The 144,179-nt window shown below is 41.8% G+C and overlaps 1 protein-coding gene across 17 annotated transcripts; it reads right to left on the reverse strand.

The window, feature by feature from the left end:
* Nucleotides 1–36,633: 36,633 nt before the first annotated feature.
* On the reverse strand, nucleotides 36,634–114,030 carry svila (supervillin a). Of its 17 annotated transcripts, none has more exons than XM_069151293.1 (44): nucleotides 113,903–114,030; nucleotides 91,684–91,747; nucleotides 89,434–89,525; nucleotides 88,234–88,297; nucleotides 87,989–88,131; nucleotides 87,191–87,908; nucleotides 83,941–84,024; nucleotides 81,698–82,567; nucleotides 81,075–81,242; nucleotides 80,334–80,368; nucleotides 77,908–77,972; nucleotides 77,252–77,388; nucleotides 74,448–74,543; nucleotides 73,673–73,994; nucleotides 72,594–72,659; nucleotides 71,247–71,769; nucleotides 69,648–69,813; nucleotides 66,783–66,915; nucleotides 64,406–64,459; nucleotides 60,906–60,986; nucleotides 60,401–60,457; nucleotides 59,515–59,680; nucleotides 58,441–58,521; nucleotides 58,064–58,090; nucleotides 57,567–57,653; nucleotides 57,287–57,464; nucleotides 57,032–57,204; nucleotides 55,923–56,078; nucleotides 54,060–54,196; nucleotides 53,189–53,336; nucleotides 52,966–53,111; nucleotides 52,112–52,287; nucleotides 51,610–51,763; nucleotides 51,194–51,473; nucleotides 50,377–50,531; nucleotides 50,063–50,168; nucleotides 49,525–49,732; nucleotides 49,312–49,445; nucleotides 41,815–41,970; nucleotides 40,019–40,162; nucleotides 39,721–39,842; nucleotides 39,408–39,563; nucleotides 37,879–37,899; nucleotides 36,634–37,505 (listed from the first exon to the last, which is right to left on the reverse strand). In XM_069151293.1, exons 1-44 carry the CDS (start codon nucleotides 113,907–113,909, stop codon nucleotides 37,419–37,421), a joined length of 7,143 nt encoding a protein of 2,380 aa, XP_069007394.1. In that variant the 5' UTR covers nucleotides 113,910–114,030; the 3' UTR covers nucleotides 36,634–37,418. The 17 variants fall into 17 exon arrangements, with proteins under 17 accessions (XP_069007394.1, XP_069007380.1, XP_069007379.1 ...); XM_069151279.1 differs by lacking the exon at nucleotides 113,903–114,030 and adding an exon at nucleotides 97,039–97,738 and having other exon boundaries at nucleotides 88,004–88,131; XM_069151278.1 differs by lacking the exon at nucleotides 113,903–114,030 and adding an exon at nucleotides 97,039–97,738.
* Between the last annotated feature and the right edge of the window lie 30,149 nt (nucleotides 114,031–144,179).

The raw sequence follows: 144,179 nt of genomic DNA on the forward strand, positions 1-144,179 counted from the left end.
AAACCAACCATGGCTTGCTTTCTTAGGCATGATAAATACATGAGAAATGGGTGATAAATATATGAGAAACAGTAAAGTATCCAAGATGGTACGAACTAAGATGAACACAACAACGAAGTGAGTGTTGGAGCAACGAACGAAGTGTTGGAGATGAGCCAGTGCTGCTCGGCGTGGGTTGCGGCAGAAAGGGGAATCAGTCGGATGTGGCGCGCTGTACAAAATATGAACTTGCGAACGCAATACGGCATTTTACGAACATTTATGGACATCCGTCAGCGGTTGTTCGTATCTACGAATGTTCGTAACTCGAATGTTCGTAAGTTGAGAACCCTCTGTATAAACATAATCCAGAAACGCTGCTGCCTTTTCTGGGCCCGAGTTCATTTGAGATGGACAGAGCTGAAGTAGAAAACTGTCCTGTGGTCTGACAAGTCAAAATATGAAATTCTATGTGGAAACATGGACACCATGTCCTACTGGCTTAAGAGAAGAGGGACCATCCAGCTTGTTTTCAGTGCACAGTTTAAAATCCAGCATCTGTGTTGCTATGGGGGTGCATCAGTGCATATGGCATTATTTTGCTTGCACATCTATGAAGGAACTATTAATGCTGAATGAAATGTAACAGTTTTGGAGCAACATATGTTGCCACCCAGACAATATCTCTTTCAGGGAAGGCCTTGTTTATTTCAGCAAAACAATGCCAAACCACATTCTGCATGTTTTACAACAACATGGCTCCATAGTAGAAGAGTCCGGGTGTTAAAATGGCCTGCCTGCCATCCAGACCTGTCACCCATTGAAAACATTTGGCACGTGATGAAACAGAAAATATGACAAAGGAGAGTCTGAACTGTTGAGCAGCTGAAATCCTATATTAGGCAAGAATGGGACAACATCTCACTTTGAAAACTCCAGCAACTGGCCTCCTCAGTTCCCAGACGCTTACAGGGTGTTGTTAAAAGAAGAGATGATGCAACACAATAAACAAGCCCCTGCCCCAACTTTCTTGGGAGGTGTTGCTGGCATAAAATTCTAAATGAGCTAATGTTTTTCATAAGACAATACAATTTTGTGTTTGTACTATCTTTAATTAAAAATGGCCTCATGTGATTTGCAATCCATTGCATTCTGTTTTTATTTATATTTTAAACATTGTCCCAACTTCTTTGGAAATGGGGTTGTAAATTATAGGGCCTCAAAAATCAAAGTTTGAACAAAAATAGTTTTAAATCAATTTGAGTGCAAACCATCTGGACACGTTTCAGAAATGTTGGTATTTACTGCTGCTTAGTTTTAGTAACAAGGTGACATAGTTGCATTTGTCAATTAGTGCTTTGAGTCCAAAATGATACACATTAGACGTCATAATTTTCTATCACGCAAAGACAAGAGAAATTACCTTGCTTCCTGATAGGGCAGCAGGGCAAGCTATGGGTCCGACACACAATTCATTCTAATAAAGAACCAGCATTTCACAAATTAGAATTGAGCATGAAATACACAGAATCTAATCTTTTCCTAGTGTTCACACAATCCTTTCGCCCTTTTAAATCTTGAAACAAAACAGTATCATAATTCTTGCCAGAATGGATGCAAAAAGGCCACATGGCTGCACACAGGACCAAGTGAAAGCAGGAACAGGCCTATAAACTTGTAAGCAGACATAAACAACAAAGCCTTGCCTGTCGTAGACCCTCTCTGCCTCAGTGTTAACTCGACTGTAATTACTGCGCCGTGCACCAGGCTATCTGAGATTACAGGAGTGAGTTACACCTGATGCCAAGGGAAAGTACTCCATACTTTAAATATTTAATCAGCCCCTTCACCATGAAGCAAATGAGGCAAGGTAAAAGTTACTGAGGGGCTGGGGGGGAGGCGGGGAAAGGAGGGGGCTGCCCCGACTGCATTTTGTGCACGTGAAAATGAGTGAGCGCACTCACGTGCACACACACACCAGGGAGTTAAGTATATCATTACCTTGTGATTTTCCCGTTGATGGATCTTTTACCGGTCTCTCATTTCAGAGCAACTTGAGCACCTCTATGAGTACGTACGAGTGTGTAGTAGGTGTGTGAATGTGGAGGGGACTGGAAGGCGGCCTGCACACCTGTCCAGGGTCAGGGCCGAGATTCCGTGAGGCTGAGCCACATCGAGCTGCCGGCCGTGAGGAGACAAAGGAGAAATTCTTTTCCACGCTAAGCCTGTTAGAGCTCAACTTGCTTCAGTTGAGCAACATGGGAAGTGACACAATCAGGCGCTAAATCCCGCATGCCTTGTATGTTCAAGTGACCATGAAATGAACCATCCGTAGAGGTATATTTAAGGCGACACATGATATGGTCTGAGGTGCAACTCACAGAGAGAGTTCATCTGAGGTGCAGCCTGGTTTTGAGCGAGAGTGTTCTGTTCAGCTACTCATCTTTTTCCACACAGAAGCCATATTTGATTTATTTCACCATTCTTGGAAGATGCTGCTTCTTGTAGTTGATACCAGGATTATCCCCAAAACAACAACTGCAGTGTGTGATTTGGGTAAAAGTGTACAACTTGTTTAATAATATATTTAAAATTTTTTTTTTTTTTATTGTAACTTAAAAATGCTCAAATCTCTTGTTTACAGTGGCAAGGACATGATCCCTCACTGGCTTCCCACACAGATAATTGTGTTACCAGGAATTTAAAACTACAGGTGTCTGCAGCAGAGGGTAAGAACTTTACACCTAAAAGCCCCCCACCCCGTTACGGTTTCTTATGCCGTGTTTCCACTGCAGGTACTTTCCCTCAGTGATAGTACTTTCTGAAGGTCCAGGCGAGTTCAAGGAGGAGCTTGCAACACTCAGTTCCACCGATTGGTCAAGCATTTTACAACACGTTTACAAGTATATTTTGTTCATTCTGCTTTGAAAAACAACTACATAGAGCAATAGAAGAAATCCTACTATAGATGGCCCGACAATGGCCTTGTTAAATGCAGAGGAAGATATCTAGAGAGAATTTGAGAGTGTAATCTGCAATGAAAAGGTGGAACTTTGATGCAGTTGGCTTCGTTTTGTGTTCTGTAAGAACGTAGTAAAAATCTGCATCCTTTTTGTGGCGAGGGCACAACAGAGGAAAAGAGAGTTGCACCAACACCACCTGGGGAATGCACCCCAGAAAGTATTCTTTTCGCAAATCTTGACTATGGTATCGGTGAATTACCATAATTGGTGCACAGCCTCGTTACCGAGAGAAGACAGACGTGTTTCCAAATTAAACCAAAATATTTTATTGAAGTGACAAGTTAATAAAGTGGCAGGGACTGCAGTTGCTGGGAAGGGAACAATGTTAAAGGGATGGGGAGAAAATAAATCAATAAAAGAAAAAATAAATCACAAAACCAATAAGGGAATTACAAATTACTTTATTACATGTTAATCTAAGATAAGGCCTTAACACAAAACTAAAATCTAAAAGGTTAGTCTAAAATTCCTAAAACTAATAACAGAAACAAAATAGTCACGCAAAGCCAAAACTAAACTGAACAAAGGGAAAATAAAAATAATACAAACAACAAAACAAAGCCACAACAGACAGAGCAAAAAAACAAAAAAAAACAGCAGATACGCAAAACAAAACGGCAACATTTTGGATGAAAAGTGAGCCCACTACATACCTACAACACTAACCAGCCACAGCAGGCTCAGGACATGAGGCAAGAGAGAGCAACTGATAGCAGGTGCTTTTTATACCCTGTGACGAGCTGAGGGATGAGTAAGGTCTCCAGCTGCGTTCAGAGTCACTGCACCTGACTGCTCACTTAAATGAGAAACATTCAACCCCAATACATTTTGAAACAGTAACTAACGACTTGGTCCAATGTTTGTGGTGACTGTGGTGGAAACACATAAAAAAATTTTTTTAAAAAGTGTTAAAGGAACCTTTAGTTCCTTTAAAAGTTCCTGACATTTGACCCTGGAGCTAAAACTTTGCAGCGTTACAATAAAGTTAATGACAGCAGATGTTAACAGCCTGGATAGTTTTCCACTCGGTCACACAGATTTTTGGTCGGCCACGTGACACACAAGAGGGAAATCTGACGGCTAGTAAAAAATTTTAAAAATCATAATAAACAAATATACTCAATTCTTTACTTCAGAGTAGTGTGTTGGTGTGTCACATGTTTTGGGCCCAGCCCGACTAAATGTTAGAATGATTGCATTTAACCTGCATTCTTTCAGGTTTTTCTGGCCAATAGGGGGGAAGCGCAACAAGCTGTCAACACAACACAGACTACTAACACATCCAGCAGAAATTAAGATGTAACAGTCGATGAATTTAAGCAAGATCTGTGTTTACAGGGCAGGCAGCAAGGCCAGCCCTATAAATAACTGATTGATTGAGCGAGTGACAGACTGAGTGACAAAATTACATTATTGGTCGGCTGAATGCCGCGACTTCCTGTATCTGTTTCAAATCAAAAGCTTTTGTTTCAAATTAAAAGCCCTTTGGCAATTCATACAGCGTCCAGCCATATACATGGTTTTGACCTAGTCTTGTTTTAGCTGTTTGATAGTTCAAATAAATATCATCTACCTCTAACCAGTCTGTCTAGCTGAAATTAACTAAACCATGAGGTTGATAAAAGTGTTGACACAGAAACAAAACAGTTAAGTTGCAGATCTGTGTAAAACCAAAACAGTAAGCTCAAAGATGCTAAAACATTAACGTAGTTTAATCGGGTCATGTTGCTCGATGGGTTCCATCCATTAATTCATCCAAACTGCAGTCCAAAGGGTTCCTGTTGTAGTTTTGCACTATACTGAACATTCATTTCCATCAAGACTGTGATTCTGTTCTGAGAAAGACTGAAAACATTATGGTCTTGAAAGTAAAAACAATTGTCACCAGCATGGTTAAATGTAAATAGGAACATTTTAATAATCCATAATGTCCTTTGCTCTGCACCGTGTTTCATTTCAAATATGTGAGAAAGGCAAACTGATGTTGGGAACTCACTGTGTGTAATGGATAGAAATACACAAGCAAGATATTTACATCATGTATTTCCAAGCTACACCCCATTTTCTGTAATGGTTGGGGGGATAGGTGCCACAGTGCTCAGTCATGCCGGGGCCATGCTGACATCACATGCTAGATGAAGTGCCCGCATCACAATTTCATCATACGCTGACATCACCTCGCACCTCTGTCAGCCGAGAGTGATGCGTTCGAGGTCTGACGCCATCCCTGCTGTGTTTACTGGACTGTTCTGTCTGTCAAGATGACATCAGCGCAGCTTCACTTCCCTGAAAGCAGTGAGTCAGCCGCTCCTGTCCGTCTGACACAGGGAGAGGAGAGGAAAGGGAGAAGACGAAGGACAGAAATGACTAGGATGCAAATGGTGAGGCCACCAGAAAGGCTTTAAAACTGTTGAGGTAGAGTACTCAGGGATCATGGATCATTTCACCACACACTCTGCATTTTCTGTCCTCACTTTGAAATCTAACAATAGTCATGTTTCCATCTAAATTTAGAGAAATTATATCTGAATTTGTTGAAAATCTGAAAAGTGCAATGAAATGTGGACGTTTGATCACAGGCAGGCTGCATGCCACTCATGATATTTTTTGCTAAACTGGTTTCCTTTTCTTTCTTTTTTTTTAAATTCCTGCCATTTCGATTCAGGCGTTTTTGTGAGCAATTAAAAAAAAAAGCTCACGATCACACCTCTCCCTTTTTCCTCCTCCTTTTCTTGAATAATGAGAAGCTAATACACTGTACACTGCAGCTGTTCTAGCCGAATGCCGGTGGGTAAGAGATCAGACAGACTGAACCTGGACCTGTGGGGCTCTGCAGGAGAACACGTCGCTAAATGGTAAATGGCCTGCACTTATATCACACTTTATCACCTTAGCGGTCTCAAAGCGCTTTACAGTTTGCCTCCCATTCACCCACTCTCACACATTCACACACCAATGGCGGCTGAGCTGCTCTGCGAGGTGCTCGCCTGCCATCGGGAGCAACTTTAGGTGTTTAGTGTCTTGCTCAAGGACACTTCGGCATGTGGGTAGGTAGAGGCCGCTCTACCATCTGAGCCACAGCAATTATTGAGTATTTTTACTTTCTGGTTACTGAACTAAAGGATCTGAATAAATCTTCACTGTCACAGCGATCCTTTAGTTCAGTAACCAGAAAGTAAAAAGGACTCAATAATTGTAAGTAAAAGTCTGGCATGAAAAATCCTCCGAAGTAAAAGTACTAGTATGGTCCCTACATCTGATATATTATAGTATTTTATATGACATCATTAGATTATTAATACTGAAGCATCAGTGTGTCAGCAGTTGTTACTGTTGTAGCTGCTGCAGGTGGAGCTAGTTTGAACTACTAGTATCCAGGAACAGCAGATAAATTGAGTCGTCTGTTTCTGAAGTCTAAGTTCTGAATCACAAATATGTTTCAGTTTTTGGAGTTTTTCTCGAATCTTTGATATTTGATATTTATTGGATCATTTGAACATTTACTGAAATTAAAATAGTGATAAGTTTAGAGGGAAAAATCTTAATTTGATGGAGCTCTTAACAACTCATAGTCACCTGAAATGTGACCATAACTACACTCTGCATTTGTAAGATGTCAGAAGACCAAAGGTTTTGAAATCACTGGTTTGATCTTTTTACAATGTGTTGTCACTGTGTCAAATTTTCATCTGTCAAATAAATGTAGTGGAGTAGAAATAACAATATTTCCCACCGTAATGTAGTGAAGCAGTGATGGCATTCAATTGAAATACTCAAGTAAAGTATAAGAATCTCAAAATTGTACTTCAGTGCAGCACTTGAGTTAATATACTTATTTCCCTCCAATGCTGTGAGAGTTCAGGGTCAGACTTATGTCAAGTCTTATGACTTACAGTAGAATCGTAACCAAAGCCTTTTAAGAGTAACACAGGAAAATAAAGCATTTGGATAATTTGTCAGACAGTATGAGGCTGGAGTTGTCTTAGACGTTGTCGTTTGGCAGTTTGTAATCTGCGCTGTGCACTACGTCTCCTGGACCCATCCTGGATAAGAGTAAGCAGAGATGGCTGGAGGAGACTGATGCTCTTTACACGGTGGATCAGTTATCGCTGAGCCGAGGAGGCCGAACCTGTGATGGATGCTGCTCCCCGGGAAAGCTGCGGGGACGATCTTCAAGGAGAGGAGGGAGAGAAAGACTGAGAACTGAAGAACAGGTTTCTGATATTTTCCTCAGCGGGTTTCAGAAGTGGCTCCGGGTGACGGTGCACTCTTTATTAATGCGAGGCAATTTAGTGATGGGAGTGAAGTAGCAGGCAATATGATGTCAAGTATAGAGTGATCAAACAAAGAAGTCAATGCGGTTGAACTCAGAGAGGCAGCCTTTTCTCTCATGTCTCTGCGTCTTTCTCTTTGTTTTCCTTAACATTCTTATTTGTGCCAGTGTGTATGTCAAAAGGAAGAAAGGCGAAGGGTTTGTTTCCGTACAGAAACTCTGTATGATTCATGTTTCCTCTGCTTTGATCTGTGAGCTGTGCACAGCCCCAGGATAAACCATTTCAGGTTGTCTAAACAATTTCCAATCACTGTTTCCATATTTAGGTTCTTATAAGGAGGAGAGAGGAGAGGGCCTCGCATGCTAACATGCTCCTCTGTGAGCAGCAGTGAGTCTATCCATTAAAAGTGAAGCCAGACATTAATTTGTGCAGACGGAACACGCATGCACAAACAAACATGCATTTGGACGCACACGAACACACACACACACACACACACACACACACACACACACACACACACACACACACACACACATCTGCGCAACCATATGCCCTGTGAGGTCAGCTTACCGGCAAACTGAGAGCCTTCTGAAAAAACACCCACCTCAGTCTCTCATCTCGCTCTCCAAACACACATCTGCTCCCCAGCGTCCCCCCCACCCTCCCCTCTGTGAAATCAACCCAGGCTCTTATTAGTAAACTCCACCCACCTTTCCTCTGCTCACCTTCCCAATTACCCAACATCCCCCTCTGCAGAGAGAACCAGAACAGCACTTCAACTCCGAATCTACATTTTGATTGTAAGGACAAAAAAAAAAAAACGTGTGTGCGCGCTGTATGACATCATTCAGCTGTTCCTCTGGGCAGGACTCCATCCAACTAAATAATCCAGGCCAGCTCCATAAAGCAGGGAGTGCCGCCACATTCCCCCAGCCATGAAATATCAAGTGGTATTAAGTCACCGTAACTGTCAGCCTCCTTCCTTCCGCATGCTTCCCCCTGCACTCACACACGCTAGAACACATAACTCCTTCATTTCAACTCAGCTGCCATTCACTATATGCAAAATGTAAAAAAAAAAAAATCGAAGACACTTCTTCTTTTTCTGTTTGTGGGACAGTGTCAGATGTGCAGCAGGTGGCTCCACATTAACCTTCGCCCCACCGTCGGAGCAGCACAGCACAGCACAGTGCAGGGATCTGGTTTCGGTCCTCACTCTTCCCTCATCCCTCCATTCCTGCATCCCTACGGACTCCCATTATACATGACATCAGAGCCTCTTGACAGCCATGCACAGCTGTGGCCAGAGCAGACCGCAACAACACCCAGGATCCACCCCGTCCTTTTGCCATCCCCGAACAACAACTGGGATCTACTGTGAAGTCCTTCTTATTCGTACTGTTCCCATAATCAAATCTGTTCTTCATGCTGTTTCAAAAGCAAATGCAGTACCTTTAAAGTGAGGACTTTTGAGTTTTCAGAGAAAGCTTGAGCAGTTTAAATGATTACTGACGGATTGTGATTGGCTGGAGACGCTGCCTTGTTTGGACTTTTCTCTGAGAATGGAGCAAACTGTCATCGCTGGAAGGATTATAATAATTTATTGCGGCAAGCCAATCAAGACTGGGTCTGGTTGAAATTAACAGCATTAACACGCATAAGAGTTTAAAAATACAGTAACTTTAAACTACTTTCAATCACAAACAAGGTTTTAACTGTTAATTCGTAAAGAAAACTTCTTAGGTTCTTAATGACTTTCTTCCTGTTTCCTGTGTGAAACATTTGTATTTCATCACTGTCTTTTTTTTCTCTCCTGCATCACTGTGTCTTTCACAACCACTGAGGAATGTTAACAGGTGCAGGCTCCACATTCAATCTGCAAGAAGCGTAATGGGACAAAAGAACAACTGCCGAGAACACCTGTTTTCTACGAGGCTGGGAAACTGGATCCTGTTCCAGAATCACACTCGAGAATCAAAAACAAAGCACCTATATCCCCCGGCCTTTTCTTTTGTCACAGTTTTTATCCAGTTTAACCTCTTGTGAGCTGCCTGATGGAGGTTACAGTTCTCTCAGGCACTTCACACCTTTCCGGGCTGCACCACAGAGACACCGTGTGGTGGCAAATCACAAACCAGATCAGGTGCTAGAAGAATTAGTGCAGACGCAAACAAGATCATCAGTTTGTGCATTCATAATATATTTACATAGCATATGCAGTTCTTCATAATTCACATTGTAAATGATGTTTGATATTTTGGAAATTAATACACAATCAGGACAGAATATTCCCCAAATGTCTTCTTATGAAAGAGGATTGTTGGTTTGATTGAAGTCTGAGAGAAGAGAGTGTCATACGTGTCTGCCAACAGCAAGAAAAGCTGTTACATTGAAGAACCCTCATGTTTTGACAAAGACGGTGGTGAGTTTCATGGTTGGATATTTTTATAAAGAAATAGGGACAGCCAGAAAATTATTTAGATACATTTTTGAATTTGGTCAGAAGTGGTTGAGAAATAAAAAATTTCACTCCAGTAATTATAAACTTGTGTTAGTGTGTGTGAATATTAACCCACTTTTTTTTTTTTATTGCAGGAACTCATCTTACTGCAACATCAATGCATACCAACACAAACACATACCTGTGCGCATGCATATGCATCTGTGTATCTGTGCATTGTTTGTGCAGAACCACAGGTTCTGTCAGAGTGGTTCTCACCTGCCTTGGAAACGAACAGCTGGGAAAGCTGAGTTCAAGGTACTTTCTGGGGCCGTTAGCAGGGCTGCTATTTGTGATTCCACAATCAACCAATTACTTTAATAAAGAAAGAAACACTAGAAAATGTTTACAAGAAGTTCAGGTTTTCAGACCTTTCAAGGGGACTCTGAGTCACTGGTTTCTCAACATATGGCAGAAACAGGAAAACAAGTAAGAGCAAAAAAATGAAAAGAAAACACATGGCTTAGAAAAGTAAAAGATGCAATGCAGGAAGTGTTGTAATCCAGAAAACTGACTGTTGGTTCCAGATGCCATTTTGGGCTAACAATGTAATGGGTGTAATCATACACAAAATTCATGGTTTGGTATGAACCTCGGTTTTGAAGTCATGGTTTGGTCCAGTTCCAGCACTGCAGAAAAAAACACAAAACTGGAAAACATTATATTTTCAATAGTCAATAAGGAAAGTCTCTGAGCTGCTTACTCTCAAATATAAAATAAATCATATAAATGCGTATTAAGACAAGTAAGATATTCATAATTAACGTAATCATTAAAGCCAACACTGCAATTTAAATTGTGCAATTTTTTTTTTTTTTTTTTTTTAAACTGAAGGCTGGCAATTGCAGTCACATCTCAGAGAGGACTGATAACAAAATTAAATTGAGTTGAGATCACCTGAAAGGCATAAAGTCAGACATTCCTCAGAGCACACTGCAGGAGACAGCTGTTACAGCTAGTCTGTCCACACACACACACACACACACACACACACACACACACACACACACACACACACACACACACACACACACACACACACACACACAGGAGGTCATGATGGCTGGCTGGACCGCCTCCAGGCCATATAGGTGATGTGTGCAGCCATATGGTTTTTCTGGATCACCACCTCCACTTAGGGTTCAGAGGTGCCTCATTTCTCATTGAAATTAGTTTAGACACATTAGATTTAAGCAGACACAGCCTGCCCTGCTGCCATCCCACCGTCGATTGATTTGATTTGACTATTCAACATAACGGTTACATTCTGAATTTTCAGCCAAAAAGAGTTCATGTCCAATCTTTCCAAAGGCTCAGAAAGCTTTCTTTCCCACAATCCAGGAAATTTAACTTACTACAAAGGGAAAAGGTAAAGTCTCCCTGAAGATTGATGCAAATAACACATAGAAGCCAAAGCGTGTGTGTGTGTGTGTGTGTGTGTGTGTGTGTGTGTGTGTGTGTGTGTGTGTGTGTGTGTGTTGCTTTCTTCGCTTACATGTGAGCATGCTGCTTGCATGCGGTGAGAGCTGGCAGAACATGTCCCTCTGAGGTTAGACATGCTAGACGGAAAATACCCCTCAAACACCTCCAAAATAATTCAACAATCTTTCCCTCTTCTGCTTCTTTTCCACACTATCTTTGATCTCTCCAACCTAAGGCTTCTCCTGTTCCTCATTCATCTGCCTGTACCTGCCTCTTTACAGCACCACCCTCGTGCTGACTCGGTCTCTTTTCACTGATATTGGATTCAGAGGCTTCTTTATTCAGAGAGATGTACTTCAACGCCTGGGCGGGAGGAGGGAAGGAGAGAGAGAAGAGAGCCTCTTCAGGATGCTTCATCAGCGTGACCTGGTGTTGTTGCTGCAGCCTGGGGCAGCTCTGTTTAAAATATCAAAAACAAGGTTTATGAATAAAATTCTTTGTCCCAAAAAGGTGCATTTCGCCCCAGCTTCTCTCTACTTTTCTGGGGGTAAAAAAAAAAGGAAAATGACCTATCAGACAAAAGCTGAGGTGCTGCATGTTTCTCTGAGGCCTCTCGGGAGTTTTCCTGATTGGAGATGATTGAGTGGCACCCTTGGGCTAGGCTTTGCATCTCCTGAAGTGGCCCCCATCTCTCCGCTCCTCACCTGAGTAAATGGCCTCTTGTCTGCCACCAGCTCTTGATTACTACCCTTCATCCGAGATGGTGAAGAGAATGGATCGAGGGCAAAGAAGAGGGAACTGTGTGAGTGTTTGGCATAATTAAAACCAGGAGGTACAAAGAAGCATCCGCTGGAAGCGTCCTCATGACTGGCCTCCAAGCCAGATGAAAAATATCGGGTTTGTTTTTTTTCTGTTATAGGCAGACTAATTTGTCAATAAATATACGAAACGAAAATTAATTACTTACTAATTAATTACTGATATTCAGTATCTTCTACCACCCAAACTTCTATTCTTCAAAAGTAGATTTAGCTCAGCTCTTTACTATGTAGGTCTCAACTAGCAATGTTGGCTAACAATTCTGACTGTTGGGGGAAAAAAAGTAAAAAAAACTGTGGACTAAATTCACCAACAATACCAGTGAGAAAAGTTGATTAGGCAAACAACATGAATAGGCTTATGCTTAGGCATGTTTTTTTTGGCTGACAGTATGGCTGCTAGTACGGATTATTGGAGGCTGCGATGTGGAGGTAATGTCAACATTGTTTTTTAGTGTGTGTGTTCTGGATCTATCAACATCTTTCACCTGATGTTTGCTAAGAAATGCTGTATCACTGTATTATTTTTTCATTGTCTGAAGCTCAAATATGTTCCACCAGAGGAAAACAAAAACAAAAATCTCTACATTTGTGGGAAAAGTATGTAGTGTTTCTCATTTTATAGATTTTAAAGAAGGTTTCCTGAGTCTGTATTCCACATTATTCCCAATACGAATGCTTTAAATATTAATTTGACTGAAATATAGCCATGCAGGACAGTGTTAGGTAGTATACATGCTCCTGGACTAGGACTGACTAACTCCAGACACTTGACAGAATTTAAGGGAACAAGTGACTAAACACTGTCCTGTAAGACGTCAGAGCTCTGCACTACAGTTGGCTTCTCAAAACAGTCAGTTTGGGTAAACACAACTGTCCTGTATTACAAAGAATTACAGAGAAAATACTACTTCACTAACTGTCAAAGTATAGTATAAACTGAAATAGTAGAATGTGCCTGTTCAGCTAAAACCTGTAACCATGGTACTTAGATTTATGATTAGGCTCCAGCCTTAGATTAAATATAAACTAAATTAAATGCATCAATTAACCCAAAGTTTTACTAAGTAGACGGAAGTGTATTAAAAACATTTTAATGATTAAAGGACTAAGATGAGATCAAATTAAACATTTTCATCAAAAGAGTGCACAAAGACTCCAAGTTGGGTGCCAGTTAACACTGGTACACGTGTGCAACCCCGTCGGGGGAAACGACATGTTTTGTATATTTTGGAATTGAAAAGAAATAAAAAGAACTCCTGCTGCAAACACACAAAAGAGAGCCTTTATTTCAAATGCGTTACATTCATTTCATGAACTTAAAAAGAATAGGAAAAAGCAGTTGCTTGTGCAAATATCTGGGAACCCCTACTGAGTCAGTACCCAGAATCCCAGGCTTTTCCAACAGCTCCAGCTTGTCTGAGAGACAATAATGGTGGAGTTTAAGGTCTTCTTCAAAGCGCTGTCCTGTTGAAGAAGCTAACCTCTTTTCAGTTATACTATCTTTACGGAATTTATTTGCTGACATTTCCAGGCTTTGTTGATATTTAGTTAAATAGATTAGTTAAGGAGAACCGTAGAGTTCAAGACAAGAGCTGGAAGAACAAAAAAGCACTTCCAGATTTCAGCAGATCTGCAGAGGGTACAGCTAACACAGGAGTGGTGCTTCCACTGGGTTGATCTACAAACAGGATCAACATTGAAGAGTCCTCAGAAGGAAACCTTACCTGCCACCGCATCACGAAAGTCAACATCTGGAGGAGCAAGATTGGTTTTGGAGACCGACAGATGAAGGTAAAGGTGCATTGAAAACACTCAATGGATAAAGGCGAAAGTGAAAAGTGAAACTGAAGATGTTGACTTCTTAAAGATGCCAATGATCCAAAGCAGACCTTAAAATCCACAACATCAACTTCTCCCGGAAACACAGTCGACTGACTCAAACATCATTAAATATCTGTGGGGTGTGGTATGTGCTGGACAGCCTAAAAAAGAGATCAGCAAAGTTTAGGAAGTCTTTTAGCTGTGATATCTGCCAGAGGTGGGTTAGTTATAGAACTTGTAGCCAGTCAGGAAATGTCCCTCCTGAGCTACTATAGGTTCAGGCAGGCCTTGGCACCTCCTACTTCCTGGTTCACCCATTAGGCAGAGTATAAAAGCTGCACAGAATAAGCTGCTGTCAGCCTGCTTGTCCCTTTTGGTGTCAGTGCTGTATTGAGGATCCACTGAGGTAGGTGTCTTTAGGTTATAGTTTTTAAGTAAAGTTATGCTGCTATTGTTTATCTCTTGTTTGTTTGTACCCTAGATCCAGCTCCTCAGCGAGGCCCAAACCAGGTGTGAGCCTGCCCAGATGGAGGAGGCACAACATTCAGGCTAGAACTGAAAGCCACTGCTGTTTTGTTTTGTTTTTAGTTTAGTTTAGTTTTGTTCCTGTTTTGTGTTTCTTTATTACTGTAGTATGGTTTAGTTAGATGCATTTTGTTGGTTTTAGTTTCCTGTCTTTTAACTAAACGGTGTTTGGTATTTCCCCCAGGAATTTTACTTTCTGTAAAATTGTATTTGCATCAAGTTTGATTATCCTGTTTTCTTTTGGGAGTGCTTGGGGCTGGCAGCAGCGTGGCTGCCCAGACGTGGTGGGTCTGGTGACTGGGTCTCTCACCTGCTCCTCACATTCTCAGTTGTGTGGTTGATGGCATTTTCTTTTTGTCTTGCACATCCTTTCAGTATTTGCATGCTTTTGATTATAATTTTGTATAGTTTGATGTGAGTGTGTGTGGAGCACAGGAGCTGGTGAGGTCCCTGTCCCAGAGTCTGTTTCCCCCCTTTTTACTGCTTACAGCGGCGGCCTAGTCACCAGTAGCACTCCGCTTATGTTTTAAAGCACATTGGATTGTGTTTTTATACTTGGTTTCTTCGAGTCGATTTAATAAATTGCTTTTTATTTTACCGTTATATTCTTAAAATTGTTTAAATAACCATTTGTAATCTTGGGGGAATCCTTTGCCTCAGTCCATTGTTTTCGGTCACTTGTGGATCTGTGGTTGTTTTAAGAGGAAATAACCCACACTGTGGTACCAGTGGTCACAAACTGATTCAAATTATGCCACAATTACTAAAAAGACAGAAGTATTAACATTTGGGAAAAAAAAGGCATTTAAAAAAAAAAATTTATATTGTGCGTTTTCTGCAGCAGGTGTTGTATTTACTTATTTTCAATTCAACAGAAAGTGATGTGGAATTTGAACTGTTTTTTTCTTTCAGTTTTGCGCCTGGGCTCTCAAATACCCATGTTTTGGCCGTCTGACAGACGCTAAAATAACCCTCAAGCTTTCATTTATCTCCTCCAGCGCTCACCTAGCTCCCAACTTCCTTCCTCAGTTGTCTAATCACTCGCCACACTTTGTTCCAAACTCCTGCAGAGATAAGTTATGCAGCAGCTGCTACATTTTAACTCCACAGTCTGTATTCAAGACAAGAAAAAAAAAAAAAATCTGTGAAAGACAGCACACACCTGGGCAGTCATCTCTTTTTGAGTATGCTTGAATAAGATCTGTGCTCTGTATAATGGATTCTCGGGCTACCTGCGTGTGCTGATAAACACCAGCACACACAGGAAAGCAGCGGCGGCAGACCGTCAACTCCAACCTGTCTCACAACGCCGACCGGCCTCCATCTGTTGCCACTTTTGAAAAGAGCGGCTGAAAACACGTTTGTGTAATTTGGCATGTTCTTTCAAATGGAAATAATCCGCCTGTTTTTCTTTCCGAGGGGAGGCTCCCCTCTGTCGTGGCTTTCAAGGTAAGATTAAGAGGATGTTTTTATCGCACAGGATTTAGCTCTCTCTTCCTATGGTGATTTCACCGCCTTCAGTCTGGCTGTTTGAAATACACAGAAGGCCTCTGTGAGCTGCACTCTTTGCCCACTATCGGCAGGTGAGAGGGGAATGGAGAATGTAAAAAATGTTTTATCCACAAAGTAATAAATGAATAAAATTAGATTGCAAAGATGAAGCTTAAAAATCAAAAGAAAATAGAAAGAACTCCAGTTTTTCTGCATCTGGTTTTCTCTTGACGTGAATAAAAGAATGTAGCTGCTATGTGTTGGTAGTTAGTGGTATGGTTGATGTGAATAACATTCAATAGTTTACCATTACTAGGTGAATTAAGAAGTCTTTGTTTAATCTTCGTATGCTTTCAAAATCGTTTTACATCAGATTTTACTGGCACAAAGGAATATGCTGAATAAAAGAAATCTAGAAACATTTCCTCTTTTATAGAAAGCAATTTATTTTTGGTCCGTCTTCTCTGAAGTCATTATTTCAACGTCAGGTTTATCAACTGAAAACATATCTTTTAAATAATAGTTGTTATACCCTCATAATGCTCCTAAATGTCATTGTAAGAAACACAAAATGCTACAAGTTGAACCTTTCCATTAAAAAAAATGTTGACCTGCAGACATATTTTCCACCTCTTGGCTTGAGAATGAGCTGAACAGATTGGAGTTCTGTCACTGCGTCCAAATGACCAGCAGCGCAAACTAGTGTGAGTCAGGTAGAACCATATGAGAAACAGTCTGATCTCACTGATGAGGTCAAAGTGTGTGTGTGTGTGTGCGTGCGTGCGTGCGCGTGCGCGCGATGCGATGCAATGCTTGAAAAACTGTGTAAGGAAATATTTTCCCCAGACGCACAAAGCGTCATGTCTGCACTAAGTGAACATGGCTCTTTTGCATGCCATTAGAGGCTCACAGTGCTGATGTCACTTCAGCAGAGTCTACTAGCAGCTTAACACAACAACAACCTGCTTTAGTGAGAAGAACAAGAGTTCAAATAACAGCACAATACTGATTGGACGTGTTCTGTTGACTTCTTCCAGCACACTTCATTTCAGTTGTAATGCCACAGCAGATGTTTTAATGGGATGTTTACGAGACCAGACCATCATTTGCACCATCCACTCTGGTCCACCCTCTCCTACTCTCTCCTGTATTAACACACATCAAGTATAAAGGTCACCCAACTCTGCCTCTTCCTCCTCACAGTTACTTTTAGCAGCAGTAGTGTTTGCTGAGCAATGGAAAAGAAAAAGATAGAGCCTTCAGCAGCATTGCTCCCCCTGCTACAAGGGCCCCCTCCAACAGTGCTGTGTTTTAGCGTAGTGGCCACACTGAGTTACTTCAACTTCCACAATCATCCCATGATGCACACTGGACCTTAAAGGATTGTTCCTCCTCAAAATCATTGGACAAGGAAGCAGTTGTAAAACAATAGGAACATTTCTCTGATAAAGATCTGATTTGAGAATAGTTTTTTGATTTGCCTGCAGTCTGAACACAGCCATAATGATTTGTGGGAGGGGGGAAAAGACTTTGTATTTCGAGAGAAGTTGACACTTTGAATGGGAGGCTATTGGAGCCAGAGGCTTTATCGAGCCAGCCCCTAGTAGCCCTCAATGGTATTGCACTTTAAGGCACTTAGTCGTTGGCTTCACTTTTCAGAACTGGAGACTACATCCATATTTGTGTACAGTCTGTGGTCAGAAAAGCCAAATATTTCAACAGGATGTACAGAGATGTTTACATTGACTGTAACTGTGTACATTTGCTACACAGCTGTCAATACCTGCTCGTGCTTTATTCATGTCGCCATGTCAGAAGCATATTTCTAGAGTTCTTTTCTATTTTTAACTGCTTATCCTTTGCTGCCCAGTACAGGGCCAGTACATAGACAAAGTGTCTTTAAGTGTCTATCCCTCTGCTTTCAAATTCATGTTCCAAACTTACATTTACAAATTTGCCTTCTCTTTTACTGTATCTCCTCTGAGTTCTTTTCTCTGACTTGATGAAGCTCCTCCTGAGTCACAAAAGACATTATACTTGCTGCCACCAGCTGAGTTTTCTCCCATTGGAACTGAATTGAATTTGGCATGTGAAATCAGTTTCTCTCTTTCTTCTTGCAGCTACAAGCCACATTTCTGCTACAGTAGTGTCATTTCCGTTGGCCAGTATAAAATCACTGGCCAACTGTCCCTCTGCCAGTCACATGGTTTGGAATGCAGGAGGCGCTCGCTGCCGTCCGCAGTCTGCCAGCTGCTGACATTTAGCAGCAAACATCACAGCTTACAGTGTTCACACAAATGTAAACACACACAAGGAAGCACTCACACGTAGACAAACAGGAGTTCTGTGCGTGGGGAGAACGCATACGTGTTCCACCTCAGCATTAAAACCACATTACATGGTGCCGCTGAGATAAAAGTACAGCGAGGCTGCGGCGGGACGACACACGCTAACGCTCTGCTTTTGAGGGGCTTGGAAGAGAACCCGAGCTCCAGTTTAACCCGGTCAGCCGGTTCTGAAGAATGAGAAACAGGAACACTCTGCTGCTTGGGCTCCAAGGTGAGACCTGAAGGGTGATGAGAAGTATGTCTGTTAAAGCTCCAGTATGCAACTTTTCCATTTGACCAAACTAATGGCAGGATGTTCGTGTTTCCTGTATAAACTCTTGACTCAACGTTGACGTATTTTACTTTTGGTTTGTAATAAACGAAGAGTGAACAAGAAGTTAATAAAGACAATGGCTTTGACAGTGTTCACTTTATTAACAACATGCAGCGACTAATGCTGCACTTTACTGAACCTTATGTGTTTATTTGTGTTCACTTGTGTTACAAAGAGCTCGTACAGGAAAAGCTGACTTTAAACATGATTAATTGAGACAGCAGCTGGACCTCATATGTCAAATAATGATAAAAAGGAGAAAATATTTCTGGGGATGTTTATCATTCAGTGTGACATCAAACTTTAAATGAGTTTATTCAGGAACTGCTAAAGTACATGGAGTTGTAGAATACACCTCTTTTTGAACTGCTTTTAACTTTTGGATTGATCAAAGTAAAATCCTTTCAACCAAGTGTTGATTTTTACATCGACTGTTCACTAACAGATTGCAGTCTCAGACCCAACTGTTAAAGTACTTGGCTTGTTTCATCTCCATCTTTCACATCAGCTCAAATTAAACTAATCAAGTGTGTAAACATCAACTCTTTTCCACGCCCATCTAATCACCCTTTTTTATGACTTTGTGCTTAAGGACGCTATTTGTTCTGGTTTCCCCCAAAAGATATCTGCTAAATAAATATGTATTTTGCAGCAGACTTGTGTGATCTGCTCTCGCAGTTTACCACGACGCCCTCTTCTTAGCCACGCTTGTGACAATGGACGGCAATGTTGATATGTCTGTCTGTTCAATCTTTAAAGATTAGCTTCACCACAAAAGGCCATTAGTATTGTTAGAGATCCTTTCTTACCCAGCAGCTCATCTTTCTTTGAGTAGATTCAGACAACTTCATCGTTAGTCTGACTGGTTTAAAGGAAGAACATGACATTATTCTACACTTGAAGAGTCAACCTTTGGCACATTAAGATTTGATTGGTGTTTTGCTATTCTTAATGTAAAAGGTTACATGTTTTCAATATCAAACAAGAGTCAGTAACACAGCAAGAAAAATACTAATCCTACAACTAAAACCTGTGCATAACCACAAAGAACATGAGCGTTTCTTTTATCTAAATTCATTTTTTTGTTGCAGGCTGCCTGTCTTTTCCATCTGTATCGGAGGCTTGGTGAATGCCAGTTGACTAGCTTCATGTTGAATGACAGCTCGTCAAGCTGAGTGACGGGTGATGCTTTAACATGTGGACACATGCACAGAATATGTAAACAAGCTGCACACACACACACATTCTCTCACACACACAAACACACAAGCCAGCATGCTCCTCACCTCTATTACTCCTCACCTTCTGGTCCCTGCAGGACAGTTGGATGCGAGCCTTCATCTCCATCTAGTAAACATACACTCTCCCCATCAGGATAGCACGCTCTCCAAAATCCATGCTGAGCCTGAACAAATGTACACGGACTCAGAAACACCCCATAGACAGGCGTACAAGTGCACACACATGCGACCCCCACAGAGGAAGTGAGATTAGCTTTTTGCTGCTACTGTAATTCAGTTATCCGTCGCTGCCAGAGGCCAAACGGCGGGCAGGGAGTAGGATTCTGCTGTGTCCGTACTTTGTGTGGCTGGCAGCTTGCTTATCCCTCCTGTACACAGGTGAATGTCCTTTTCCCTGCCTGTCTACTCCACACCTCCACCCCCCACTGTCACAACGCTGCTAAGCTGCCATCCTAAATCCACTATTGCGACAGGTAACATCTGACATGGTTTCCCCTCAGGAATGTGACTAAAATATCATTGTGAAAAAGCATTTAAATGCTTATGAAAGCATGAATCAGAATTCAGTGGGAAGATACAGGACATCTTAATCAAAGTCCACTGAGAGTGAAGAAGAGTTTCAGGAGGATCCAGGCAAGAGTGAAAGGAAAGGTTTACAAAATGATAGTGAGAGCAGCTCACTAATAGCACTGACAAAAAGACACCAAGCAGAGCTGAAGATGCAAAGATTTTATTTGGTAGTGACAAGGTTGGACAAGATTAGGAATGAGAATATCAGAGGGAAGGCTCTCTTCTGACGGTTTGGTGAGAAGAAGAGTGAGAGACGTGATTGAGACGAGACAAAGAAGAGATGCTTTATCTGAAGATGGAGCTGCCAGGTGAGAGGAGAAGTGGATGTGTATGGATGTGGTGAGGGAGGACACAGGCAGCTAGCACGGCAGATGAAGATGTAGAGAACAGGAAGAGAATAATTGATCATCTTTGTGGCTGCTGTAAGTTTCCCACAAAGTACCTCCACAACTCATAACCTATATTCACACTCTGCTTGAGGCTCTGTCAGATCTTTTGATAATAGAGTTTTAATATTTTCAGGCAGTGAATGACAGGATGAGCAGACAGAAGAGAGGATACAACACTGGAGACAGAATCAAAGAGACGGTAGATGATCATTAAAGATTTACCGAAGAAGATGACTGAAGAAAAGAGACAGAAGCAGCACAGAAGTCAGCTGATAGAGAGACATGAAGGTTAAGCCGTTCAAGCCTGACCTATTGATTTTGAATGCGTCCATGCCCATGATAGCCAGAGCCGGAGATATTCAGGTCTCCGGGTTACCCATCCCTCCCATTCTCACAAACATGATATCTCAAAAAGGCCTCAAGGAAATTCCTTCATATTTGGCACAAACGTTCACTTTGACTTAATGAGCTGTTTAAATTTTAGGGGTCAAAGGTCACAGTGACCTTACAAAACATGTTTGTGGCCATATTTCAAGAAATCAAGAGGATAAAATGGTAAAAGGATGACATTATGTATACAAAAGGTCAAAAGTTAACTTCACTCTGACATCAAATTGTTGTGAAAAAACTGTTTCTGTCCATTATTCAACACCATAATTCAGAAACAGAAGGGGAGAATGTGACCATGTAACTGTGACATGCATCCCACTATCACCAGTGAGTTATTTCCAGCTCGAACAACAACAGTCAGCCGATGTAAGGTTTCCAAGGTGTTTATTCCACCCAGTACAAACAAACCATGAATACTACACAATTTCTGTGTCTTTTCTTTCAAGCAGCCATCCTGCTACTCCGTCCTCCGTCTCTTGTCTGGTGACCTGCTTGGGTTTTATCTGGGTTAGGGAGGGACAATCAGGGATGTGATTCAGCTGGGGCTAATGAAGCCCCTTCCAGGCACCGGTCCCTGAACCACTCCCTCAATCAGTCCCTCCTGCAGCTGAGCAAACCACGCCCTGCCACCACAGTAACACATATGTTTGGACGATGAATTGATGACATTAATCTTTGGTGTTCACCTTGAATCTGTGCTGATTGTAAAGATCTACTGTGCAGTGGGGTTAAAAATATGAGAATCTACATTTTAAATGTTTTAGCTTCTTTGCAGCAACATCCACATTTGCCGTATTGCCGACTGTCAAGCAGCTTCATTAGCCAAACATGAACACATACGGATTCCTTCAGTCTTCACGACATATATTATGTGATTTAGAATTAAATTTGACTGGTTGATGGAGGCATACAGTAAAAATGTTAGGTGGTAACTCCAGTTTAAGAAATATTAGACATAAAACCAAGTTCAAAACACAGGATCTTATAGTACAGGGATCTACACCATATGGCAGCAATATTAATCTGTTGTGTTTATACTGTTTAAGAAGTTATTACCTTCAAAAGGTTTGTAGATGCAACAATAAAATGTTGTTTTTTTTTTCACTGATCAAACAAAGTAATTTCACATCCACTGATCTTTAATAAGTATAACATAGACTGTGTTGACTGGGGATTTGTTTTTGAGATGTATACATGTTGGTTCATGTTCCCATCATCATGTAGTACCTGATGTGAGGCGATGTTTGCCTAGCCTTCAATCCACCACTTTAGCACTGATCGCCAGCGTGAAAACCTAAGACTCCACTGGCAGAAAGGAGGGATTTTCAAACTAGGAATTTGGTGGCGATCTTTGCTGACGAAGCCCATCAATGGATCACAGATCAGCAATGGAGCCAGTAGGTGTTTGACGTGCCAGAGGCAACGTCACTGAGCTGCAAACCTGCACGCAAATCACACACTCCATGCATGTAGTGAGTCACGAGTGCAGACATGCCTGCATTCGCAAAGTGGGAGGCAGCGTTCTGGCGCAGGTTCGCCACGATCCGGGCTTTTCCTCCCTCCAACGCGGACCCCTTGCCAGGCCAGGCTTGGAAAGAGGTCACATTCTCCAAGGTGTGTCTAAACAGAGATGACATGTGGATGTGCTGGCACGGGACACCGCTCTCGGCTCACTACCACCGCATCTCACGCCCCTGCCAGAAAAGCAGCCGCGGTTGTTTTCTTTCCCCTCTTTTTTCTTCTCTTTTTCTTCTCTTTCCCTGCGAAACGCAGCTCCCTGCCAGAGAAAACACAAGCATTGTTTGTTTTAATGGTTGTTCCATTCCTCAGGTTTATCCTGACTTAAAAATACCAAAAAAGCAGGGAGCGGGCTTGACAACTGGAGTGATGCTCATGTTAATTTGGGTACGCTATTGCTTCAATCGCCTGAGGAGTTCTCTGTCATTTTTCATTAAACAGCTTTTCTACTGACTGGCATGTTGGTGGAAATGGATCCCCGTGACTTATTCCCTTCATAACATGACAGGAGAGTATTTACAGTATACGATGTATCATCAGCTCCTTCTCAGGACAAACATCTAATTACACACTGATGGACAGCTCTAATAACAAATGCATGAATTAGTAAAATGTGTTAAAACACACAAAGACATTTCGGAGATGATTTATGGCGAAGGATTCTGATTCTGGCCACATTCCTCATTCCTGTGAGCAGTTTGATTTGCGAGTGACACCTTCCTGTGAAACAGGATGTCTCCTTTTAGACTGAGCAGCACTCGTTAAAGATCCCCTCCAGACGTGTTTGGAAACCTATAAAAATGCTTGCTTTAAATAATAATCTGTCTGATATGGTGTGTGTATGTGCCAGAAGTTTATTTAAGTTGTGTACTGGATCACAATTGGCTCCCAGGTGTGATGTCATGAAATCTAACCTGCATGTGCACAGCTCAGATTTAAAATAAGCACATTAAAATATTTTGCTTTGGTGATGTAGATGAATCCTCAAACATTTCAGTGAATAAAGTGACAATAAGAAAAACGCATTTAGAGTGGAGGGAAATTTAAAGCCTAGATCTTTGCAGGGTCCAGATTACTCCACATTTGTATCTTATCTTAAAGCTGTATTGAGTGATTTTTTTTTTTTGCCGCTAGAGGTCATTACAAACATAACACTGACAAAGAGCTGCTATCAAAAAGTTTCAAAACTGTTCCTCTTACAGACTAACAGGAAGCAGCACAGGGAAGTGTGCAGAGCAGCAGGAAGCTATAAGCTCCCTGAGTAAGTATTCCAAGTTAAACTGCTTAATCAACATCAGCATGTGTGTTCTCACTTGTGTGACCACAGATCCGTGTGCATTTGAAATGGACAAATAAAAAATTGTATGTCAAACTCAGGAGATCGGCAACCGAAACCCTTCAAATGCTGTAGAAAGCTGAGGGCAGTGAAGCAATGACCAGAGGGTCATGTCAAGAGGGTGAGGACTTCAGAGTGGCATTTGTATTTGAAGAGGGGCAGAACGTGGCACATTTTGTTTCCCATTTGCATGAGTTCTACTGTGACGTTCTGAAGTGTCTGAGGTAAAACATTTGGTGCAAATGAATTGAACTGTGGCACGATGTCACTGTGGTTCTCCAACATGACAACGTGTCCACTCACATGTAGATGTACGAGTTTGACGCCTGCAACAACACTGTTTCTGTTCGGCCAAAAATTGTACACAAAATCTTTTGTGTGCTTTCTACATAAATGGTGAATTCGCAAATGCACACATACCAGTGCTCACAGAACTTGTGTAATCACCTTATAAAGGCAAAATGTCTAATGTGTTGGGAAACAGGTGTGTCTTAGCATATCTAAAAAAAATTCCCCTCGGGGATAAATAAAGTATATACCTACCTACCTACCTACCTACCTAGCAGACATTATCGGATTCAGTAGATTCACATATGTGGCCACCAGGTGAGTGCACAATATTTCCTCCTTTTAGTTCTGATATAGTTTAAAAAACAACAACCATATCTTTACCTACAATGTTTTCCCTTTTCACTCATCTAGGGTGAGTCACACAGTGTGCCTGAACCAAAACAGTACAGTTACGGTCCAGACAACCAAAACGAAGAACTGAAAGAAGCTAAAATGCTCCAGAGGGAACTGCACAGCATGTGATTATACTCTGTGGATTTGTCACAGAGAGAGACAACTTTCACATTATTGATATGCACAGCTTTAAAAGTAAAATGCAGTTAATCTCTCTATGGTCCAAAATAATTAGATTGATTTGATTTTCAAAGGTAAAGAATGACAGGTATGTCAACTCGTCCTCAAATTTGGAAGCTAAAAAGAAGCAGTCGTCAATTTCAAAAGGGAAATCATCTGCTCCAGAAGCTTTAGTACTATTAAAATAAGTAACATCTTAATTTTTTGGTGTCTCAGGCCCAACACTGCTCCTGTGCCTTCCCAGCTGATAAGCTTTTTAAAGCTGACAGCGCAGGATCACAGCTATCTGGTAAATGGAAATGCGATGAAAGCTACCCACACTCAGCGGATTGCTTTGGCTTGCATCATTTTGCATCCCTGGCTGAATTAGTGCTTACTAGGTGGTAATAAAACAACTGTGAGCTCTTGCACCAAGTTCAGGTTGAAAACAGCACAGTACAGTCCCCCTGGAGAAACTATAGTTGTAAGCTCAGAGGTATGTCCACAGGTCCCGGCCAAGACCTGAGTGGGTATCAGGTTCACCGCAGAGCTCATCAGATTCAGACCTGTCCTGGTTTTGATTTACTGCCTCGCTGGAAGGGAGCACGGAACATCACCTGCATCTGCTTTACACTGACAAATCAAAGCCAGGTGTAGTGGGAGGGCACCGAGTTAAACAAAATAGGAACTTTAATCATTGTTATGGGTGGTTGGAGTTTACAGGTTTTAAATATATATTTATGTGTTCTGGCCCTCATGACTGTGGATAAATCACAGCAGTGATCAGGCTGTGAGAAGGACACAGATACAGTGAGCATAACAGACCAGGTAGCATGCAGAGAGCTGCACGGAGATGAGGTCACTAAGGACAGCATGGGAGTGGACAGGATCAGGTTCATGGTGGACTTACTGTATATGTTTCAGAGAAATGCATTGGGTGCATAAACTGAAAGATGAGATGTCATTTGATCTTAACAGTCAATAAAGTTGATGTCATTTTTATAGACCGTCATTATGGTAACATTAAATATTGCATGATTGTTACTCTAATCAGAACATGATGTAATAAACACTGTTGTGGAAGCGAGGGCTTCATTTGGTAGCTGCACAATCAATGAATTTAAATTGAAATGTTTTCGTAGTCACACTGGTTGTGTGCTTGGGAACAGCTGGATTATGTACCTGCAGACTATCGCCTCCACCTATTAGCTGTATTTATGAGCCTGACGAAGAGCAGCTTCAGTCCAAATGTTTATGGAAGTGGGATTGTAGCCATATGCTTGTATAACGTAGTGCACTGTAGTTTAACACTACTCCAGTACTGTTAAAATGTCAAAAATGATTAAAAATACTCTTGGTTAAGTGCAGCTGAATCTCCAAAGCGTGTGATACATGCTTTAGATCACTAGAGGATACCGTGTCTGGGTCACGTTTTGGCGTGAAAAGTACACGCACGTGTGACCAGAGTCAAAGAAAGAAGTCATGTAATGAAGTACAAATGTAGTCAGGAGGTAGCAAAAGTTAACGTGGATTTCTTTAAAGCGTTAGGAAGTTACATAACCTATTTTGCTTACATAACGTACTTTAAGTAACTTACATGTACGAAACGCAGCTTATGTAAAATTAATCATTTGAACCCAAACCGGATCTTTTCCTAACCGTAACGTGGATTTTAACAGTCCATTAAAAAGATGATCCCACAGTAATCATCCCAGAATATTATATGTCTCATTCTCGACCAGTCTGTACCTGTTTGTCATTACTCCTAACATGCTATCAGTTTGCAGCTAATAGTAACAATGCTATAAACCACAGAACATAAATATATACAATATGCATTAAAGTGACTGCATGTTAAAGAGAATGGGTTCTACTGTAAACAGTCAAACTGTATTTTTGAAATGGCCCTTAGGTGAGCATGTTATCATGTTAACATTTGCTAATTAGCACTAAACACCAAGTAGGTCGACAACTGAGGCTCATTGGAACGTCGTTTTGTTTTATATTTCGTTGCAAACCACGAATGGAAACCAGCCGATGGCAGTGCAGACAAAATCAGGGTTCACCAAAGTCATCAGGATTCATCCTCTGGAGACCAGAGACCAGCAGCATAGCTGAAAAAGCGATCAGAGAATACAATTAATCCTGTGTGTGTGCCAAGAGTTCAAATACGAAGGGCAATTAAAAGGGTCTGATACTGTTCCTGTTGTGCAGAAACTGAACGCAGCACAGTGACATGCACGGAACAAGAGGAAGCAAAAACTTCCATGACTAAGTTCGAAGTTACATCACTCGATCAACATCAGCACCTAAGTTACACGCTTTTGTGACGACATTTGTGATTTCACCATGAACCTAAAAACTTGAGCAAAGAGTGCACATGAAAGCCACGCAAAACAGTTCAACTGGCTCATAGCTTCACTGTTGGAAATTTTAAGAATTTGAAGGCTCCGATTAGTTTTACAGAACACAAAGTGGCACATTAATGAAGAATAACACAGTGAGGGACAGCTAACTCTTTATCTGCCAAACGTCTCACTACTTCACAGGATTCTATCGGCAGACTATGCAGCAAAGAAGTAACCACCTGTAACAAAGCTGATGCTGGTGATACGGTACGGTACGATACGGTACGATACGATACGATACGATGCGATGCGATGCGATGCGATGCGATGCGATGCGATGCGATACGATACGATGCGATGCGATGCGATGCGATACGATGCGATGCGATGCGATGCGATGCGATGCGATGCGATGCGATACGATGTGATGCGATGCGATGCGATACGATACGATACGATACTTTATTGTCCCCATGGGGAACTTTTTCTTGGGATTTGATAGAATGTGCGCTCTCATCTCATACCAGTGGTCACAAAAACGTGTAAATCAGGTACTGATGTTGATCAAGTGACGTAACTCGGAGTACTTTCCAAAGTTATTGCTTGCCCGGCTCCGAACACATCACTGTGCTGCGCTCCATTCACGTCCAACAGGATCAGTCTCAGAACTTTTTGAACTCAGTTTATAAGGATTTGATTTGAATGTAATACAGTGAGTGTAACATTAAAATGCTGCTCTGCATTTTGTAACTCGCCGCATGCCTCGTATGTAACATAACATTTTGTTTTACTCTTTGCCATATTTGTAACGTTTTATTTTCCTCGCCAGAGAAAGTTTGCCTCCCCAGTTGAAGCAGCTTTGGAGGACAGGTGGAGGTCAAACATCTCATGGCTCCGATCAGTCTGCCAGACTGTCAATGCTCTCCTCTCTGACTAATTCCATTTAACGATTCACTATTGAAGGTAAGTCCTTATTAGCCTCCTTTATTAACCACTAATTATGCTGTAGACAGCAGCCAGCTGTTTGCACACTGCAGCTCTGTGCAGTTAGCATCTGTGCGTCTGTGGAGGGGGTCAGAAGAGGGGGAAGGTGGGTATTAAATGAGTGTGTTTGTCACCTGAGGGTGAACTGGGCCATAACACTGATGGAGATGTGCTGTTAGAGGCCCCAGAGTTTTCAGCTTGTCTTCCCATCAGTCTGCGCGGCGCTATGGAGCATTTGGAGCGGGATAACTCACATCACATCATCATTTGGAGTTGAACTAAAGAGAGGAGTCCGCTGTTTTTGTTTCCCCAGCTTTGGGTTTTGGAGAGCACAACAGCGAGGGAGCGAGTCCTGAGGCTGAGTCACTTTCTCCTCTTGGTAACGCTGCTTTATGTTTGTGTTTGGATCCCTCGACGTCCCAAATTATACACCTGACCCTCCTCTTTTTTTTTTCCCCCCCGCTCAAAAAGCGTTTGAAGTGAAGCTCATTTAAGTTCTGACCGGCACATGTTTTCTTCATGACACAAGCAACTTGTTCCTGCTCTACAAATCCAAAAATCCACCTCTGGCTTACAAGTCGTGCTCGAGAATAAGCAGTGAGCTGGTGAACAGAAAACTACCGGATGAAGCTTCGCCTTTCTTCATGGAGCTGCTCCCCCTCTCTAAATGCTGGAGCACCACCCAGCATGCAGCCAGGTCTGCTCTCATCATCACCCACCTGGTTAACAGCATCCTCCCCCACCAAACCTCCCAAAAAAAAAACATCAACTAGTCTGTTCTCCACAGCAGGCTGCCAGGCCCGGGGCTGGGTCACAGGATGGAGAGGCTGTGTGGAGGACGGGTGGAGGAGCTGGAGGAACGAGGGGAGTGTGTTTGTTGGTGTTGATTAGAGGATCAGAGTCTCTAATGATGCCAGGTGGCGGTGGGAGGGCAGTCTCTTGACTCCGGTCCAAAGGCTTCGATTTGGAGGTGTGGTGCACACTTAGAAAAGCACACAACAGAGACACAGAGACACACACACACACACACACACACACACACACACACACACACAGCTACACTTAATGGTGGAGAGCAAGGTAGGGGAGCTCTTCTAAAAGGCTCAGATACTTTCGATTGATTCAGTGATTGGCAGATTACTTGAGCAGCAGTTTCTCCTCTTCAGCCTGGATGGAGGAATAATGTGACCCAGACTGCTGCTTTGAACTTCCTTCCAAATTTCAGAGAGAAATCTCGTTCTAACAAGCTGCAGCCTGCACACACACACACTGGAGTCACTGAAAGGGAAACAAAGGCCAACATACAGGCTACTCAGTTTTGTGTTTAATAGCAGCTAATCAGGCAGAAGTCAAAACTTTTTTAAGCCGCCGAAAGAATCATTTGGACTGTTGGTTCGACAAAACAAACATGAGAAGATGCTCTCTGAAACTGTGATAAAGACTTTTCATTTAACATTTGATATTTTAAGGATAAATAATTGATTTATGAAACACAAAATCAACAGAGTGTGAAGCAGTGCTTTAACAAGTAGTTTCCCTTTTTGTTTATAATGTGCAGAAGGAGGCACATGCACACACTTGATTCATGCTGACTGACAGTTGTTGGAGGACATTTGCAATGAAGTGTAGCTCTGCAGAAGAAAGGCAGAGAAGAGGACGACAAGGAAGTAAACATGGATGTAAACAATGATTTACATTTTTCCTAAAATCAGTTTTGCAATTCTTTCATGAGGAAAAAATTGTACTAAAGATATTTGTCAGCGTTCATGTATACACACATGGTGTTTTGGTGATGAACGCTGAGTGTAAACAGAAGCTCTGTTTGTACACAACAAATCTTTACAAGCTGCCTTTAAATGAAGGAGTTCTTTCAAGGAAAGTCCTACTTTAGTTTTAATTAGTCCCAAGATCACACACGTTCCTCCTGGGAAAATTACAGACCTGAGTTTGGAAAGAGTTTTGCTTCCTAAATCTCTTCAGTTGATACTTTGAGTAGATAATATTGTCAAATCCTTCTCGTTTCTTGTCTTTAAAGGTGACCTATTATGCGCATTTACAAGTTTTTCTTCTGGGACTTCGCTGGAACAGATAAAGGAGAACTGTGATAGAGTCATGTCAAGGGAAACTGGTATCAAAAACAAAACGAAGAAAGCAAACTGAAAAAAAAAACACCTGCCAACTAATTTCTTTCAAAAGGAAGGTGAGCGTAACGAACACAGTTTAAGAATGATATAAACTAATATCAGCAGTTGTTTACATTAAAGGCTGTCAGCAGGGATCTATTTGAGCATATTTGCATTGTGTAACAAATGAATTACTGTCACACATAAATTCATCAGCATCGTAGCTCAATGTCATATGACCACAGAATAAATAAAAAATATGCTGTAAAGCTAAACATCAGGAATCAGCAGCAGGTTCTTCGTCATTCTGATGGTGTTACTGAGAACCATGTGAGCTCATATTGCGGAGACTAAGTTATTCCAGACAATCATTTGGAGAAGTTTAAAGTTTTTAGAGGAGCGTATCACTAACACCAGGTAGCCTGCCAGGTTGTATTTTGCTAACACTTTTTGGAAAACTGATCTTTTTTCTTTTTGTTTTGACACCTAAAACCTGAGTGAAGTCTTCTTCAGTTGCCTTTTATAATACAATAAGTTTGTATTTTCTCAGTGTAGCAGTTAGGAAATTAAGATGGTATTATTATTATTATTGCTATTATTTAGCTTTGTCTTATGCCTTATTGATAGATAAACATGGTTAGGAAATTAAGATGGTATTATTATTATTATTGTTATTATTTAGCTATTTAGCTTATTGATAGATAAACATGAACAAATAATGTTCTTTTAACTATCGTACTCCAAGCAAACTCTATTTAATCCAAATAAAGCAGTTGTAAACTACAGTATGTTGAGACAGATTTAAGCACATATCAGATTATTACTAATGTAAATGTTCTATGAACAGTTTATTAGTGACTTCCCCTCAAAAAAGGTTCATGTGTGCAGTTGTTGGTCATGTGTCAAAAGCCGTGAGAAGAAGGGTCCCACAGACCTGCTTATATAAACGGCCCAGAATGCTGTGCTACACACCTGGTGGACATCACGAACATCTGCCACAGCAAAAATTACAGCAGGATGTTTGAGCCATTGCTTATTGTGTGACATCACAGTGGATTTACTGTTTCAGTCACAAGCCATAAACGCGCTTTTCTATATAAGCCCTTCTTGATAGGTGCACACGAGGGAAATGGTCCAACACAGCAAGTAGAATGTTATTCTGCTGTCGTCCAACGACTGTAAGTTATAGTATCTCCCTGCACTGTCGTTGTCAACTTGGTGGCATGCTGTGCCTGCGGCAGACGACCATATAAAGAAACTGGTGACGAGCTGACAACAGCTCGGCGAGCGTTCAGAGACGCCTGAAACTCAAGCTTTTCTCTCAAAGGAGTTACTTTTACATACGTTTACTTCATTATGTGAAACTTTAGCTACATTTATGATGAACGTCTAACACTGTAACATTATATATGTGACAGAAAAAATGGAAATGGTCCTGTTAAATAAGGGACCTCTCTTTCTCTCTCACCAGTGGTAGAAGGGGGTCTGTATTTTCAATGCAGGACACTTAGATTTTCTTCCATTTTGTCCATGTCCATAAGAAGTTCATCAAACAGAAAAAAGGACCTCAGTTTCAGATTACTTTTATTTTCCTCCACACTTTCTATTTTTTCCGTCTAAAAGTCAAAGTGTCTGCAGAGCAAAAAGGTTAATTCCACCATAAACCTGTGGAATAAAGTCGAAACGTCTATAGATCTGTGGTGTGTGCCTCCTGTACTCCTGCAACTCAGGGGCCTCAGGTGGTGCGGAGCCCGCATCCAGCTTTTAAAGTGACCGTCCAGGTTTAAATTGGACAGAAGACAGGAGGAGAAACGCAGCGAGTGGACCTGAGGCACGTGGCTGCGCTCCACATTATATAAATCCACACCACTTTTATGGGCTCCATCAGGGTAGAGATCTAAATCTGGGTTAACAAGCAGAGCTTACCGCTAAGAGCCCAGGGCACCAGAGAAGAGAGAAAAAAGTCCTCTGTCTGAAATTCATTTCCCACAAATCATCTCGACTCTGAGCCTTTGAAGTGGCTTTCTTAGACTTTGGACAGGAAGTGTTGGTCTTGGATGTTTTTTCCAACCCAAAGATGGAGGGAAGAGGAGAGGAGAGGAGAGGAGAGGAGAGGAGAGGAGAGGAGAGGAGAGGAGAGGAGAGGAGAGGAGAGGAGAGGAGAGGAGAGACACATAGTGTATGTGCATTGTGATGTTGGTAATCCACACATAAATAGAAACTGAGAACAAAACATGAGCGCAGCATGCAGAAGTATATGTGCTAAGCCCGGTTTGGACTCTCATTGTTCGCTGCTTGTCATCTCCCGTGGATTGAGGAGAGGGGAGGAGCGGGCACGCTGCCAAATGCAAATATTGTGGAATAAATGGTGCTAAAGCTCAACCGTGCCACTTTGCACCTAAGCCTGTGTTGAATTAACACTGTTATCATAAACAAAACATTATGTTAGCGTGGCAGTGGGCTGAGCGTCGACAGATGGTTAAGAGCATTAGGGAGATACCTGCCAAAGGGCACTTTTCACCCCCTGTTTGGGCTATTAGAATTCACAGGCGAGTCATGGCTGCAAAAGCGCCTGTGGCATATGGCCCAGTAAATATTGACTGATATTTTAATTACCCTTTGCATAATCTAATAATTAATCACAAACATTACAGTTGTACCCATGCAGCGCCAAAGGTGCAGGGTTTCACGATCACTTTCTGTGAATGAAGAGCTGTCACACAACAATTGAGGATGTATTTGTCCAGGTTTCATGTATTTTTAATGTGATGCAGTGGAGCAAAGGTCCTGTGTAAAAAGTGAGGAATTAAGAATACTGTGTTTCCAGTTCAGTGCTACAGTTTTCTGTCATAACAAAAGGCCATTCACTCTTTTGAGTTCATATATTTTACAGGTGCAAATTTCATTCTCTGTATATTTGCACATCTGAATACATATTTGCAGGTCTTTGCACACACAGAGTTACAGGTTCAGGACTATGTTTGCACATGTTTGCAAATAATATTACGACACAGTAACCTGGTATCACACCAAAGCGTGTATTACACCCATCAGTGCACTGGAGGATACGGTGTCGGTGTCACACTCTTCTGGCCTGTAGTAAAAATTAAGGTGCCTTAAGTTTAAGCACCAAAAACCACCTGGTTAAGATTAAGATCATGGTTTGAGTTCAAATAAGTTATTTTATATACCCAACGTTACATTATGCATATATATAACTTCCACTCCGGTCTCGCAGGTGAAAATCGGGTGTTTGTTCCATCCAACCACCCCAAACATCCTCCCCACGTGGACTTTTTCACTATTCCCACCCATCTTGCCATCCTTTCATGTGTCACCTGTTACCTGTAAACTTTTATTGTTTGTGCCTATATGGAGCAGCTCTGTCTTTATCTGTCTTACATGTTGCTCCCCCGTAACTCTCCTCACCTGCTCAGCTTATCAGACCAGGAGTTGTTCTTGATCCAGACGGACTCCCTGATCTTTCTCAGTGGCAGCTCCAAAACTTTGAAACAGCTTCCTCCTTTTGATCACATCATCAACTTCACTCCGTGTTCAAACCCCGATAAAAAACACATTTATTTTCTTTAGCATTTAAAGTTTAGATCAAATTTGATTTAACGCATTACTGAGAATTTATATCCTTATTATTGGTTTGAATTCCTTTTTTCTTTTTCTGCTTATTTTTTATCTTGTTGTGCAGCTCTTTGGGCAGCTGCTATATAACTTGACTCCTTGTAGTTTGTTACATGACCTCCTTCATTGATGGTCATACAAGTGTGTTTTTCTTGCCTCTGCAACACAAAACGTGACACTGACACACACTGACTGTTTCCTTTCGGCTTTGTCGTAATACCAGTAACACATATTATACTGTACAGGTGTGCATGTGTTTTGCATTCATAAAGGGAAACATATGAAAAGAAAAGCTGGTTGGATCTCAGCACAGAAACTGGGCTCAGAGTCAAGAACAGGCTCCAAGATACTATGTACGTACGTGTACACACACACACACACACACACACACACACCTGGCAGTGTGTGCACAGCAACGTACTGTACATCCCGCCGTCTTCCTGGAGACACGGATAGGAGGGTGGGGGCAGGGCTCTGAGTGGGTGTGGAGGAGCGGGTGGGTGGATATGCACCGTGTCGCCACATCAAACTCCTCGCAGGCCAGAGGAGTTCAGAGGACGGCTGTGCAGCAGAGTAATCCAACTTAGCATGCAAGAGAGGGCGAGCAGATGAAAAGCAGCGAGAACCACGCAGCAGCTTGCCAAGCGCTTTGGAAGAGGCTGCAGCTTCTTCTGCCTCTTGTTGCTGTTTCTGGGCAGACTGTTGAAACATTGAGCAACACTCGAGCAACAGTTGGATGGACAGAAACCTGCTGTGTATATTGTTCTACTGTGATTGCATGAAATTCCCCTCTAATTGCTCTCGTTCCTCAACACAGGCCAACGGCTGATATTGAGAACATCTGAGAGCTTTCAGTGTGAGTGTGTGTGTGGGTGTGTGTGAGAGTGTGAGTGTTTAAGTGTGTGAGTGTGTGAAGAGTTGGAGGACAGCCTGGAAAATGAGGCCGTGAGGTTTGACAGGTTGGACGGCTGATTGGAGTTTTCACCTGCGACTTTCTGTCAGTAACTGAGGTGCCATACGGTCATAGGTGTGAAGAACTGACTGACATGAAAATATTCTCAGACTCAGAACCAGCATGAATGCATGGACTTCACTGAAGCAGATAGATCTCTTCTACTGTTGCACATCATACACATCACAGCACAGTGGTGACTCAGTGCTTCCTTTGGGTTTGTCGAGGGTTAACTTGATCTGCAGTCCTCTTTCTGTCATGCTCAACCTTTGAAAGCCGGAGTTTTCAGCCCCTGTACCTCACTTCTCTCCCTGACACGCAGTATAATCCACCCAATGTTGGCCACTGGCAGTACAAAAAAGCTGAAATTATTAGAAAAAAACATCAACACTAACCTTATTTTTTCCTAAGAGGAATTTCTGTTCAACCACATGAAGACTTTAAAGTCGAGATGGAGGTACTTTGATGTGGCAGCATCAGCACACAGTAAAAATACTCCACCGTCTAGCATTGAAAATCTTACCTTTCAAAGTAAAAGTATGTGTTTTAGAAGGATTTTAGTGTTGCTTTGTAAACTGTTTGGGTACAGCTGGATCTTTATCAGTCATCAAATGTTTTATATAAAAAGTCCTGGAAAGTAACTTGGAACTAAAACTGTATCATAAACATCGAGGAGTGGAAGTAGAAAGTGAAATACTCAAGTTAATGTATGATTACTTTTTATTTTATAAACTAAACAGAGTATCTGTGTCATGTGCACAAGTTTCCACACTGTATTTAGCAACTGATCATTTCACCATGAAATCTGGGACACTTATGAACTAAATTCTTTCACTGCACTGACAATGAACTTCAGCTGACTGATGTACTTGATCAATTAATAAACAAATTTATTCTCAGAGTAGATTTCCTCTTTTATTCCTTGTTCTAAATGAGCTCTTTTCTCAGGAGGCGTTTGAACATGTGACAGCAGGAGGAGCTCATCTCTAAACTGTGTGGAATGAGTCATGGTTGAATTTAGCTGCTTCACTTTCAGCATCCTGGTGTTGCATATGCATGTTGGATCACTGGGACACTTGAACAGAGCAGAGGCATCATTAATGTGAATAGGAACGCCTTTGCTTTTTCTACTATGACAAGTCAGAAGGTGTGCTGTGAAGTCGATGGAGACACTTTTGATGTGTGCGTGCTGACATCAACATGACCTGCAGTGGTTCTGGACTTTTTTGTTTTATGATCATCTAAAATGAGGCAACTTGCAACCCCTATTTTTACTGGCTTTAACCAAAGAATCATTGTTTTGTCAATTAGGTTTTTATGTTTAAAAGAAAATGAGGACAAAGCAGAAATCTTTTATATACAAACACAAAAATTGTGCATCTTTCCTTCAATCATCTGCTGAGCTTTCAGGTTTATACACTGACTCCCTCAAGGAGCATTGTTCCTTGAAGCAGGAGCAGTAAATACTGTTTGATCAACATTCATCAGTTTACTGTAGAGAAAGAACTGTGTCCACAGCAGAATACTACTATAGCATATACAGTGGGTTCAGTGATCGATCAGAATTGACCACAAGTTTGATCATCTGACTTTCTGTAGAAACTTGTATTATAGTGCCCTCTAGTGGCTGATATAAGGACTCACCTCACATAATACAATTCTAGGAGTTAAACCCACTACCCTGTGCAGATGAGTGTGACATCATCATGGAGAAGAGTTGAAGTGCGGTAAAAAAAAAAAAAAAAACCAAGAGGCAACAACAACAACAAAAAACTTTTTTAACGGTTTATTTCTCTAATAGTTCTTTATATCACAAAACAGTCTTGAAAATGCTGACTAGGATCTGTATATAAACTGTACACAAAGCAAGGCACTATACACTGAAGGACTTCAAATCAAAGACAGTTGATTATCACTCTGCCTTTAAACAAGCCTGTATCTTCACTGTGATGATCAATTCCATAATGACACTACATGAAACTGCTTCATTTGATTTGTAAATGGCAAATAGTGATCTGTACAGCAAGAGAGACGTTCCGTTACATCCACACAAACCTCTGCAACATTCATTTTACACTTTATTTCATGACTTTCTGAATATCTGTGATGCTTTTTTAGAAATTGCTGTATGGACTTGATATAAATATAATTTATTTGTAATGCACAAACATACACGTGTGATGGGGAGTGAGTCCAACAGGCTGACAGACCTGCTACTACTCCAACAGATGGCTGCAAGGCTGACAATGTAACAGCACTGGCTGTCCTGCATATAGTAAATATGTACATACATTAACAGAGTGTACATTTAAAGGAGTGCTGTTAACACATTCACTCAGAGGAGCATCCACCCACGTGTCTCCTACAACCAAAACACCAACATAAACAGGAGGGAAATCTGCAGCACGAGATGCTGCCACACCTCTCGTCCACCGATTCGTAGCTCCTCTCATCCATCCTCAGCCCTCCACTGAGGGGTTAACCCTGCCGTGTGCAGACTTAAACAAAAGACAAGCCCACACCACTTCCTAATGGCGTCCTCCGATGCCCTCAGCAGCATTCAGACGGTCAGAAAAGACCTTTGGCTTTCTTCAAGTTCACCTGCTTCCAGCTGGGCAAGCCGCCGTACTCCTCTCTGCTCATCTCCAGGGCTTTCTGTGGGAGCAACACAAGTCACATATCACCTACTGTACTGATCTATCAGACATCCAAACCAATCAATCAGTCCTGCAGCCTGCATGGTGAGTGAGGAACCTCTGAGAACACACTCATGCATCAGTGGTTTGTGATTAAAAACAAACATCATTCATCTGTTCCAGTCAAAAAAACAAAAACGTTTGTTTGCGCCACATCTCCAGGATTCAGTCCACAAACGTGTGATTGTGAGTGAACAGCATGCTGAACAAACGAGAGAACTCAGATCAGAAGGAATAAAGAGTTAGAAAGAAAACGGATTATGGGTGACAACGTTGAACAAGGATGCTTTACAGCGCGTCCGGCTCGTCCATGCTCAACTCAGATGACTCACCTTCCCATAAACCCCTACACCCTGCAGGGCGGAATGAATGACACAGAGAAGTTTACAAAGAGAGGAGAGGATGGAGACATGACACGATTAATGATAAGAGATCAGAGAGAGAAAAAAAGGAAGAAAAAGGAGTGAACAAGATCCAAACAGGATAGATATCAAAAATCAAACCACGGAGACGTCAGAATAAACCGATAACAATTGATCTAATAGAAACACAACAGCGAGACACTGTTACACCACATGATGAGTTCCTTCATTATCATGAACACACACACTGTAGTTTTTCTCGACTCAGTCCTACACACACTGCTGACTGAAATACTCTCAACTCATCCGCCGCTTAAAATAGTTCCTAACAAAGAACTCCTGTTTGACATTTACTAAAGAGTTTCCGGATGTTTCTTTAGGATTTTAATAAACCTCTGGCTATAAAATAAATCTACATATTTGTGAAATATCTTTTAAAGATCTAAATCATCAGCAGGAATTAGTGGGGTTTGTGGCTGAGAGCCACAAACAGGGAAGATAAGTCTGAAAGTGTCCGAGAACAGAAGAAAGGCAGATTTAAGGAGGAACAATAAACAGAGCATGATATTCTACAGCAGCACTGATCTGCTTTTGGCTGATTAAAAACAGAGCTGTGGTGGGTCATAAAATCAAAACAAGACATCTTTGAGACAGAAATATTGACTGGTGCAGCTTTAAAATGATACATCACTTAAAAAAAATGTCCCCTTTGGGATTAATAAAGTCAGTCAGTCAGTCAGTAAGTAACTAACTAATTAACTAAGTAACTATCTATCTATCTATCTTACCTGGAAAATGTTTTACTTTATTATTATTATTGTGTTCAACAGCGTGCTGCGAACCTGTGAACATACCAACAACTGATTCCCACCATCAAACCTACATCTCCATTGTACAACCAATACAAACAGTACAAAACATACTGGTGGGTAAATTCAGCTACAGAGTAACACATTCACCACGACCCAGTCAGAGGGCAAGTTACAGAGAGAGAAAATAATAATAATGAAAAGTTCACAGAAGGCGATGATAGGCTGAAATACATATAAAGAACAACTGCATGTTTCTGATGTAGTCGCCATGTTTTCAGGAGTCTGAATAGAACATATCCTGCTATATTTAAGCAATATAATGTTGTGATTATACAATTCAATTCAACTTTATTTATATAGCGCCAAATCACAACATAGGTTATTTCATGGCACTTAACACATTAAAGTCCTTACAGCAAGACGTTACAATATTATACAGAGAAACCCAACAATTCAGCAAATTATAATGGACATTAGTTCAATCCAGTGCTTCAATGACGATAGCATGTTTCTATTGTCTCACAATAGCCTGTTAAAATGGCTATTCAGCAACATAATTGACTACAACCAGTGGAAAATCTCTTCTCTTTTCTGTCAGTTATCTAAATGTAAATTGTTTATGTGGGTGTCACGAGTGTTTACAGGAAACCAGAGCAGCTTGAAAGTCACATGACGGCAGGCTCTTACCTCAAAGTCCTCATCAGACAGGTAGACCTCCAGGCGAAGAGGGTCGACTCCCTCAGGCAGCGGCCGGGCCAGAACATCTGCCAGGGGGTATGTGGTCTTACATAGCCGGGCCAGCACGTCCTCCACCAGGATAATCTGATGACACACTTCTGCCTCCTGATAACACACACGCAGGAATGATACACTTTTTAATGCAAAAACCCAGAGAGTCGATCAAGAATGTGTGTTTTGGTTCAGCGTTCACTAATGGTTTTATTCAGACACTGAGAGCTGAACTGGTTTATGATCCGATAACACAATTTGATTCACACACCCTCTCTGTGATCTCAGCGATGTCCTCTCTGTGTTCCCAGCTGGGGAACATGTTGGTGAAGGTGAGCGGCTCCAGACCGGCGTGGATCAGATACGATTTGGGGGGTTTCTTGTCATTCTTTTCTGGGGAAACAAACCAAGAAGACGTCACTGATTTTTAAAAAGCACCTCAGGATTCTCTTTTTCTATAATTTACTTTACAAGTGGCCTCACAAGTCACGCCATCCCAACACATCGCACAACCAGACAGTGACACCGAGAGCATGTGTTTCCTAATAATGAAAAATAAAGAGGAATACCTCTGCAGTACTGCAGCACCGTCTCCATGGCACACTTCCTGTCCGAGTCCCAGCGGATTTGGGCCGAGCCGGTGCTCTCACTGTCCTGAGGCCACCAGCCCTGCCACAGGTAAACCTCATGGTGGTTGTCCACCAGGAACAGAGCTGATCATGGGAGAGAAAACAAGAGTTTGGTTGTAGGTTTACAAGCTCATGTGTTCATGTAGAACTGAGGACTCCAGGAGAACAGACAGACTCTTCAGTGTTAAGAGGTAAGAAGAAAGACAGTTATCTTCCCTGTGAACCTGCTGGTCCCGATGCGTCCTCGAAAGTCTTTAGAACACACTGAAGTAACAGAGGAGTGATACTTGTTTTAGACCAAGACTTATTTTTTGAACTTTTCCGGTATTTTATTTGCAGTTCTGGAATCCATAAGATATTTTGTGGTGTTAAGTACACAGAATTAGCATAATATTGATTTACATCTCCTCTAATAAGTGTCTCTGCAGCTCTACTAAGAACAGGATGCTTCATGTCTGTTTCTTTAAGGCACGTTGTAAATAATGACTCTCTCTTCTGATTGAATAGCTTCTGAGTGACACGTGCTCAGGCCAAGTGTAATTTTGTGTCCACACCCGTTGATGAATACAAGCTGTGTGCATTTATTTGTTGTCTCAACATTTTGACACTTTCAGAGTATTTCTAGCACCTGTTTTATGATCCAAAAAGAGAAGGTAATTTGAATTTATACAATATTGGATATTTAAAAAGCTTGAGGGAGAAACCCCTTTAGGCCTTCCAGGAAATCATGATCTTGTGGTTACAATAATGAATGCAAATTCAGGCAATCTCTGCAATAATTAGCTTGCAATTTTGCAAAACTCATTAGAAGCTGTGCGACAAAAAGTCATCCTTTAAAAAATTAAAAAAAATAAAAAAGTTTTATTGATAGAAATGACTCCTCTCATCATCAAAACATACGACACACTGGCTGACTGGAAAAGCTGGGAGTTATGGATCCCACTCTCTGGGAAATGTTATCTTATCAAAGGAATTAGGAAAATGTAAAGTCAGTTTTTGTGCATACAGTAGGCCTGTGTTGAATTAATATTGATCAAAAAGCATTTAAGGGCCTTTTTTCTATGTTCCATTCACAGATTATCTGTTTTCTGAAACTACTTCACCATATAAACTTTTTATAACAATAAAAAAAAAAAAGATTAGAACTCAAATATTTATGTGATTTACAGTATGCTTATTATCAGGAAGTGATAACATCGGACTCCTTTTTTAGGTCGTAGTTTAATGAATGTCTTCAATTTGCAATTTTTACTTTCCCACCAAAAGAAAATCTCTTCAAACTCAACGAATTGCATATTTTTTTTTTTTTTAATTATTTTTTAAAAGCTGCTGGAAGCTGCAATCAAGCATTTTTGATCTGAACAATCATTATTAGTCCCTCTTGGTTCCACAACAATTATTATCATCAACAGTGCTTTGTCTTGACTTTTACCTACTTGACCTACCAGAGTTAACGGGTATGAACGCTCTGGTTAAAGAACTGCTGTTGATGCGCTTTTATTTCTCAGTTGTCTCTGAACTGGTGTGTTTAAACAAGCTTACACTCACCTGAGAGAACAGTTTACATACAAGTGATCTAATAAAGCATCACTTAATAAAGTATATACACAGAAATACATTTTACAGAAGGCTTCATGCTTTGTCCAGCCAGCCTGGGGGACTTTTACTGCTCTGAGATTAAAGCTGCTACAGTTTACAAACTGTGTGAAGACAAGATATCGAATGTGTGCGTGTACCTGGCTGGGAGGCCGAGTAGAGGTCCTCCTGTAAGAAGGGCATGGAGTTGACCTGCTTGGGGTCTCTGGATGGGTAGAGAAACTCGACAGCTGTGAACTCCCCTGAGCTGCTGCTCAGCTGGTACAAACGAGGGGTGAAGTTGAACCTGCCTGGATCTGAGGGTCAACAAACAACAACAACAAACACATGAGCAGTTACACTTGTAAAATTACTCCAGTTGCAATCTGCCTTTATATTTACAGCAGTGGAAAGCAACAAAATACATTTACCTGAATGCTGTACTTTTATTGTGTATCGTAGTTTTCCTGTCCAGTTTTGAGATATTTGTACTTTGCCACTACTTCATACTTCAACTGCACAACATTTCAGAGAGAGATATGGTACTTGTTAATCCATTACATTCACCTGACAGCTACAGCTACTAATTACTTTACAGGTTAAGATTTGACATTAAACAGCATTGAATAATGTTATAAAAACAATGCATGGTCAATAATTAAATCAGTATTAAACTTGCTGGCTTGTGAACTCATAAAAAAAATCATATTTATCTTGTTTTAGATTTTTTTTTTTTTTGTGTTATTCTGACCTATGAGACATGTTTCATTGACACTATTCAAGTGGTATCACTTAAATCACTGTTCAAGTTCCAAAATGATGAAATAATTTCATATTTGACAAAACACAATGCGTGTCACAATAATTCCATCATCAGCTGATTGCAATTATTTGAGCTGACTACAATTACTTTTCATAGTTGTCAGAATTGTTTCCATTCAGCTGAAACATAAACATCATATTTCCATGACTATTTCAAAGTTGTTTCCCGCTGTTTGAGGTTTGACTGGCGGTCTGTATATGACATCATCTCATTGCTCCCCCTTCTTCTGCTGTGATTTAATGAGCAGAGAATTAGTGACTTGTCTGGTGACCCTGTGGTGGGACCCAGGCCGTAGGTTGGGAACCACTGGACTAAAATGGCAAATAAACATCTGTAAATAGTTCGATTACAAAAATCAAACAAAAAATGTATAACTTAGTAGTGATTTGAATTTAATTATTACTAAAACCAGACAACAACCAAAATCCATTCACAAAGAAAATGATTCATGTCTGGGCAGCAGGAGTTCATGTGAAAGATGTCAGTTCTCTATCAGAACTGTTCATGTCTTTGAATCTGAACCACTTTCTGATTTAAAACCAGATTTTCAGCTACACACAGCATCAATGTGGACAGAAATATTTGTTTTGATTCAAATTCACTGCATCACAGAACATTCTCTCCATGTGCATAAATTAGAATCCTGGAATGTTGATCAGGTCTCACTGACACATCACACAGTGGAGCTCTGAGTCAAGTGGAACCTGCAGCTGACACTCACACTGATCTGGTTTAGAGTAGACAAGTTTGTCTTGACTCATTTGTGAATTTTCAGGGAAAGTTATGACTTCAAATTTCTTCTCTCGACTCTCAAAGCAGATGTCCAAATCTGATGATGATGTAAGTACAACCAGCTGATTCTCTGAAACCGAGAGGTTTTCAGTACACAGAGTCTGACCACGGATCCACCAAACAAATATTTTAACTTTGTCAAAAAGTCAGTTACAGATTTAAATCTGTAATTATTGACCCAAAAACCTCTATATTATATTTGCTCAAACTAAATTGTGCATTTCAAAATTAAAAGCTCATTGTTTGATAATTGAATGCTGCCAAACAATAACTAAGTGCTACCGAAAGAGGAATTATATCCTGATTGGAACATGCACATTTGCACTCAAATAATTCAGTCAGATAATTCAGTCAGTTTAACAAACTGAAGTGTTGTGAAGAATCAGACCAGTTGTAACATACTGTAATAACTGTAATAATATTTGAACTCAACTGACCTCACTGTTGAAATGACTTCTTTTTTTGTAATAATTCCAGAGTACAGTGAGCCACCAGAAACATGAGAGTCCTGGTGTTTGCAGCAGCCCGAACAGACAGACTACTCACAGTGAGGCTCTCCTCCGGCAGACGGAGAGACTGTACACCTCACAGCAAGGCCTCAAAAACAGTGTGCTGAAGAGACTGGGACTCCTCAAACAGCAGGACCCCCTCCCTTCACCTCATCCCCCAGCTCGTCATCTCAAACCCAGACCTGCACCATCCTTCCGACTATGGCGAATGGGACCTTTTACAGTTGTACCTCCTGTTACTGAAGAAACTGAAGGCACAGAGCAACACCTGTTAAGTCCAGACACCGTGGATGAGTATGAGGAGGAGGAGCTGCACACTGACAGACGCCAGACTATCAGCCCATCACCTCCCGCCAGCCTCCTTAGCTCAGTGGACACTGAGACTCCCAGGGAGCTGAGGGCCATCCCGTTCATTACAACCCCCGATAACATGTCGTTCTCCTACACATGCTTCACTCCATTCTCGCCAACAACAATCCTTCCGCCGCAATGCAGAAGAGTGCGTCGTCTGCCCGTGTTGACAGCAAACGTCACAGAAGCAGGTCAGTTCTTTAACACACAAACTGATGAGTCGCAAGGGCTGACATTTAAACCTACAACCGAGTTTCCATCCACTCATATGAGGGAGATATTACAATATAATTCATGCATCACAGATGTTAATACTGGTGATTTACAACCCCGTTTCCAAAAAAGTTGGGACACTGTAAAATGTAAATAAGAAGAAAATGCAATAATTTGCAAATCTCATGAACCCATATTTAATTACAAATACACCAAAGATAACATATTAAGTGTTGAAATGTTCAAATGAATTTTTAATTTTAATAATGCAGCACATTTTTTTAAATGGGTGACAGGTCTGGACTGCCGGCAGGCCAGTTTAACATCTGGACTCTTCTACTAGAGAGCCATGCTGTTGTAACACTTGCAGAATGCAGTTTGACATTGTTTTACTGAAATAAGCGAGGCCTTCCCTAAAAGAGATGTTGTCTGGGTGGCAGCATATGTTGCTCCAAAACCTTTATATATTGTTCAGCATTCATTGTTCCTTCCCAGATGTGCTAGCATAGATTTGATAGCAAGATCCACTTTGTCTCCCCTTTTCTTTTAGGAGTTTAATTTGTTTTATGTGTTTGAGATAAACATGTTGCAGGTGTTCTCATGCAGCTTGTTCTTGGAATTGGGCTCCATTAGATATGAGCCAACTTGTATATTTATGAGGCAGTAATGCCTCTCTGTACCATCACAGATGCTGGCTTTTTAACTGAGTGCAGATAACAAACTGGGTAGTCTCTCTTCTCTTTTGCGTGGAGGATGCAGCATCCATGGTTTTCAAAAAGAAGCTCAAATTTTGATTTGTCAGGCAACAGGACAGTTTTCCGACACGTTCTTTTACAGAGTGGTGAACCTCAAACCATCTTCAATGCTGAGGGACTATTCCTTTCTGGGATCCTTTTTTTTATTTTTTTATAATCAATCATGTAACTGATCTGCTGCCATTTAACCTAATTAGTTGTGATATGTTCCACCAGGGGTTTTCCTTAGCTTTACACAACTTTTCCAGTCTTTTGTTGCACCTGTCCCAACCTTTATGCGATGTGTTGCTGCCATCAAATTCACAATGAGTATACATTTTCCATAAAACAATACAATTTCAACACTTGATATGTTATCTTTGGTCTATTTTCAATTAAATATGGGTTAATGAGAATTGCAAAGCATTGCAATTTGTTTTTATTTACTTTTTACACAGCGCCCAACTTTTTCCGAAACAGGGTTGTATCTAAATTATACGAACTAAACGCTCTCACTGTTCACAACTGCCACTTTCAAAGCTTTGTCACCTACTCGGGTGTAGTGCTGCACCGCAACAAATCTCTTACTTAAACAGCAACAGTTTTCTTGATTCGTTTACATGTTTTGAGTGTATGACGATCCAAAGCATGTCGTTCAAGAGAGACGATAAAAACAAATAGAATGGTAAAAGTTGTTGTGATTACATTTGAGATGTATTAACCTGAAGCCTTGCTATGACCCGCTGCCATTTGTGCTGTCAAAGCTACTGCATGAGACGGTAATACAAACTCAAGACTTCCTGTATTATTTCAAATTAAAAGCCCCCTCACTCTTTTTTCTTTTTTTTTTTTTAGACAGAAACTCCACTTTATTAAAAAGGCTTTTATTGTGAAACATTTGCAGGAATGTGTTGTGACCGAAGTCAGACGATCACCTAGACATATAGGCTACACGATTGACTTGCCACTGCAGGAGGAGTGGTTACACCTTAGAAACGAGCCATCCGGCCCCCATGGGTGTGCATTACATACATGTAGCTATATGTCTATGTATGTGTGCTAATGCGCCAGCCTGTGTCCGCAATTCAACAAATAGCACTGCATCCCTGTTTCTACTGAAATGTCAGTTGACTTAGTGACTGAAATTCTTTCATCTCCCCTTTAGTATGTTCTTCTCTAGTTTTGTACTTGTCAGATGTAAACAAACAGAAATGTAACTGATCAATATTTGTATCTTAATCTGAACAGACAAAAACATCAGAGGATACAGACTCCAGACAGCTAAACATCAGATGGATGCAATCACTGAGTCTATGAACCACCTGATGCACAACTTGGCCACCTCTTTTCTGCAACACCCACGACACCCAAAACCACCACAACGCCCAAAATCACCACAACACCCACAATCACCACAACACCCACAATCACCACAACACCCACAATCACCACAACACCCAAAATCACCACAACACCCACAATCACCACAACACCCAAAACCTCCACGACACCCACAATCACCACAACACCCAAAACCTCCACGACACCCACAATCACCACAACACCCAAAACCTCCACGACACCCACAATCACCACAACACCCAAAACCTCCACGACACCCACAATCACCACAACACCCAAAACCTCCACGACACCCACAATCACCACAACACCCAAAACCTCCACGACGCCCACAATCACCACAACGCCCACGACACCCAAAACGCCCACAACCCCGAGCTCAGAAGAGCAGACCTCATAGGACATTTGTGCACCCTGAAAAGACCATCAGCACTAACAACAAGCCAGACAGTACCTGCAGACTCCAGAGAGCAGACAATGAGAACCTGGAGGATCTGCAGCCACTGCGTAACCCGACAGAGAGTCTCCCTCTCTGCTTTAAACTGCTGAGCTCAGAAGACTGGTAAGACTCTGACCTCACACAGAAGACACAAACATTGTCATAAGCCAAGTAGTCGGCTATAATGCCATTTCTATGGGCCGCAGAGATAATCGATTGTAAATTATTTAAATTCTTAGTTCTTGAATCAGTTCAGTGACTTCAAAAACTGCCGACAGCTACTTTAAACGGCTCAGCAGATGTACATTTACATGTTGGAGCTGCAAAATACAGTGAAGTAATTGTGTTAATTCAACACAGGATGAGGAAGGTGGAAGGACTACGATGTGTCCGATCTCTGGCACAGCACCATCCCAACACACTGATGGTCAAACTGCACGAAGTGTGTTTGCTAGTGATAGAAGAGGTACTGAAGATAATTTTAATGCTGCTCTCCTTATGTCCACGTGTGTCTATAAGTGCACACACTGCGGTGCATCTGTGTTGTAATCGTGACTACTGACTGCTGATGTTCATTCTTACTCTCTCTAGGTCAAAAACCTGCGATCCTCGGTGTCCTGCCCAGCGATCGACACCCTCCGATCACTTTACGTCCACCTGCAGAAGGACATGGACCCTCAGGCAGAGAGAACAGGGAACGCTCTGCTGCGGAGGATCGGACAAGCAAATGCAAATGTATTTGTTCAGCAGCAGGCCAACGTGGCCCTGGAGGACCTGGTGAAGAACTGCAGTCCCAGTCGAGTGCTGCCTGCTCTGCAGAACACAGGGCTGAAGTAAGACCACCGTGGAGGATCAGAGTCCTTGAAATAGCAGCAGCAATCAAAGAAAATGAAATGAAACATTTGTTTGTGTTTGGCCTTCCTCAGACACCTGAGTGCTGCAGTGAGAGTCAGTGCTGCTCAACAGCTCCACCTGATGGCTGACACAATGGGAGCAGCTGCAGTCCTGACAGCACGCCAGACCTTCACCCAGAACTTCCTTCTTGCTGTTAGTAAGATGTGTCTGGACGCTGCTGCTGAAGTCAGGTGAGTTATCGCTGCATTTACTTCACGAGGATAAGAACTGTAAAACCTAATGATTCATGTCTCCTGTGAGAAATGCTCTTTGTTCAATCTATTGTTTATACACTAAAGTGCTAAATAAGAAACCCACATCTCTACAGGCCCCATGGACAAGCCATCCTTCAGCAACTGGCCGGTCACCAGGACTTTAGTAAGCTGTGTCAGAAGTTCGTTGAAGAAAGGGATCGCAGTTCGCTGGAAAAGATCCTGAGGAAAATAGCCAAATAGTGAAAGAGGAGATGAACACAAGAGTGACACTCCCAGAATCAGAACAGCCAAAATATGAACCAACAACTGAGTTTCACTCCACCTTTATGAGGGATGCAAATTCTCCAACTAGATTTAATTTCAGATTTTTGGCAGATTTTGTTGAGGTTTTACATAAATTGAAATACCAGCTTGCAAAACACTTGAATAAAACTTGATTCAATCTTTGAAATGTTGAAATTATTGATGTATCTCTGTATTAAAGCTGTCACTGTGCATGACTGCCACTGTCATAGTTCTGATACCATCATACCATCATCTGAACCATCAGTTGACTCGGTGACATAAATTCTTCTCTCTCCCCTTTAGTCTGCAAACTAATTGTCAAACAACCAAAGCGCTGGATTTGTTGCAAGCAGTTTTCTCCTCTTTTCCTTCCTCTGAACTTATTTGGGCCAACTAACTTTGTTGATACTTAATATGTGATTCACTAATGCTTCATAGGTCAGAGGTCATGAGCAACAGCCTTTGGGGTTGCCAGACTGAAAAATCTTGTCTCTAAAAACCTGCTAGAGCTACAACATTTAGTCAACTAAATGATTGATAGATCGACAGAAAATGTATCAACAACTGAGAAATTATAGATTTTTTTTTTTGGTCTTGGATTCATGTCAGTTGAATGTTTTGGAGTTTTGGACTCCAATGATTGATGATAGGAATTTCTTTTACCATTTTCAGATGTTTAGTTGACCGAGCGATAAATTGTGAAAATAATCAGTAGATTAATCGATCATAAAAAGAAGTTTAGAACTCAGCAGACCCAGAACAAACATCCCGAAATGACTCATTGGAATCTGAGGTGTATTTAAAGTCATTAAAATTAGTTAAACCTGGAGCAGCTCAACAGTAAAATATTAGTTACAAATCTAATAATTTCATATGTAAGAATGTGTCAGTCACAGAGGACATTTTACTGCACAAGAAGGTTTACTTTGATATCAAGTACAGTAGCTGAAATTACTTCGGAACTTTTACTTCAGCATTTGAATGCTGGACATTTTGATTGTAATTCAGTAGTATTACAAGTAGTACTTTTAGTTGTCCCACCTTGCAGCATGCAGTCGTACGCTTTCCTGTCCCTCCTCCCGAGGGCTTCCCAGAATCCTGTGGGCTCTGTCCCCTCATCACACTCCCGGATGGTCACCTTGCTACTGCTGTGGAGGCCAGTTTCCAGAGGACAACTGGACAAAAACAGAAGAGTGTCAATTTAAATCGTACTTCCTGAAAACTTTTTTTAGGGGAAAAAAGGTTTCCACTCACTGCTCTTTGATCTTGTTGGCGGCGGTCCGTGCCACCTCCTGTGTGTGTAGCTGGGACTTGCAGCCGTGCCACAGATAGATGAGGGCCTGGCTAACGCTCAGTAGCACCATGGAGACTCTGGAGCGCAGACTGGTGCAGTGACAGGCCCCCTCCAGCAGGTGGCCCTCCACATCCACCTCCCCACGCACACAGTACAGACGCCAGTCATCTGATATGAAGAGGGCAGAGGTGAAGTGACAGTCACAAGTGTCTTTTTCACATGTTAGCTGAAGCTTATATTAAAGACTGTTGCGTTCATATTAAGAGATGAAGAAGAAAACGTCTTTAACTGAGGTGTTAGTTGAACCCTAAAGACAGAAACTCGGTTGTTTAGAGGTGTGGGAAACTGCATAGCTCCTGGAAATTTAGCTCAGGGTGGTTTATATTCTGTTCTCTAATTTACAGCACAGTTGTCAGTGAGTGAGAAAGTTTAATGGATTAGCAGCAGAGAGCAAACTGTATGTTTGTGTTGATTAATGAAGCAGTGAAGTGGGCTTACTCTGTGAGTTTTCCTCCTCCTCTTCTCTCTTTCCTGAGTGGACAACCATCCCTCCTTTGAAGCACTGCAGGAAACATGGAGGCTCCTTACCCTGCTGGACTTGAACCTGGAGGAAGTCACACAGCAGAAGAGTGAAGATGACAGTACGCCGTCACGCTCACACAAAATGCCAACGTGAACATGAACAGACAGACAGGCGCGCGCACACACACACACACACACATACACACACACACACACACGCACACGCACACGCACACACACACACACACACACACACACACACACAGACAGACAGACAGTCTCCAGTGTACCTGTGCTCCCCGCTCCTCGTCCAGCTCCACCGTCATGAGTGCTGAAGTTCCCTTCTCACTGACGGTGGAGTTGCGGCCCTGCCAAAAGAAGTAGCAGCATTTCTCCTTCCCGGGTCCCGCCATCTTAAGCTGCTCTGGGTTCTGTCTTTTCCCAACTGATGGTAAAAGATTCAGAAGAGAGACATTCATCTGAGATGTGTGCCAGAACATGGCTCTGGAAAACTACAACATGCTGAAGAGGTCAGTGATCAACTGTATTCTGCTGTGAGCCCTGACTGATGGGAAATTCCTGTTTCTGTTCACTGCAGTGATCAAACTCTCCCTCGTTACCTCAACTGTCTGCACTCTTATATTCTGAGTTTTGCTCTCTGTAAAGTCATAGCATACTATAACCAACTAGTTTATTTCATTCTGCTTTACAAAACAAAAACAAAAGAAACAGCAGAGGCAACTTAGTCATATTTTCAGTTTAAACATCATAGTTTGCTTGTTCTCCTGAAACCTAGAGCCAGAGCACTAGTATCAAGAAAATCTAAACACACAAAAAAAGAGAACTGATCTCACTCTTTTACATTATTAAAGCACAGTTTAGCAGTCTGTTTCGTCGGTTTGTTGGTTAGTTCACACATATTCACACATAAATAGTTGTTTCTACAACATAACCCCGGGGGGCCTCATTACTATTGATTAAAACTACAAAAATATTCTTAATATCAAATTTTTTAACTCGACTGTCAAATATTCTCTTAAACGTCTTTCAATGTAAGATTATACGTTAATGTTCTATGAAAACATGATACATGATTTCAGTCCTGACCTGCAGCGCTGACCATGTACTTCCACTTCACCACGTAGGTGTCGCCCTCGTGGAACTGGCCGATGCTCTGGCGCGGCAAGCGGCTGTAGTCGAACTCCAGGATGTGCCACACCTCCACCGCCAGAGTGCTGATCTCGTAGCTCCGCCAGTCCTCTGCATCCACCAGGCCGTAGCCCCGCCCCACATTGAACCCGTCCAGGGTGGTGCAGACGGGCGCCTGGTGGAGGGGCAGCATCAGGGAGGCGTTGTACGCATGAGGCGGATCAGAGATGGGCTGCTCCTGGGGTGAAGATTAAAGTGGGAGAAAATAATAACACATGATGGAAGAGAGGGTCAGAACCTGCATCTGATCCTTGTATAACAGTCACATTAATGACAGCATGAGGACTGTTACGTAATAAAGTCCTTACTGATACCTTGTGATCAGTGAAGTGATCGTTGGTGGTTTTCGTGGGACTGGGTGTTACCCTAGAGTCACTCCAGTCAACAAACTTCTCTTTGAAAAGGGTGGTCTCATTGTGTTGAGTCAGTCTGCCAAACACAGCCCAGTCAGGTCGGCCCTGGCCTTTTCTACAGGTGAAGAGGAAACAGCCCTTCAGTCCCTGAATGTGCCCCCAATGTACTTATCACAAACAACTTGATGGTTTAGCATATTCTTTTCTAGGTTACTCAATAGTAGGGAGAACCACTGCATTCAAAATGATGTAGTTATGGTCACTGACACACCTCCATCATAAAAGGAGTTGAGTTCTAGTTGTTTACTAGTTCTCAAATTAGAAAAAACCTATCCATCAGCAGCATTACATTTTTGGCCTCTAAAATGATTCTGAACTCTATATGTAAATACACATCCTGTGAATGATCTGGAATACATGGGTATATAATCATGCATCAGAGCTGGGGTCTGTGTTTCCATACTTGGGTATGAGAGCGTTGCACTCTCCCGGGTCCAGCGGGTTGATGTCACAGTTTGTGTAGTCGAAGGTGCCGTTCCACAGGTGCTTAGCAAGCTGGAAGGCCACCTTCCTCTGTGCTAGAGTCACTTCCTTCCCGTGCCAAATGTACATCTCACTGCCAAAGTCAAAAACCAAGACCTGCACAGAAAACAGACACACAGAGAGAGAGAGAGGTGTTAAAATCATTCAATACTGTGGCTTTAAAAACTTGCGCTGTGTTCCAAATGACATACTTCCCTTAGTACACTGACAAATAGTGCTCTTAAATGTTTGGACTCTCACTTGTGCAGGAATGTCTACAAGGTAGTGTTGTTTTAAATCACACTGCCGTTCTGTACTGACCGGAAATGACCTCATCATGTGAACACATCACCCACCGAAATATCTGCAGCTTTAATTATTTGACCCAGTTTAACACACTGAGTAAACACACCGATTCTTCTGTCCAGCAGCAGCAGTGAAAAATAAACACTTTTGTGTTCAGGAACAGCTGCAGTTTCCTCCCGACCTTAATTTGAAAATTCTTTAGATCTGTGTCCCCGCCCCTTCTTCTACGTAGCCAAGATGGCGACAGTTTAGGGTGGAGAGCGTCCAGAGTTTCACACTTACATTTCTGGACCACTTTGAGTGCATCATCCTGGTGCTTGTAGTTCACTGCATGTTTCTGTACTTGACAGTGTGAACGCACTAATGCACTCAAAATAGTGAGTATTAGTACACAAGTACACTATTTGAAACAGAGCATTATTCTGGAGTTTGGACTGATTTAAAGTACGTCACTACAATCAAAAGGTGCTTCTTGTTATGTAGTCAGACCTCCTTAGGGTTGAGCAGAGAACAGCGGGGAATCTTGGCCCAAAAATCATCGTCAGGGACCAGTTTGTCCTCCATCAGGCGGTAAATGCAGTTTGTTTCCACGATGGCGCCCTCGTACAGCTCATCTTCATCTGGAGTTCCAGCAGCTGGAAGAAGAAAGACGAGGACATCAGCATACATTTCATGGCTTCAGTCCTCACGGTTGTGAGATTGCAATCCTTACACTGATAACTTGAGTGCCCTCCCAGAATCTTCCAGAACTCTTTGACGTCGTGGCTGTGTGTGCTGCTGCCCTCCTCGACGACCTGGACGTAGTTAGCTCGGCAGCCCAGATCTCTCTTGCTCTGGATGAAATTGGCCAACTCTGAAGCCTGAAAGAGTTGCAGAGAGAATATTTTACTGTAAACTATTTTTGATTTTGATTTTTTTTTTGATTTTATACACTTTATTAATCCCCGAGGGGAAATTTCTTCACTACAGCAGGGGGGCTCTCAGGGGGGAGCTGCTGCAGCAGGCTGCCACTAGCACGGCGCCAGGTAACCTGACCTGAGGTGCATGTTTTTGGATGATGGGAGGAAGCCGGAGAACCCGGAGAGAACCCACGCAAGCACAGGGAGAACATGCAAACTCCGCACAGAAAGGCCCAGGACCGGATTCGAACCCGGAACCTTTTTTGCTGTGAGGTGACAGTGCTAACCACTGCACCTGTAGTTCAGGTAATGTTCAATCTCGCTCCAAAACATGCGGGCCCTCTGCTCTCCTTACTAATAAGACATGAGGTTCAAATAAGGGATGGATCAAAGTTATTTTTGGGTTAATGTCTGTAAAAAACCTTGCGCACGTGCACATGCACACTTCTTCCTGAGCTCTGCCACTGTTGCTTCCTCCTGACATTGTGTTTACATCCTGCACATGAAGCCTGTCCCACATACAGCAGCAGCAGCAGCACACTTACTCTACCTGTTTATATTACTGGTGGGTGTAAAAAAGCCATTTAAATCCACAAAGCAAAAAGTGTAGAGGAACACATGTAAAAACAAATGTGACTTGCACCTAAACGTACCAAACACAACTTGTATTCTGATCAGACTCACTTTGTTCTTCTCGATGACGTTGGCAAACTCTCCGGTCCAGACGAAGCAGTCGTGTGGCGTGATGACCAGGAAGCAGTCACCGCTGTTCAGTGAGGATGCTCTGGGCTCCACCAGCCGGGTCTGAACATGCCGTCGGCCTAGTTTCACACACACAAACACACAGACAGGTAGTTTACCAGAGACCGCACTGATTATTGCTGCCAGCATGCTTGGATTATCGTACTAGCAGTATCAGGGAAAACACATTCACTATTTGACCCTGTACTTGTGTGAACATGCCTCAGCCTACCTATCCTTTTGAACAAAATAAAACTTCGCAAATTCCAGCTAATGTATGCAGACAAGGCGTATAATGGTCTAAATAAAAATGCAGGGATGTTTAGGGTCCTTGGTGGTTCAGGATCCCTTTGGCTCATCAGAAACCAACAACACTATCAGGTTGGGAAGGATAACCTTCTAACAAAACGGTACCCCGGTGTGTTGGATTTGCTCTGGATTACAGACAGAGGGGTTTGGAGGAGTGGATCAGCCCAGGATAGTGTGAGGTGACCTGGGGAGAATGATTTAGAGCCACAGCTGTCAGCAACAGACACGTGGAGGAGGTGCAAAGACACCAAAATAGATCAACTCTCGTCTCCCATTTTAGATATCCTCTGGAAAGGACACCCTGGAAGCAGCATCCTCCAGAGCTTTGTGTAAATCAGTAGCCGTTTGTTTTTCCATCCTCTTAAACAACTCAAAGTGACAGTTTCTTTCACAAGCACAGGCAGCATTTGTGTCATTTCCACAAAACAAACAAGCCAATTTGAAAGTTTATAAAAACTACACAGATGTTGGGGAAACTTTTCTGCTGGGTTTGTTTGTTTGTGCAGTAAATGAGCTGCATCGTCGAGCATTTTACTTCCCATCAGCCTCAGCTGGACTTTGCGTGGTGCTAATTAGCAGCTTTTAGCAAAAGACATATGAACATATTTTTATATGTTCATATTTTGTGGAAATGAGTAAATATTATCATGCTAACATGTGAAACCACATATATCCATAATGTAAACATTATACCTGCAAAGCATCAGCGTTAGCCTCCTGACAATAGCATGTTGACATCAGCAAATAGCACATGGACTGCTGTATTTATACTGTAAGTACAACCTCCGAGAGCTACTGATGTCACTGTAGCTGTAGTGAAGGATGTTGCCCTGTAGCAGAGTGAAACTTTACAGTACAACTCACCCATCGATGCAGGTTCAAAAGAGGCAACATGGCAAACCATTGTGGTCCTATTGCAGTTAAACTTAAACGTGACCATGAACACAAAACAGGAAATAACCTGACTTTTACTTAAATAACATCAACTCTTCTCTTTTTTTGGGGGGGGGGGCAAAGTAAATGTTTTATACCTTGTTATTTATAAATAAAGTAATAAGTAAATGATTCCACTGCAAAAATGTTATTTTCATTCAAGCAGCACAGAAGTTAAAACCAGAGGAAGAAGGTGCTGGAATTAAACCCAATGACCCTTGGAAAAGATTAATGGAAATAAACCTGGATGGGTTATCACCCATCCAGGAATTAGGTCCTGGATCTATTTCTGGAGTTAGACTGCTTATTACTGTTTCACTAAATCTTTGTTTCAAAAGACACGCCTGTAGAAATGAAGGCAAGATGATAACTGTTGGTCTTACTCGTATTTCCACAAATGCCAATGCGTTTGTTAATCTAGTACTGTCCACAAGAATGGTTTAATGTGTTCTGTATTATTGTATTTATGGCAGAGTGAACTAAAAATAGAAGAAAAAAAAAAGGCCCCATTTGTGAGTACAGGTGTTTCTGTACGTTCAGAGAAGCCATTTCCTCTCGACTGACCTTTGACCTGCAAGAGCATAAGTTTCTTGTAAGGCACAGCGCTGTTATTGGACATCTGCTCAGAGATGTTGACGCTACGCAGGTTGACGTTGCTGAAGTTCTCCTTGCTGGCGAGACCAGCGAGAGCCACTTCAGAGAAACCAGAGTTCTTATTCACTGCAGTGAACAAGAACAGAGCACAGAGAGCAGAAAGAAAGAGACAAAACACAACATTAAGTCATGACTTTTAGTCCTTACACAGATATAGTACACAGATACAGAAAGACCACACAGTCACACAGTGACACAGAGACCTTCAGCATGACACTGAAGGTCTGTTCTAAACTGCAACAAGTTTAGAACAGTCCAGAGACACTTGGGAGCAGTTTTATTGCTGTCAGATGAGGTGAAGGAGGAAGTCACTTGACACTGACTGTGACTTCTCTGATGTCACACTCAAAACAAGCTGCAGAGCACGTGCAACTCCAAAGCAACGCTGCGCTTCCGAGGACTGCTTGGCACCAGTACAGGAAAATCAACCACTTGTGGGTGCAACTCGAGGTCCGAAGCAGCTCAGGTGTGTTAATGCAAAGCACGGAGAGACATTTTTCTACTTTGTATGTCAGTCACACTTAATATCATACCCGAGATTGGTAATCTGCTGGGCAGTAAAAGTGAGAGGCTAAATGTCAGTACGACAACACATCTTTCTGCCAATATTAGAGAAACAAGACAAAACTAGACATTTATTGCACTTAGTGGTTACATGGTTACAACTTCACCAGAACGGGAGAAAGAAGTTTGTCACCTGCAAGTTCAGCAACTTTTGAAAACATCTGTCTGACACGAAGGTGAAAGCAAGACAAACATGCACTGCAGTTTATTTAAAGTGTGTCATTCCAATTTGACTGGCAAAGACTGGAACACTGATATACGAGAACAACTTGTACTTACGTCAGTTCAGTTCAATTGAATTGAATTGAATTCAAGAGACTCCTCACGGAGACTATAACATTTCAAATAGCAATGTAGAAAGTTTTGTTCACAGTTTTATTTTGCAAATTTCACGTGGGGATTTCTGCGTGCCTCAGTCTCATGCACTCTCGTGCTCCTCATCCATCCTCACTCACTCTTCTCAGCCTTCATCCTTTTGCTCTCCAGCAGGCCGATGTTGAGTCTCTGCTCTGTGTATTCGTGTCGGATGTCCTCCCTGGCAGCCAGCATCTTCAGAGGGTTCCTGGATGACTGGACGTTACGCGCCGGCCGCACCGCCCGCTTGTGCTGCACCATCTCCGAGGTCAGCCTGCGGAGAGGTCAGAGGTGAAGGGTTACAGCTAACGTAAAAGAGAGCTAAACAAAAACGACCTCTGGGGGCGAGAGCTTACTTTGGCTCCTGGGGGCCGAAGATGGCATCGAAGTCATCGTCTATCTCCACCTTGTTTGCGATGAAGGGAAGTTCCTCTACTTGGCGGTAGAACTTGGAAAAAGTTTCATCTTCGAGGGTCATCACTTCCTTTACCTTCTTCTCTGTCACTGTGATGGTCGCTTCTGGCAGTCCAGGCACTGAGGATGGACATGAATATGTTCCCAGTGTGAGCGGTTTGATTCTTCACTCAGTAACTAGGTGAGGAGCTGAGCTGAGTCAGCGTGCTGTGCAAGACTCACCTTTACTGTTGAGCTTGCCGAGGAATGACTCCAGTCTATCCAGCTTCCTGTCCGACTCCAGGTTCAGATCTGGCACGGCCTTGATCTCTGCACACGTGCACGCACACGCACACACACACAGCTGTTAGAGCCATACATTTACACAGATTTAATCTCTGAACAGGCAGGCAGTCTGAGGCTTAGTTGTTTATAGAGTCTAACTTGTCATCAGCGATGCTATTGTTGACTTTGAACAAAGACTGTGCATGATGAAGAGCTACTGTCACAATGACGTTAATCTGAAAACAGTCACGGCTTTTCAGTTTACATCCACTAAACATGACTTGTACAGCACTTCAGACTCATGCACATTCATCCAGGTGAACACTGTCCCATGGTGTTTATTCTATTACGCTTTACAACGTAATAGAAGTCTCACAGCAACATCAACCATATTAGTGTTGATGATATTTGTGGTTTTGATGAGAGTAATGAAAAGAAGAAAAACAGGAATAAACCTTCAAGATCAGACATCTCCTCCATGTCTTTTGAAAGGGAAGCAAAGACAGTCAGTTACACAATGTCCACAAGAATATAAACGTGGCACCTGGCTAACAATCAGAAATCTCACTATGGAGGAATCCATCTCAGTTCATCAACACATTTCAGTTAATTATCCAAATGTGCTGTTTGTTTAGGAAAAAGTATGTCTGGTGACAGTTGAAGACATAACAAGGTGATGTCATTAAATCTAAATCAGATTGGAGCAGCTGAACCCGCCACATTGCTCCACATGATGCCAGTGTGACATAACAGGTAACCAGAAGATACAAAAGGGTGGGGAGGGAGCAGAATATAAAAAGTACATATAAAGGGACCAAAAAGTGAAACTAACCTTCTTGTGGTTTGGAGATGGCGATGCTGCTGTTCTTGGGTTTGGACGCTGGAGACTGGAGAGCAGAGGGCGAGGCCAGGCCTGCAAGAACACAAACAGATGTTTGGACAGACCGTTATAAAGTGCAAACAATCCAATTAGGTAGTTTTCTTAAGTTGAATTTCACAGGTAGTAGAAGTCTGGTTCAATTCACTACAATGAGACAATAGTGACACCTGGAACAAGACAAATAAAGAGGTCAGAGGCTAAAAGGCCTGGATACGTATCACTGAGGATTCAGTGGGTGAACTGTATTCTGCATTCTATAACTATATTCTACATTGCATTATTATAAACTTATGAATGATATGATGAATTATACCTAGTTATATTTCATGTATGTCATTTAAACTGATCAGGTATTAACGTATTAAGGTACCAAGGTTGACCATGTTGTCTAAATCTGTGTTGTTACTGTACATTTTGTTTTGTGTTTTGGTTCCCTGGTTTTCACATTTTTTGTTTTACCACTTTTCTAATCAACAATAGGAAATAGGCGAGCTGTTTGGCTGGACATCAGTTTGTGGAGTTACACAGAAAGCAACAGGTGTGGGTGTTTTAACAAGGGTCATATTCTACACGAGTAAGGAATGATATGCAGCAGTCGTCAAGGTCACACATTTGGGGCTGAGAGGGAGAAAACAAAGACACTGGTGCTAACAACACTAAGTTTCTGATGTGATTCCAATGCCTCTCTGAATTAGCTAAAAAGTGGCTGAACCCAATAAGTCCTCCAACACATGAATGAAGCTTCCATCATGCTGAGCTAAGAGGAAAAATATCCAACTAATGAATTATTTTCTGCCTGAGCAGAGGCCTCTGAGCAGCGACTCTGGCCTGGTGGAGGGAAAAGGAGAGTCATTTTCCTCAGGCTGCTCACTGAGAACGAGCGTTGAAGGATTCAGAGGAAGCGAGCTGAGCCGGAACTTTGGACTTAGCTCTCAGTTGTTATGACTGACGGCATTTCAGCATGTGTGCATGTGCTTGCGAGAAGGAGGACTGTGGGAAGTATGCGTGTTCAGCTTGCCCTCTGACCTTTCTTCACCATGCGTGCAGCCACAGTGAATTGGGTGGAGTCATTGGCAGCTCCGTGGCCTTTTGTCTTCCAAGCCTCCTCTCGGGCCACGATCAGCTGTTTCCTCTCCTGAATGGACATGTGAGCCTCGATCCTCTGGTACTCCATCTCACTCTCAGCCATTCTCTGAGAAGAGAGGGAAGACAAGTTACTGAATACTTCTGACACAACGAAAGTTAAAGAATCCACCTTATGTACTTGTATATTTTAATATTATCTGATGCACTGCAGGATTTTGTGGAGGAGGTGATGTAATTGTCACCACTTTCATTCCAATTACTTTCAACAAAGTGTTTTAGATTTTTGTTAGAGTTTGTTCTGGTCAGCTGTAATTATATTATTGTAGCTCTCAGGCTCCATTACAGCTGCACTGGAAGTATCCTGCTAGTCAAAATCTAACAAACATGGAAAAATGGAACCAGGACTGCATCTGACATTATTTACTGCTGATTTTAAAAGAGTCAATGTGTTTAAATGATGAATTTTTCCACATTCACAAACAGACGAAGTGGCCAAGCAACTCAACGACACTAAAGAGGGTAACTAATCCACATGAAGCACATTAATCCTTCCCTCACACAAATGCTTGCAACAACCAAAAAATATCAATTGATGACATGTGACTGTGGTTGCAGATTTCGCTTTCTGTAATCGACTTTAGAAATGTTTTATAGTTTCTATGAAAGAAATGCAAATATAGCAGGCTTTTTTTTTTTTTTTTTTTTAACCGACTGCAACTCATTCGGATCTGATTCTGACTGAAGCTTCAGCTGCTGAGTGTGTGTGCACAAGCTGCCACTAGGGGGATTGAGGGGCAGGAGCGCTGGTCAGTATGGACGGGGTCACCTTCCGTCTCCAGGGGTGTCTTTCATCCACCTGCGTGGGTCTGGGAGATCTGGTGGCCTTCACAACCAGAGCGATGGATGAGGAAGGTAAGACAGGATGAGGATTAAGAGATGAGGATGAAAAGAAGGTAGAAAATGTCCAAGCTCTGCACAAGCATGAGAAGCTGCAGGGGGCCATGCTGCCTTTAAGGTAATGCAACATTTGTGGGTGGAGATAATATTAAGTGGGATGCAAAGTACCACTGTACGCAGAACCAGTGATCTTAATGTGTTCTTGCCATACTAGTTTTGCAGATGAGGTTACAGCCCGTGAGAGCAGGAAAAACCTGACAGTGAGCAGTGCCAAACAACCACTCGGATATTTTCTCTGTGTGTGTCAGCTAGATTTATTTTTAAATGCACTGTTCAGTCTCCATACTGTTCAAAAACAACATGTGTGATGTGGTCACAGATTTCAGTTAGCAAGCAAGCAAGGCAAAGCAGCAAGGTCTTGTGACACTTCCTACCTGGCTGGCTGACCCATCAAGGGAAGAAGTATAGAAAGGAGGCTCAGGAGAAGGAGAGAATGTAGCAGCAAAGACGGGCTCCTATGAAAGCCACAGAAAGAGGAAATTCATACACACATTCAGGAGTGAAGCAGCGGCAGAAACAGGGATTTTAGAAACAGTGAGGTCACAGGAAAGACATTTCCATGCTTTAATGTATCACTTCACTCGATACGTTCAGTGTGAAACTGTAGCAGGAAAACAGTTGTATGATATCATGTTGTGGCATTAAAGGAGTCATATGGATGATGTTGTCTTGGCCTTCAGCAAAACTGTGAGGAACCTTGGAGTCATATTTGATGAGGATTTGTCCTTTAGACACCATATAAAGCAAATCTCTAGAACTGCCTTCTTTCATCTACGTAATATTAATAAAATCAGGAAAATCCTTCCTCAGCGTGACGTAGAAAAACTCATTCATGCGTTTGTTACTTCTAGGCTAGATTATTGTAATTCCTTGCTGTTAGGATGTCCAAATTACTCATTAAAAAACCTGCAGCTGATCCAAAATGCTGCAACAAGAGTACTGACGGGATTTATCAAGAGAGATCATATTTCTCCAGTTTTAGCTTCTCTTCACTGGCTTCCTGTGAAATCAAGAATATAATTTAAAATTCTCTTGATGACTTACAAAGCTCTACACGACCAGGCTCCATCATATCTTAGAGATCTTATAGAACCATATAATCTTAGCAGAGCACTTTGCTCTCAGTATGCTGGTCTACTTGTGGTTCCTAGAGTTTCCAGAAGTAGAATGGGAGGCGGAGCTTCAGTTTTCAGGCTCCTCTCCTGTGGAACCAGCTCCCAGTTTGTGTTCGAGGGGCAGAAACCCTCTCTAGCTTTAAGATTAGACTCAAAACGTTCCTTTGTGATAAAGCCTATAGTTAGGGCTGGCTCAGGTAGACCTGAGCCAACCCTTAGTTATGCTGTTATAGGCCAAGGCTGCAGGGGGACCTCGTTACATGCTGAGCTTCTTTTCTTTCCTCCTGCTCTTTAACTGACTCATACCTCACCATCTTTTTCTCTCCCATATCTTTTTCTTATTGTATGTTGTCTCCATTTAGTTCCCTCACTCGCGTAGTTTCTTTTGCTGATGTCCCGTCATGGAGCTGCATGTCTCTGTCCTGCGCTTGTCGTCTCCACCAACAGTTCTTCTCTTCTATCTCTATGCTGTCCTTTTCTCTCTATGCTCTCCTCTCACCCCAACTGGTCGAGGCAGATGGCCGCCCACCTCTGAGCCTGGTTCTGTCTGAGGTTTCTTCCTGTTAAGAGGGAGTTTTTTCTTCCTTCTGTTGGAGGTTTTTCTCCCTTAAAGAGGAGGTTTTTTTTCCCTCCTAGCTTATGTGGGAATTGTTGAATTGTTGGGTTTCTCTGTATAATATTGTAAAGTCTTGCTGTAAGGACTTTAATGTGTTAAGTGCCATGAAATAATCTGTGTTGTGTTTTGGCGCTATATAAATAAGGTTGAATTGAATATGTCATAACGATGATCTCAGTTTGGGGTTGGAGACTACAAATGTATGAACTACAAACTACAAATGTATGTTCGTTATTCAAAGTGCAGCATTCGTTGTTTTTGTGGCTTAACTCATACCAGGAAGTACAAGGCCGGATATTCGAGCCAGGCAAGTTTGCCAACTTTATGGAAGTCCAATTCTAAAGCACTGAAATACCTCATTAAAATCAATATTTACAATAGTTTAAATTGCAGCTTAATTATACTTAATCTAAATCTCATTTTGACAGTACAGTTGTGATCTTAATGTTTTAAAGCCTTCTCCACCCTGATAGGTTGTTATTGTGATGTGATTGTTATTTGGTCAAAGAATATTAAACCTTTTTTAATCTCAATCATATTTTACTTTTACTTTTATATTATATGATTTTTTTGGGGATATTTGGTGGGAACAAAACAGGTTGTAAATACAGTGTTGTGAACTTACATACTGACATGCCGTTGTGGAGTTGTGTTTCTGGCCACCTGACAAGCGGGAGTCCAATATTCACTCTCCTCTCAGCTGTCTGGCTCTTCACTAACACCTGAGACTCACTAACTCTCCACTGTTCCCACCAACTATTCACTAACTTCCTCTATGTTTTAGCACTATGCAGGCTACACACAGTAGAGGGAAACTGATGGGTTGGGTGATTTGTCATGTGTTTGTCACTACATTGTCAATTAGTGTTGATTAGTGTCACTTAAATGCATTTGTTTATTTGCCTAAAAAAGTCAAATCATACAATATTTAGCACCCTTAAAATATTGTGTGTAATATTTGTGTTTTTAGAATATCAAGTCTTCTTCATGTCTCTACTACAGCTGTGATGATCAGGAAATTTTAGTTTATGATCGATTGTCATAGAAATGACGATTTGTCTTTTTCATTTAATACCACTATTAAAATGTAAGTATGTTACATATAGACCTCATGAAATATATTAGTGTCTGTAAGGGTTTTGCTTTGCAAATAAATCCGTGAAGTTAAAGTCAAATAGATGCTCATTGAAACACGGCTGGTTGAACTTTAGAAGTTAAGTGTCACGAGATAATAGCAGTTGTTGGTTCTAATTCTCCACTCGTGTGTCATAAAACCACAACAGAAGAAGGGGTGCAGTGAGATAATGTCATTAAGAACATAAGTTAAACCTCAAACAGTCTAAAACTAAACGGAAATAGTGAGGAAAGTGTGACATTTCTGTTAGTTTCAGCTGTTTTTGTACAGATGAATGGAAACGATTGTAACGATGATGCAAGAAAAATCAGTCCAATCTCCAACAGGTTTAGTTACTACGGCCCCCGCACTCACACAAATACTACACAAATATTACAGAGGGCAATCACTACCAGAGCCCCGAGCAGCTGGGATGGAGAGGAAACAGGAAGTGTGCCAAACTTATTAAATGACAACAACAACTGGGACTAAGAGTTTAGAGCAGGGATACAGACTTCATACCAGCTTGCATACATTCCTTACATTAACGAAAAAATATCTGTTGCAAATGTAAGCCGATTAGACACACATACAGATTAAATGTCAGAATCAAATGTGAATCTTTAAACTCCCAGAAACATTCAAAACTAATTCAAAGTGTGTGACTCAGAACGACAAATCAGAAACCCAACAAGCAGAGGAGGGATGATGCAACAGTACAACACTGTCAACATGATTGTAAAAAGAGGAGACACACACACAGAAAACCACCACCACCAACACACACCCACCCCCACCCCCACCCACACACGCACACGCACGCACGCACGCAGCTGGCTGTATTTATCAAACGAGTGTGTTAGCAGCCAGGAAACAAAGTTAAAGATGTAAAATCCAATCCAATTTATATGCACTCTTGATAAATACCACTGGTGTGTGTGTGTGTGTGTGTGTGTGTGTGTGTGTGTGTGTGTGTGTGTGTGTGTGTGTGTGTGTGTGTGTGATTTCAGTATTACACACTAGCCTTACCCAAAGCTGGTCGGACACAGCAAACTCATCGATCATCATCAGAGCTTCATCTTCCTACAGACAAGCAGCCGAAGAGAAGGGACATTTTCTGAAGGCTCTGACATCCCAGCATTCATTTCACTGAGCGGCCAAATCACATCAACAACTCCACACGAATCTTTACTAAACATTTACTGTACTCCATTTCGACATCTCTGCACTGTTCCTTCACTCACTATTTGGGTAAATATCAGGTCTACGGCATTTGTGGAATAACACAAATGCCACTGGTCTGTGGTTGAAACAATCAGAGTCTATATTTGCTGGTATTTGCTGTCCTCTGCTCAGTTTTAAATCTGCCTCATCTTTAGTTTTGCCTTTCTTTGATCTAAAACAGGAAACCTACTGAATCATGCCCACTGGCTCTGATGAAAAGGAACAACATCAAGTGTTCTTCCCCTTGACCGTCACCCAGCTACCATTTGAACTTGATTAAAAGCCTGAAGATTTTCCTGATTTGATTAAAACATCACATCTTTTGTTTAAAAAAACTATTCCAGAAAAAAAACGCTCTTCGAACCCACACAAAGAAATCAAAGCAAAGCCCTTCCTGACCCCAAATGAACTGAAAACTCAAAACAAGAATATGTACGAGCCAGGCCGTCGAGTCGAGCTGAGCAAACCTTGATAAGCAACTGGAAACAAAAACATTTGTGGCATGGCAGCAGTAGGGAATATATCTAAACAGAGAGGTACATGTACTGTGCACACCCAGACCCTCCCTTCAAAAACACACCGACGATGCCAAGACAGAAACACAGTCAACATGCAGAGGAAGAAACCTGGTTTATTTTTTAAAAGGTGATGCAAACATTGCAACATGCAAACAGAGACAGACGGAGGAGTGAAAGGTTACATGCAACATGCAGCTGAGTGGAAAGAAAGGTTGAAGCCAGCATGACAAAATACAGACGCAACATTTTACAGGCCAGTTAGTCATTCCTGTCACTAATGCTTGACAGTTAGTCCGTTTAAACAGTGTTCACACAGTAATTCAACTTTCTCTGATAGAAAAATACTTCGCATCTCAGTGTGTGTAATTCAGGCAGATTTAGACTTCATGTGCTCGAATCCTGATCATCTCCACTGCAACAAATGTAGAGCAATCTATGAACAAATTAAACTAAACTGTACGGAAGTCCAAGGCTGCTCATAAAAAAAAGGGTAAAATGATGTTTTATATATTCATATCTAATTTGAATTAAAAAAAATGAATATTTTCAATTAAGTACTTTATAATCCTGACTAATGTAAATTAAATCTAATAAAATGAACAGCTTCACATTACGGATTTGTATTTATGGTTAAAAGACATGAAATAAATTTTAAAATATGCAATTTGAACTTGAAAGCGAAACTGCAAACTGGACTTTAATGTTCTAATGAACATCAAATGGAAACATCCTTTTTCTTGGTCAGTATTATGGTCGACTACATACAAAGACCCGAGACCACCTTAACATTAAAAACATTTTCATTTTCTATTAGAAATTAGATCAAATTAGAAGATAATAAGAAAATTGAAAAAGTCTATTTGTCAAAAATTTGTCAATTGAATTTTTTTTATTTGTTTCAATTTAACTATGGCTATATATTTTAAAACGTAAACATAAAAATGTTATTTTAAAAGTTGGATAGCAATTTAAAAAAAAATCATCCATCATTAGTGACCAAATAAAAAATGTATTTAATTAAATAATTTAGTTTTAATGTTGACAGCCACAGACTTCATACATATTGAATGAAAACGGCACGCGTGATGAAATATTGTTTGACAGCCGAAGACTAGACTCTCTGTTCTACTGCCAGGAAATGCTGATTATCTAATGATACAGTCAAAGACCAAAAACATGCAACAAGAAACAAAAAGACAGACGTGGACAACACACAACCTCTCTGTTTAGAGATACCCAATACTGTCACAATGTGCCTTTGTAGGTATATTTTGCACAACTGATTACTTAATGGCTGTCAGCCATCAGATATTTCTGGAGTTACACGTCGGCAACGGAAGATCAAAAACGTGTTTGAAAACCTTTGTTTAAAAACAGTCCAATTTGTGACATAAGTCATAATGTGACAACGTGGATCACATCTAATTACAGTCTCTGTGAAGTGTTGCTGCCACTGTAGTACTCCTGCATTTGGGTCTCATGGGCACACAGAGACGGTTAATAGCAGTTCTCTGGATGTGTTTAAATGTTTGGGCTTGTTTTGAAGACGTGGTTACAACGGGAGACGACTGTCCTATTAACATTACATGAACATGATACGAGAGATACGAGAAACAGCCTCAGGCTTGTTTGGTCAGCAGTGAGTGTTCACGTCAGGAGGTTACCTTCTTCATGAGGCTCTGCTCCACCTCCCAGAGCTGAGCTTGCTCGTCGCCCACGGCAACCTTCACCACATCCTGCTTTTTATTGATCCTGTTCCTCCAGTCCTTCTCCCCGCTCTTCTTCAACAAGGCAACTCTGAGGAGGGATAAAGGGAGGAATGATATAAAAAAAAAAAAAAAAAAAAAAAAAACACAAACAAAAAGTGTATCAAAAACAACATGTTATTACTGAGTGGCAATAATATTTAGTCAAATGTATTTCCTGTTACATCAATCAAGTTCTAGCACTTGTTTAAAAGAGAAAACTCACTTTTTAAAGGAATAGTTTGACATTTTGAGACACTTCTTGCCAAATGTTAGATGAGAAGTTTTACCCAATCCTGGAGGCAATTAGCTTAGCTTAGCATAAAGACTGGATTTTTTTATTTTTTTTATACACTTTATTAATCCCCGAGGGGAAATTTCTTCACTACAGCAGGGGGGCTCTCAGGGGGGAGCTGCTGCAGCAGGCTGCCACTCGCGCGGCGCCAGGTAACCTGACCTGAGGTGCATGTTTTTGGATGATGGGAGGAAGCCGGAGAACCCGGAGAGAACCCACGCAAGCACAGGGAGAACATGCAAACTCCGCACAGAAAGGCCCAGGACCGGATTCGAACCCGGAACCTTTTTGCTGTGAGGCGACAATGCTAACCACTGCACCACCGTGCCACCCCGAAACGGGGGGGGGGGGGGGGGGGGGGGGGGGCGAACCAGGCTCTTGTCCATGCACAAAAGAGGCTTAACAGCACCTCTAAAGCTCACCGATTAACACATAACACTGAGTTTGTTTTATCTGTTCCAGAAACAAAATGTAAAAGTTGTGGTTTTATGGTTATGTGCTGCAGCTATTTCTCTCGTAATGCAGTGATTTTCTGGAGTCTCACTGCTACTGTGAGGTTGCTAGAAAAGCAGAGACGACACTCTCTGCACCTCCTTCTCCTCTCTCAGCAAAAAGCACATAAGCATATTTCACACAATGGCAAAATATTCCTTTGTTGTCTCTTGTTTGTATTTTTTGGGGGATTTAAGCTTTAAAAAAAAATAAAAAATACACACATACAGTCATCAGTCCAAACTGTCATAACAGACTGATAACAATATGCAGAGCCAATAAGGGTCATGAAATGACGACAAACTCGCTCTTCAACGTTAGCACTCAGTAAAACTTCAGCCTTGCTTCACTGCAACTTTTTACTCAACCTGTTACAACACCAGAACCGACGGAAAACAGGGAGGTTTCCCATGAAAACGCCTTTTAGTTTAACAGTGCACAGTTCTGATCGGGGATAAACGGAGTGGGGACAGCTAGAGTACAATTAGACATTAACATTACTTAAATACTTCAAGGCTGTGTAACTGAAGCTGTTTTTTTCTTTTTTTTTAAACATAGATTTGAGGCATTTAAAAAAGGGGGGGATGTTAAAGAGGAAAAAAAACACCACAATAAAATCTATACTTGAACTTATATGCTTTTAGATAAGGAGTTGTGGTTTATACATACAGCACTAGAGAATTTTAAAGTCCCAAATGAAGTAGTTAACACTAACCGAGGTTTTATTGTTGTGCTCTCATCTGTGAGTTGGGAGCCGATGAGACCCATACGGGAGGGGTCAGGGTGTTGGCAGTGCCCCTATGCCCCCATCACAACCAACCCTCTGTGACCCACTGAGGAGAAGTCCTGTTCTGTTCGGGGCGGGGGGAGGGGGCGTCACAACAACGCCGAAAACAGGATGAAAGCGACGCTGAATACATGTCGCCAACTGTATCTGGGATACAGATCCTGCCTCCAGTAAAATGCTTTAAAAGTGGGAACGAGGCGAAGAGGTCCCAAAGAGTGTGTGAGAGAAAGTACAATGAGCGGGCTGGAACACACTGTGTTTAACACTAGTCTACGTGTCGCTCCATTATGTCATCAATCAATTTAGAGTGTGATCGCTGCCGTGTGTTTACCAGTCGAACGAGCAGGCGGGCCCATTGACATAATGTGACATAACTGTGCTTACGTAAGGATTTGTTTGGGAAACCAATACTGGGCTTCAGTTAAAAGCTACATTACGAACAAGTTCATCTGAAGTCAACTGTAAATAATCATCATAAGAATGATGACGGGTGATGAAGGTTTTCAGTTTAATCTTCAGTCAGAATCATTTCATTATCAATCCATTAAGAGCGTGATTAAGCATTTGGTACTGTGATTTTTGTAAACAATAGAAAAAAATCTAAAATATATCCTGTCTTATCCTTTAGTGAGTGAATATAGGGGGCTGATGTGCCTCACTGCAGTGGAAAGCCTGATTTGAATGGTTAAGACATGCTACAGCATGGAAAAACTAGAAGCTTGACTGCAAAATTCCTATTATAAATATATCTATTTATCTCAGTTAAATATATTCAACCTATCAATCAGCATGTGTCGACTCATGCAAGTTTAGTAGCATTAAAGAACATCAGTATGACTGAAAATGTCTCAACTGTGTAGTTCATATCCAACATAGTGCTTCTGTTAATATTTCACTCTTCATCCCAGGGAGCCTAGCAGCAGCACAAACTAAAATAAATGAAGTAATAACCCACTAAATATTTTTCCTTCTCGTGATCTCACTTTCAGTTTCCAACATAACCAACATTTTAAACAGTGAATGGAAGAGAGTCCTTTGTTTTGTTGGCTAAATTCACAGAACAAGTGATCCATAAAAAGAATCTTTCAAGACAACCTGACACAAGTGGCATTCTGATTAAATGAAAAGGTTGACAGTATCTTCAAACATGGAAGAATGAACATTTTGGATAAACAAAATGTCCTCTCCCCCTTCAAATCACCGCGCTCACCTCTCTTTGATGGACATGTGTCGGGCCGACATCATGTCGCTCAGCTCGCCGTCCTGCTCGGGCAGAACCAGGCCGTCCGTGTGCCAGTCCCCCGCTGCGAGCTGACTCACACTCCCGGGAGAACCAGATGCTGCTCTGGATGTTACCACGGTGGACTCCAGCAGCTCTGTCAGCAGGCAAGCACACACAAAGTTAAATCTCAACTCCATGGATGTTAACAAGGATCCACGGTGGATTGCATGGTCTGCTGAGGCTCACATGAGGAAGACAAATCGATTTAATATACATGCTTCCAATGGTTCCAATTTATCACACTCCCTGCCATCCTCCCTGTATAGGATACAATCCTCTAAATAACACAATACGCCAGAGACTCCATGGTGACGGGGTTTTGTATAAAAGTACAGTCATCGCTCTCACAGTGCTGACTCAGCAGCTCGAACCAGCGTGGGAGCGAACATCTTTCGTGCTTACCGAGTCTCTCATCCGCATGTGGGAAGCAGCACAGACACTTTTCACAGCTTTTAATGTCTCTGCCACAGCTGTAATCCAATAACCCACACTGTGGAAACACTGGAGTCCTCTGGTCACAGCACTAACCTATCACCCTGCCCCCCCCCAAACAACTACAGGAATAATTTGTTTATCTGACTGATTTCTATGTTCTCCGACAGGCTGTTCACAGATACCGAGACAATCACAATGCTCAGACAGAAAGGAAGCCTGAAAACCACAATGTGAATACAAAATTTTCACAACACGCACACGCACACACACACACACACACACACACACACACACACACACACACACACACAGGAAGTGGTGGTTGACTGCTGTCTGAAATTGACACGGTTGTTTATACAGTCTCACAGTTTGCTCTTTAAATATTTAGAGCCCATTTCACTCTTTGATTTGTTCTGTCAAACCGAAAGCCACATTCAATTTATCCTTGTTGCCTTTTGTGGATAAGGTTGACTGGAAAACGTGATTTTGGATGTGAAGATCAATATGCAAACACAAATTTAGCAAGCTAATATTTGTTGATGAGCACAAAACATGAAAAATGGGCAAAACAGCAGCTCCACTTTGGAAATGAAATATGACAAATAAAGACTTTTGAATGCTAACGTCAGCATACTAGCATGCTGATAATGACAGTGCTAATGATGTTTAGCAGGTACATTGTTTACAAAGTTATTATCTTAATTCAGCGAGCTAAGAGGCAAAAATGTGCTAATTTGCAAAGAGAAAATCTGAAATAGACAGACTTGTTCTTTTTGCCTTACAGTGAGCTTCTTAAAAAGTATAGTCATTTCACTTATCTAGCACCACTCTCTTTTTTTCTACATAAAAAAAAAATAATATCCAACTGCAAATTACCACAAAATGGCACCACTGACTGCATCTGTGCACAATTCTTTTGAATTATCTTTATCTTTCCTTGTAAAGCTAAACTTATTGTGCACTGTGAACAAGTAAACTAGACATAAAAAAGGGTGAAGAAAGGACACACATCTCAACAACAAAAGTAGTAGTTAATACAATAAATGAAGCAGACAATAAAAAGCCAGGGCGGATGCTGTCTGCTGTTCCTACCTCCACTGATGGCTCTGCTCTTCTGGCTGTCTGCGTGGTGTCCTTCCTCCCTCAGATACCCCCTCTGCTCCTGCCTCTCCTGGACCATGTAGCTCTCTGAGCACTTCACAGCTCCCTCTTCCCTCCATCTGGACAGCCATTGCTGCTGCTCCTCCCCTTCTTCCTCCTCCCTCCTCCTCTCTCTTCCAGTCTGGGGCTGGGGCAGGGCGGCCTGCCTGACCACTCCTTCCGGAGAGGACAGCTTCCTCTTCCCACCTCCCAGATCAGCTGGGTCTTCTCCCCGGGGCAAGATCTGGAACCCGTGGTGGTCCGAGGAGTCCTGGGTCCTCCGGGCCGATCCGTCCGGCTGGCGAGGGGGAAGGGACCTGTCAGAGCTGGCGGGAGGGAGCTCGGGACAGGCTGCCGCACTGGTTATGTGGATGTCTCCGGCATGGTCGGTGGAGACGGTGCCTCCTGCTCGGAGTGCAGAAGAGGAGGATGAAGAGGGGAGGCGTCCGAACCGAGAGCCGGCACCGTTTTGAAGCTGTGTAACCGGGAGGGAGAAAGAGACACACACAAACAAAGAAGTGGGTCAGTTTGCTGCAGAGGCTGAGAAACAAGTCGGGCATGCAAACAATCGAGAGAATCCCGCTGACTAATCACAGCCTGCCTGCACTGCACTTCCTGAGCATCAAAGGGCAGCCTATCTCGCCGGTCAGTTGTACCCACATCACAAAGCCATGCCAGCAGTCCTCCTACGCACAATGCTTCCAGCTGCAGCTGTAACCATTAGTTCACATCAATACTTGTGAACTGACCTGACATATTTGCTTAGTAAAAAATGAGCGGCAACAGTAAACATCCATGGAAAAAGCAAAACTGTTGAGAAAATTGTTTTTCATGCAAAGAGAGCCCTTTAACTCCGTGTCTTTGCTGACGTCTTCTTTCTCCTGCTTCCCCTCCCTCAAACTGCTGACAGTTTCACATGAGCTGATGACAAATAGCAGCTTTCAGTCCGGGAGTGGAACTGTTTTTTGTCCTCATCTCCTTCCACCACAGAGGTGTCTTTCAAGCCCTTCGGTCTTGGTGAAATAAGGCCGGCAGCATCATCAATCCACACATCACAGCCTCTTTATTGATATGGTGGGGGTGATGAGCACTGAGTCAGAAGTTTATCGGAAGCTGGGCCATGCACCGCACACATTCATTATGAAATCACACCAACATGGAGGCGGGCCAAAAAACTGAGATGCCACACAGTGCTGTGTTGTTCCCAGAAATGTACGGTCATTTCTGAGAAGAGTACTCCAGCTGTGTTGGCCTCCAGAGTCGCAGGCAGAGTGCACGGTGACCGTTCAGCAGTCTTACTTGTAGGTGCTCTACTGGGCTGTCACACAGCTCCTGTTCATCCCTGCTGTCTATATCTGAGAGCTCCTGAGGCAGAAACACGCACAACACTTGCTTCATACATGTTCTATTCTGACAGCACGGAGGGCTTTTACCATAACTCCCAGAAACCCTTCTGCTCATTAAACAGAATATCTACTTATTATATTATCAATTATGTGCTTAATTTACGTGAAGGAAACGCGATTACTGCAATTGCTTAAATTTTCTAAAGCATTTGTCCTCAAATATCTGCAGACAGCTGGGAGTATTCTATGATTCAAACTTTGACCACAAAACAAGCTCGGTCAATAAAAGTAGCTTTTTTTTCGCTTTAAGTACACTTACAAATTTAAACATTTCCTCTCTTTGGAATGACACTTTACATACTTTAATCTACTCAGCACTTGTATAAAGAAGAGAGGCCATAACTTCCACGCATTGGTCTTTTCCTCACTTCACTTAAGATTGTTTGCATATTGTTTTTTAATGACCTTTCTAGATTGCTGCTCCCTTACTGCCAGATCTTCCCTATCTATTGACACATATGTGACCATGTTAGGATTCATCCATTAAACATGAATTTCCTTATGTGTAATTTTACATGCAAGCATTATTTTACTAGACATTGTAATTTAAATGATTTAATTGTTTCATAATTGAATTGTTTTAAATTTGCCCTCTAAAAGAGTTGACTTCTCTTCTCTGTACATGACACTTCATATTTGTCTGTCTGTGCTGGAAAAAAGATTCCATCTCTGTTTTCCTTACTGAGGTTTCCAAACTTTTTTTTTTTCTTTATGTGAATATAGATTTGAACTCAATTACATTTAAATTCAACTTTTTGTGCCAGCATTTTCTTAATACGAACAAAATAAATAAAAGTATAAACTCTATTTTCAGGCATACTATATGATGAGTTGAAATGATACTTCTAATTTTTTAAAACCTTGAAAACAACGGAAACAGGAACAATCTCATTAGAGTATGCAAAGTTTAGATGTATACTTCTAAAAGGACAAAATTTCAGGTAGACACTCAATATTCTGCTCCTCACACACCTGCTCCATGTCTCCCAGAGTGATGGGCTGCGTCTGGTAGCGACTGTTGGATCTGCGCTGCCGTGTGTCCCCTCTGGTGCGGGTGACCCTGGTCGGAGGCTGTGCCAGTCGGTTGAACAGCGCCATCTTTTCTACCAGGCTGAGGTTGCAGAGGTCGGGCTCCTCCGAACCGTGACTTTGCTTCTGCTTCTCAACTTTTCCCTCCATTGCGGACGCCTGCTTGGAGCCTCGGATCTCCTGGGTCTCCTGTGCCTGTCGGGCCTGTTGGGCCTCCCGCGCCTGCTCCCGAGCAGTGGCGCTCTGCTGCGAGGATGCCTGCAGGCTGAGGGGAGGGTGACACCCAAAGGACAAAGAGGTAGGAGAAAGGGAGACTTCTGGTAAGCATGGAAGAAGCTCATGCAGGCTGGGAGGTGGCATGCAACATGGCAGACAGCCTTTAAGTTCTGTGTGCATGTAACCACATCCAATAAAATATTTAACAAAGAGCTAAAAAAGGTGCGTTACACATGCAGGGCGAGTCCTGTCATTTAATAATCCAATCATTCAGTTTCCTCTGGTCACACAGGAGGACACTAAAACGTATAAAACATTGAGCATTAGGACTTTACACTTCCAACACCTGCATTCTGTAAGTTAAAATCTAATTGTGAGAATACTACTGAGACGAAAACGATACTGTGGTAAATCAACAGCACCAGTGAGGCTCAAACATGTTAGTCAGACACTGCAGGTCGAGGTGAGCAGTCACATCCGTGCACACACAGGTGCCGTGTACCTGTAAGGCAGGGCAGTGCTGCAAACTAGGGTGGGGCTATGGACACGTGCTACAGCAGTGTGAGTGGCCACCATTTGTGGCACGTGGGAGGGGACGCTACAGTGGTCAAGGACAAGGTCTCACACACACACACACACACACACACACACACACACACACACACACACACACACACACACACACACAGGTGGTAGAGAGACAGAAGGAATGAACCAGATGATTTACAGGTGATCAGGAAAATGGGAACCTAAAGTTAAGGCATGTTGAGGTATAGACAGTGAACACATCAGTGTTTAGAAAGATGGATGGAGGTTCAAAGCAAAATTTCATTTCACAATCCATAGATAGGTTCACACAGAAATTAATTTTTTAATCTAGAACAGAAAAGGTGATGGATTAGCCATCAGGCTGACAAAGTAACAAAAGGTTGCTACATCATGTCATTATGTTAATATTGTCTTATTTACCCCGAGTGTCAAACCATACAGATAGTTTATACAAAAATACACCACAATATAATGAAGGTGAATGGAATTTCATTTGTTTTGCTCCCAACAGTTTGTGTTTAAATTTTTTTTTTTTTTTTTAAATTAACAGCAAATTGTTTTTCAAGATTAATGACTATATACCAGAATACATAAGATAAGAGATGTTTTTTGGGGTGCTATTTAAGAGAACTTTCCCTTTAAGGCACCTGATTTAAAGGGAATGGCTTACGGAGAAATGTATCTATTTACTTTCTTGCTGAGACTTCTGACTTCTATGAAAAGATTATTCTATGTATATACACACAGTGGTGTGAAAAAGTGTTTCCCCTTCCTGATTTCTTATTTTTTGCATGTTTGTCACACTTAAATGTTTCAGATCATCAAACAAATTTAAATATTAGTCAAAGATAACACAAGTAAACACAAAACGCAGTTTTTATTATTAAGGGAGAAAAAAAATCCAAACCCACATGGCCCTGTGTGAAAAAGTGTTTGCCCCCTAAACCTAATAACTGGTTGGGCCACCCTTAGCAGCAACAACTGCAATCAAGCGTTTGCAATAACTTGCAATGAGTATTTTACAGCTGTGGAGGAATGTTGGCCCACTCATCTTTGCAGAGTTGTTGTAATTCAGCCACATTGGAGGGTTTTCAAGCATCAACCGCCTTTTTAAGGTCATGCCACAGCATCTCAATAGGATTCAGGTCAGGACTTTGACTAGGCCACTCCAAAGTCTTCATTTTGTTTTTCTTCAGCCATTCAGAGGTGGATTTGCTGGTGTGTTTTGGATCATTGTTCTGCTGCAGAACCCAAGTTGGCTTCAGCTTGAGGTCACAAACAGATGGCTGGACATTCTCCTTCAGGATTTTTTTGGTAGACAGTAGAATTCATGATTCCATTTATCACAGCAAGTCTTCCAGGTCCTGAAGCAGCAAAACAGCCCCAGATCATCACACTACCACCACCGTATTTTACTGTTGGTATGATGTTCTTTTTCTGAAATGCGGTGTTACTTTTACGCCAGATGTAATGGGACACACACCTTCCAAAAAGTTCAACTTTTGTCTCGTCAGTCCACAGAGTATTTTCCCAAAAGTCTTGGGGATCATCAAGATGTTTTCTGGCAAAAATGAGACGAGCCTTAATGTTCTTTTTGCTCAGCGGTGGTTTTCGTCTTGGAACTCTGCCTGCAGCCATTTTTGCCGATTCTCTTTCTTATGGTGGAGTCATGAACACTGACCTTAACTGAGGCAAGTGAGGCCTGCAGTTCTTTGGATGTTGTCGTGGGGTATTTTGTGACCTCTCAGATGAGTCGTCGTTGCGCTCTTGGGGTAATTTTGGTCGGCTAGCCACTCCTGGAAAGGTTCACCACTGCTCCATGTTTTCTCCATTTGTGGATAATAGCTCTCACTGTGGTTCACTGGAGTCCCAAAGCTTTAGAAATGGCTTTAGAACCTTTTCCAGACTGATAGATCTCAATTACTTTCTTTCTCATTTGTTCCTGAATTTCTTTGGATCTCGGCATGATGTCTAGCTTTTGAGGATCTTTTGGTCTACTTCACTTTGTCAGGCAGGTCCTATTTAAGTGATTTCTTGATTGAGAACAGGTGTGTCAGTAATCAGGCCTGGGTGTGGCTAGAGAAATTGAACTCGGGTGTGATAAACCACAGTTAAGTTGTGTTTTAACAGGAGGGGGCAAACACTTTTTCACACAGGGCCATGTGGGTTTGGATTTTTGTTCTCCTTTAATAATAAAAACTGTCATTTAAAAACTGCATTTTGTGTTTACTTGTGTTATCTTTGACTAATATTTAAATTTGTTTGATGATCTGAAACATTTAAGTGTGACAGACATGCAAAAAAAATTGGAAATCAGGAAGGGGGCAAACACTTTTTCACTGTGTGTATATATATATATATATATATATATATATATATATACATATATAAAGTTAGACAGTGATTAGCTGAGCTGTGCATAAAAACCGGCAGGAGGAAGCAGCTAAGTGACCCACTCTTCAATTCAAAAACACATTTACCACCTCTACAGCTCACTAACACATATTTTGCTTCTTGCTGGTTTAATTGTCCAAAAACACAACAAACTCTGGTTTTATGGGAAGTGACATGCTGCAACTATTTCATGGCAACTAAAGGGGGCAGTGAATGACAGTCTTCCTGTCTTTAAGCTAAGCTACGCTGACTACCTCTGGGCTATAGTTCTGTAGTTCATACGCGCAGTTTTGGAAGTGGTATACATTTTTTGGTGCTGACTCTTAATACACTAAAGTCCAGTAAACTAATCCTTTAGCTTACGTGGCTGCGATGACTACTTCCTCGGTGGTGACTGGCTGAGTTCTGGACCGATCTTGTGTTCGTCTTAGTCTCCTGTCAACTGCTGCATTCCTGGACCGGGGTTTCGGAGCGCCGCCATCAATGCTCTTCTCCAGTTCCTGCATGTTCAGATAAACATGGAGGATCATTATAAATCACCTCAGTTTGTCAAAGAGTCAGTTGTTGTGGAGTCGGGTGAAAGATGGTCGAAACATGGCATGACTTTACCTAGAGTAGATTATGTAGAGTAGATATGTCTTGACAAATAACACAGTTATAGTGAGTGATTAAAGGCAGTTGATAGAGTGCATTAAGATCAAATCTACTGTCGAAGCTGTTGGGAAATCTGAAGTATTTATTGACTAAAACTAAACACTGCAGAGCATGTTTGGGGTCAATTTCACTGAAGTGAAGTGAAATGCACTCATTAAAATGCTTGTTTCGGTGAAATGCTGCGTCTCGTCCGCCCCATGCCCGCAATCTGAATTTTTATCTCTAAATCCTCAAAGTAATGAAAAGACAGAAAACAAACATCTGATAGAATCAATGTTTGTGTCCTTGATTGGTGAGCTCGGTGTTTGGAACCGGCATGTAATCTGAAGAAATGAAAGCACCAACAGGCTGAAGCTGAAACTCACCCTGAAGAGAGAGCGCTTGGCTGCTACGCTCAGCTTGGCCCGTTCATCGAGCTTCTCCTCGTCAGCTACAGAGAGAGGCGAAAAGGGGAAAAATCATTAGAAACTTGGGAGATCTTCTCCATAAAAACACGTCAGAAATATCTTTAAGGTCTTCAACGAGCAGTGTCCCTCTGAAGGGTGAGATGCACTAAAAAATACTTTTTCAAATACTACCAAAAGAACCGGTCGTCACATACCATATGTGAGGCTTTGATGGACTGGTGTAACCATAAAAAAAAGTAACTTTAAGTTGGAATAATTCACTCAGTGTTTCACTTAACATTATGCATTTCAGTAATAGCTACATGTGAGATTCTGTAAAACAGAAAGGGAATAAGAAAAACTTTGTAACGTTTTGAAAAGTTTTAACTATGCGGTTAAAAGAAGAAACTTCTTTGCTAAGGGTGAACTTTTTAAGAAATAACTACACTGGGACCTTAGTCTTTGATTATGATACTATACATGTAGCCACCATATGAAGTAATGTACTCAAATCAGCTGGAAAAAAATTACTGCAATGATGAATCTGCCGCTCATTGTAAACAGTGTTTAAAATTTGACTGGAAAAAACTAAAAACATGAACCTCTGCTTTGTTCCTTGGTAAAAATAACCAAATACAAAATAAAAATAACCAAACACAAGAAGCTCATCTTTAACAGCACAAGCATGTATTGTTTTCCACACCTTGTTAATGCTCGGTACAAAACATGTTTTTTAACATTTTACTCTTTGGGTGGTTGTCTTTGATTTTTATTTCATTTACCTCGATAGCAAATATTGTTACCCCCCGTTGTTCTAATTAAAAAGCAGTTAAATTAACTGTGAGGTAATTTATTTCAACGTTCCCTATTTTCAAGAAAATCAAAACAGTGGAAAATTAATCCAATTACGATGTAAATGATCTTTTACCACTTAATATTGTATTTTAACTGACATTCGCTTTTGGGGTCACAAATATTGACTAATATATCTCGTCAATTAGACTGTTGAGGTGTCAAACTCCTCCAAGGTTCAACTAAAGTGCAGTCTCAGAAATATTTTACCTACTGTGATAACAGACTCTTTTCTAAATAAGAATCAGTGCGTGTAACATACAAAAAATACCCCTGATCACCATCATTATATTTACTTTCATCATTACACACGACCAACTCCACTAAACCTGTGAACTGTCACCACTGAGGAGACTATGAAAAGCTAGACAGGTGTGAGAGGCATGGCTGAGCGTGCACACACACACACACACACACACACACACACACACACACACACACACACACACACACACACACACACACAGCAAGACATATGACATTACATCACTAAACAACTATTCCCTTTGATTGACGTCGCTGCACTGAGCTCTGCTCCATATAATTCTAGTCAGTACAAAAAGCGTAACAGCTGAGTGTGTTTATAAGAAGCAGATGAGCTGCTTCTGCTCTCAGTGGAGCTGAAGTGCCGTTCTGCTACTGTGAGCACCGTTAATGACTCTGTAAACTCTGCTTCACAATGTTGTGTTTTCCTGTTAAAAACTAAGACTTTAAAAAAGGAGGTTTGAGTCATTTGGCCTCCAGTCTCGTGTCTACAACTGCAGTTTTGATAAGAAACCACTGAAAAGTCACATGTTGCTCATTTATGGCTGGCTGCAACTGTGAACCTCCAGATGATCATGCCAATCATGGTTTTATTGTTACATAAAGTATTGACTTCTGGATGACAGATACTACTGATTCAGAGCAGGTTGAATTTAAATGGAAAGAAACTGAACTGAACCTTTTTACATCACTATGATCTCATTATTCCAGCTGCCCAAAGATAAACTAGAGTAATCTAATTTACTCAGAGAACCGTGTTGGTATCCGAGAATTAGGAGTCCTCTAATGAACATTTGGTGACCTTCCTACCTTTTGAAGACCCTAAATCCTGTTGTGTCTGATTGTGATAGCACAACACCATAAGTCAAAATAACAGTGAAACTGAAGCATGACAATTGACCAGCCACACGTAAAATTACATCACTTTTACTGGTGTAAACGTGCCATCAAAGATTACGCAACAGGACGTCCTGGCCAAGCAATGTCACTGGTCAAACACATACTACAGCCACACCAGCCATTTAATCAATTATCGAATCGACACTTGAGTGCAGAGGCTCCAGTAGTTTGTGAGCTTTACTTTTACTTAATGTCTTAGTAGAAAATAGGTTGAGGGCAACGTATTAAATGTCTATATCCACATCGATTCATAAACACACTTGTATTCTACCAACTTGTGACAAAATCTTCTGTTGTATATCCACTAACTGTTGCAGACATAATCTGAAAAGTAAGTCCTACCCTAAAACCTTCAAAACGTCTTTAAACTATGAACAAGAACGACTTACCTTCATTGGAAGCAAAGTCTGAACTCACACAGGACCTTCAATAGTGCAAAAAGAAAGAGACCATCAGTAAACACACAACAATGCCTACTGATTAATATCAGAGGGGGGTGATTGGTTCGGGAAAGGAAGGCGAGTTGCAGACAAGGTGAGGAGGTGCAGTGAAAAGCAGTCGATTCTGGTATGCTGGAAATGTGGTTGTTAGAGAGAAGAAATGAATAAGAGAAACAGTAAAGCAGACTAAGCTGGAGAATTAGACGGCATTACAGAAGTTTGTTCAGCTCCATGGTCTCAGGGCCTGATTACCCACAAAGGCCAATTCATGCTTCCATGCCGTGGTCACATGTGATGACCAATCAGAGGGCCCTTTGGCCTTTAAGCCACCCTGTTCGCTAATGTTGTTACAGTCAGGGGAAAAATCAAGGAGAGTGGGTGGGTTCATGTGTATGTATGTGCGTGTCAGTCCCATTGGTCTATGGTGAAATATGATCCAGCTCAAGCTATTAATCTGATTGTGAGTCTTACTACATACTATAGAATTATTGATTGTACACAAAACAGTGAATGTTTGAGAATTAATCGGTTCATTTCACCAAAACATGATTAGAATCAACATTTCTGCGCATCCCCCCCCAAAAAAAAAAAAAAAAATGTATGTCATGATTTCTGAAACATGCATCATCATATTGACATTTTCCAGCAATTGTCACGCTCAGCCATGCATTCTCGAGTCCAGAGCAGTACCTATCAGTCTCCTGGCGTTCAGCAGAAGTGATGGGTTGCGTCCTAAACCTGTCTGAGGTCTTTCTACTCTCCCCAGGACAGATATACTGCCGGGGCCTTCGCCCCCTGTCCCTTTCCCCTCTCCAGGGGGCCTCGTAGCCCGCGAGTGCCCTGTCCTCCTCAATCTCACTGGAGGGGCCACCGGAGGAAAGGAACCAACCGATAGAGAACCCAAAGGAAAGACAAAATACAGCGTGGTGAGGAGAGATCGAGAGGGACGAGCAGCAAAAATGGAACTGTTTAAAAGCAGAGGCGTTGAACATTCAACCACACCCTGGTTTTTAAATCACGCAAGTGAGCAAGGCCATGCAGATTTATTATAGCACATTCATTTAACCCAAGTCGTGACCAAACAAGTCAAAGTGCCAATAAAGCAGAAAAACCTAGGCAATTAATGAATGTCATTCCTAAAGATTAGAAACTCTGCAACAGCACCTCTGTGCTTTAATGTTAACTTCACACCAGAATAAATTGCTTGTTAGTCGCTCAGTAGCCAGCCGATGTTAGGTAATAAGCATCAGTGTGAGTTCCACAGGAACCAGCCAGTGAGAAGCTGCCGTGCAGCGTTTCACTTTGCCACCTACAGCTCATTCCTGCGGTGGGTTGGAGGTGTGGTGGTGCTCTCCATGTAGGAATGTCTGAGCTGGGCCACGGACACCCGGGCGTCCTGCTGACTCTCTCCATTACTGAAACCCTCACCCTCCCTGACCTCTCGGGGGTCCTGCATCTGATGCTGGAGGTTCCTGTGATTGGTTCTTTGAAGATCCCCAGCGTCTGACACAAAGCGGCTCAAGGCTGTGCTGGAGGCGGAGCTTCCTGCGCCTGTGTGTGATGCTCTGGGCTGGATGTGGGTTGTAGCCAGACCTTTGTGGATATAACTGGTGTTTTCCCGCTCTCTGGGTCTGCCCTCTGCTGCCTGCAGATGGGAGTTGTGCTCTGCTTCCTCCCACCTGGATCTGCCTCTGATTCCTCCTCGTGCAGGTTCCTCTGGCTCCGCCTCCCTGAACATCCCCAGCTCCTCCTCCCCTCTTCCTCTTCGCGGGTCATCGGTGCTCCGCTCCCTGCGTCGGATCTCTGAGGGGAGGACTGCTTTCCTGCTCCTCAGGAGGCCCTCTGTCTTCACGTCCTCAGAATCCTCAGTCTCTTCCTCCTGGACGTGCTGTTGCTGCTGCTGTCCGCCTCTGGATGTGGGAGCAGAGGCCATGGACAGGTAACTGGGGTAACCAGTAACTTCCTGTCCTCCCTGTGGACCGGATCGGGTGAGCTGAGCTTGGGGAGGATGGTGAAGATGGGCGTAGGCCTGCTGTGGGCCTAATGGGTCTGTGTGATGGCGTGTAGAAGTCTGGGGTTGGTGCTGAAACTGTCTGCGGTACACTGAAGCTTCTGTAACATTTCCCAACTCTGGGCTTCTCTGGTGGCCCTCCTCCCTGGCAAGCCTCTCTCTAACTCTGATTCTTCAAGGAGACAAAGGACTGGTTAACATTAATAACACAAGAACAGACACAGCAGAGGTCTCATTGTTACAACGCAGACAAACACAGGAGTCAAGTCCTCCTGTAATCTAAAGGATTCTGTGTGTGTGTGTGTGTGTGTGTGTGTGTGTGTGTGTGTGTGTGTGTGTGTGTGTGTGTGTGTGTGTGTGTGTGTGTGTGTGTGTGTGACTTTCAGCATGAATTGAGGAGCTGATTTGATATTAGGGCAGAGAACAATCATGTACCAAAAATAGTCATCTTGCAAAGTTGACACTAACTTGTCAGTTTTTTTTCCTGTGTTTGATAAAATATAAAATATCTAATCATAAGAAATTTCCTGTATTCCATCTCCTACAACATTAAATATTGATCCACTGAAAAGCTTGGTATGTTTTTTTGTAAATTAGTAGACGGTTTCTGAAGCCTGTACTGCAAAGCAGGATTTACTCAGGTTTTGCTTGTTTCTTTTCTGCATTTTGATACAAATTTTCACCATGAAAGGTCCATCTGAATTAACAAATAGCATTTCCTGTTTAAACCACAACTAGGTTACTTTGATATTGAAGAAAACACTGATGACTGTGAGGCCAAATATGAAGTTATAATTAGCATCTGTTTACTGTTATTTCCAAGCATATTCATTGATGTTTATTTGTAATTAACACCATAGATACCAATGTAAGATGTGTAAACCTGCCATCAAACATGTCAACTATATAACAGAAGTTGGTTTTCCATTTTTTTCAAGACATTCAACTCTATTTGAACTGAGAGGGAACTCTCAGTCTTAAAATGATACTCCGCTCTATCTGACCTACCTCAACTGATTCTTGATGGATAAATGGAGAGATTTCAAAAACAAAGTGGAATGTGTTGTTGGTATAACCGCCATATGTGTGATCACTGATTATAAGTACCTAATAAATACATTACTGCAAAATCACTGCCCTCGTTTTATTCCACATTTATCATTTTTGATATTGTGCTTCAAACAGTTGTTTTCACATGGGGATTAAACTGAACACAGCAAAAGGTGCATGAGAGATGAAGTTATGGTTCGAAGCCAAAAGGGGAACGGAGCTGGTGACAGCGGGGATGAGGATGATGTTGTCAGCTGACTCTCAAAACTCAAAAGCAGAGATTCTTAAACATTTGTGTCTTCCAATCAGCCCAGGACCCAAACTGAGTTAATGCAGCCTCAGCATCTTTTATGGTGAGGCTGCATTAACTCAGTGAGATGTGATGACCTGCAGTTTAAGAAGCACTACTCATAAGGGTTGGGGGGTTTAGGTTAAGTCCAGCTGAATGGGAACACGGTCAGTGATACTGCAGGAAGACACAACCAGCCTGTGTACCTTGATGGCCAGTTGATGAGGGAGTGGGTGTCGCCCTCAGCGTCAGTCTCGAGGAACCAATCAGTGCTAAGTTTCGCCCTCGCACTGCACCAATGAAAACCCGGTGGGAAACATGTGAGTGAGTGACTGGGTGGGAAGGTAACAAGTCCAGATTCAGCGTTAAGTTCCTTTCTTGGAACACGCACACGCGCACACACACCACATTGCACACACCACTGACTTCACATTGAGCTTGACCAGAGTGAGAATAGGCTCGGCCACCGGAGGGATCATAAGAATACAAGGGCAACTCTCCAGTGAGAGATTTGAGTCTTCCTGTGGTTGGAAGAGGCGTCACCCATAACAACATGTGAATAAAAAATCTTGTATTTAATGTTTGTTAGATTAGAAGCGATGGCCACAAAACCGCAATACACTTATATTAAATCAGAGACAGCATGGACAAATCCATGCGATCAATGCATCACTGTATCCAAAGAGAAGGCTCGCTGAAGTCAGGCCTCTCTGACTGAGGTCTTATCTGCTGAAGCAGATGTTCAGAGGAAAGGCCATCTCAGTCCACCAGAGCCAGATGAGTCACGCTGGTCCGCCGATGCTGAACTAAGACGCACATCCTGACCGTTTCATTAAGAACAGGCCTGAATTTTTTTAAGAATTTTCCTCTGAGGGATTAATAAAGTATATATCTATCTATCTGTCGATCTAATTCTACAAGTAAAATGTGCCTATATCATGATTACAGAAAGAGAGGTCTTCATGCAGGAGGGATGAAGCCGTTTGTAATGTTGTCATTTCAGTGAAATCACAACCTGAATGTATGACCCGGTTAGAAATCACAAGGCACAAAGTCATATTTAATTGGAGCACAAATAAATAGGGTGGACTTGATTCAGAGGAACCTGACCTGAGTTTTTTTTTATAGGATTTCAAGAATTCAAATTTAAATTAATCAGTTATAAATTATACTCTGATTGGAATCAGTTACTTTAAAATGAAAGTCGCATGTTGTTTTTGTTGCTTTAAAAATATCTCACTTAAACTCAACTGCTGTTAGATTTCTTTTTCCACGAGGACTGTCATTGTATTACTTTAAAGTTACTTGTAATGATGTTGATGTCAAGACACAGCTGTTTTTCCTGAAGACACTGCATCCTATAAAAAAAAATGTTTCATATTGTACAGAAAAATAGCCACAAATTGATTCTTCTAACGGATCTGTAACTACACTAAATTTGTCCAGACATCACCGGGAGCAATGTTGAGAACATGAGTAACACCGATGATTGACAGAATATTGAATTATTTTGGAAGGGAAACAACGTTCAACTATGTTCAGTAAAAAAAAAGACTTTAAAACTCAAAGTCATTTCATTGTTTAGGAATGACCTTTGTTCGTAACATTAACGTAGCTGCTCATGTCCGACCCTCGACACCCTGTGAGGAGGCAGAGAGGAGGCTCTCCCGTTTGCTTCTTTGTCCTCGGGCCTCGCTGGTCTTGATCAGACACAGCTGTGGGTCAGAGATGTGACCGTGGAGTCACACTGAGCCGCCCAGTAACACAACACTGAGCGCACGCACACGCACACGCACACGCACACACACACACGCACACACACACACACACACACACACACACACACACATCAGGTTTTGAAACCTGAGAGCAGAGGGGGACGACACGGACCGGGAATGATGGCCTGGTCAGATGGAAAGTCAAGGAATGTATCTTCATATGTTCGTGAGCAACAGCAGACTGCAGAGCTGTAGTCGGGGTAAGATCTGGGTCGGGCCAATGGGCTGTTACATCAGAACAGCAGAGGAGCGATATATAGGAGGTGCACACGCTGATGCTATCTGGTCCATCAACTGTGGAGCCAAAACACTACTCAGTACTTCTCCTCTGCAGCAGCAAGTCATTTATCTGCTTGAGATAACACCACTGATACTTAAAAGAGGAGTACCTCAGAGGTAATAAACATGTGGTCTCTGTAAGGGTCTTTACCATCAATACAATACAATACAATACAGAAAGACCTTTTGAAGAAAAGTTGATTTTATTTATTAATAACTGGTAGTCTGAAGGATCATTCAGGTCTGTCACTACTTGGGTCCTATTTTTGTCCTTTTGTCCATCAATATGTTGTTATTGTTACCAAACTACTTGCTGAGAACTGGGAAAGCGAGAACAAACTAATGAAGCGATACATATTCCCTAAAATGGAAAGTGCCACTGCATGAGATTCTGTTTGGACTGCATTGGATGTCCACATACACAGAGGTGTTCAGACATGTCTGTCAGTGTGTAACGAGTGTGTATGTACAGTTGAGCAGGTGTAAGTTGAACCTGGACGTTGGTCTGAAAATCATGGATGTTAACAGCATACACTTTATGTAATAAATATATGGGTCATAATAACGTGAAGTGTTGAAACCATCAACAGGAAGCTATTTACCCCCCCCCCCCCCCCCCCCCCCAAAAGAAAAAAAAATTAGTTTTAATGGACCCAAACTGTCCTTTTATGGAGCACTTAGAGCTCTGATCATCATGGTTGAATTACTAAAAATATTTATAAGAGAAGCAGCTCTTTATGAATCCTGGACCAGCAACACTCTTCATCCAAACAGACTCGGAAGTGGTTCTTGCAAAACTAAAAACTTGGTCAGTAGCAGCTCCTTTGGAAATGTAAAAAGTACACCAGTTTACTACTCTCAACTAATCCACCGAAAATCTCTGGAATAAAAGCACAACACACACACACACACACACACACACACACACACACACACACACACACACACACACACACACACACACACACACATTTTGCATTAATCTGCCCAGCAGTAGGTCTGAGTGGAAGTTGGTCTGCTCCAGAAAAAGCTCAGATTTGCTGAGCTGGTATGGAACAACACTCGTGCCAAGAGGACGACCTTGGACATGTGTGGATAAGGAGAGGGACAGAGACAGACGTGGAGGGAGGGAGAGTCGTTCCAATGGATAACACTGTCACAGTGAGTCCATCTATTAAACACAATGATACAGCAGTGTTCTGGCTCGAACCCTGTGTATGCGGGTTTGAAGGGAAGCTGGGGACTCTAGAGCAGAAATGGCCCGTGAATGGGATATAATATGCAGAGGAGATTGTAATCTATTTCCTAAACTTTGCAGTGCAACAGAGGGAGAAAACAGTTGGGGGATTAAATAATCAAAGGACAAGGTCAATAGTAAATAGTGATTGAGAGCACTCACCCCTGTCTGCTGAGGATGTTGTGGGCCTGCTGCTCGATGAACAGGTCCCCGGGAGACACCCCATGTTTAGGTGAGGAGAGAGAAGGGTGTCTGCTCAGCTTGGGTGAGGTGGGTGGCATCCCTGTGACTGCATGGTCCTTAGCAGGCACCCTGGCACAGGAGGACAATGACGTCACGTCCATGTACGAGGACGGGGACGGAGGCTCAGGAGGTGCAGCCCTGCGTTGATTCTCCAGGTTCATCAGCCTCTCCCTCTCTGAGAACGAGTCCACCCTGGGGCGACCCACATTGTAGCCCGGGTCGGGGTGGCTGTGCAGCGGTGCTGTAGCCCTCGGGCTAGTGACTGAGGTGCTGGTGTACGCGCTCAGGTTGATGTCTCCCCCTTCCTCCCCCACCAGTTCCCCTCTGGCACGCCTGTCTGAGCCGTCTGACTCTTTGCGGGTGTAGCGGGAGGGATGGTCCAAGTCCGGCTCCTGATCCAAAGAGATGCCGTAACGTTCGGCCAGCTGCCGGCGCCGCTCCGCCTTGTAGCGGGCGATGCGTTCAGCCTTTGACTCCAGCTCCGGTGCAGCGGTGGTATGACCCGAACTGTGGACTGGCTCCATGTGGATGGAGGAAAGAGGGTCAGGCCTGCATCGAGCTCTGGACTGTCGCTCTGGAGCCTTCATCTGTATTTCTGGGCTTTCAAAGCCCTCCATGCTGTACCGCTGGACGGTAACTACAAAGAGAATACACAAGTCAAGTTGTTCCAGTGTAAAAAGAGACAAACATACTGCGACAGCGCAGTATTCGTCTCACCAGCACAAGGCTCACATGGGTCAGAGGCCCTGGTGTATCGCGGTGTGTCCTCCTCCAGAAGCCGGTTGGCCACCAGGCTCGGCAGCAGGGACGGATGCACCTCCCCCTCTATGCCCTCCATCCGTCGAGCGATGCGCTCCTTTCTAGAAACAGAGACAAAACGTTAGACGCGTTAGGACCTGGACAACACTGTCATTATCAAAACCACCTGCAACCTTTTAATAACTGTGTCATCCTTCTCTCACCTGTTCATTTCCCCGTCACTTGAGCTTGTGGTAATGCCTTCAAATCGTTTCCTCAATTCAGAGACTTCAGAATAAAAAACAAAACACTGAATCAGTTGAATAAACAGAACTGCGACAAACCAAAATACTCCTTTAGACAGTCATGGACATTTCCTGGGTGGTAGTCTCATAATATCCACAACCTGATATTGATACAGCACTAAATATGAAATGTGGATTACATACTAAAACAACAACAGAAACAGGTTCAGCCTACTTCCGTTGCCCGACCCATTTTCCAAATGATATCTAAAACAAATACTGCAGGTCTGATTCAGAATTATTTAAACGATTAGCTTAAACTATTAATAGAAGATACAAACAGTTCAAACTGACGTGATGTGTACAGCTCAATCATTTCAAGATCAGTATGTTGGCGTCATTGGGCAGCAAAAAAGTACCAATATAACTAATACCAGCTTGCAGGAGGCATATAAGCAAACAAAGTGAATTCCAGCCTGTTTATTAATCAGCTACAGCTGATATACAATTTACCTACATAGAAACCATAAAAAGGACAAGCCTGCAATTCATTACTTAGTGAGGAGATAAACAAACATTTCTTAATAGAATCAAGAATCTTAGCGATTGCAAAATGGAAGCAACTCTTTGAAAGCAGCCAAATTATCTGAAGTCTGTTTGAAGTAAATTTAAAACAAAAACGGTGGAATATTCGACATCTATCCGTTGACGAAGCTACAAAGACGCAATGGCTATTCATCGGGGCTGATCGCCTAGAAAAACCTTCCATTTAATAAACTATTTTACTTTTCATTAATCTTATAACAATTCTTCTATTTTACAGTTTCACATTCATAAACCTTTCTTTCCGAATCACAGCTTGTAAAACTCTAGTCTAAAGTGATCTTCAACAGCTCTTCAGATCATTATATCCACCATCCAGTGGGACCTGACAGAGCCACAGACATCTCTACTGGATTTACATTTTGGTTCAAATGGAGCCTGTCGAGAAAATAAAACAGCACCGCAGTTCATATTGTTACAATCTGTGAGGCTTGTGGCTTGTAGGAAAACCGGTTTTCGACAAATCTTTACGTAGCCACCTGATGTTGCACAACAGCAACTTGGAAAAATCCTGGGAAAGTTGACATTGTGAGGATCATTTTCAGCAAGCACAAATAAAAAAACAACCCCACTTACCTTTGGGGAGATTGGCCAAGAGACTAACATCTATATCCTTGATGCTTTTGGCTGGGTCGTCTTTTTCGTCGAAGGAGAATTCTTTCTGGAAGCTGAGGGGTGCAGGAAAAATACCAACTGTTATTAAAACAGGACTGAGCTGTGGGAAACTGGATTGTTTATAGACTGACAGTGTAAGCAGTTGTAAGGGGCTCACTGAATCACTCTGAATTTGATCAGTCATCCAAATCATTGGGAAAAAAAATCGCTAGAAGCGGGATCGGTTTGAATGGTGGTCAAGAATCTAGTCAATCAGCCGATGGATTATGGATGAAGCTACAAAGCAAGCAATTAGCCATCCAAACAATACATTTGGATTACAGACTAAAATTTCATCAAATATTTATCTCGAAGTAATGAGACATTTTTAACCCCATGACACCCTCTGCCTCACACACACACACACACACACACACACACACACACACACACACACACACACACACACACACACACACACAGCAAATCTCTCCCCACATATTGAAGTAATTTATGGATTTGATTCAAAACCACAACGTTGCAATTGAGCTGTAAAAAAAAAGCTGGCAGTAGATTTCTGAAGTAAGGAAACAGTCAAGAATTGGGAAAACACGGCTTTGTGGTTTTGTCCATTCCAGCGACCACAGAGCTGCAAACACACCGATATACTGTGTAAATACATAGAAGATCCTTTTCCATCATAACAGTATCCGTGTTCATGACTAAATATCTTCCAAAATGTGATTTCTACACGCACAAAGATTCAAATCAAAGCCCCGCCCACACAGCTTGGCGTTACTGTGGCCGACGTTGTGTGTCGTAAAGGAAACGACAGATTAGAGTCTTGATGTGGAGGCCTGGCGGAGTCTTCGACAGCCAGCCAACATCACGATGCTGAGCAATCCTGCTAATGTTGCAGAGGAGAGGTTTCACACTGCTGAGCAGCAATGTCAGCTCGTCTTTTACTTTCTCACTGAGCTCAAACACCGAAGTCTGAAGCACCCGATCTGATCTGCTGTCGTCCAGGTTAAAGATCTTCACTCAGGATGTGTTTAATCCCTGTCGGCATTAAAGGGAGTCTATGTAACTTGTATAAGAAGAAATAACACATTTGCCTTACAGAAGAAAAAGTTTAGTTGATAAACAATAGTGAACCACAGCACTGTTCAGTACAAAGTTTTCAGTTGCAGCCCTACATGATGTGTATGACCAGTAGCTTAAAGTGGCTAATGTTAGCAATTTAATATGGTTGCACTGTTATCTGAGTATCACTTACGGTGACAGTGGCTGCTTTCCAGCAAGGGTTAAATGTCCTAAATGTCACATTTTCAACATCAGTGTATGTCAAATTAATTGGAACTTGTTTTCAACCATCTGTGTGTTCTTCATGTATTTTTACAGTCTGGTTATATTCTTGTCCCTCTATTGCATAGAAGCCCGATTTGGGGCCCGCAGGCCAAAAGCTGTTAAGATCCCCTATTAATTGACATTGGCCTACATCGTATCTATAAAGAATGATGGTTTCTCTCTGATGCTCATGTGGGAATGCCAGTCAAGGTAAGAGATTAAGGCAGTGACACATTTACAAGAGACCATTAAGAAAAAAGTGGCAAGTGCAAAATGATAAAAAATAAAAATAAAAAAATAAAAATAAATACTATTATGCAGATGAATGAGTATTGTTTTAATTCTTCAGAAATTTTATTTTAGATTCAGTGTGTTAATTTTCTCTAAAATAGATTCCACTTTAATGAAATGTAATTTCACATCAGATAAGCATGTATTTTTGCCCCAAATTTGTGTTTTGTCATATAGTGCTCCATAAATAAAACAGACTTGACTTGATTTGATTATTTTTGAAAGATTCTCCGAGACTTTCAGCTGCCTCTTCTTACTCTTCTGTCCTTTCCAATCTGCAACTTCTGAACCTCATTTTTATTCCTTTCTTGATTTGTGCCACAAAAAACAATGTATTACTGTACAGAGCAAAACAGCACTGAGGGCCAGCCTTTCTTGGCGAGGATCCAATGTCTGTGGTAGTTAGTGTAGATTAATGTCTCCCCAATGTGAAGACTGTGTTTGTAACACCTTCAACTTTTTTAAAAACCGATAATACATATTAATGTCAAAATGTTTCACATGGCATCTTTCATTTTTAAATATCTTAGAAGAATTGGGTTTGTGTTGAGCACTTCTTTAGCCAACGATAAAATGTCTTCTCGCATATCTTACCTCAGCGCTCTCTTCTGTAGCAGTCTGGGATTGCTTAGTTTAATGGGGGTCTCACTCCCAAGTCCTGTAGGCACAAGAAAAGAGTGTAACATTGAGTAACGTCGCACTGTTCATTCATTAATTCCCGTTTGAACAGCAGAGCCTTTGGTTGCAGTTTTTAATGATCAGACGAACATTGCAGCGAGGCATCTTAAGGTGAAGCGGTCGGCCCGTCTGCAGCTTCTTGGCACAAAACCACATTAATTAAGTGGACTTCCATGGAGAAAAACAAATGAGGTGGAAAACAATAATCTGCCTGCCTGCCTGAATCACATCAAACAATAAGTGATGCGTTAGTTAAAAGGTTTGCCCCCCCTCCCCCCGCCACACACACACACACACACACACAACCACCAACAAACCTCCACCCCCAGAAACGGCAACAAACACAAATCATCACTGCATTTACACCCAAAGACACCGACTGTCTCCGTCTTAAGTATCAGTCTATGTGCTGATCATGAGGTCATAGCTCAGAGCATTTGATAGAGGAGCGACCGTCTGTGCGTCGCTGCCTGAGAGGCGCTGTTAAGTCTCATCACATGTCAAGGTTGCGTCGCAGTGCAGCTGGGACGGTTCCAGGAGGAGCCAAGCTTGTCACAGGGCTGAGTTTCTACACCCGCCGCAAATACTGATGGGGAACAGCGTGAAGAGATGGGGGAGAACCACAATCTGCATTTCCCCACACTTTACAAACACACCGTTATGGAGCTATGAGATAAAAAGCTTTAGACACACAACAGCTTACAGTCTAACCCTATTAAAAGTCTGGTGTCAATTAGGAAAATGGCCAAAGTCAGTAAACAAAGGCAAAACATGACATAAACACCTGCCTGCAGATAACACAGCCTCATTACTGAGAAAAAAAAGGCATTAGAGGGCGTTAAGCATCATAAACGTTGTGAGGAATGCAAGTTCTGTGAAACATCCCTTTAAGCAACGTCTGTGGCGGCTTCACTTCTTCACTCCAAACCTCAAACGTGTGGTTTTGGCGGCACTCAGACCTCCGAGTGGCCAGAGTCGTGCGATTTCGGGACAAACATGTGGTCCCACTTCCATCCCTCTGAGTTCACCTCAAGGCCGCGTGATACAACCCACCCAAATCCCCCACTGTTACACCCAAACCTCTAACTTCTCCCCAGAGGCCCCCCCCCACCCCATCCAAGATCTGTTAGTCCTTATTAAGGATGTTTGGGTTGATGCTTTAAATCCCTCCTACTTAAGCAAAACATTCATTTGAGAGGAGAGAAGGCTTATTTGGAGAAGGCGGCGTGCCGGGACGTGTCGTGTATTGTTTCAGGTGGGTGGAATATGACTGGTGAAAACACAGCTCGTTCCTTTTGAGCCCTGAATGATAATCCTGTTTATCGGAGATGACTGTGTTTCCTTTTATCAGTGATCCAAAGATTAGGTTGACACCATTCAAGCATACAGTACTAAGTATAAAACAATGGTTAGATAAATCTCGAACACACACAGACGCTTTCCTAACTGAGAGAATAACTTATTATCCAGAAACCTCTCATGTGCCCATGTGTTCATCCCATGTGGCAAATTTTAAATTTTTTTATAAAAAAAAAACCAACCAATTCAAAATTCAACCAATTTCTGATCATTATTATAACCATAAAAAAATAAAAATAAAATTAAAATCAGGAATAGCTGCAGTAGATAATAATAATAAAAACAAACAAAAAAACACCCTCAAAGACAAAAGACAAACCTTGCTAAAGAAGTCGTCCAGAAACAAATACAAACATTAGATCTAGGAAAAGTCATTTAGTTATTATAATTCTCTCCTCAGTGATTCGGCCCAAAGCGTCTTGGGTGCTGCACCTAAGCCTCTCCCTGGCCATAAAAACCCTGACATTACCACATAAACTTTACACTAACCCTGTGAACCAGCGATGCTCTTGGCAAAGTCACTTTGCCCACAGATGAAGTGAATGATGGTGATCATCTCATTACACAGATGCACGTCACGGTCTGGGATAGGTTTGATAGGAAGAAAGCACACGGTTCTCGTAATACTGTTGGAGGAGTTGGACTGGTGTAGCACGAGTGTTCATCTTGTTTTTCATGCGCGGTTATTACAGAGCCCGCTACATTAGCTACAGGGCTCCCCAAGCCAATACTCCTCTGTGTTTTCTGCGGGTTTTAGAAAGCTGTCCGAGGCCTGCTTCTCTCGTCCCAACTGAGACTGTTCCTGCCTCCCGAACATGTATGATGTATACTCATAAAAGGTTAAAAGCTTAAGAATAACACCCAAGTTGACAAATACCAGAATTTCCCTTTAAGTAAAAGTGGGAAACAAAACCAGATGCCAGTTTCAAACTTAACTAGGTGTGAGTGTGAAAATAACAAAAGCCGTTTTCCCTCGGGGTGGGGGGGGGGGGGGGGGGTCTAACAGAGAGTTCTCCACAACCCAGACCTGTACTCCTTTTACACGTCATACTCTCTATATGTCGTGGCATATGGGCCATCGGGGGGGTAGGGGGGGGGGGGGGGGGCGACCCCCCCCCCCCAAAAGTGCCTCAATACATTCGTCATTCCAGACGCAGGCATAAAAACCTCCACAATGATCACAGATGTCGCAGAGCCTTTGATGTTGTCGGTAATCTACAGAAATACTATGGCTGCTGTAGCCGCGAGGGAATGCACCGGGAATTCCTCAGCAACGTACCCTGTGTGTGCTGATGAGGCTGTAAAAGCGGCTTGACATTGATAAAACATGGGGATACAATCATTTCATGATTCAGTGGAGTGTCATTCAGGTTCCCAAGTGAGGAAAGCCTTTTATGTGATGGTATCAAAGGTGTGCAGCACAAAGACCGTATAACACTGTCCGTAACCAAAGAGGTTTCGTTAGCTTTGGGAATGCTCTGCTCTGATGAACTCGATATTAACCTGAAGCTCCGGTTCATTAAATATGCGACAAATACACATGATGTTGTAAAAGAGGCAACAGGGGCTGAGCAGATGTCCAAATTGAGATACAGGATTAACTTCAATTCCTGGGATTACAGCTATCCCAAAAGGAAGCGTGTCACTGTTTAACTGTCTGCATTAGATCACACTACATGTGCATGTGTAGGTCTTCACATCCCCCACCTACTTAACAGTCACCCACCTACTCTGCCTGCTGGGACTGGAATTGTAACCAAAGCCTCTTCACTGACGGAGGCTTTAGAAGTAACGCATTAAAAAAAAAAAAAAAAAAAAGAAAGAAAACAGATGGACCATCAGAAATTAGGTAGAAACAGTAGATTTAAAAGGATGAGGCAATAAGCCAATTATGTCTTAAATACCAATAATGAGTATGCAAGCAGCTTAGACACAACGTCCATTCTGGATAGAAACCAAAGGGGGTAAGGGCAACTACTTTGACACATCTACAACCTAAACCCTTTACAAATAAACTTCTCTACACACCCTCCTTCCCCAAAATGAATCTCCGAGCTCGCATAAAAGCCTCAAACTGTGGGCCACCTGTTGTGGATTCCCAGCCAGTTAAGCTCGGAGAAGCCAGCTCTCAACACTCAGAAAATATTACAGATACGGGGGGGAACGAGAAGCATGACGAGAGACGCAGACATGGACCAGTGGCCGGTCAGAATCATTTATCACACACGGAAACGTAACGACAAGAAGTTTGAATTACTTTGTGATACTTTCTTTCTCATGCCGTCTCCTTTCTGATATGTTTGTTCTGACTAATTATAGTATGACTGGACTTTTATGCACAACTAAGGGAAGAGGCATCAGGTCAGTTGAGGGAATACGAGCTGACCCACGGCAGCTTTTTTTTTAATGACGAATGAATATAATTCTGGACGAATGAATGACAGCAGTCGGCTCGGAAAGCAGCTCCAGAATGTGGGCTTTCCCGCATGCTCGCAATATCACATGCAGCAACTGTACACACGCCCAAAGTTTGCCGTTTGTTGGCTATTTGCCAAATACTGTTATTGACATTTGCTTGTAGTTGGCTGAAGCTAATATTCCTGTTAGTAACTAAGCTAATAAAGTCCATTTCAAAGTCCACCTTTTGAAGAAAAACTTTAGATGAAATGCATCAGTGCTCACCAGTTACAGGATATTGTGTTGAGCGTTGTAAAATTTTGATGGATGGCCTGTAAGAGCAAACCCAGTTTGTTGGTGCTGGTTCTAGTTTCTAATTATCAATTAGCATCTGCAACCAGTGTCGCCACTGGAACCAATAAGAAGCGTCGCGCTTCAGTGCATAAAGACCATACTATATTAAGAAATAAAATGTCTCCCATAAAATCGTCACCTTGAAAACCTGATTTCTAACCTGAAAAGCCAATCTCCAGCGCTTGTTTGCCTTTTTCTTTATAATGACAGGACTGTGGATTGTATAGCTTTAAGATGTTTCTCTACTTCAACAGCTAGCATCCCTTCGTCCATTGTGAGATGGTGACAGCAAGAGGTGAGGAGGGGAACTAGAACTGCTACAGGAGCCGGGAAGAACAAAAAGCTTTTTCTTGGGTAAAAAAAAAAAGAGCGCGTGGTGTGAAGCATAACCGCTGATAGTCAGGGGTTGCACATAGAAAAAAATCAGGGTGTCTGTTTGCTGTTTCACGGTGAATTTTGGCCTTAAGATGTGAAGCAATAGAAAAATCGATGGAGTCATCAGTCAGTCGTTTTAAGCTTTTTTTCTGCTCAGTGGGCAAAAGGAAAGAGAATCTTAAAAAAAAAAAAACATAATTAACTCAAATACTATTCCAATTTTTGACATGTTTCCTTCAATTTTAGCAGCAAAGTTAAACTTTATGGGAAAGACGTGCACTGATTTTTATCCCTCAAGCGACTGACCTTTCCTACTGACAACTGATTTCCCCGAGAAGCTCAAACAGCTCAATGAGTGTTTGATTATGAAACATAACTTTTTCTATTGAAAAAAGTGATGACGACAGATTAAAGAGATTCATAATTTTGACAAGTCGATGAAATTGGTTTAATCCAAGTGCGAAGTTCAGGAACACATCCATATAACTACTTTCCCAAATCTGAGTCCAAGTAGCTGTGGAGCCTTTTAATAGCTTTCTGCCTCAAACAGCCCCCTGCAGTGTTAAGAGTCCCTTTTCTCTGCTACGTAGTGTCCTTGGAGGCTGCAGCTGCAGTGCGAGGACAGCTGGCTGGAAAGCAGGACAGTGAGCAGGGAGGAAGGGAGTCTGCGGTTTGAAGCCTTTCAACTTCCAGGAGCTCAGATTCCCAGCAGTAACCTGTCCCCGAGCTCTCAGCCTGAGCGTCAAATCTGAGCTGTGCTGCAGAGCCCCAAGTCGCTGCTCTTACCTTGGCTGCAAAACTTGACGTGACTCAGGTAATTCGAGATCCACGGGTTCCGGTACATTTTGGCAACAAATTGAGGGGAGAGGTTAAGACAGAGAAGAAGTGAAAAGAGATGGAAGGAAAGAGGGGCAGCTGCCGGAGAGGTGATGCAGCTACAAAAGCACTTTGTCAGTGCTCTGGGACAGACAGAGAGGGAGAGAGAAGGGAGTCAGGTAGCCTTAGAGGGAGGCAGAGGAGAGAGGGAGGGGAGAGGGGGGGGAGAGGGGGGGGGGGGAGAGCGAGAGAGAGAGAGAGAGAGAGAGAGACATCCCAGCCGCAGTGCCGGCACAATCGGAGGTGGTCCTGGTAGGCAAACAGAGGAGTGGTGAAGATTTGGCCGCGGCTCTGCCTCCCCTCAGATCTACTCCTCCGCTCTGGTTCCCCTCACTGACCGCTGAGAGCTGACCAGTGCCCACTCCAACAACAACATACAGGGCTAAACGCTGCTCAACACGGGCTAAGCTCATTAGCCAAGGCAAGAAAATTAGGCCCTGTCCCCACTACGGATTGGAGCAGAGTGTCCTTCCGCATGCTTCTGAATGAGCCTCACAGGAATAGAGACGAGGAAAAAGAAAGCAGTTAGTGGGAGAGAGACAGAGATAGTTAGGAGTGTCCCACGAGAGCACTGTCTTCTCTTGGCTCGCACACACAAGCGGGATGCCAAAGAAACCGGTGCAGAGCGTCAGAAAAGGGGGGAGGGAAGAGAGAGCGTGCAGCGTTTGGAGGACGGGAGTAGAAATAAGGAGAGCGGGGCGGTGAGAGGGGAGAGTTAAAAATGACCCTCTCAGTCAGATGAGAAATTCCAGTCATCTCTCAGCAGGGACAAAATAAAAGGAACGGCATGCAGATGGGAAGAGAAATTGGGAAGGGCAGAGAGGAGGTAAGAAAGAAGTAGTGAAACAAAGTCGGGAGGAGAAAGACAGAAGGGAGCGTGCAAACGGTAATGAGGGAAACAGAATGTGAGCTCCGCTGTCTTCTAGTGAGTAATGGTATCATTACGCTAACAGTTCAGTTCTTCCTACAACAGCTCAAAAAAGGTAGAAGGGGAAGAAAACTAGGTTGATTTATTGAAAAACAGCACAATTCTCCTTTTAACACACTCGTCAAATGTGTTTGTGACTCCAAAAGACTCATTAAACACAATATTCCCTGAGTCATGGCATGTACAAACCCATTCCCTCCTATGAATGTGCTATAGGTGAAGGCAAAGAGGAAGAAAAAAGTACTTACACACACACACACTTACGCATACACATACCTCACCTATACATCAATGTGACAACGACACGCTTATCATTGTCCTGAGAGGGCATTGCAGGGAGGCTGGCGCCGAGCCCAAGGCTGCCTTTCAGATGCTGTTAAGGAAACAGCGAGCGGTATCTTATCTTTCTGCAGCATACAGGGCAAAAACTGTCACCGCCACAAACACAGGAATCAACATACAGCAGATCTGGAGGATGGACGTGACCGCAAATGTCAGTTTCTCAATTCAGTGGCTCCGGAGTGGCAAGAATAACAATCTAACAAGACAAAAAAGCCTGCTGCACACATGGATCTCAGTGGGGTTCCTCCACACTTCAAAGCCATGTTGGAGCCTTTCAAATAAGCCTACACAAATCAAGCTTATCACACGATAAGATTTGACAAATCATATAAACCTGTCCATCAAGTCATCCACAGGTGTGTCAAGATGCAGCCTGACTGATAAACCGACTGAATGAGGTGTGTCGACCTCGGAGGTGGAATGTTTGGATCTGTCTCTCAGATGAGCTCATCTGGCTCAGCATGAGAGCAGCACACAGACACACATACATCACAAACCTGCCAATTCACACCGAGGCCGAGTGGATGGGAAGAGGGCTACCTGCACGCAACGGGGAAACTGCTATTTTCAACACCAGCCTGTAATTTATCAAAGTACTGACAGCTGATGATAGAAAACATGTATCGATACAATGGGGGAAAAAAGCATCTACAGATCACTGTTTGACTTTATCAGGTGCTGTAGGCAAAGTGGAGTAAATACATGTTTGCACAAAAGTGGCTTTTCCTGAGAAGTAGTGAGCTGAGAAGCCACAAAAAACACCCACACACCAAAAAAACTGTACTTTTTGTTTTTAGATCATTTTGTTTGAATGACAACTTCAGTTGACAGTTCGTCTGCTTCCAGCGACATCAGTCGGCATGTCAGTTCCTCTCACAGCTCAGATACTGAATGAGCAACAATACCTGCAGCACTCAGTTTGTTTGTTCCGACCAAGAAGTGTGGAGGCAGGAGATACGGAGATAAATACGCAGATATGTGGGGGGGAAATAAAATAAAAAATCACAGCCAAAAATATACATATATATATCAACTGAAGGTTTTGGTTGTGGGTTTAGTCACAGAAACAATTTGTTTACATTTGGGGAAAGATCATGCATTTGGTTAGGATACGTACTTCGTGATGGTTATAGAATTTTCGTTGTCAGGGTTGAAGATGATTTTGAGATCAGAGTTAAAAGAAGCGTTGCCTTTCCATGTGAACCAGATGCTGTCATAGGTACAAAAATAACATGCTGTTACAAATCCCTCGCCTCTTAATTTAATGTCCTGCTTAAAAAAAAAAAAAAAACACAAACTAAGGGAAACAAACAGCAGTCCCCCGACTTGTTGACATGAAGAATATGAAGTCATCTTCGTCATTTACAGACATTTAAATTGTTATACCTGTTTGTTTGCACCTTTTCTTCATAGATGAGCACACTTACATTTCCTTCAGAAATCTTTTCTGGTTGTAACAGTAAACTTCATTTGGGAAAAAAATAACAAGTACATATTTTACCAAGGATTTTTAATGATCCTCAGACAGCCCCTGGTCCTTCAGCTGTCACCCACTGATCAACCGAGCTAAACTGTTTTGTATATAACTTGACAGAGTGAGACTTGATAAAGTGAGGTGAACATGAACAGGCTAGCTCGAGCACTGTGTCGTTCAGATATTAGACCTAAATATTCTCCTCTTTGTTGGAGCTGTAAAATGATTCCGGTTATTATTTCCACAAAGGTAATCTAATCACCTTCTTTAGTTATTTGCCTTGAGGCAGCTACCAATTTGTGATTTTTCAAACGAAAGCAGAGTTGATATCAACCTGTGTGTAAAACATATTATATCTATTGTATCCCCATATTTCAAAGTGAGTGTGGTAACTATGTTAAATCATGTGGTAATGCTCTTTGAGACACCTTTTGCTGCATGAAATACGATCACTGATGATATTAATGAACAGATCCTATGATGCCTACCGCCGTCTGCGATCTGGCTGTCGGACTCGTGTTTGTTTCTTTGACTCATCTGCTTCAAGGATGACATCACTCCTACAAAACCACCAGACAGTTTCTACCCTGTTATTAGGAATGACGAGTCTTTACTGCCAAGGACGGGCAAGACCTTACAGGTCGCTGCGATGATGTAACACTGCTCTTGTTCTACTAATCTCTGCGCTGGATAGCAGGATTTATTTTGGCAGTAACACGAGGCCCTTAGAGAAGACCAACGCGTATAAACAAGCATGCACAGAAGCAAAACAGCACAGATGAACCACGAAGAAATGGTATTTATTTGGTGTTCAGCTCTGTGCCTGCAGAGCGAGAATGATCAACTGTGCTGAGTGGGAGCATGTGAAGCACTACGTTAAGAAAGATTACTTTTGCAACACAACAGAGCTAAAGAGCACTTGAAACAAACTGAAACAGCTGAGTGATTACTCTGAGAGTTTGCCCTGCCATTAAAACCTTAATTGCATAAGTTTACATCTAATTTGGTAAAGTTTGGCTGTGGAAAATAGTTTTCAAACTCTATGTTTGATGATTTGTAACGCTTTAAATGCAACACTTCTTAATAGATCCAGACAAAGTTTCTCCATATAAAGGACACCCGTTTGTCAGGAGCTGTGTCATGAAGAAAGCGGTGACGTGAAGAGAAGTTAACAGAGATGGCCCCCAAAAAAGAAAAATTACACAACAGCTTCGTCGTCGTTACACTCTGCATGAAGCGCTGCACCCATCACCCCCCCCCCATTCTTAAGTGAATAATTCCCGAACGCCTCACAACGTACTGTATATCCAAATAAATAGCAGAACTTCCTCTTTTTGATGATACCTCTCAAAGCAGAAAAGTGTTTTCAGCCCGTTATAAAATCACAGCTGACTTCTGCACTGTCTCCAGCACATTACATACCACGTTGTATGAAAAAAGAAAAATAATATCAACGTATTTGTGGGCCTATAAGACAACTGAGGTATTAGCAAATATTACAGAGGCGTATGCTGAATGGTTCGCCCCAACAATGACCAGTATATGAGCTTAAAAGTGGAAGTAGTGAAATTACCCTGAAAATAGCCTATAGGGTCAGAGGGTTAAAAAAAAAAAAAATGGTTCGATAAAGTTGACGCAAAGAAACGCATCACAGACTAAAAGAAAAAGAAGAAAACGGGTGGAGGATAAAGAGCACCTGATCTGATGGACAGGATGAGAGACGGGCAGCAATTATTCACATTATATTAACGTCCAACATGTCCTAGAGCAAGAACGTCCAGCAAGAGTAACCACAGGTAATTTATTTCAGAATAAATATTGTATTTGCAATTATCTGCAAATGTGTGAATATATGTGAATATTTTCATTAAGACAATAATTGATATGGATTAAAGGGCGTCAATTTCACAGTTAGCCTATTTAATATATCTATAGCATTAGTAAATTAACGGTTTTCAATATTGTCGTTTATTAAATCCTTTTTTTGATGAATGCAGTTCAATATGCTAAAAGTGTGTGACAGCCAGGCAGTCATCATTTGTTCGTACGCATGGTCTGATGTCGTTTTAAAGTTGTTCGCCGAGTACGAACAAATTCAGGGAAGAACATTTTAATGAACCCCAGATTTGTACGTTGAATGTTCGTACGCACGGTTTGAGAACAGATTTGTGCATCCTGTTTGTGAATGAGGCCCAATGTGAGCTAAAGCCCAACCAATGAAACTAAATGAATTGTCCTTGATGTGGAAGCACTGAAAGCAGATAAAGTGGAAATGGTGAAAGCCAATGAAATTACACTTTTAAGCCTGGAAGACATTTGAATTGTTAGTTTGTGTGCAACCACTGAAAGAAGTTAAACTAACATTTAAAAACTAAAAGTATAGTATCAATGAGGTTAAAGAAGTTGAACTATCAACTGACCTGTTCATAATAAAGCAAAAAAGTTGTGTGCAAAGTGAAGTGTGATATGGTATGTAAGCAGTTCCATCAGTTGTTATAGTGTTAATTATAAAAACAACCAGTAATGGGCAGAAACCTTGATAAGCCAACATGTCTAAAACTGAGAGGCACTTTAGCTCTGGAAGTTTAGCAGCAGCAAGAGTGAGGCAGCCTATGTTTGAAATCATAATACCAGCGCCACGCCTCCTCACTAATCATCCCCCCAGATGTTCCGTCAGCTGCACATTCAAGGTGGATGCTATTTCAGCCTGGACAAGCTCACGTGTGCAGCCAGTCACTGGATCATTATTAGATAAACACTTCCAGACGGTCCATGTTTGCACTTAGATTGACCCCTAGTGATCAGAGGCATCCCGACAGGACTGCTAGGAGAGAAGTGCTTAATGACTGCATCACCTTCACGGTTGGAAAATCTTTCAGAGGAGAGAGGACACAGAGAAAGAGGGAGAGAAATTAGCATTTCCAAGGCTTGTCTCCTGCTCTGGGCTCTTTCACAGTCCTAACAGAAATAAAGTCCAGATTTACGGCATCCCTTAAGAAAGATATCCATTTTGTCTGGCGGGAAAGCAGTGCAGGGTTCCAGTGCAGGCGGCCACGCCGTCTCGGCAGACACATAACAGAGCCCCAACCTCAGCAGCATGGCCATAAATTCAGACGGAGGGAGTGTCGGAGAATGAAAGGTAAAAATATTCATAAGAAAACATAAAGGGAGTTGGAGTGAGGCAGGCTGAAGCTCGAACTCCATTTACTATGCTGTTTGATGTCTTTTGCAAGGCATGATGGGATTTCAGTATGAAGCAAACAGATTCTTCAACGCGCCCTTTGACCTTCGCAGAGCTTGTTAAGAAAGAAAATGTTTTCGCAACACGTCACTGACAACTCTGTGGATCTCAATATGGAGTTGTTACTTTGAACTTGGCTTGCTGTGGTTAAATAGAACTCATCCGAAGCACAAAACCACACGGAGATTACTTGACAAGCATAATTTTGACCTCGTTCCTGGCAGATTTGTGGTGCAAAGCCAAAGGAGGCCGACCACAGGATGGAGTGATAGTAGAACTGTAACTTAGAAAATTCAACTACTCGGATAAGACGTGTGCCTAACAAAGAAATGGTCAAGAATGCAATTTCGTCACAGTTCTAGTCAAAAAAACAGACAGGGTATAATGGAGTTATTCAAAAGCATTTGGTAACCATGGTGACACATAATCAAATCGGTATGACAAAATAATTCGAATTAGAGCTCTATTAGACTTACAACATAATAAATCCACACCTCTTCAATGTAAAATGAGGCCCAACAGGTGGCAGCTTTTATATTTTCTCATGTGATGTAAACTCCTATGAAGTGTTAAGAGACTTAAATACCATCATGCGTCCGCACCTTTGATGGCACCCTGAGCCCTTCAGGGCCTCTGAGGTCAGATATACCAGACCTCCAACTTCAAGAGACGCTCCTGGACAAGAGCTTCAGACCTCGTTATCAACTTCCTTTCATAACTGCCCCAAGTCTTTGAAACTTTACAGTCGCGCTGCAAATAGACGCACCAAACCAACGCTGACCTTCTCTGCCAATTGTGCTGCATTAACACCAAGAAAACACCCCGGCATGGCTTCACCAAAATAAAACAGATAAGAGGTCTTAAGCAGACTTCACTGACTGAGCGCTCCAAGAGGTCCAGTGGTGTGTACCTCGAGACCCGTCACGCAGCTTAAATTTGGCTGTCAGCTACATCATGGTCTCCTGTTTAATGACTTGTAAAAGGGATGAAGTGGCACTTACAGTTTTAATTAGCTGAATTATTTAATTAATTGTACTCATCTAATCATTTACGTGCACCCCTTAGTTTTTGAAAAATCTTTTTTTTTTTTTTCACTGTATTCTGCTCTACAAAGGCTGCTGTTATGGAAAAAAAATGGTCATCTGTGTCTCTTGATGGATTTCTCCAAGTCCAAATGTTGACTGGTGTTGAGAAACAGCAGCTCCGTGAGGAAATCGTGCTTTGTGATTCCATGGCGCTCACACGAAAAACCTCACATTTGCTCTTACCATTTTCTCTCTGCTATTAAACTTCGCTAAGGTTGCTGTGGTAACAACATCTGTAGTCACATTGTCTACTTCTGGCCAATTATCCATGGGAATAAAAGAACATACCAAACTACAAAACCAGACCGAAAAATTTTAGAACAAGATGCTATAAAACCTTTTTTGACAAACTAGTTTATGTTTTTTTTTTTCCTGCGAATGACAAAGTAACTAAATGGCAGTTAGCAGACTGCATACTTTCTATACCCATAATTGGAATTATGATCAATATGTAATTATGTGAGCCAACATAGCACCATCTGTTCCTCAATGATGATGTGACCCTGGAGGCATGTGATGCACCTGAAATGTTGAACACACACATCGACATTATTTGATTCAGAGGGGCCGTGTGGAAACATCTATACGCAAGTCAGCGCACACGCATACAGAGGCTCCAGCTGTTAAGTAAACACACGTGTGTGCTTCAGTGTGATAAACACGGCACATCTGGTCAGGAGAGACAGCTGCAGCACCAGAATACTTCATCGACTCCTCTTGCCAGGGAACTCGTTTTAATCCCAGGTTGCTATGAACACCTTCCCAGGAACTGTCGTCCTGGAGGATGGGAACACTGGAGAGACACTGGTGGAAAGCTTGGGTCTCTCATTTCCCTCCAGAGTCGACACAGCGAGGTGGAGCCAGCAGAGTGGAGCCTGTTATTGGTGATCTGAACCAAATGTAGCTGTAGTGACTAACTGGTAGGATATTTCCAGAGTAACAGCTGAGAGCTCTGAACTATGAGCTCCGTAGTGCAACTCTCCTATTTCCAAATAAACATTATCAATGCTACAGGTACTTATCCATGGTTGATCAGTGAAGAAAATTGGAATGCGTTTATAAACGGACCTTTTTTGCGAAACTGTTCCCCTAATTAGTGACCGTCATATTTTATCAACCATAACCAGGCGTGATCGGTCTGCCAGGTATGTCGCTTATGGTGTTTCTAAACTAAACTAAAAATACAAAAGCAAGAGTGTGCATAGTGGATTAAACCATGCGTTTGTTTGCTCGAACTTGAGTTTCAATCATCAACATGTCCAGCTAACTAACTTCTTACCTGCAGTAGTAAACAAGTGTTACTTCCACAGCCAAGGAGCACATCATTCACTTACTATGTTGCTGTAGCTCGTGGTGTTACAAGTCAAGTTCAAATAAAAAAAAAGCCTTGTCCACAACAAATATATCCACTGTGTGAAAACCAGTCATAGAGTTTAAGGCAACATTTTTTACTCAGAATTGCGATGGTAAATCTTCCACTGTTTCCAGTAACAGTACAACAAATCTGAGATATAGTACCAACAACAAAAGGATGATTCCTCTTTTCCACAGTAACAGCCTATCTGAGGTCGTACGAGTTTTCTAATGCCGCTACGCACATGTAAACGTGTTGACAGATCATCAATACAGAACTGACGGTACTGTCCCACCTAGATGGTCTGGTTTTTATCACTTCATGACGTTTTTCTTCTGCTACTTTTCATCTACTAAACTCAATATGGAAGCTCCACACTGCAGATAAAATCAAAATGTCAGAAAAGAAGATATCCAGGAAGTCCAACCAGACTTCCTGCAAAATAGAGGAAAATCTAGAAGAAGATCCAAAACACAGTCAACTGAGACATGTTTTCCATGTGACAACTCGCTTTGGGCTTATGATTTATAGTTATAGTGAAATATAACAATACATATGACCAAGATCATGGGTTTCTAAACAGCCAGTAAAACATTTTGCTACGTATTTGCATTTGGTTACCCTCACATTTTGAGTTATGTTTCACTGTAACGGTATTATGCACTCTTATTCCCCATCCGCACTCTCAGACAAAGCAGCTCATGTCCGAGCTCAAGTCTAAGGTTAACGCCAAGGGCAGAGATCCCAGTTCAAAGTCCTACATGCAATTAGAAGCTCATCATAGAATCACCACTAATTAGATTCTGAAGCCAGCGATCGTGGGTTTAAAATAAAGAAAAAGCTGTCATGGAGGGGTAAATATGCACTTAAGACCCACCACGTGAGACCACCAGCACTAATAAGCCTCTTGCAAGACTCTGGCTGCTACACAAAGCCAGGTGCAAGTTCATGTCAGTCTGCAGACAGGGATACTTCATCCTCATCTGGGCTTCGTAAGGATCCAGTGACAGAAGACAAAACACCCTTTAGCCTAACTGTAACACTTGGGTATAGTGATTCCCCAGTGCTGTGACAATTTTGACAATAAATTAATTATTTATGTCATTCATCAAGCAAAAATGTCACACACATATTCTCAAATATGAGGATTTGCTCTGTTTAGTGCAGTGTTATTGTAAATATGTGAATGTTTCTCTTTGGATACTTGACTGTAGATCAGAAGGGTCACATCAACCTGCTGGAGATCCCCAAAGACCTCAATCCCTCCTTAATCTCTTTGCATTGTAAATCTGCCCTGTTGCCATTTGGTGCCCACTACAACTCTATTATAGTATGTGGTAACTTCACTGAACATTTAGCGGGTAAAGTGACAAATATTTTCCTAAGGAGTCGGTGGAGAGCTAACAAAAGCTAAAATGAGAGAGAATATTGGCTCGTAGGTGAAAATAAACACGAGTCCGTATGAATGCGAATGTTGCTTTGTGTCTGCTGAATGTGTAGAAAAGCAGCCATTTGCTATCACGCAAGCCGTAACAACATAATGTTTATAAAGGTCCATGTTGTGTTCATGGTTCTGTCTACTGCCCCCAAGAGGCCACAATTCAATGAATACTACTTCAACACTGATGTTCTTATGTCTTTGGACAGATTCACTTAGTTCTAAGTGAACTACAGAGACTAAAACTGTCAGTACCATCGGAGAAAAAAAAAATACCAAGCTAAGCATTTTAGTCTAGCATGCTCACATTTGTCACTTAACACAATTTAGACAGTAAAGCTTGGACCCTCAGGAACCTGATTAGTCATTTTTATTATTATAATATAGTCATTAGTCACACAGATACATCAATACCCTGACACATACCCCTTCCTTGATTACTTGCTCTGGACCTGAGCCAATCAAATCATAGCGAGCCTGACACCACGACAAACAGCTGAGGAAAGTGACAGTAACACAGTCAACTAGTGACAATGTGTAACAGAAGACAGTCACAACATCACCGCTGTGCTTCGCCTGGGCCGGAAATCAGATCAGACCTCAGCCAATTAAGTAACTGTGAACTCGGGCTGGTGTATATTTGGAGCGGAGGGTAAAAATAAACCCATCGCTCAGGGCTTTGTGATTAAATGATGTATACAAGGGAGTGCATGAGTTATTTTTAAAACTTGAATAACAGAAATACATCCTGTACTGATATTTTTTTGCTGGAAACAATGCCAAAAATAACTTCAAACACTATCTGGAGGTCACGGTCGAATCATGACATGAATTTGATTGATGTTTGTTCAGAAAAGTGAAAACTCTTGCTGTCATGAGTGAAGATTAAAAGACAGTGTGTGTATGAATGGAAAAAAGTTGTGTGTGTGTGTGTGTGTGTGTGTGTGTGTGTGTGTGTGTGTGTGTGTGTGTGTGCGTGCGCGTTTGCGAGTGCGTGTGCGAGTGCGAGTGTGTGAGTGTGTGTTGCCCTGTTAGGCAGCGCTCTATTTCTGTCGGTGCGTCCTGACAGAGCGGGAGCAGGTGCAGCACAATGAACAACTATAGTCTCCCAAGCCAGTCACTCACCACTGAATGAATCACACATGGAGGAGCTCAGCAGCCCCCCAAACTCCAAATCTAACTTAGACCATTCATTTCCTTCACTCGTATACACAGATAAAAGCACTAAATCACTTTCACTCATGACTTTTCAGCATGAAAATATATTTATGCGATACTTGTTCCTGTCACAAGGAGAGTTTGCTGCAGTTTGTTGCCGATCTGATCAGAAAAGTTTCATTAGAAATATTCAGATAAGGCAGACTAGTACTAAATCCGCCAGACCATGATTTGGAATAGATTTTTATCAAAACATAGGATTTAAAAAGCGTGATTTAGACCAATAACCCAAAACATTGAGGGTGTTTAAACTGTAACAATGCATTAGGCGCATCAAACATTTAGTTGAATTGTTATAACCATAAAAACAAGATAAAGTGAAGCACAATGTTTCACCACAAAAATTAACAACAACTTTGACGGACCACTAAACATGTAGTCAGTCATCAGATGAAAGCCACATACCTTGATAATGTAGGTTATCGTCTCCGACAGTCACTGAGTCTTAATACGGTTGAAGTGTTTCTGATTTCGGATACAAGAAGTCTTTCCAGGTGTTTCGCTCTCTTGGTTCTAGAGTCCTGGGGAAGGTCACAGCTCTGGAGGCTTGTGGGACAGGACTACTGGGACATAAAAAGATAGACTGACAGGTCCACAGGCCCCGCCACCCCCCACCCACTTTCTATCTACAAGCCTCCTTTAGGGGCGTGTGTGTTGTTGCTCGATCTGCAGCAGGCATGAACTCGAGGGGTGGGCGGGTGGACGGGTGGTAAATTTAGAACGGTGCTTTCCCACTCCATCAGCCGCAGGCCAGATCAAACAAATGATGAGAGTGACAAGTGGCGGTCATGAAGCCAATCAAACTGGGGGCACTAGAAGACAAGATAAAGGAAGTGGTTACGTTCAAAATTGTGATGGAAACTCAAAAATGTAAATCCTTAAAGTAAACATCTTGTGTGTAGCTGCACTGGTAAAGTTTACAATCATGAACCTAACAAGTCCAAACTTTATCAAATGATGACATGAATTAGTCTTGGAGTCAATGGAACAAAATACTTGTATTATTTTGTGTGTCAATCTTTAAGGCTACTTTGGGTACCTCATTGTTTATCACTTTCTTTGACTTTGCTGCCTGTGAAAACTGTTGGATATCTACGCGCCCATACCAACAGAAAAAAAAAACCCTGATGGATAAAGGATAAGAGGCCTAGGTGTCCTGTGAACTTCAAAGTTTTACTCTGCAGCTAGCAATAGAGGACTATAATATAGACTGTATTAACCGCACATTTTTAAACTGAAAGCAAAGGGTTAGGAACTTTAAAAGCAGGGAGCGTGTAATGAAAGACAAGTTGGATTATGGGAAAAGTTGGATGCAGTGTTCCTGGAGCACGGTGCATTCTCTGCACTGAAAGTCACCATGCTTTGATTCAGACCATTGTGTCTCTGCCAGGTCCCTAAACATCACAGAAGTCCAGAACTAAACTGCTAAACTGGAGCTGCCCTTTAACTGACTGTGACAAGTTGAAGCCCGTTGGATAGAAAATTCACCATGAAAATTAAAGTAGCGATCGGGGGGGGGGGGTTTGTAGACACTTCTTTGATGCACATTTAAAAAGGAACGGTTCAAATAAAAGCAACAATGGCTGAGATACTCTGGCTTTTAGTGTCTGGTTGGACCCAGAAGGCTGAGTTTGACAGTCCCTGAAAAAGAACTCTCTAGACTTTCCCTGCCTGCTACATGCCCACAATCCTGCCCAAAGTTTTACATTCACGTACATTTGTAGTATCCAGCGAAAGTTGAGATAACCCCGTGACATCACGCATTGGATTGTAAACTAAATGTTGAAGCGTCCAGTCAGGCCTTTCAGCTGCTGTTACCTTGGCTTTGGACACGTGGATATTTGGACCTGGCAAAATTTTGACATTTTGAGTCAATTGGTAACTTTAATACTGGTGTGGGTTTTTTTGTTTTGTTTTTTTTAAATCAGACTTTACCTCCTTTAAAGGACAGACAAAATCATAAAACTCTTAATTAATCTTAACTCTTAGTTAATCTAGCATGATTTAACTTGTTTTTCATGCAAGGTGTCCAAAATTGAATCCAGTCCATTTAAGGACTTTGACATGGAGGTTCTGATGCCACTCAATCTCCCCAAAATAGACCTTTGCTTGTCTCTGGGATAAAAAAAATCAGCTGTAAAGTCAGTAATCCCTCCAACAAACACTAACTAGCCAAACACGATTACACACAAAAATACCTGATGATTGATGTAAAAAACAATAAGCTGTCTTAACCTGAAGGCTGTGAGTGTTCGACAGTGATAGATGTGATCAGTCTTTCCTTCAGTTGAATGTTTCTAAATCAAATGGAAAGTTAAGCATATCAGATTTACCACCGATTGTATTTTCAAAACGGACAAACCAAAAATGGCTCCTCTTAAGGAAGCCTAGATGTTTCAGAGTTGACTCTTTCTACAGCCCAATCTACTGGGTCATCTCGGTATGAAAAGAAAAACCTCCTGAAAACCTGAACATGTGCTGAAAAGTGTGAATTTGAATAATCTTTTCACCATTATATGATGTCAGAGCTGCACAGAAAGCTCGGGTCATCTCACTGGATTCCAACATGTTGCAAACCATGAGTTTAATTTGCAACAGATATGACGTGTTTTATTCCATCAGCTATTGTTGTATTAAACAAAAAGTAACTTGGCTTGTTACTGGCTGGTGTTTCTTTCCTAATGGGTCAAAGTCTCTCAGCAGGAAGTAGCAGCGAAGATCAGAAGAAACAATAAAACACAGGCTCAGTCGGGATGTGATCTCTTCTCACAGAGATCATCCAAGAAAGACATCAAACCTAATAACTCACCATCTCACTTGCAGTGATCATAAGTGCTAAAAAGTGACATGGAGGTCTTCAAACAGTCAAAAAGCAGACAAACCTCTCATTCATCACACTTTGAGGTTCAAAAGCACAACAAATCCCAACACAGGACAGACGGAGAGGAAGGACGGGAATTTAACGCGCACAGAGACCCACAGATAAGAACGGGGCTCCGGTTCAGCTGGCCAACGAACAAAGGACATACTGGGCAACGGAAAGGACGTCTGAACACAGAACAGTAACATGGAGGAGGTGGGCAGAGAGGACGAGGCACAGATTTGTAATTACATGGATTTAGTGTGGAGGGCAGTTTAAACATGTGGCCTACAGAATCATTAGTGTCAAGCATTGACTTCCACTTTGGTTTGGAGCTTCATAGCAAACAGCACCATCTAGTGATCACACAAGGTATAACCACATTTGAATCCCTGCTCTCACTAATTTCTCATCTGCTTTGTTGGCTTTTCTAACTCTTAACACCACCCTCATTCTGCCAGATATCCCACCAGTTGATTTGTGTGAAAAGGTAAATCCTAAAAAATGATTCATGATTTTTTTTTTCAGCTGGTACAGAAAGCAGCTGCGGGCACGGGGCCAAGCTTTAAGGTCCTGCAGCATTGTGCCTCCACTAAGCTTTGAAAGGAACTAGGTTGAGCCACTTCAGAGCTAATTAGTAGTGGAGAAACATTAGTTCTTTCAAAGCCAGCAGAGAAATGTGAGAGCAAATGTGATTTCAATTTAGCCCCTTGTTAAGAGCGAGCTGAATGTTGATTGTTAACATGCCCCAGACCACACTGAACTGTCAGCACAACAGTGAACTGAGGGCAAAAGAACTCCACTCCTGTTTTTCCATAAACAGTTGCAGAAAGACCACAATAATGTCCTGGGATGCAGAAGAGCTGGAAGTATGTGTACTATTAAACCCTCTCCCCTCCTTCACAGCCATGCTTTGATGACGGTCAGCCATGCAGGCAAACTCAGCAGCTTCTGATTTAAAAGGAATATTCTGTGCAACACGCAGAGCCCTCACATGTGTGAAATAGACAGACCAGACCCAAGCTGACTCAGCTTGTTCAGCCCTGAAACCCTGCAGCAGCATGAGGCGACATTCACACGGAGTAGGGAGCATGAACCACCAGCGCCAATTAAGACACAATAAAAGTCTTTGTAAAGAGTTTTGAAAAGAAATAACAGATGGGGGGAAAAAAACCAACAAGCAAGAAAGAGAGAGAAGAAAAAAAACAAAAAACAGTTTGCTTATGTAAGACAAATCTGTCCCATCATTACCACTATGTTTTATTTTAAGTCATCAATATTGCTAACAACAGTTCAAAAAGATAAGTCAGGGGATTGAACAGCAGGCTTCATTACGTTCATTCAGCAGTTTGGCTCTTAAAGGATGATTCTGGTTTATTTCAACCTGGCATTGTATTCTTCACCTCCCCTGTAGAGAGTCGGGGAAAGTAGAAGCATGTATCTGGTTGACTAGTGTGAGCTCCCTGCAGCTTTCCAAAAACACAGATTTTTTTTGGGGGGGGGGCAAATCACCCTGCATATATTCATCCGCACACGCTGGTTTTGAGCGACTTCTCGTTTCCCTGCATCTCTACAACAGAGGTGGAGAGTGCAAAGTTAGCATGACTCATTGAGCCACAACATCAGCATTAATGATAAATAAAAAATAAAACAACTTAACTTTACAGTTAGAACAACAGGTGGATAGTGATATGCCCACACAATCAAGAGATATGAAACAATAAAAGTAACATCGAGAAGCAAAGCTGCTGAGGTAGCAAATATTTCCATTGATTCATTTATCGTTTAATTAATTAAAACAAATCAGAACCAATGAAAATGCCTGTCATAATTTCCTAGAGCTCAAGGTACCATCCTCAAATGTTTAAAATCAGACTAGCAGACAGACAACAAACTCTCCTGACAAGCTGGAGCAAAAATGTTTGTCAATTTTATTTGAAAAATGACAATTAATCAATCATCAATCTAATTAAAATGTGTGAGGGGCTTCCAATCATAAAAGGCTCTCTAGAAAAGTGAAATATTAATAACATGTTGAGAACTTGAAAACTTTAAACCTCACCTTAACGATCAGGCGTGTTGACTCCCATTAGTGCCCAGCTTCAACAAACAGCACAATGAGCATTGAGATCAGCCTCCGTCTTGCCAAAAGCTCCACAAACTTCTCTTTCCACCTCTGATACGATGTGCATTAGGCCCACACACAAGACCAGACCCTCTGTGAGCACCTTTTACTGCAGCGCACGACTTCAAGGTTTCCACTCAGAGTCCACAAATAGACAGTGAAAGAGCAGATAAGAGCTTAAGAGAGGGCAGATAAAGAGGTTGGTCGAGAAATAAAAATAATTTAAAAGAAATAGGGTGTAAAAGGAGGCATGTGTGTGACAAACAAATCACAGCTCCAGAAATCAAAGTAGTGTAGAAAAGGAAAAATAACACCATAAAATGTGTATTTTTCTTCTAACTCACGCTGTACTCGTACAACGAGCAGCTTATCTTGACAGCGCCCATCGATGACAGCTCCAGTCCGTCTGCTCCCTCCATGCATCTATCAGCCTTTCCAGTCTTCCCTCCCCATCTCACCTCTATCATCCTGCACTGCTATGACCTACATGTCTACTCAACGGCAACAAAATTGGCATTACACTAACCAGACCCCCTCTCCACAAACGCCTGCTGCATGGGCTCCCAGCAGGCTTTCAAAGTACATTAATGAGCGGATATTTCCGGCCATGAGAGCACGCATACAGCTACAGTGAGACAAAATGGGGAAGACATAGATTGAGAAAGTACGTGATGGTCCAGAGAAAGAGAAGATGAACGGTGGACTGTACCTTTCATGGCCGCCGTGCTTCCAGTTGTTCTTTGTAGAATAAATGATCTCCAGTTAAAGTCAGTATCCACAGTCAGAGAAACGGCAGGAAGGAAGAAGGAGATAGAAGGGACGTAGTGAAGACGAACAGGACAGAGAAAGAGTGAGACTGCCAGAGGTTAAGGACTGGAAGGACTCCGAGTCACATGACCAAGTCTGGAAGCGTCTGGCGGCTCACAAGTAACCACAGCCCACAAAACCACAGGGCGGGTTTGGCGGCGACACGAGCGTTGGCCCATTTAGGCGGTGACTGGGGGGGGGGAGTGGTGGGGGTGGCAGTTAGAGAGAGTGAGAGCCGGGCATCGGGGAGTGGGTCACTAGGATCCCAACCAGGGGACGAACACCTGGACTGCGTCAGGCCGCACTAACTGACATTGTGGCGCTGATGAAAAGGAACTGGAATCTGCCCTAATGAGCTCCAACGAAAAATACGGATGAGGGGGTTGGAGGGGGAGGAGGAGGGGGAAGGGGAGCGGGGTTTGGACCGAGTCACCCGGCAGAGATAGGAAGGGTAGGAATCGCTTTTTAATCCTTCCAGCGGCCCTGATGAGTCAAACAGAGGGACAGTAAACCAGAAAAAGAAACAGCTCAGAGACAGAGGGAACTACTTTCCCACATGGCTGAGGCCGAACAGACGTAATCGACATGAAGGCAGACACAAACACGACGTCGATGCTTGCAAAGGTTCTGTTTAGCAGGTATGAAAATATGAATGTTTTAGATGAAAGCATAAACCTGAAGCCAATAACCAGTAAATTGAAATATTACTGTTTGCATCAAGATTTCCAAAAGTTTTGAGCTTTTATTAGCATGTAAATAAAAATAATGGGACACTAAAGCTCCTCAAGAAAGAATGACTCACAGCAGCGATTCAAAGTTTAGCGAAAGGTCGAGGTCTGCCTCAAATGTTACAAGTAAGCTGTATCGTTGCTTTCTGGGTGGACTAAAAGTGAGGTCGGCACTATAAACGCAAATGTCGGAAACTGACCGAGTGACTCAGTGATGAAATTAAGCCATTGATCAGCTGAATGTCCTGACTTCCTGTATCTGCTTCAAATAAAAGCCCTCATTTAAAATTAAAAGCCCTCTAGCGTCTCATGCACGGTCGAGCCATATACTAGATTTTAAACCAAATCCTGTTTGTTTGCCACTTGGTCACAGTAGAAGTTAAAATCTATGTCCGAGTATTCACTGATGAGCCAAAACATGATGTCAGAAGGGCCACCGAGGTCGTAGACTCAACACGACCTCTGGAGGTTAACTTGTGGTATCAGGCACCAAGACGTTAGGAACAGATCCTTCAAGTCCTGCAAGTCATTATTTGGAGCCGTGGACGTGACTGGTTGCAGTATATATCCCCCAATTCCTCGTTATCATGTCATTGGTCGTCTCTCTTTGGACTACTGCTGGGGGGAGTTCTCTTTAGCCGCAAACGGCTGCCTGCTGAGTTCGCAAACAACAAGCTAAAAGAGGCTAAAGAGGAAGACGTTGAGGGAACAATTCTCTGTGCATTTGTCTGTGTGAAAAACACAGTCATTTGATCCCCCCCCGTTAATATAAAAGTATTGATTAATGCTGCTTTCGGGAAATCCTGAAAATGTTGCTACAAAACTAATGGCTGCATGTATCTGTAGTCAGGGTGGAGCTTTTAACATAACAGTAAAAGACGAGAACAGTTACAAGCTGATATTAGATACCGAAATGACCTATTTTGGCCAGATGTTGCAAGAAAAAAAAACATTTGAAAAGGGAGCAGTTTACCGTCCGAGTCAAACTTAGCTGAGCGACAATCCCAAGTGGAGAGGGGCCCGGGGTCAGCAAATCAGAGAAGAGAGCGAGCAGATGTGGAAGGCAGAACAAGATCACTGCATATTTAACTATAGTAATTGGGGTTTCTTTGCTTCGGAGAACTACAACCACTGATTCATATGGTCGTGTTCATAGGGCTCGTGTCTGGCAGTCTCATTAGGCTTTGACAGCAGCATCAGGAAATACTTTATCAGAATGTAATGGATAAATAGGTTTCTCTGATATGATAAGTATCCCAGCGGCTCTGTGATTGTGCATCAAGGTTAGACGACCAGCCACGCGCTGCTACCATCTCGGGCATCCTGCACAAATGCTTTCCTATAAAAGGCAAGTCGTAAGCTCCACTGTGGCAGCAGACCAGAGGACAATGATAAGCAGCACCAGGTGCAGGTGTGTGTCCATGTACGTCTGTCAGACTGCGGCACTTCAGGGTGACTCCCTCTTTAGCTCATCACCTCCAATCAGAGCAGTGACTAGACTATGAGGAGGTGAGGAGGTGGGGTGGTTAGGGGTGGGGGGCGGCACCTGGAACCACCTGATAACATCACACGTCATGACCTCACATACTCCGTAGGGTCTCCTGTTGTTCTCAGTCAAACTGATTTTTATTTGATGATTCAACCCATGTGGAGTGACTAAGAAAACCAAATGTCAAATATTTGTAAAGAAACAACATGCACGACCTATTTGTAATCTCCATTTGATTCAGCACTGCTGTCATAGTGAGTATCCCATTTCAGCATGAGTCATGTCTATATCAGACAATATTATGAGCAACGAGCTTCACCGGGAGACAACTCTGAGGCTCTCATACAGCATTTTCCTTTATGGAGGGAACCATGTCGGTGGATTTAGTTAACGAGTGTTTATTGTCTAGAGGAGAAAATTACAGCTTGGGCAAACAGCAAGAAGCTGTAAGAAACTTGTCAGCAAACGGTTCTGTGCCACTCACCGATGTGTATAGAGTTGGACTGTAGGGGATCGGCCCACGTCTTTTGTTACCCTAACCACTAACCACCACCATTGTTTGAACAACCCTGTCGCACTTAGCCACCCCCACTGGTTGCTGATTGGTTCATCCTTCAGAGTGGCTGAGCAAACCTCAAATACAAACTCCCCGACTCGCTTTTATTTCTGAAAGGTTCCCTCTGTTTCAGCTCCTGAGTGAATCCGGCTCATTAGCTTCTAACCATATCTAACCGTGTCATTTGGCACGGAGCAGGTCGTGACAATCGCTTGACAAAAATGACGCCAAAAGTGGGATCAAAAGCAAAACAAACAAAAAATACAAATAAAAGAAAGGGAAGCTGCAGATTTAGCTGATAACTCTGTGGGAACGTCACAATGAGTCGACCCCTTTCCCATGGTCACATTATTCTCACATTGTCAAGCAGAATAAATTGGAACTTTAACAAAAACTGTTTTGTAGAAGTAAACCCGATGTACAAGTTGGAAAAGTGTCAGTAACGGCAACTCCGACACGACGTGAACGCAGCCTTTATTTGGGCTGAGCTACACTGGGAGGTTGCGGTGAGGTAATCGGGCACCACAATAAGACAAATTCTAAAAGGTGCCGTTTGTCCTGATCTAAAAATGCGCAGCAGGAGAGTCAGCGAGACGCCAATGAAACACAAACGGTCCTGAGAAAAGGTGCACCACGAGATCACACACACACACACAGGACAATAAATAATCTGACATGGGTGGAACACACACTTCGGTGAGCAAAAGGAAAATCCATCAGGGTCTCCACTGAAGCACGGAGTGTACTCTACCACTCACTCACTGACACAATTAGGCCACTCCAGGCCGTGTATGCGTACTTGGCAGCATGCTGCCGATTGTGTCAACACAACAGCTGCTGAGGTCTAATGTTCCTGACAACTAGAAAGACAACACAAACAGCAGAAAGTTTGTCCGTCAGTGCCAGTAAGGGAGACTGCCTTAATAATATTCCGATATTATTAAGGCAGTCTCCCTTATCCCTATCGCATTATGCCCACGTAACTACTTCTGTTTTGGGATTACCTATAAAAGATAATAAAAGCTGAGTCTAAATGCCAGAGCAGCAGGATGAGATACCACGCTTTACAATTTTACCGGCTGATGCGATTTCCATCACCGAGGTATCCGTGCGGACGAGAGAGAATGTCTGCTCGGCGGAGGGAGGGCCGGTTTGTGTGCCAACCTCCCCCCTAAGTGGTGCAAAGCAAGGTGGGAAAGTAGAAACCGACGGAGGAGAACGGCCAGTGGCCAACAATTAAAAGCAAACAGGCTTCTGGGCTCAGTATCTCGTAGTTGTTAAAGACAAGCAGGGAGAGAAATATGGAGCTCTTCAGCAGGAGGCTTTCTTCACCTCAAACTCGGCTCTTCTACGGCGAGTAACAAGCCAACTTGTGAGAAAAGCATGTACGGTCAGTTAAAGGGTCGTACGTTTTTGGAAAACTTATTTGACTTCTTGCTGAGAATTACATGAGAAAAAAAAAAGCAATACCAGTCTCATATCTATGTATTAATTAGGGAGCTAGAAGTGGGAGTCCAACATATTCATCTTAGCATTAAGACAGGAAGCAGAGGGAAATTTAGCTTGGTTCTGTCCAGTGCTCAAAAACAGTAGCAGCACCTCTGTTGCTCTCCAGATAAAACCCAGTTTCCTTCGTTTAATCTGTGCACAAAGCATGTTTGCAAAATTGACAATCTGCACTCAAGTTAAGCTATGAGTTAAGAAGAGGATGCTAAGAAGAAGAACTTTACACATTTTGTTGCTTGTGCAGATTAAACAAAGATACACTGCATTATTCGAATTGTCAAATAGTTCCCAGCGAATAACTAATTGTATTTTTTTTGCTTTAAAAGCCCATTCCTAGTAGACACGTCCGTATGACATATAGCCAAGAGGTAACCCAGCCCCCCCACACACACACACTTATATAGTGCACAGCTATAGCCTACGCCGTCTCTATATTTTTGCGGCTGTAAAATTATGGATAAATAATTTCACAACCCCTGAGACATGTTTCTGTTCACTGTCAAAATTTGATCCATTCAGTCCAAAGACCTTTGGGAAGTCAAGAAGAGCCACACCATTGAACCATGTAATCCCCATATAAGTTAGCTAAACCAGTAGTCAGTCAACTTGGCCAGCAGAAGTCTCTGGTGCTGCTCTGCTCACAGACGCCCGGTATGCATCCATCCAGCCAGCGTGGGAATGTCTCACCAGATACCAGATTTAAAAAACTATGAAATGCTGAGAGTAATCTGGCAGTGATGGGGTTAATCAGCATTGTGTTCAGTCTTGTGTCTTTTTTTTTTTTTTTTACTTTAGAGATAGCTCAACTACTTCCCATCCTTCTTGTTTTTAGATAATCATCTTCTGGTTCCAGCAACATATTTAACACAGACATGAATATTAATCTTCTTTTCTTTATTTCTTTTTAAAAAGTAAATAAGTATAGGTTCAACTATTGCTTTCAGGGTAAAGCGAAATGGTACTTGGAGTGTCTTGCGTTCATGCTCTGAAAAAGATTCAAACTCTTTTTGGCTGCCATACTGTAGCATCTCAGTTTAGGAACAACAATTGTTGATTTGCTGGTTTCATTTCAAAACAATCTCTTTAGTTTGAGATGTGAATAAACCTGTTGAGTCTAGAAACTTCTATAAACAAATAAAATATCATCAAATGTTTTATTTTTTGTTATATTTGTAGGAATAAAAAACATCAATATAACCTTTTTAATGCTACTTTTTATACAAGGATGAAGTAAAATAATGAGTTCTGGAGAGAAAAGTTTTGGCTGATTTATAAAACACTCAAAGTGAAATTCATGTGAATAAAACTATTTCAGAAGACTTAATGATCTGAGCTTCTTTCATTATATCAAAAATAAACAACCCTTGCTACGAGTACTAAAATGAGACATCATGTAGAGTAAATGTTTTCAAAAGTAATAGAACCAAAACCACACAAAAAAATAAAAGGTCAACAATAAGAAGCGAGTCCAAACCTATTCAAAAATAACAAGTAATGGAAAATCAGAAACTGTAACATCTATTACAGCAACAGACACTCACACACACATATACTAAACAATTAGCTGTTACCATGGTAAGGAGTGTAAAGTTTGGCATCGTCTGCACAATCAGGGTCTGTTGCTGATTCACCTCATCATGGCTTCACATGATGTCATTGACAAATGGTTACCACCGACGAGTCAACCAGCCAAACAGAGAGAGGCCCTCTAAGGGTCAGCCCATCTCCGGCTGACCCCAAGAAATGCAGGATATGTGTGTGTGTGTGTGTGTGTGTGTGTGTGTGTGTGTGTGTGTGTGTGTTGTACACCGTATCCTCTTGGCTGCAGGTTATGATCGTCTTTCTTCCTGTCCCATGAAACATTCAGAAAGAGAAGAGTCTGTTTTTCTAGGGCACAAATGAACTCCTGTGTTGTACTTACAAGACGACCACTATGGCAGAAGAGTTCAGCTTTTTTTCCTCCAGTTGTCCGGGGCCTCTTAACACCGACTCATCCTGAAACAATAAAATATGAACTGAATCACCGGCGTGCAGGGGATTTCAACTTCATAAAGCAGTGACAGAGTTTGGATTGTGTGGAGACAAGTGAAAAAAGTGCTGCATGCTTCCATATTCATCAACAAATCTGAAAATATCTAATGACCGTACACGATATAAATTGCTGGAGTTATCGACAACTCTGACTGATTTTGTTCCAGAACGGAAAAAAAAAAAAGAAGTCTGAACCAAAATCAATGAAGCAAACAAAAGCTATTCGAATCAAATAGTCATCGATTCATGTGCAACCCTGCAGCGTTCTCCGTGACCTACATTTAAACAAAAAATACAAACTGTAAATGCGCAGTTTGAACATTTCAAATGACCAATGTCATTATATTGAAGCTGTGACAATTAGTTGATTAATCAATTCGTCAATCTGCAAAAAAAAATGATTACTGACAGTTTAAAGGAAAACTCCATCAACTTTGTCAAAGTCTGTTTCCAGGTGTTGTGAAGTGCTTCTGCACATTTTGAAAAAGTTATATAAAGACTTTTGTGTATCCAAAGGGAGCCGCGCGAAGTCAAGTGAAAACAAGTCTTCAAGTGACGTCTCTTGAGTCAGAAGGAGTGACGGTGATGTTAAAGGATATTTGGCTTTTATTGGTCATTTCCACTGGTGACTACGTAACTTCAACATTTCTGACTTCTGAGCTAAACACTTCTGCTAAATAAAAGACAGGACAGAGGAACTGAAATGACTTCCGCTAAAGGTTTTAAACTAATTACGACTGCTGTTTACCTTTATTGGACAAGTCAAAGAAGTGAAATTAAAGAGCCAAGAAAAGTAGAAATAAAGTAGAATATTTAGGACAAAGAACCTGCAGAAGAATCCAGACTATTGAATTGTACACGGTACACACCTCGGAGCACATTTAAAAAGGTCTGTGGAGCTTCTTGTACAGGGAGGGAAACTCCAGGAGAACACACCAGCTTGTTTTGAAAAAGTAGTGATCTGGAACATAATATGGGTGCAGGCCGAAAAGGACAAGGAGGCACTTAAAAGCACGTTGTTGCCAGCTTTTTCTTTAGGTTTGTCTGTGCCGTTTGGTCTTTCGTTCCAGATCACAGAAAATGCAAAAACATCGGCACTAAATCTTTTGATGATGGCATTTAGAGGGTTCTAACTTTTGGTTTTTACAAAAGAAAACACTACAAATCAACTCTTTCCCATAAAGTTTTTGTTATGAATATTTATGAGATTTTGGGAGATTGATTTACTGGCAGTGGACAAAAGAGGTGGGGTTGTTTTGAGGATTGTAGATCGATAAATCATTCCTGTTTTGTATGTTTTCCCTTTGATGTCACGGTAACCAAGCCCACCCAAACCACACTTATACAGCTAATCAACAAACACTGAAAGACAAAAAAAAAACACAGAACACAGAACATGTGCAAAAGAAAAAAAAACCATCCATGTTACAGGTGGAGCCTCATTTCATCACCGCCACTGAGCCATGTCTCCCAGCACGAGAGACTCACTGAGCATCTGCTTCCAATAGCTTTCAATGAAGAAGGGAGGGCGGGGGCAGGGCGAGGGGGAGGGGAGGGGACGGGAGGGCGGGGAGTCTGTGGGAGGCAAGTAGACCCATCTGAAGTCCCAGCCCCAGCTCTGTGGATCCTGGCCCACAAAACAATGATGTAACACCCAACAGGCTTATGTAACCAACCTCCTCTGGCAATTTCTCACTCTGAGATACAGAAGGTGGAGAACTTGGGAACACTTGTTGAAAAAGTACACTTTTACTGTAACTCAGTGTGTGTGCACACATGCACTCACACACAAATGACACAGTAGAGGCTCGTCCTCATCTGAACCGCAACTCATCTGGAGCAAGTCGCCCCAGCTGTGTGGAAGTTCACACTTAGCCTAGTAGCAATTTTCTTCGACATAATTTCAGCTTAACTAAATAAAAAAAAAAAAACGAAAGCAGAAGAATAAGAAAGCGTAAACAATGCAAAAAAGAAACACCTTGAAGAGCCAACTGAAACTGAACATCACAGTCGACAAGTCCTCTAACCTCCAACCGTATACCGTAGGGTGTATGTCCAAACCCTCTAAATATGACTCATAGGGATATTGCACAGATGTGCTTCACCTCCGTTTGTTTGGTTAGTGTTAGGGAAAGACCAGAGGTTGGGTAGGGCTGCACAAATGTTGCTAAAATGAGAGTCACAATTTTCTTGCTTAGAATTGAGGTCACGATTATCATGCTTGTTTTTCAATATAAAAGGTTGATTACATACATTTAACTGATGGAGAAAAATCAACATAGAACCGACTGAACTGTGGATGATAAAAAGATGTTTTCGTTTCCATGGTGTTTCTCATTTGCTTCTATTTTCCTTCTTGTCAGTTTCTACTGCATCATCATTTTTTGGAAGGAAAAAGTAGGAGCACTTCTTTTGATGCAGTTCCAGATTAAAAAGCAGCAGTATTGTTGTCATTTAGAAATGAGATTGCATGAATGTATGATTCAATATCATAATTTTAATAAGAGTAATCGTGCAGCCCGTGGTCTCGGTTAAATAGAGGAACTTTGTCATTATGGTTGAATAAAAAACACTTGGTTGAGGTTAAAAGTAACTCTGACTTTCAGTTTGAAATAGAAAACTAACAGTTGCCCTTTGTTGTCATGGTTACAAATATAACACAGATGGTTTTGGTTATGAAACAGTCATGGCTAAAGGTCAAATATAAAATGTCTAAGACCCATCCATCCACCCCAACCTCCTCCCTACATTGCGGCCCACAGAGTCCATCACTTCACTTCCTCCTTTGCTCCCATCATAATTATTATGGCGATGAGAGAGATATCATCATGAAAGAGTATTATTGTCATAATAAACTGGTTGCCCCAACCACCCATAGGTGGTTTTGTGTGTGTGTGTGTGTCTGTGTGTGTCTGTGTGTGTGTGTGTGTGTGTGTGTGTGTGTGCATATTAGCCCTAACCTGTGAAGTAGCTGCACCAACTTGATCTTATCCTGGATCTACAATAAACATTTTGTTGGCTCTTTTACTGAAGCTGATGTCCAAAGTTCCCTGCTTGCATGCTGATGCTAACGTTACTTCAACCTATTTGACACTGTAAAGTTTAGTTTTTAACGGTAAAATGTCCTGCTTTGTACCGAGTGGGCGCCCACCGTGACGTCCCTCATTGGTTTGTGAACTGCCCTTTAGAAGCCTCCAGTCTGGCATTTCAACCATCACCATCGATGTTTTTTTTAGAGCTACATGTGACCATATTTGAATGAGCTGGGTTGGACCAAGGAATGAACCTGACGGAGAACCTGAAGACACTACGCCTGCCCTCCTGTACAGGAACGCTGACTGCACCCCAGGCATGTCAATCAAACCAGACACACCCACAAACCCGCCTCTCTTTGAGCCATTATATTGAATTCATTAAGGAATTATTTTCAGGAGTAAATTTAACTAAAGACACCTTAATGACTATTGGGGGGAAAAAATATTGGCTTTGTATTTCATGAGACAACTTGACACTTCGAATTAGAGTCTCTTGGAGACAAAGGCTTTTAGGAACTAGCCCTTAGTGGCCCTCAGTGGTATTACACTTTAAGACGCTTCCGCATTGATTACGCTTTTCAGACCCGGAGACTACGTCCATCTCTATATACAATCTATGATTTAGCACCACCATTCTCATAAACATTCATGAGAATAAGCCTCCTTAAATAAAAGCAAGATATCTTATGGTGAGAAACCGGGCAGCAGTATGCTGGGGATAACATGCACCCACAGCCTAACACCATCACAACACAGTTGTATCACCACTGTCAATTACAACTTCTTACAAAAGACGGACAGGTTGGAGGCTAAATCGTCAATTTGATCCCACTCCGCTGCGATCATCCATTATCATGAATAAGTCTAAAAGTATGACACTGTTTCTCCAAGTTGAGGAAGTTGTTCCCTGTTTAGCAGCCAAAAGTTGTGAGGACTTAAAGGTCAAGCTGACAAGTGGACTTTCAACCATTTCACATGGAGGGAGAGCGAAAAGCTGTGAATGTAACTTTTGAAACTACAATTTTAGAGCCAGTGTAAAAAACAAAACAAAAACATGCCAAATTTTGATCAGATCTCGATAAAAGTCAAGCGAGAAAAACAATATCCAGAAAGAATAATATGAACAAAAGGAAACCATTCCTGTTGATACCCGTGAGAACTGTTAAAACGCGTCAGTATCCTCGGCAGGTCAAACTAAACCTGAACCACCATGAGAAGACAGCACCGAAGGTTGGCATCGGGAACGGACTGAGTGAACAGTTTTGAGCTAACAAACCGAGGGAGAGCACAAAACACAAAGTGAATTGGCTTGCTCAATCTAAAAAGTCATTCCACTCCATTAGGATGATCAAGCACAAGGTACTCGTGTGTTGTCACAATCCCTCAGGGTTCACTGACCTCACATCTTCCAGGTTTGTCGGAGTGGAATGGATGCTAATTAGCTTCCCTATGTATTTCCAAGAGTGGAGAAAGAAGTAGCCTTTCTAATTTCCCACAGGTTATTTATTTTGGCAGACTCCTAGCACCAGACTAACTTCCAAATACGAAGGAAAGGAAAAAAAAACACTTGGACAGTGGACTGTGCGTGCATGTGGGAGTATGTTTGTATAAAGTGTGGGATACTATTTGACAAAATGTGCATTTACTGTGTGCCATACACTGCTCCAAATCATGGTAATATGCAGTTTGCTTTAAAGATAATGAAAGACATACACTGCTGCTGGATGTTTGCATGTACTGTGCCAAGCATAATATCAAAAAAGAAACTGCATTTTAAAGTTGCTTTGCTCATCATCGTGGATTTAGTAAAAGCAGGAGATAACTTTTGCCCTTTAAGGAGTCATCAGTATCTTTTGATAAATTCAGCAGGCAGGGAATCCTCCCAAGCACGACAATATTCCCAATCTTAGCATTTGGTTAGCAGCTGATGACAGAGTTATTGAGCAAGCAAACAGTAACGACTTGCAAGTACAAAAGTCAAAATTTCCCCTTCAATAAACCCTGTTATGATATGTAGATACATGCCGAAGTAGAGACGATGTTGTACTGATTCAAACAAAACCCTGAGTTAAATTCTGCTGCCAATCCACGAGCGTGATAACATTTAATCAAATGATTTTTCAACGCAGTTTGGCTCTGTCCTTCTCTACAGAGAATCCTCCTCCCTGCTGTGGTATTGGGTGTCATGTACATTGTAACATAATATCGCCTATATCTGGCGCCTTGGCCTGCGTTCAGAGATAATAAAATAGTCTATTGTGGCCTGGGGACCGGACTCATTACTCCATATTTCTGGCTTGACGTGATGTAAGAAAGTGTGGATGGTGTCCTCTTATATGAACAGTCTCCACCTGTCTGCAGGATGGGTCCCCTGGATGGGCTCCCCTGGATGGGCTCCCCTGGATGGGCACCAAACGTTTCACGGTGATAAAAAGGCTATTTGTTGATATTTGTACTTGTTTCCACACTTCCGAAAGCGGCACCGTAACGCTGCAAAGTTGACAAAAATAAAAAGCTAGCGTGTTTTCTTCGCGCTGACAAGACTTCTCTTTAAACTCTGCCGCGGTGCCACAAACAACCAGCATTTGTTAATTCCGTCATGACGTCAGGAAACAACACGGACTTCAAATTTACAAGCAAGCATTCAGTGGAATTCACTTACCGACGTTGTCCCGGAGGAAACAACTTCTTTCTGAAAGCTGTTAAAGCACTACCAAAACACAAACTCTTGTAATATCCCGCAGACTCACTCACTCACACACACGCAAGCACGCAAGCACGCACACCGACTGTCACTCACACAGACCCTCCGCGCGCTGCTGTTAACGCCTTCACTCACCGAGACTACAAGGCGAGCCGCCGGTTTTCAAAATAAAAGCCCGAAGGAAGTAGCGCTGACGCACTACTGTCTTATAGACATTTTAATGCAGTTTAATATGAATATTAGGGACAACGGTGCCCCAAACTGACTTGTTTTTGACGCCAAACAACATTGGTAGGTTATGTTCATACAGATCACAGCATAAATGGCTTCTGTTCTCGATGGGCTACGGCTTTCTCCGTGTATTTCTTCAACTTTAAACACTATAGTCAACAATCTATCTACTCTTATCTTATTTGAGGCAGTGTAATATTTTGTTACTGAAAACACACTTTAATTGACACGTATCATGACTTTATTGTTTTTTTCTATTGTTTAATTTATTTTCTTTCCTTTATTTCTTAAAAATTATATTAGTTTGTTTCATATCTGATTAAGTTTTAAGTCTCGTCAGCTAAAAGTTGTTCATGTTCTGATTTTAGATTTGAGTGAGCTTCATGAGTCCTGTGAGAGAAAATTAAAAAACAGAAAACCAAGAAAAGTGTAATAATACAGTGTATTGCAATTTAGTATATGATTATGACTCACAGTTTATTGATTGTTTTCAAATGGTTCCATCTTTGCACACATCAGTGGACTCTCTTTTTTTCTCCTTTTACCATTTTGGACTTTTATTTTGAAGGCAACATACCATTAGCATTCATCTAAATATATACTCTGCTTTCTGATTTAACTCCCTCTTCCCTGTTAAAGGATCTGAACCCTCTCTGTGCAGCTACATTGTATTCACCTGTGGTCAGACAAACCTCAGGATGTCTCTGCTGAACCTCTGCATGCTGTATATCTACTATCCTCTTTAATCATTATAGCCAACCAGCCATGTGTACTACAGGTCCTCTTTCCCTACTGCAAGTATAGGATTTTGTCCTCGTGTCTGTTCAGTGTTCCCTCGCCTGACAGCCTGACATGGATAGGAGCACATTCAAAGTGACTTATGAGGTCAGCCTCAGTGCAATGGACAATCAATTCTCAGTCTGCTCTAATGGCAGAGTTAACAATCCACATATCCTGTCCATTAAAAACGAGCCCAGACAAACATTCAAATTGACCACAGATTGAGTAACGAATATCTCTGACCTCATCCCTTAATAGGCCTATAAAATGCAAAATGCTAAAGGTGAATAGATCGGTGTTGAAAGAGAGGATACGTTATTTAGAGGTTTGGAGTTTTCTATATGTGAGTTGCTGAGGTGGAAAGGTAAACATTTGACTCGTTTGTCACCTCTGCTCTTTGTTCGCTTTACCTCCTTTGAATAGTCTCCACAGTCGTGACTTTTGAGGCACGTTGCCATGGGAGACGGCCCGATGGCAAACAAATGATCTCCAACCGCAGTCAGAATAGTTGATGAGTCTGTAGTGAACATGAAACTCACCAGCAGCCATGTGGGAAACACAGAGGAGGAGTTAACAGGGAGGACGGGGCTAACCTGGAGGTTGGTGACGAGGCCACACAACTTTCAATCCATCCCTTCTCCAGTGTGATGATGTTTTAAGTTATGCTGCATTGTGGTTGCAAATGTATTCCCTGTGTTGGTATCACATCTATGTGTCAACCATGAGAGATAAAGGATTCCTTGTTTATGAAAGAGGAATCTCATACACAATGCTTTCTTTGCAGCTCAACTGTTACTAAATACTTCTCCCCCAGTGCTGAAAAGGATGAGAGTCATGTTGTTGAATAGAGCATTCCATAAATGCCAGTAGCTGAGATATGAAAGCTGTAAATCAGCCCCACAGAAGACAGACAGGCAGACCACCGGCTGCCAGGTGACCTTCTGCTGCTACTGCTCTTATCAGATGATTTCTTACTTTTTCTCTGAGTAGAAGCAGAACAACAAACTGAACACTCCTGCAAGCGAACTCATTAAACTGCTTCTATCAGGAAAGAGAATGAGATAATGGGAAGATCACTATGGATACGGCACGAGTAGAATAAATTAATCTAATTTGAAGAGACATAATTGTGTAAATCTGGCTTCACTTCTTATCGAACTGCTACGAGTAAGAACAAAAGAGGTTGATTTAGAATCTTGTGTGACTCCAACAAAGGCTGAGAATTTCATCAGCAAAAGATTATTAGATGCATATTCTTGCTTGAATATTTAATATAATGTTTTTAAAAATGTATGGAAAATATTTTTTAATTGGAAAATTTGACTTGAGAATTTCTTTGAGAAGAAATTGCAGATTGAGGTCTATCAGGTCCAGTTTCATTACCAAGAGGGTCATCAACCATCCTGGGACTTCTTTCTTCCTGCAGGTTTACAACAGGCACTTTTCACAGCAAGTCATCTAGTGTTACCGTAAGTTTTCTTTTTACCCCTTCCATTGTGCATTTCCAGGCTTCACATTTGTGTGTTTGTACATGTGTGTGCAGTGTACCATAGTGATTTCTTGGAGTAAGATGAAGGCCAATAATACTAATTTCACTTTCTTAACCCTGAGAAAGTATCTCATGAGATCCATATTGTTGCTCTGAGTGTTGCCCCCCTCAGTCTGACAGAAATACAGTCTGTTATGCTCTCTAAGCAGGACCAGGCTCTCCAGCTCTTCAATACTGGTTTGATGGCTATTCCATTTGGCACTCAGTGCACGAGAAACACGTGTAGCCCCGGCAGGCCTTTGAGGTTGTGACGTTGCACACATGAGTTTGGCATCTGCCGAACAGCAAAGGCAAACCACAAGGTTCTTAGCTATCACATAAAACAGAGACAGTCTGAGTGGACGCCATCTGAAAAACATCATTACATCATCATCGAGTGTTAAAGCAGAACAATTAAGAGACAATCTGGGATAATGGATTAAGATTTCCAATGGACACATTTGTGTGACTTTTCACCATCTGTGGTCCTTTTCTCTTTGGGGCTGAGACAGTTAAAGGCACTGGAAGTTAAGTGGCCCCTCCACGCTGCCATTTTATTACATCCCACAATTGGATGTAGGCTGTATGAACGGATGCAGGGAACAATGATTTTCCTATTTTTAGAGTCATAGCAGCAGTGGGGTTAAAGATGTGATGTTTTTCCTGAGGGTGTCTCTGAAGGAAATACCTCTGGGTCTTAAAATTCAACGTTATAGCTTGATTGTGCGCAACATAATTTGTGGCAATCTACCAGTATTATGATGTGATTATACTGAATACTGTGTCACTTTCTTCTGAAGGTGGTATCAGAGAAAAGCACATGGAGTGTTCAGAACAGAGGGGGTTCATCCTCTGGGAGAATGTAACTGCAGTCAGTAAATGTCAAGGTGGAATAGTAAAAAGCAAAAAGGCCATAACATATTGTGGTCCTGTAGCTTTTGAATGATCTTGTCATGAACCAGAGTGTTGGTCAATTCAGTCATTTCGACCTTCCAAGAGTCACTAAAACCATTCATCTGGGGCTCGTGAACGTCCATGTCATATTTTAATATGGCAATATGGCTATTGGTTGTCAAGATGTATTGCAAGCTGCTCGACCTGCTGCCACTGTGACCCAACCCTGGATAAGCGGAAGACAATGGATGGATGGATAGATGGATATTTTTTTGGAGAGTTACATCAATAGACCAACCAATGCTTAGGTACAGTTTCTACCAGAGGAAAGTAGCTTTAGTGGTTGTTGTAGGGTCAGAACTGCACTCCACCCTCACTTGTAATTTCAAAACTGTGATGTTTTGAACTATGTCCATCTGCAGCCATTATTGATGGTGCATTGGTCACCAATGTTGTTTTTCATACAAGACAATAACTAATTCATTCAAACAGGGAGGTTCATTCTTCATAATTAGGAAGGAGTAAGCAACATAGTTCATACTCAAGAAGTCTACATACTGGTATTCAGAGCTCTCTGTCACAGTTGTGGTCTTTCTACTTCAAAGTTGTTTGGTCTGTTCCCTGTGCTGCTCCATCCATCCATCAGAGGTCCTCAGTCACTGTCTCTCGCCACGCCCAGTCTCCTACTGGCCACGCCCACCTCACTCGCTCCCAGGTCACCAGTCTGCTTCAGCGCAGCCACTCTAAATTCAATATATCTACTCCCAGTCTGTAACTGCTAATTGTAATGCTGAGTTCAACTCGTGAGCTGGTGGTTACAACACAGGAAGTCGTGTGCACCGTATACTTGGTGTTCAAGTGGTTGAGCCATAAAAACGCCGTTGCTAGGCAACATAGACTGCATCTAGAAGTCACAGAGGCTAACAATTTTGCAAGTTAATAGGGGGTAACGTAAAGCAGGATATGCGAAGGCATCAAGGGAAAAGATGAGGCCATTGGAAAGATCAACATTTTCATCAGACGTAAACTATTGTCTTAGTTATGAAGACAAACTTATGGAAAAGTTTGAGTTTCAACGTTGTGAATACCACGTTCATACGGACTCTTCTCGTGTACACGATAAATCAGTCCTCATGGAAATGTTTTTGGTCCTTGGGTCGGGTTCCTATACGTTTCCAGAGATCGGTTTTGTTGTTAAGTCTTGTCAGCTTGAACCCCTGACTGTTCTTGGGACTCTGCTCTCCCTTTCTACTGTGTTTGCCAACCTGGACATTATATTGTCACATATCTTTGTAAGAAAAGTAATTGCAAGCATCAACCTGCCTGTTGTATGTTTGGGTCCTTCCAGAGTTGAACTGTGACACTCAACTGCATCCCGTTGTCCTCATTCAGCTAATGATCAGCTGCATGACCTGGGCACTGACCAATGCTTACAAGGAGTGGTCAATGAAAAATTGTACCTTAATGTAAGACATTAGGTGCCCCATGCACGTCACATGCAGAGCGCATGTAACGTGCATGGGGCACAACAGAACCACAACAGAACCAGTCTTGTATTAAACTTTGAAATCAAGCCAAGGACCCAAGTCTTCCTTTTCCACACATTATTTCCAAGATATCTCACTTTCACTCTGGAAAGAAACAGAAATGTCACAATGAACATTTGAAATTTACCCTTTAAAAGTTGTCGCCTGCTGTGAAAGCTGCAACAATCCGGCGAAAGCTCTCGCTGGATGAGCTGAACAAAAGCTATACAGTTTGCCTGTAACGTACTCCTCTTTTGTTCCCAGATTTGCATATCATCGAGCGATATTTCATGTCTTTGTTGAACCTACTGATGTGTGGAAGGCTGCAGAGCAAGAGGCGAGCTGGGTTTGCGTGGGTCGGTCTCATTGCTGCATGCCAAATGAGTGTGCATTCTTGGGCATTTTAACTGGGCCGCTCTGCCCCTCGTCAACTCTGAGACTAGTATAAGCCCAAGTAATGAGGTCAAACTAGCAGTGTACTCTGGCAGCTCCGGCTACACTAACAAAACCTCCTTTATGCTCTTTTGTTCTTTATATCTCAGAAACAGACTGGACTGGAGTCTGATGTTGTTTAGCTTGTAATCATGTTTGTTCCTGCAGAGCGAATGCTTCAGTTGCTTTTACCTCCGTTGCTTTTAATTGCACTGACAATATCGATTGAACAGCAGGTTCTGTTTCTTCTGTTGAGAAAGCTGCTGTGTGCATTGCCAGGAAGAGCTTGTAATTGTCATCTGAGACAAACTGGCATGAAAAGGTTGTGAAAAACCTTCTGCATCATCCGTATGTGTAATGATGGGCTTCATCAGCGTGAGAGCAGGAAATGACCAATGAGAACAACCCACCTGCTGAAAATTGCAGACCAACAATAATGTGCCTTTTAAAGAGCTGGATAATCCTCACCCACGACAGCCTATATCGTGCGTTTTAATTACTGGATGTCCGAGATGGCTAAATGAGATGTTATTCAAGGTCAATAAGGTACTATAATGTAATGTAATTTTGAGTGTCAGAAAAGCTTTGATTGAACAGCACATTGTCTTTGAACTTTGTCCTCCGGCTGAGTTTCTTTATGCTTCAGAAGAAATAAAAAGCTCCATTTTCACAGCTGAGTTTTCCACAGCAATCATACAGTATAGCCTACCTTACTCTCAGCTGGGGCTTTTAGACCCCCTGAGAGAAGCCATTGGATGGATGCAGTGTAGTGTGACACTGAAGAAACACCAGGTGAACTTTGCCTCAGTTTGATTCATGCCATGAAAATGAGAAGTTTGAAAGCACTACAGTTAAGCAGATTAATGTGTTTTAAATCATAAAAACATGTGCTGAAGGTGATATATCTATCTCAAACTGGACCACCTTGTGCTTGGAAAAGGCACCATATTGTTTGTGCAGCCTTGTAACTTTTAAAATACTACAAAATTTTATTAAGGATTCAGTGATTAGTATTTAGGAGGATCTATTGGCAGAAATAGAATATAAAACTCATAAATATATTTTCATGATTGTATAATCACTTGAAACTAAAAAGTGCCACCAAGCCTGGCATGTTGCACTGCCATGTGTCTACAGTAGCCCAGAAGAGACAAACCAAACAGTGGCTGTAGAGAGGGACTTACACAAGTTTCACAGCCACAGAAGAGACAGTGGGTATTCAGTTGGTTGCAGTCTGCAACCACCTCACTCCTAACAGCTAGATGCCTCTAAATCCTACAGACTGCTCTTTTACAATAATTCAAGTTTATGCCCATTTCATCCTGTACAGCGTCACAGGGTGGGTGGAACATGTTCCAGCTGACTTTGGGCGAAGGCAGGGTACACCCAGGACAGTTTTCCCGTCCATTACAGGGACTGCACAGAAAGACAGACAACCAGTCACGCTCACACTCACACCAACAGCCAATTTAAAAGCGACAGTTAACCTAAATGGCATGTCCTTCATGCTGTGGGAGGAAGCTGGAGCACCCAGAGAAAAACACACACAGGCACAAGGAGAACATGCACAAATTCACACGGGAATGCCCTGGCTGTGAGGTGACATGTTTTGCAACACCATGCCGCCCAATGAGTCGGCATTAGCTCATTTCAGAAACCCAAATTTCTTTGTTCCCTAATTTTCCAGTTTTTGATTAAAAATGGTTTCGACCAAGCAAACTGTCTCTGTAAACAAGGCCGGATTCATGATTTTAGAAACACTGTGGTTGTAAGTCTAAATCCACCCAGCTAAGATGTTTTTGACTATAACCAAACTTTAATTAATTAAACTGTTTACTTCCATATTTTGTCAATTTAGTCTCCCCTACATTATGGCCTGCTGGCCAATATTTCCAGTGGAGAAGACTAAAGTCATTTTGCCTTGTTTTTTGTTTTTAGCTGGTGAACTAAGTGCTAACATGCCAGCTAGGTCAGTCAAAAGTATCTTGCTAAGCCTCCTTTTTTTCCTGCAAACTTTCAAACAGTTGCACTTAAGTTTACTTAATGGGAAAAAAACGTAGTTATCTTGGTTGCTAACAAGACAATAAGTTTGCAGAGTTTATTCTAACTCGAGGCTTGGATAACACAGCAAACAACAACTTCCTTAGTTTTGGAGTCTGTCTGGTCAGGAATGACTTGATATTGGGCAGCAGTGTGATTTTGTGTGTCAAGGTTCATCAAAGTGTGATTTGACTTGAAAAGGTTCAGGTTTACTATAAATAGAAGAGAAAATGTGACTGATCACAGCGGTTCCATCAGCTTGCAGTTTTAAAAACATGACGTGACTTGGGACTGGCCTAAATTCATAAATTATTATTTCTGGGACGTGACCTTGTCCACAGCGGTGATTACAGTCCGGCCACTGAGTTCTCTGGATAATGCAGATTTAATGGCCCCACTGTTTGTGAGATTTCAGCAGAAATCTTAAATATCAAAAACACTAAATACACTAAAACTATGTTCTGACACCCCACTAAATGTAGCCAGGTAAAACAAAACTTACATAGATTTTTTTTTTTAAATGAAAGTGAACAGACCTGTGTATGTTGCAGGAGTAGTACGGTGCCTTCCTGTTTCTCTTTAAACTGACATAATTTTAGCCTGAGAAATACTTAATATTATGATGGTTACACTTTTGTTGTAGTAGTTCTTATGTAGCAACATTTGGTTGATGGGTTCACTCCTTAAATGAGCGTGACTGTTACTGTGATCCTTTGACACATATCCAGGTTTTAACGCTCACTGGTGGAAAACAAAACAGGGTGGGGGTAGCCAATTGCAGGATGGAGGTGGTCCTGGCTGGTACAATTTCATTCCAGACTGACCCCATAAATATTTTCTACTTAATAAATCCTCACAAATTAGTGCATGCTTTCAGTAGCCTCGGTTACAGCCATGGCTAGAGGTGGTGCTGCACTGTAAAAAAAATCCATTCCAAATTAACTTGTTTGTTGTTACTAGCAAGCTGGGATCATTTCACTTTAATAGTAAAGTAAGTGTGATCATGTGACTCTGCACAATAAAACTGCATTAAACGGGTTCTAACTCAATGCAAAAAAAATATTTGTAATGGTGTTTTAACCCAATAAAATTGGCTGTTGCATTTGACATCCATGTACTTAATTATTTTTAGATAGCATGAGGATTTATTTAAACTAAGTATGGATCCATTTGAGCACCCACTTCACAGACACATGATAAATTTGCTATATTAACAGACCTGCAAGATCTGGATACAGAAGAAACCCTTTCTCAAAAGAAATGTGAGATAAAATGTGTCCTGGACTTCAATGGTTTCTCTGTGTAACTTTTGAAAATGAAAAGATTTGGGTTTGTGGGGGGGGTTAGGTTCTGGACTATTTCTTGGCTTTGGGGCTGTGACTTCCTGAAGTCCTGTCCCACATCTTTGGACAGAGCTTGGCTAGCTGGTTTACCCTGTTTCTAGTCTTTATGTTAAGGTAGGCTTAGCCGCTCCTGTGCAGTATCAACAATATCATGGGACTCCTGTTTTAGTTGGGTTTTCCGAAACCAAACTTTAACTCATTTTTTTAACATTTGACCAGAATATTTGACTCTATTTGGAAAAAATTGGACGTACATTGCATTTATTGGAAAACAGATTTTTGAACACATGATTATCTTTTATTGCTCATGTCAAGCAACTAAAGCAACTGACACTAATACGAAAAAGAGATACATCCACGAATACAACTTGTGCGTGATGCTTTTCATCGAACTGTTATGCGATATATGATATATTGTGGTTTCTCGTGGTCCATAACAACTTTAAATCTGCACATGATGTTGTTTTAGAAACACTGAAATTTTCCCAATTATTTATATTATTCAAATATAGACCATGTACATTATTAAACATACATGTTATCATTTGATGTATTGTGACCTCACATGGTTTTCTTCGCCTGCCATCCTTTAGTAGAAGTCGAAATGAAAAACAGGTGTTAAAACTTGAGTCCTATGTGCTTTTAAATTATGTCAGAGATAATTTTTTTCTTTCTAAATTCTGTTTTTCTAAGATTACCAAGAGCTGAGATGAGGCCAGCCAATGAGATATTCACATCTGCAACTGATTATTGTGAAGTAACAACAAATTATACGAGATGGTTTGGACACGGGCCAGAGAGCATGATATAACTCAGTCATTTGGAATAAGGTCATAGTTCAGGGATAATCATAGAGTTTGGAGCAGTGATTGTGGCAGAAAAACCTGCTCATACCTTTTAAAACTATAATTTTGTGTATATTCACAAATAAAGCAGTCAAAACAGCACTGTCATCAGAAGTCCGGAAAAAGTGCTGTCGGCCTTTTAATAACATTTTTGAGACTAATGTGATGCAGCTGGATATACTTTCAGTCTGATCTAATGCAAACGGGTGCATGGCATTAATTAACTGTGCCATGTCTACATCATACACAACCTTTGCAGCCCTTGTAACCCTGCAGACATGCCTATCAATATCTGAACATATAACAGCAACGATCCGCAGCAAAGTCACATGGAAAAATGAACAATATTTGGGAAAGCATGTGCCTCTGGGGCTCCCAGGAAGAATAATGACAAACATATAAATAATGCAACAGCTCAGCGAGTTGTTCAGATTAAAGAGAGAACAGAAAACAATCTTCATGTTGCTTACAAGTCCGACTTGTGTTGATGGAAGGCTTTGCACGCAAGAGACCGAGGACAACAGAAAACATGGAGGAATGGAGAGGATAACAAGATGAGAACAGGAAAAGAGGGGAGGAAACACAAGTGAGAGATGGCTGCCTGAGCTGATGATCAAAACAACGTGCTGATGTGTCTTCTATGGTATTTCTATGATTGTGAGACCCAACCTGAGATTATACAAATTCTTTTAAGTGAGGAGTTTTCTCTTTCATCACCTAAAAGGAAGGCAAAGGTTAAATTGGATGACACAGAGGTTAGGGTTAAGGTTACTCCTCAGGGGTTAGACCACCCACTCCACTTTATGTGTAATTTCAATATAGGGAAAATGGCAATAATAATAATAATAAATATGTTTATAGGACACATGGCGACTTCAACATCCTCGACAAGTAGCAGTAGGTGAAAACATCAGATCTGAGGAAAATGTTGTCAGAGTAATCTGTGACAAAAACAGAAATGCTTTCCTTTACATTTCCTTTTTCACTGTTGAAGATTTGAAAGGCGCTCCATTAATTACATCAGTTATTCTTTTGAATGGATTTAATGGCATCTGACTGGAGCACAACCAGCAGTTTGTCTCTTTAATCCAGCTTCTCATATTTTCATAATGCAAGTGGAGGGAAATTAACACATTTTCTTTTATAGATTTTATTCGAAATTTAGTTGAAATTTGCATTGCATTTAGATGGAGACCTTGTGATGGAGTATAAATATGAACCATATTATGGGGGGGGGGAATTAGAGATGGAAGAGTTTTTATTAATTTGCAATGTGAGAATAAAGTTCATGTCAGTAATAAAGTCAACCTTTCGGTATTAGTGCCATAAATTCCAACATTGTGATTTCGTTCTCAATATTTGGACTTCATTTTCAATATTTCAATCCTATTCTGGAACATTTTACTATATTCTTGACATTTCAACTTTATTCTTGACATTTCGACTTTACTCTAAATATTTGTTCATATTTCCTGTGTACATTTCCACATTATACTCAAAATACTGAATAAACAAAATCTTTCTCCTCGTATCTTTTTTGCCTTAAGGTGGCCCTTACGCTCTGCAGTAACACCCAGCGACTGTGATTGAAAACTCTTTAAAAACACAGTAATACAACCCTGTGAGTGGGGATGTATTAACCAGACTGTACTGACTTTCTGTTGGGGAAGTGTCATTATTTTGCTCTAACCAAATCAGCACTATTCTTGCCAACTTTATTTCCAGTCATCACGGAGCATGCATGCTTGGAGCAGCCGACTTAAAGCTGCACTAATCAGTATTCATATATTAATAATGACATATTATGAAATATTAAAGCTGAGGCCACCGGAAATTATCACAAAACTCTGCAGTTCCCCTACTGAGATCTTTTTTTTTTTTTTTTTATATATAATCTTTGAGCTTGTTTTGGTTTCATGGCAAAAGTACAACTCTGACAAACTGACTATCAGTAAATGTTTGGCTCTTAAGCTTGCTACATGGTCACATATTTACCAGCCAGTAGCTAACTCTGTCTGTCCTGTGTGACATTCAATAACTATAAGATGATAACAGTAAAGTTATTTTTTGAGCCCCAATCTCATCCACTCTATTTTTCTGGCCTATTTGACCTATAAGAATAGTTCAAAAAGAAAAAAAAGTTATAAATGTGGCCAGTTATTTGGTGGTCTGGAGTGTGCCTGTCTTCTTCTTTTTTTTATTGTCTGCAAATATTTGTGCATGTGTTTGTGTCTTAGTTGGTCTGTTTATGTTATCTTGTTTATGTTTCCTCAGCCTGGGTGTGTGTCTGTGTGTGTGTGTTCGTGTTTGTCTCAACAGAGAGACCAAATCTCTGAGGCTTCACAGCTGCTCTGTCACAGTCAGATCTTGTCAGCAGCACCGCAGCGGCCCAGCCTCAGTCGCTGACTGTCTGCCTGTTGGGTTGCCAGATCCAGGGTGGTCCGTACCGCCGCACTCATCCAGCCACGTCTCCTCCTGTTGTCAGGGGGATTATGCAGATTTAGGAGCACTACATCACCCATTCCCCCCTTCTTCTCTCTTCTTGATCCATCTGTACTGTCCTCTCTTTTCTTTTCATCCCTCTCAGTCGCCTGTCATGCCAACCTTGAAAATGCCCTCATGTCTGAGCAGCTGCTTACTCACAAAGAGATCAAAGTTTTCTGCCTGTGATAATTCTAAAACATAAGGCAGAGAAGCTGATCTCCTTAGCAGACGCGCAGCATCAGTCCACGCTGTTACAATAAAAAGCCAAAATGTGATGATACACCGCAAGAAACGCTTTTATAGACTCTCTAACTGCTACAACTGCTTTACCCCTAATTTGTGGTATTTGTTAAGGAGCCAAAACACTAAATTTTTACGTGCACGTTTTCAGGTGCATCGATGATATCACGAGTGAATTAAGTTCTTTGGAAGCGTAGCTCGTGCATATCCAAGTCTATAAAATGCAGTTCAACACGTGACCACTGGGGACAGAAAGAGGTCAGCAGCAGTTTTAAATCAAAACGGAAATGTTAGAAAGTTGTGACAAGAAACTCATAGAGCTTGTCCATCTGAGAAACCTTCAGATGCACACAAAGTAGGACAGAAAGTAAAGAATGCTGATGTCAGCGAACATGTCTGCTGAATCATATATGAAACTGTTATAATGCCTAAACGAAATCAGACTAAAGTTAAAGTGAAACATTTGACACATTGTTACACATATCTATTAGGAAATTATATTTCACCATTTTCAACAGAGAGCAGCAAAGAAAATATGAGCTATCAGTTTTCACAAGGAAGTACAGGGGAGCTTTTTTGGTTTTGAAATGAAAGTGGCAACATGAAAAACAATGAACTTTCCACAGGCAGAAAAGTTAATATAATCAAATGTGCAGCAGTCAACAGTAGAGTCCGTCTCGTCTGCTGGCCCACAAGAAGCGGTTTTAATGTGAAAGGTTGTCTGTCATGGTATCAGCTCTGGTCAGTGATGGTAAGCTGGTCCCATCGTCTCAGCCCCAAGCTGCAGCTGACTGCTTCTCATTTTGATACTGATTACATTTCTATTTCAAAAAAGAAAGATCTCCATTGCATTCCCTCATGAAAACTCATGACAGCGCTTCATTTATCTTTGGCAGAACTATGCTGCTCTCTGCTGGACAACACTGAAATGCAATTAACCTGTTTACTTGATTCTTTGTTTTGTGATATGTTTATAATATCAACGAGGACAAAATGCCAAATTACTGTTCTTCAATATTCTTTTCATTGAATTGATTGTATTGAAATGACAAATAAATGTTCACATGAAAATTACCTACATATTACAATGCATATTATTGTCTACTTCATGCTGATTTTAAGAGACATTTTAATTATTCAGTATGAGAAATACACAAACACACAAATCAGTTGAAGTAAATGAAAGTTTTGGGGTTTTGGAAAGATTACAAACGTCTGCCTGACCTGTCTCTTGGGCTGAGGGGATACTTAAGAAGGAGGAGTTGTCATGGCAACTTAATTAGGACATTGTGGTCAGACACAGACAACACTTTAATCTACCACAAGGCAATTAGAACACTTTTAGATGAAAGTATACAGCAAAAGAAAACAGTTTTCTTGGCTCTTTGTGTCTTGAGTGTCTGAGCCAGAAACCCGTCATGTGATCAACCTATTGGCTGGTTAAGTGGAAAGAAGTTGAGTCCCGGTTCAATGACCACATGGAGGGATTTGCTTGTGGTCTGTTTCCAATGCACACAGCCCACATGAACACATGAACACACATGAACACATTATACACATGAACACGTGATATACATGAACACATGATACACATCAACAGTAGCTCACTGTGCATGCTGGACAAACTGTATATGCAAAAAATGTGGACACTGTCAAGATCAGTTCATTTGAATGAATTTGGTGTCGATGCAGCAGACGGCAGCAGTGAGAGAGCAGAAAGCTGCAGCAGTCAACCTAAAGAACTGGTCTCATGGCAGGGAATCAAACAACCTGATTATTGTATAATGTAAATCAACTAAGACATTGGCCTAATATGGAGACCAGCAGTGTTCAGTATCTGATGAACAGAAATAAATACAGACATACAATACAACCATGACATTGTGATATCCCATTAGTATTAGTATTAGTAGTCATCTTGCCTCCCCTTGTAGTATTGCCTCCCCTTGTAGTATTGTTGTTGTTGTTGTTTTTTATTTCAACATGTTCTTTTACAAAAGTAGGATTTTACTTATTTTTTTTTTCCTTTTGTTGTAATTTTTCCCATGAAGATTTTCTGATATTTCATAATGTCACTCCTCAGGTGAGTTCTGTCAAGTCATGCTCACTAAAAAGCAATGACCAATCACAACAGGCTCTGGTGTGACATGATTGACAGACTTTTAATCATGAAAAATGCCCTTTTAAAATCAAAAGCCTAATACCACACTCTTCCCCAAAATGCCCTCGAAAACAAAAATGAAAAAGATTTAGATATATTTAAACGGCTAAAAAAAATCTTTTGATATAAAAATCAGGATTATGTCATAACAATACTTTAATTATAAAGAGCTGTATTTGTATTATTTAATTTCAGAATGAATGATTGTGTGTTGTGTCTGTCTTTGTTCATATCATGATTTATGTCATACTCTTGAATATTGAACATTTTAGAGTGTCTGCAGATTTAAGATTAAAGTGGGGTCCTTCTGTACCAAAATGATAACATTGGTAAGTGCAGATTCTTTTGACAATGTAACATATCAGTCTAAAACATCCATTTTAAAGTTTTAATTATGTCAGGTAAAAACTGACAGTTTATTCAGAGAAGGAAAAAAGAAACAGTTATTAATTCATTTCATATTGCTCAGCAAAGCTAGCACACAATTTTCAGGATATTTGATCAAAGCAGAAGGTTTATGATTATTTTTTTTAAACTGTAGCACATTCCTATATGTATGTGCATTAACACTGCTGCAGGTGTGTAAAAGACCAAAAGTGTGAGAATTTAAGACTTTTGCGATCATGGTTAAAAAAAATAAAAATGAAATTGTGTTTTGATAGATGGAACCTGAGTGATCTGTCTCCTTAAAGAGACTCCGGTGCCTCGGGTCTCCAATTCATCCATAATTCATAGTTCAGGCTGTGGTGAATGGCTGGAAGGCCTTGTGCTGCTGATGGCCCACGGTTAGCCAAGCTGAATAATTAAAAACAGGTTTCCTCACCATCGCCACACAGTGTGTACCTCGGTGAGTTACATAATCAGTCAGGTGGAGATTCATTAACAGGCTTCTTACAAATTAACAGCTGGTTACGCAGGACTTGGAAGCCACTATATACTCTTCACTACATGTCAGCTTTTACAGCGTGTTACATAAAGTGTCTCAGCTGGCCAAGTATTCATGTTCTCATCTGGGTGTACTTTCCCAAAGTGAGGTCATGTTTTTCAATCCCAAAACTCTCATAGCAAATCATTTTGCGATGTAATTTCGAGTGGGCTCATTCTGGTAGGTTTTTATTCCAGAAAATCCAAACAGTGCCGTCCTTCGTCCTCTTCGTTTGATGTGTGCCAGATGTTGCCCTCACGCTGCATTTTTCCCCTCTTCACAGCCGGTGCGGCTAATAAAAAAAAAACCTGCTGCTTTCCACTCTCTGCGAGCGTCTCAGTGCCACAGCAGCAGACTCTGCGTCGCGTTGCGTAGCCGTGATGGAGACCAAACAAAAACAGGTTTTCTGATTCTCAGTCACATGTGAGGAAAAGGGTGAAAAGGGGAGGATGATGGAGTTACATAGGGGGTGGTGGGTTGACCTTTGACCCCTCTTATTGCGATGCTGGAAACATTATGTGAAATTCCTCAGTGATAGAGACCACAGCGGTTTAACAACAGCTGGATCTCTTTGGTCAGCTGACGCACACACTGCAGCTGAAACATTGTGTCGTCAAACTCAGATTGTGTAACAGACAGAATTGCTCCTACTGATTTACTGTGGTGGCCTCAGTGTCGTAGATACCCAATGAAAACACAATCTACAGCCAGCTGCTTGCTGTTCAGGCGTTTGGCAGTGAGAGTGTATTCCCCCCACGAGCTCGCTGTGAACACTGTGTTAACATCTGGAATCACATCTCCATCAATACCTACTTAGTCAGATAGGTGGAGCCCAATGGTCTAAACCTACGGGGAAACGGAATAAAGCTTGGTTACATGATGAAAAGGAATAAGATCATTTCCACTTCACCGTTTCTCGCTCTTTCAAAGTGAATCATAAATCAAAATTCACGGGTGTAATTCTTGTCAGATTATGGTAAATATTTCTGAGATTTAATAGGAAACAGCCAACTACCCAAGTCAAATGCCCCGCACGCCCACACAACCCTGTTCTGGAAACACAGAAGACCTCAACATCCTTTTCTTGAAAGTCCGTCAGACTTCCAACCCTCCACACATGTGCATGTTGATAGAACTATCAACAGGGCTGAATACTGTTCACAGGATTTAAACATTGGTTGCAGAATGGATATTTTTAAATATCTCTGTACTTGTTCTTCTGGACCTCAGTGCTGCTTTTGATACGACTGATCATACGATTTTATTACAGAGATTAGAAGACGTTACGAGGATTAAAGGAACTGCATTAGACCTACTTATCAGATAGATTCCAGTTTGTCCATGTCAACAATGAATCTTCCAGACAAACAAGAGTTAGTTATGGAGTTCCACAAGGCTCAGTGTTAGGCCCAATACTTTTTACTTTGTACATGCTTCCATTAGGAGATGTCATCAGGAAGCACTGCATAAACGTCCATTGTTATGCAGATGACACTGAGCTATATCTTTCTATAAAACCAGATGAAACTAATCAGTTCGTAAAACTTGAAGCCTGTCAAAATGGACAAAACGTAAGTTATTGTACTTGATCCTAAACACCTCAGAAACTCTTTCTGTAATCATTTAGTTACTCTAGATGACGTTGTCTTGGCCTCCAGCAAAACTGTGAGGAACCTTGGAGTCATCTTTGATGAGGATTTGTCCTTTAGACACCAGATAAAGCAAATCTCCAGAACTGCCTTCTTTCATCTACGTAATATTAATAAAATCAGGAAAATCCTTCCTCAGCGTGACGTAGAAAAACTCATTCATGCGTTTGTTACTTCTAGGCTAGATTGTTGTAATTCCTTGCTGTTAAGATGTCCAAATTACTCATTAAAAACCCTGCAGCTGATCCAAAATGCTGCAGCAAGAGAGATCATATTTCTCCAGTTTTAACTTCTCTTCACTGGCTTCCTGTGAAATCAAGAATAGAATTTAAAATTCTCTTGATGACTTACAAAGCTCTACACGACCAGGCTCCATCATACCTTAGAGATCTTATAGAACCATATAATCCTAGCAGAGCACTTTGCTCTCAGTACACTGGTCTACTTGTGGTTCCTAGAGTTTCCAGAAGTAGAATGGGAGGCGGAGCTTCAGTTTTCAGGCTCCTCTCCTGTGGAACCAGCTTCCAGTTTGTGTTGGAGGGGCAGAAACCCTCTCTAGCTTTAAGATTAGACTCAAAACGTTCCTTTGTGATAAAGCCTATAATTAGGGCTGGCTCAGGTAGACCTGAACCAACCCTTAGTTATGCTGTTATAGGCCAACGCTGCAGGGGGACCTCGTTACATGCTGAGCTTATTTTCTTTCCTCCTACTCTTTAACTGACTCATACCTCACCATCCTTTTCTCTCCCATAGTTTCTTCTTATTATCTGTTGTCTCCATTCAGTTCCCTCGCTTGCGTAGTTTCTCTTCTTTCTTTTGCAGATGTCCCGTCATGGAGCTGCATGTCTCTGCCCTGTGCTTGTCGTCTCCACCAACAGTTCTTCTCTTCTATCTCTATGCTGTCCTTTTCTCTCTCTGCTCTCCTCTCACCCCAACCGGTCGAGGCAGATGGCTGCCCACCTCTGAGCCTGGTTCTGTCTGAGGTTTCTTCCTGTTAAGAGGGAGTTTTTTTCTTCCCTCTGCTGGAGGTTTTTCTCCCTTAAAGAGGAGGT

The sequence above is a fragment of the Embiotoca jacksoni genome, unplaced genomic scaffold (assembly GCF_022577435.1).
Source record: "Embiotoca jacksoni isolate LCO1_2020_lvr unplaced genomic scaffold, fEmbJac1.0.p SCAF_17, whole genome shotgun sequence".
Classification (NCBI taxonomy): domain Eukaryota; kingdom Metazoa; phylum Chordata; class Actinopteri; family Embiotocidae; genus Embiotoca; species Embiotoca jacksoni.

Excerpts from the sequence above, each read along its gene's own strand:
- svila (XM_069151278.1), bottom strand. The coding sequence starts at position 97,096 with ATGTACCGGAACCCGTGGATCTCGAATTACCTGAGTCACGTCAAGTTT. Across the intron at positions 88,132-88,233 it reads AGTGACGGGGAAATGAACAG|AAAGGAGCGCATCGCTCGAC; the intron begins GTGAGAGAAGGA and ends CTCTGTTTCTAG. Across the intron at positions 73,995-74,447 it reads AGCACTGCCCTGCCTTACAG|CCTGCAGGCATCCTCGCAGC; the intron begins GTACACGGCACC and ends CCCTCCCCTCAG.